The sequence below is a fragment of the Peromyscus californicus genome, unplaced genomic scaffold (genome assembly GCF_007827085.1).
Source record: "Peromyscus californicus insignis strain IS unplaced genomic scaffold, ASM782708v3 Scaffold_15__1_contigs__length_86483966, whole genome shotgun sequence".
NCBI classification, from domain to species: domain Eukaryota; kingdom Metazoa; phylum Chordata; class Mammalia; order Rodentia; family Cricetidae; genus Peromyscus; species Peromyscus californicus.
In genome coordinates this window covers 6965729-7109907 of record NW_026294447.1, presented here as the reverse complement: position 1 = coordinate 7109907, position 144179 = coordinate 6965729, and the positions used below count along the sequence as shown (strand labels likewise).

The window sequence follows — 144179 nt, the reverse complement described above, 5'->3', positions numbered from 1 at the left end:
GGTCACCAACTGGATCAGGCCCTCTGAATAGGTGAGACAGTTGATTGGCTTGATCTGTTTGGGAGGCATCCAGGCAGTGGGACCGGGTCCTGTGCTCATTGCATGAGTTGGCTGTTTGAAACCTGGGGCCTATGCAGGATCGCTTGGCTCGGCCTGGGAGGAGGGGACTGGACCTGCCTGGACTGAGTCTACCAGGTTGATCTCAGTCCTTGGGGGAGGCTTTGCCCTGGAGGAGGTGGGAATGGGGGGTGGGCTGGGGGGAAGGTGAGGGGGACCGGAGCAGGGAGAACAAGGGAATCCATGGCTGATATGTAGAACTGAATTGTATTGCAAAATAAAAATAAAAATTAAAAAAAAAAGTCACTTTGGGTAGAAACTGTAAGATGATATGGAAACTGAGTAATTAATACCAGCAATGTTCAGCATTCTCTATTAAAAATTAAAGATGAAAAGTCCATGCTGAAAAAAAAAAGGAAATTTCGAAGAATTTTTGTGAATTTTTCAGGAGTTTATGGAGAAATATGTCAAGTGTCCACATGATATCCCCTCTGCTTTACACTTGGGGAGTCATGGATCTTCATTCATCGTTCTAAACTATGACTCACCTTGGAAGCCGAGACACAACACCAGCTGACATGGATGTCAGAACATCATCGAGGCGACCTGGTGCCTTCCCCTTGAGAATCCAGCTGGTGACCAGTTCCAGCAGAATCAGGGAGATGAAAAACGGAGTGGCCTAGAAAGGAGATTTCAGGGAAGAGATGCTATTCTGTTCGCTATGAAATCCTCCACATTTTCTGATATCTTGGGAAGGAGGCACACCAGCAGGAGATGGTCTACATTTATATTTCAGTGCTATTTCCAAACCAATGAGCAGGAAAATTTAGTTATTTTAGATATACACTGAAGATATGTTCAAAATATACCATGCAATTTGCAAATGAAATAAAAGCATAAATACAACTATCACTGTTGTGCCAGAGAACAATTAAAATCAGGAAGGAGGAGCAGAAAGTGCGTTTCACATGGGTTCAGCCTGTAAGAGCCTATCTTCTGCCCTGAGCAAGTCTGGGTCACTCCAAGAGAACTCCTTAAAAACACCCCCAATTAGAGTGTTTAAAAATTAGAGTTTCTAGAACTACTTCTGATAATAACATGAAAGTAGTAGAAACAAAACCCAAGACTCTTAGCAAATAAGGTAAATTCCTAGGATTGTATCACCATCAAAGTTTCATTCATTCAGCTTTGATTTTGTGCTTTTATAATAATGAGTATTCAACTATTTATCAATGCATATTAGACTAGTATTGATGGTAGAATCTACAGAATAATAATTTTTGAAGACAAAAGTAGCACTTTTTTTTCACTGGATAAAAATGGCAAATATCAAATCTCAAAAGCAATATGGGCCTCAGTCATTTGGAAATGGATAATGAGTCTGAGGTTTTCTAAACTGAACTCCCAAGAACACACTCTGTGATGTCAGGTTTTCCTTGTTTCTGGTCTGAACTAGTAAGTGTTGTAGGAACAACTTTCACAGGGTGGGGAGCATCAGTGCTCAGTTTCTAATTCTGGATATTTCCACTTCCAATCACAGCCAAGCAACAGAAGTGAAAAATGCCTCAAAGGCTTGAAATGTTACAAAAAAAAAAAGGTTCAAGTTCAAACTTAGGAAGTCAGAATTATACTGTGCCAAGCTGTGTATCTTTCATGCTGCAGAACTACTCTACCAAATTAAAGAGGAAACACCTTCCTGGAGGTGGTGGACAAGTTAAACATTTTAAAACAAAATTGTTACAATGCCTACTGATGTGGTATAGCTATTTAATACTGCTTTCCAACAGCTAAATTTGCAATGTCACCAGGCCCAGGAAACTTTGAATTTTTTTCTCATATTCTAGAGGGATGTATAAGGGGATTTACAAACAAAGACGTAGATATTGTATAGAAATTGAATTCTCTTGAAAACTGTACTTTGGCTTCATGACTGTAAGACACTGGATTTTTATGAGGCTGTAATAATTCGAAGTAGGAAATTGAACGAATCCCCAGGATATGTTGAGTTGATGTTGCAAGAAGAGAGCAAGAGAACCTCTTTGCAGACAGCCTCACCTTTTTAACGTAATCGGGCACCTCTTCAACGGTTGGGAAGGCAGTTTCACTGGGCTTCATCAGATAAAACATCATGCGAACACCCTGGGAAACGGAGACATTGTCTTGGGCTCCCGGGCTCTGCATGTCTGTCCCTGTCTGATTCGCAGCTGGGGAGATTTGTGGTTCTGTGGTAGAAGCCCGAGACTGAACTAAGGAAAGGAGCCGTGCAGCACAGAGCGAGCCTTGTCAGAGAGACTCCGCAGACCACAGAGCTGCACGGGGACCTCCGCCAAACTCCGGCGGTGGAGTTTGTGTGCACAGGCACTGAACACTCGCGACAAGAGCGAGTTCAGAGTTCAGGGGCTGACTCCCCAGGAAGCAGAAAGTCACAAGAGAAGGAGGACCCAGAGAAACAAGCACAAAGTGCAGTTTGCCTCTAGCTGAAGCAACTCATCAGCAACAAACAGGAAAAATAAATAAATAAAGCACATCCAGTCGGGCCTGGGAAAGTGAAAGGGGAAAAAGCAAACAAACCAGTTTTGTAACGCAGGTGAAAGTTCACTCTGATACATATAACTGACTTTTGAACTTCTACCGCGTTATCAGAGTCCAAAAGTCAGATTACAGGAGCAAAATCATATTTTTCCTGAGCTGCACAATGTCTTTGAATTGTTGTTTCTTCACAGAATCCTGTCTTGGAAGCGACAGGGAGTCTGAGTAAGGGTTAGTTGATGCCTTTAAGCTGGAGGGCCTGACTTCTTACTGCCGATGTGTTTCTAAGCTCAGTCCTGCGAACTTTGAACGTTTTGCAAAGCGGTTCAGAGCCACCAGGTTTATCGCACACTCTAACTGTTTAATGGAAGCTTACCTAGTCACAGTTTCTCTAGCCTTCTCGTCTTTAAAGGGTTGTCGTCATGAGACCTCACCTGTAGCTTACAAAATGAGCTAAATTCACTGTACTCTTCTGGAGGACTGGAGGGCACTTTCTTGACTGCACTGGCAGGGAATGTGTGTGTAGTCCTTGCCTGAATAGCGTGGAACTTGTCAAAGCAACCTTCAGTAGTAGCTCTGGTTCCCATGGCATATTTGTTGTGGAGTGTTGTGTGGAACCTGATATCACTGTCCTTGTTACTGTGACAGAAGCAAGGTAAGGAAGGACTGAGGGTTTACGTGCCGTCTCTGCCCTGGAGGGCAGCCCTCCTGGTGGGACAGCCATGGTGGAGGAAGTATGAAAGGGATGGTCAGATTGTGTCTACAGTCAGGGAGCAGGGAAAGTGAAGGTTCCTGCCACTCAGCTGGCTTCCTCTTGCTTTTCTTTTTAATTCAGTCAGAACTCCAGTGTGTGTGTGGGGGGGGGCGCCCCCACCCCTTACAGGGTTCCTATGAGGAGGAGAGAGGCATAAGGAATTAGTAGATAGAAAGGAGTGGAGATGAGATAGACAGAAACACAGGATAGCTTCGGGAGGACCTGGATCAAAATCCACCGGCCCCTTCTGTCTCTTCTAAAGGACTTTTTAAAGGAATGCCAAGGGGCAGGGGCAAAAGATCTCCCCCTTGCTAGATCAAAGCATATGCTGCCAGCATATTTAAACACAATATAATTTGGAAAAGTTTCCTGGTGCAACACAATCCCTAGTGCATAAGGAGGAAATGATTACACTGAAACTAACTCCAAGGACCTGCTAGTTCTTCCAAGAAGATGGGTTCTAGAGACAGACTGCCTGTGCTAGCTTAGGGCTTAAGGAAGGATCTGGCCAGGTGTAGCAGGAATCTTAAAGAGTCTTATTAATAAAATCAAACCCGAGGCCAGTTATTGGGGTGAACACTGGAAGGTCAGAGAGACAGAACAAGCCACAGCTAGCTCACCTCGCCGGATCCTCAGCTGGTCTTGTTTCCTCAGACTGGAAGCCTCTGTGTCCTCATCCCAATGGCTCTCTGCTGAATTGCTGCTCAAAAGCCTGAAGCTTAACCAGCTAAAAGCTTAACCAGCCAAATGCTTCTAGTTTCTGGTCCTCATGCCTTATATACCTTTCTGCTTTCTACCACCACTCACTGGGATTAAAGACTCGCTTTCTGAGATTAAAGGCATGTGTCACCATGCCTGGCCGTTTCCAATGTGGCCTTGAACTCACAGAGATCCACAGGGATTTCTACCTCTGGAATGCTAGGATTAAAGGTGTGAGTGCCACCATTTTCTAGCCTTTGTATCTAGTGGCTGTCTGTTCTCTGACCCCAGATAAATTTATTAGGGTACACAATATTTTGGGGAACGCAATACCACCACAGCCTGGTCTCAATCATACGGATAGCATAGAGGTCATTTGGCTTTTAGCTACCTCTTGTCCTGGTTGTGGAGCTTCAGGGAGTATCTGGATATACAGATAATGTAAGTGTAGATGTAACCAACCTTCTTATTAAATAAGAAACACAGAACCAATGCAAAGAAGAAAGCCAAGAGTTCAGAGCTAAGAGCTAAAACCTTACCCTTCCTCCTGCGGTGGTCCTACCTCTCCGAACCAGAGCTACCCCTGTGTTAAAGTCTTTATATAGAGTTCCTGTTCTGCCTTCTCATTGGTTGTAAACTCAACCACATGATTGCCTCCTCACGGCCTGTCTGTATAGGCCTCCAGGTTTTCCATGATTGGTATTGAGATTAAAGGCATGTGTATCCAATAATGGCTGTATCCCTGAACACACAGAAACTTACCCAGCTCTGCCTACCAAGTGCTGAGATTACAAGAGTACGCCACCACTGCCCTGCTTTCCTATGGCTTGCTAATAGCTCTGACCCCCAGGCAACTTTATTTATTAACATAAAAATAACATTTTAATACAAATAAAATATCACCATATTTCCCCTCTTCTATTTTAATAAAAAGAAAAAAAGCTTATAACTAACATAAGAAAAACTATATACAAAAGTACAATAACTATATACAATATAAGTTCATTTGTATTTGACAAATTCAGAGAAAATAATTCCATTATCTATTCTATTGTATCTAATTCACTTTCTATCCTAATTAATCTTCAACTATAACTAACTAATCTTCAACTCCCTCAGAGACCCAAGAAGGAAATAATATTAGCTAACAAAAAAATAAAAACAGGAAGTATATGCAAGCAACTTCCAAAAAATTGTGAGTTGACAGAAACAGCCAGCTGCCTGGACAATCATCTGAGGTTTCTCCTCAGTGTTGGGGCATCATCTTCAGCCTATAGGCTTAGCATATCTGACAGACTCATTTGTGAAGTAGGATGTACACAAGGTCAACAGTTCAACCTCACATTGGGTGAGAGCAGTCCATGTACCAGAAACACCTGAATTCCACTAGTGTCATGTCATGATTCAGGATTTTAAATTCTGGAAATTGTTGATGGTTTTCTAATTCAGCTGTCCATTCTTCTTGGCTGTGTATATATGGCTTCATCTCAGCATCCCGTTCTTCTCCACATCCCTCTATCAAATGCCAGTCTACTATTGAGAGGCGTGAGCTTAGTTACTCTTCAAGAATAACTGTTTCAGCTGCTGTTCCATTGCACATCAGAGGCCATCAGCCCATTGCCTGTTCAGCTGCCTTCGAAGTAAAGGGCACTGTACCTTTTCCGAATTGCGAAGGCCACTTCAAGGATGGTGCCATATTGTCCTGGCCTCAGAAGATGCCTTTTGATAAAGCCATAACCACACTTGTTTTGGCAAGAATCAGTAGTCCTTTATTTCATTTCCTGTCTGTCCATTTTGTCAGCAGTTGATTCGAGGATACTTTGTTGTCCAGTGGCTAACTTTTGCCACAATGAAAGTTAACACCATATGCAGTTTCTTCAATGCCCATATTTTCTCTGAAGTAGATTGGTACTGCCAGGAGCCAACATGTCTCAAAAAAGAAAAAAATTCTAAGTTATTAAAACATTTTAAATGCCATATTCTGCAGATCTCTAAAGGGTTTGAAGATGACCTGTCTAAAATATATCTGCTCAATTTTTAAAACATATCTAATATGACTACAAGTTCTATTCTAATGTCTAACTACTAAACTTCATTTCTTTATATCCTAATAGTTGGTAATAATAACATTCAAGGATCAGAAAATTGCATTACATTGTTAAATGAATGGTACAATTAGAAATATACATAAAGCATTTTCTAACAATATCAATTTCAATATATATAATTTGTATACAATATAAAACAATCCAATCCAATGTAAAGTATTTAAAACTAGTAATTGTCTTTTTTATTCTTCTTTCTTTCTCTTTTTTTTTTTTTAAACAAGAACCTTAAATCTAATCTCCTTTGCTTAGGCTTTTTCCTAACCCTTGACAACAACTTGTAACCAACCCCCCTAATTAATGAAAATTATCCCAGACCCAAAACCCATTAAAAGACCAAAAAAACCACCCGTCCCACACCACCTCTTTGGGAATGTGGGCGTTGTATTCTTGAAATTGTTTCCTGCTGGGTATGGGCGAAGGTATCTTTATCCTGAAAAGAAAAATTTTAGGTTAATTGTCAAATTCTAGGAAAGGTAACTATATCCTTCGTTATCCAGTCTGTGCATAATGCCAAAGTTCAGGGTTTATCTCAAGTCCTTATTCAAGTAGTCTTTGAGACTGGATCATCTCAGCTAGTCATCTCAAAATTGCTCTGAGCACCTTGTAGTTCAAAGCTGATCTGTAGATGATGTTTGTCAGCTTAGTGATATTATTATTGTCCACGTGGAATTGTTGTTGTTGTGGGGCCCCATCTTCTTCCTGGAGACTTCAGTTTATGTTAGGCCTGACCGTGATTTCCTGCAAAAAACTGATAAGAAACTCGAACACAAAGACTATATATGCGACTTTTTAGAATTGACCATTTATATCTTAACAAGGTTTAAAATGTATATATATCTATATATATTAATCTTGTAAATTTTGATATAAAATTTATACTTTAAGAAAAGTTTAAAGAATCAGAATAGAATCAAATAGTTGAGATTAGTAATAGAGTAGTCCCTTAATTAATTTGGCTTTTCTCCTGTCCCATAGCAGAAGATGACTCTTTTCTTCTGGCATGATACAGGGAGTTTGCATTTTCCTTTTAATAACATGCTTGAGTTTAAAGAAGGAGAGAGCCATTCTCCAACTCCAAAGTCAGCTTTAAATTTTAATTGAACTGGGACTATTAGAAGACCAATAGTGTTAAATCTTTAAAGAAAAACAGAAACAAACATTTAGGAAGACATAAAATTTTTTAGATAACATACCCATACGCCATTTCACTCTGTTTCTTAGGATAGACGATTTGTCCCTTTTCTTCAGTTTGTCATTTGTCCAGTGTTCTTCAGATTCCTTAACCTTCATTCTCCTAAAAAACAAAAACAAAAACCTTTCCCCAAGATTTTTTGGGGATGTTCCTTTTTAACAAGTTATCTGATTAAATGAAAAGGCATGTGTTACTGGTGTAAGTTAGTTTAAATTGGATGTTTATGATAATTGATGAACTATGACCTCCTCTAATTAAGAGGTCTCTCTTGTTCAAATCGAACCTTTATCAATTTTGATGGTACCCACAGCTTATCTTCTTCTGTAGAAATAAAAGCAAAACCTCGTCCCCAATGTAACACATACCCTGGTTTCCATTCTGAGGTCAGCACATCCTTAAAGTATATAGGTTGATTTAATTCTGTAGTTTTTTCTATTATCCAATGTCTCTCTGTAGCTGTTGTTCCTTTCTCATTGGCATTGAGAAAATTCAAAGTTAATAGAGCATTATGTAGTCTACTTCTGGGGGTTTTTGTTACTCCTTTTTGTTTATTTAGCATATCCTTTAGAGTTCTGTTTGATCTTTCTATAACTGCTTGACCTGTAGGATTATGTGGTATACCTGTAACATGGTTTATATTATAATAAGCAAAAAACTGTTTCATTTTAACAGAGACATATGATGGAGCATTATCAGTTTTGATTTGTGCAGGTATACCCATAATAGCCATTACTTCTAGCAAATGAGTGATTACAGAATCAGCTTTTTCAGAACTCAAAGCAGTTGCCCATTGAAATCCTGAATAAGTATCGATAGTGTGGTGTACATATTTCAACTTTCCAAATTCTGCAAAGTGAAACACGTCCATCTGCCGGATTTCATTCCTCTGAGTACCCTTTGGGTTACATCCTGCTGGTAATGGTGTTTGATTGTACATGGAACAAGTAGGACATTTCTTTACTATTTCTTTGGCTTGTTGCCAGGTTATGGAAAAATCCTTTTTTAAACCTTTACTACTTACATGATGTTTTTAATGAAATTCTGAGGCCTCCAGCACATTTCCTATCAATAATTTATCAATCTCATCATTGCCTTGTGCTAGAGGGCCTGGCAGACCAGTATGGGATCGGATGGAGTTATATATAAAGGATGACTCCTTTTTCTGATTGTATCTTGTAATTGAATAAATAATGAAGTTAATTCTGAAGCATCGTGGATAAATTCTGCAGTCTCAATATGTAATACTACTCTTTCAGCATACTGAGAGTCAGTTACTATGTTGAGATGTTCTGAAAAATCCATTAATACCAACAGAATAGCATACAATTCTGATTTTTGAACTGAATTATAAGGACTTTGAACCACTTTACTTAAATTTTCTGATTTGTAACCTGCCTTTCCTTATTTGTTGGCATCTGTATAAAATGTACGAACTCCAGATATGGGTTTTTTCCTCACAATTCGAGGCAAGATCCAATCAGCTCTCTTTATAAGATCAATTCTATTGCTTTTGGGATATTTGCTGTTAATTTCTCCCAAAAAATTACTACAAGCTTTTTGCCAAGCTTCATTTTCTATCCATAATTTTTCAATGTCCTCCTTAGTTAAAGGTATGACAATTTCCGCTGGGTCTATTCCTGCTAATTGACGAAGTCTCAATTTTCCTTTCCAAATCAAGTCAGAGATTTTTTCCACATAAGTTTTTAATTTTTTATTTGGTTTATTTGGTAAAAATATCCATTCCAATATAATATCTTCCCTTTGCATTAATATTCCTGTTGGGGAATGCCTAGAACGTAAAATAACCAAAATGCAATCCAACTTTGGATCAATAGGATCTACATGCCCTTCATGTACTTTCTTTTCTACCAAGGCCAATTCTTTCTCAGCTTCAGGTGATAATTCTCTTGGACTATTCAAGTCCTTATCACCTTCTAAGGTTTTAAACAAATTATTCAGTTCATCATTTTTTACCCCAACAATAGTTCTTAGATGAGAAATGTCTCCAAATAATCTTTGAAAGTCATTAAGAGTCTGTAGTCGATCTCTCCTAATTTGCACCTTTTGAGGTCTAATTTTTTGAAGTTCTATTTTATATCCTATATAATTAATAGAATCTCCTCTTTGTATCTTTTCAGAAGCAATTTGTAATTCCCAACAAGGCAAAATTTTCTTTACTTCTTCAAACATTCTTTCTAAAGTATCTGCATTTGAGTCAGCTAATAAAATATCATCCATATAATGATAAATTATAGATTTAGGAAATTTTTTACGTACCACTTCTAATGGCTGTTTTACAAAATATTGGCACAAAGTTGGGCTATTCAACATTCCCTGTGGGAGAACCCTCCATTGAAATCTTTTAACCGGTTGAGAATTATTATAAGTAGGCACTGTGAAAGCAAATCTTTCTCTGTCTTTTTCTTGTAAGGGTATTGAAAAGAAACAGTCTTTTAAATCAATAACTATGAGAGGCCATCCTTTTGGTAACAGAGTAGGCAAAGGAATTCCAGATTGTAAAGAGCCCATTGGCTGAATTACTTTGTTAATTGCTCTAAGGTCTGTTACCATTCTCCATTTACCAGATTTTTTTTTAATAACAAATACAGGAGAATTCCAAGGGTTGGTTGATTCTTCAATATGATGAGCATTTAACTGTTCTTCCACCAGCTCTTGTAAAGCCTGGAGTTTCTCTGTTGTTAAAGGCCATTACTGGACCCATACAGGCTTGTCTGTTGACCATTTTAAAGGTAGAGCTGTTAGTGTTTTTGGAAAATTATCAGTTGTTGTGCCCTGTTCTTGTATGACATGGATGGCTGGTGAGCACTCATTAGAATAATATCTTTTCATATTTCTCTCAGAAACATGTACTAATTTATGATTTGTTTCTGAGATTGGAGGGATATTAATCTGAGTATTCCATTGTTGTAACAAGTCTCGACCCCACAGGTTCATAGCTATGTTAGCCATATATGGTTTTAATTTTCCTTTCTGTCCTTCTGGACCTATACATTCAAGCCATCTTGTACTTTGTTTCACTCGAGATAATGTCCCAATTCCTAACAGTTGAACGTTTACCTCCTGAAGAGGCCAAGTTTGATGCCAAAATTCTGGTGCAATTATGGTAATGTCAGCACCTGTGTCTACCAGACCAGACAACAAAACACCATTTATCTTTATTGTTAGTTTTGGTCTTTGTTCATTAATAGAAGTTTGCCAAAAAATTTTCTTTATGTTTTTTCCTGAATTTCCTATTTTCTCTGTTTCATCATCTCGACTAACATGATTTATTCCAATAGACATTTGGTTATTTAGTTGCTTTGAGTAGGGGTTTCCTCTACAACTGCAGGAAAGGTTTGAACTGGATTTACTGTGGGGGCCTGCCTGAGGCCCCTCTGGGAGTTTCCCGAAGCTCGAGGCAGAGGATTACCCTGTCTGTCCCTTGTTGATCTACATTCATTGGTCCATTGTTTTCCCTTACCACACCTTCTGCATACTCCAGAAGGAAGGGGCATTATGTTGCCAGTGTTCCTTGAAGAAACATTATTTCTAGGAACGACCTGTTTACAATCCCTTTTCAAATGTCCTTGCTTTCCACATCCAAAACATCTAACATTGCTCAAACCTTTTGAAATTGCTTTTCCTACCCACATATCATCATGGTCATAAGCCTCAACATTAACTGTATCTCTAATCCAATCTTCCAAAGGTGCAGATCTTGCCTTTAACAGCCTGATTATTCTTTTGCATGCTGCATTTGCATTCTCAAAGGCCAAAGATTCAATTATTATCTGACTAGCCTCTGAATTCGGGACCATTTTCTGTACTGCTGAAGTCAATCTTTGTAAGAAATCTGTGAAAGATTCTTTTGGGCCCTGTATAACCTTTGTAAATAACTCAGTTTTTTTTCCTGGTTCTTCAACTCTGTCCCATGCATTCAAAGCTGCCGTTCGACATAGAACTAGGGTTTGGACATCATATAAACATTGTGTTTCTACTGAAGCATATTGGCCTTCTCCAATAAGCTGATCCTGGCAGATTTGTATTCCGCTATCCCTCCATTGTTTTTCTATATTTTTAGCCTCATTATTGAATCACATTTTCCACTGGAGATTTTGTCCGGGTTCAAGAACAGCCTGTGCCAATTCCCGCCAGTCCTTTGGTATAATCCTATTACAAGTTGACCAGGTGTTTAACATTTGCTTTACATATGGAGAGTGCATGCCATAAGATGCTATTGCCTCCTTAAATCTTCTTAAGTCTAACATTTTAACTGGAGCCCAAGTATTTTGTTCTTCTCTTCATCAGGTAGCTGCTATATGGCTACCGGATAAATTAAGGGTGATTGTGTGAAAACTGGCTTTCTTTCTGTAACCTTATGATTCAATTTTGAAACAACTTCACTATTTATTTCTTCTGTCTGAATTTGAATTTCTCTATAATTCATCTTTACTGGTTTAACAGGTTTTTCTAAGACTGTTATCCTGGCACTTAAGTTGACTATCTTTTTAAATAGTAAAATGAGGATAAGAAAAGTAATAAACTGAATAATTTGATCAATATTAATCTTTTCATATAGTTGTTCCATTGTCAGAGTGCCTAAAATTTCAAACAAAGCCCAATTTTCTTCCAATGTACACATAAAGCCCATTTTTTTTCTTTTAATGTAGAAAAAAATTCTCTTTTAAATAGATATGTTAATTGACTTACCAAGTCTGGGTAGAACAGTAGAATTCCAGGGAATTTCAAAACAGCCACCTGGTTTTCGAGGTGTGAATCCAGAGAGAGAGAAAGAGAGAGAGAGAGAGAGAGAGAGAGAGAGAGAGAGAGAGAGAGAAAGCGTAGCCACTTGAGCTGAGTCAAGCCTTGGCTTTACAGGCAGGGGCCCTGTTCGGCAGGGCAGGCCTGAGTTGTTTGTAGCAGTTGCAAGTAGCTCCAGCTGTGGGTCAGTCAGGCCTGGGCCCGAGCTAGGCAGCTGGGCCGCCCAGGCCGGAAACCGGACCTGCCGCCAAGCCAAGCCAAGCCAAGCCAAGCGGTTTTTAATGGATTCTTGTCACGTTGGGCGCCAAATGTAGATGTAACCAACCTTCTTATTAAATAAGAAACACAGAACCTATGCAAAGAAGAAAGCCAAGAGGTCAGAGCTAAGAGCTAAAACCTTACCCTTCCTCCTGTGGTGGTCCTACCTCTCTGAACCAGAGCTACCCCTGTGTTAAAGTCTTTATATAGAGTTCCTGTTCTGCCTTCTCATTGGTTGTAAACTCAACCACATGACTGCCTCCTCACGGCCTGTCTGTATAGGCCTCCAGGTTTTCCATGATTAGTATTGATTAAAGGCATGTGTATCCAATAATGGCTGTATCCCTGAACACACAGAGACTTACCCAGTTCTGCCCACCAAGTGCTGAGATTACAAGAGTACGCCACCACTGCCCTGCTTTCCTATGGCTTGCTAATAGCTCTGACCCCCAGGCAACTTTATTTATTAACATAAAAATAACATTTTAATACAAATAAAATATCACCATGTAAGGGTCATTTCAACTATTATGTATCTCCTGTCCTCGTTGTGGGAGCTTGGGGGAGCCCCTGGCTGTACAGGTAATATAAAGGTCACTTAGATTATTAGCCACTTTCTTTTTTTTTTTTTTGGTTTTTCAAGACAGGGTTTCTCTGTGTAGCTTTGCGCCTTTTCCTGGAACTCACTTGGTAGCCCAGGCTGGCCTTGAACTCACAGAGATCCGCCTGGCTCTGCCTCCCGAGTGCTGGGATTAAAGGCGTGCGCCACCACTGCCCGGCTATTAGCCACTTTCAATCCTGGTTGTAGGAGCTTGATATTGCCTGATCCAACAGATACTATAGATCACCAGGTTATCAATTACCTCCAATTTCCAGCTTTCTGGAAAAACAGGCTATATTCTTTGAAAGGACATTGTTATATTGTCCTTCGAAAGGACAATCCTGGATGCTTACTCCTGGTTTCCTTGGAGATCTGTGGTGCAAGGACCTTTATGCTCCTAATATAAACCTAACTGGAAACACCTTTCTAGACATACTCAGAGGTGTGTTTCTAAGGTTACTGAAAAGTCATTCCACTTGACAGTGGGCTAGCCATCAGAATCTCAGAAAGTTTTAACACCAGGAATGGAAATTAGAAGTGAGCACATAACACACAGGAGAACTGAGGCTCTCAGTGCTTGTATAAGGTGGTTGTATAAAGTGTGTGTGCTTGTGTGTGCATACTCACATTTTATATATTACTAAGTTGGAGAGTTTTTCTATGTTCAGAAAGATATCATATCTAAATGTCACCTGGTGATTTTCACTGAGAAATTCCTAGGGACTATGATGACAGGTTCACTGAATCAATTCCATTTCAAAGTAAATCCACAACATGATTGCTTGAAATACAAACAATTCTCATTACAGATAAAAAACACATATAGGTATGTGCTGTGGGATGTCTTTCTGTATGCTGTGAATATGTGTCACTCTGATTGGTTAATAAATAAAACACTGATTGGCCAGTAGCCAGGCAGGAAGTTTATGTGGGGTAAGCAGATGAGTAGAATTCCGGGAAGTGGAAAGGCAGAGTCAGGAGTCTCCAGCCAGACACAGAAGAAACAAGATGACAAGGCAGAACTAAAAAAAGGTACCAAGCCACATGACTAACATGAATAAGAATTATGGATTAATTTAAGCATAGGAGCTAGTCAGTAATAAGTCTGAGCTAATGGCCAAGTAGTTATAATTAATATAAGCTTCTGAGTGATTATTTTATAAGCAGACCATGGGACTGTGGGGTCCTGGTGGGGCCATAGATAACTTCTGGCTACATTTGGCACCCATTCCAACACTAGTTAACCATGGAGGTCTGGAGATCTGTACAAACAGACAGGAAGTGACAGAGCTGGGCAGGAAGAGGAAGTGATGTAGCTGGGCTGAGAGAGCAAATTAAAGAACAGAACAGAAAGACATATAGGCGTGGGTAGACAGGAAGTAGTTTGCTTTTTGGAAGCTGCAGAGTTGGTGAAGTGAGGTTAGCTGTGGCTTTCCCTATTTTCCTGATCTCCCAGGTTTTCACCCCCATATCTGTCTCTATGGTTTTTATTTAATAAGACTGTTTAGAATTCGTCTACAGGTATACTCTTGTAACAAAAGTGATTATGCAGAGCAGAGTGTTTCTTTTGCCTTTTATTCATTTATGAAATTAAATGTGGTACAAGAACAGATAAAAATCCATGTAACTTAATAATAAGTAAAGTGCAAAATGGCAACAGCCCTCCATCTCTTAATGGAGACCCTCTACGTTGACTTCAGGGGGGCAACCTCCCCTCTCAGTGGGTATTTTATTTTATCAGTTATTATTTTCCTACAAAAGACAGTTGTTTTTGTTGGTACATATCAATTTAGACATACACCTATGGGTTGGCATTTGTAGTAGACTGTATTAACGCCTTCTTGGAGTCCCAACTTAATCAAGAACATTCTTCACGGCAGTCTATAATTACATGCTGAGGCTTTGTTTGGTTGTTGAAACAGACAGCAAAAGGGTGTGGGAAGACATATGTGTGGATACTAAGTAAACAAAATCATCTTAGGTATTTAATGTACAGGAAGATTAATACAAGAATTATTTACAGAGATAATGAGATAAGTAAAAGCTAAAGAAAAAAAAAACCTAGGGACTACTGTCACTGGGAAGGAAGCTACTAGCATTTTTAATCCATAGAGACAACGGGGGCGGGGGGGTTATTCTATGAAAAGCCAAGAGCTGCCATAACTCAGTGGAAGCTGAAATCATAAGGAGAGGAGGTAGGGTCTCTGAGCAGACCCAATCTGTGCCAGAAGCAATATCCAAGGGAGAGAAAGAAAAGAAAAACGTCCTTGAACTTTCTTGTAATTTATCTGAGGCAGAGTCAACAGGCAATTGAGAGAGGAGTGCAGACACGGAGTCTCCAGGGGATAGCCCCATAGGACCACAGCGGTCAAGAAGGAGGAAGAGTGGATCTGAGGTAAGTGAAGCAATGGGGAGCCTGGGCCCTGCACCACACTGATTACAGGCTTCATCCTCCACTGCAGGGAGAACAAACCGTGCTCTGGAGAAGCAGCATAGGGTCTGAGCCCTTCCTATTGGAGTTAACCAGAGGATCCAAGAGTGGATTCCAAGACAGGAAACCTTTGCTACCCTTGGTACCATCGCATCTCCTGTCCCCGCCCCTTCAAGCGAGGAAAAGTGGATTTGTAGGGTGAGGCTCTGTTGCCTCTCCTTTGCCATCCTCTTCAGTCTTTAGAACCAGTTTCTAGGGATTAGACTGGAGACCTCTTCTGATGGTGCCATCTTAACACTGCGCTTCTGCTATTAAGAGAAGAATTCATGTTAGTCATAGGTATTAGAGGAAAAACAAAGACGATAATCTCGTAAAAATGTTCCATAACCACACTGGGTGGGTTACAACGGCACACACACCTAAAGGAGCATCTTCCACTGGAGACCCTTTTCTGGAGTATTTTTCTAGCTGCTGAGAGTCAAGCCTATGAGGCATTTGAAGTTCAACTTGTTAAAATTTAGAAACTGCGTGGTGAAATGAAAAAGCCTCAAATTGGAAGGTGTCTGGACCTCTGAAAAGCCCTCTTGAAGACAACAAGCCATCAAGCAGGCCATCATGTGAGCAAATGCTAAGCTTGTATTGTGTGATGTGCACCTGCTGGAAACTTCTTTACTTAACATCTACCATTGCCCAAAGCAATAAAAACAGAAAGGAGTGGATGCTTAAAACATGAGTCACATGGTCCATCTTAAATGTTAAAACAACCAGTTTGGTTTACTCTGCGGATAAACTAGAACTGGATTTGGGGAGCAAGGAAGAGTCCCCAGGACACCCGGGTGACTCTCTCAGGTGGATGCAGTAGAGTGAAATTAGAAAGATGTGTCTACATCCGTTATAGTCATAGAGCTGACAAGGCTGGAGGAAACAACTGATTTGAAGATTTTTAATCCACTGAAGGAAGAGACATTCTTTACAGAGAGCGGTACACTGAGGGTGAAATGTGAGCTGTCTACGTACATCTAGACTCAGGCAGTTATAAGTAGAAGTCTAGAGTTCAAAGATTGAAATAAAAGAATTAGCTTTGAATAGCACAGGAAAGACTGACAGAATAGTTACAGGCCAAAATGATTTTGTGTATAGCAACTTTGACCATGTCCACAGAAGTAAATAATTCTCATCTTAATCTGAAAACTAGAGTTATTGTTACATTAATTTCATTTTCATGGCAATTGCTTACAGATCATGAAATACAATTTCATAATGATTAAAAAATAATCTCATGGCAGAAGTAATTGAAAAACATACTCACTTTGTATTTCAATAAAGTGTGGTAAACTTGTTTCAATAGTAAGAAATGCACAGATTCCTTTTCACAGACAATATGTTTTGAACGTTGCCCCCAGTGTGAGCGTTTGCTGGGGCTCGTGCTTCTGAAACCCAGGCATGTGCTGGCTTATGTTCAGTGATTGCTTTCTCTCTCCAGCGTGATTGGCTGCATGACTTATGTAGCACGCTGCTGTCATCATGTGAAGAGAGCTGTTTCCCTACTACTGTGTTCCTATGTATTTTGACACAATTTTTAGAGACTCCAGTTAGTAATGTCTCTAACAGTCCCCCGCCTCCTAGAACTAACACTTCTTAGAAGAGAGCAGCACAGGAAGCCTTAATCACTCTCCCTATTTTCTTAGATCAGATTTTTATTACTTTTGGCTCAGTCCTCTCCATGACGTAGAAAAACATCAGGTAGAAGATGAACTTTGAAGAAATTTATGTCATACACTTGAGGTTGGAACATGGAAAAAAAAAAAAAAAACCCTGTATTTCCTAAGTTATTTCTTTACAGCACCATCGAATTGATGCATCTTATTGTTTTAACAGTAGTCAAGTGTCAGAAGAACAGCTTAAAGAGCTGCATGCGTGTCGGCCTCAGAACGTGTGTAACTCTCTCTTTATAGAATTGATTTTGAGTCATTGCTGGAATTAATCCAAATTCACAGTGCAGCATAAAAGAATGTCAAGAGATCTCAAGTGTATTTCTTGAAATAGCACATGAGATGCTCTATAAAGAGAATGGTTTTCTTTGCAAAATAAGTTGGAAAATTCTAAATACTGCATATGCTTGTCTGAGATTAACCTTAATCTTAATCTTAAATTAATCTTAAAATGCTTGTTAAGATTACAGAATCTGAGAAGGTAAGCAGAAAATAAACTTTTGGTAACTTGCTTAACCTGCAACATTTTCTACTGTAGCATACTGAAGAATTACTATTTACCTAGCATGTAGAAAACCCTCTGAAGAACTATACTGCATGACACTAGACTCAGTGTAGACCCTGTTTATCTATCTAGGAATATGAACATGAACATCTACCTTTGCTAAAGTAACTAACTATTGTCTATATTTGGGGAAAATGTCCTTATAAAAGACTTGCTTGTGTTTGAAACTGATCAGGGTGTGGCTAATCAAATATTTTTCTATATGCAACATAGAATGAATTTCTAATAATGTCCACAAAATGGGCACAAAATGGGCACCATCTCTGGTCCTAGTGTTCACAGATCCTCCTGCCCAATCCTGAAATGACCTGGGGAAACACTTTTAGGAAATTCAATGGATGCCTTGTAGACTTATCTTTTTTAACTTACATTCTTGAGTATTTCATATGAGTACTGTGTTTATATCTTCTACTCATCTCTCTTCCCTTCTCACTTTTCCTATGGCCTTCTTTCCAATTCATGACTTCTTTTTAATTGTTGTTACATATATTTAATTATGTTACATCCATAAAAGACTAATCTCCTTCTGCTGTGGGATGTTCTGTATGGCAAATGTGTTGCTAATTAGTCAATAAATAAAACACTGATTGGCCATTGACTAGGCAGGAAGTGTAGGCGGGACAAGGAGGAGAATAAAGCTGGGAAGTGGAAGGCTGAGTCAGAGAGACACTGCCAGCTGCCACGATGAGAAACAGAATGTGAAGATACCGGTAAGCCACGAGCCATGTGGCAAGGTATAGATTAATGGAAATGGATTAATTTAAGCTGTAAGAACAGTTAGCAAGAAGCCTGCCACGGCCATACAGTTTGTAACCAGTATAAGTCTCTGTGTTTACTTGGTTGGGTCTGAGTGGCTGTGGGACTGGCAGGTGAGAGAGATTTGTCCTGACTGTGGGCCAGGCAGGAAAACTCTAGCTACATCCTTCTCTTAGCCACTATTTGCCTATAGCTTTTTAACTAAGAGTAGGGCCTTCCTCATCCACATGGGCATGACAACTGGTGTTCTTGTTGTGTATGTCTTGCTTAGGTGTCCATATGGTTGAGATTTCATGAGTTAAATTTCCCTCTCATACACAGAAGACACATTCTCACAACAGACATTTTGAGCCTCTGGCTCTTTCTGTTTCCTCTTTTATAATGGTCCCCTGAGCCTTAGATGTAGTAGCTGCATTCTAGATATGTCACTTGAAACTGGACACTTGAAGGTCGGTTTTTCTCTGTGTTTTAACCACATGTGGATTGCTGTAATCTTCTCTATCTGCTACAAAAAAGATGCTTCTTTGATTACGAGTGAGAACTATACTTATCTGTTGGAATAAAAGTAAGTATTTGGAATGCAGTAGTAAGTGGTGCTGGTTAAGCAAAGTGCCAGAAATAGGTTTTCTTCAATGGTCCATGATCTCAACAGCAATGTGGAGTTGGCTTATAGTACTAGGCATGATTTTCTTCCTATTGTGAGGGCCTTAAGTCTAATTAGATAACTGTTTGTTGCCACTGAAATACAAGGGCCATAATTGCATCCTTGGGAATATCTCACCCTGCTGATCTTTGTAGATATTACAGCTGGGTTGGGCTATCTATTGTTTTGTCCCTTTGCAGCTTACATAGAGCCTTCAGATATTATGAGAGCTAGCCCTTAAGGAAGAAATTTGCAGGTAAGTTCTAGTTTGAGTCCGCTAAGTCTGCTCTTCTTCTTTTTTTTTTAACTTTTTATCTATTCTTTGTGAATTTCATGTCATGCACCCCAATCCCACTTATCTCCTTATCTCTCTATAGCCTCTCTCTGTCCCTGCACTCTCCTCCCCAAAAGAAAACAGAAACTAAAAATGATAAAAAATAAAATATTGAAATGAAAATAAAAATATACATCTCACTGTGGAAGCTGCAGTGTGTCATGACCACTCTAATGTTTTGCCCAAACAACTTTCCTTGCAAACTCTCATTGTAATGAGTCATTGGTCTGGTTCGAGGCCTCTGGGTTCTGCTACACTATCAATACTGAACCCTCACTGAGCCTCTTCCCAGCGACCCTGTTGCTGCCCTGTGTCATGGAGAGCCTGCAGCAGCTTTGATTCTGCAGGACTGGTCCCTTCACACGCTTCAGCAGTTCTGAGTAGATGGGATAGATGTTGAGGTGGGCCAATTCAAAGCCCTGGATATGGACCTGGGGAGTGTCTGAGTTGGGCAGCCTGTCTGCTCTCCTATGCCTAAGCCATCAGGGCCAGTTCACCTGCTTTGCTCAGGTGAGAGGCGGAGCCAGCTCTCCTGCCTGTGATAGTTGGCAAGGGGCAGGACTTGCTCTCTTGTACTCTTGCCATTGGGGCCAGCTCTCCCACTCTCACACCCTCAAGACTGGCTCTCCCTTGCTCATGGCATGAGAACCCAAGAGGTGCAGGACCAGCCCTCCTGCACCAGCTCACCAGCAGGAAAAGAATGGGTCTATTTGGTTTCAACTTACATATCAAAATCCATCACTGAAGGAAGTCAGGGAACTCAAAGGAACTCATAAACGGCCATAACTTAGAGACATGACTAATGCAGAGGGGTGTTGCTTACTTGCTTGCCCCCCCATGGCTTGCTCAGCCTTCTTTCTTAAAGAATCCAGGATTACCAGCTCTGGGTTGGTACCACCCACAATAGGCTGGGCCCACCACCATCAATGGCTAATTTAAAAAAATGTCCTACAACTAGGGAAATCTACAGAGACAACTGAACCAAGCTTGTGGGGACTCATGAACTGTAGACCGACAGCTGAGGAGCATGAATGGGATTGGACTAGGCCCTCTGCATATGGGATACAGTTGTGTAGCTTTGGTCTGTTTGGGGGCCTCTAGCAGTAGGATCAGAATCTGTCCCTGGTGCATGAGCTGGCTTTTTGGAGCCCATTACCTATGGTGGGACACCTTGCTCAGCATAGAAGCACAGGGAAAGGGCTTAGTCCTGCCTCAGCTGAATGCACCAGGCTTGCCATGGGAGGCCTTACCTCTTTTGAAGGAGGGGCTGGGGACTGTTGCTGGGGGGATGAGCAGGAGGAAGGATGAGAAGGGGATCTGTGATTGGTATGTAAAATAAATAAAAAATCATTTCTTTGTAGTTGGAAGTTTTCCTGTGTCCTGCTTAGTCCTGTAGCTGCTCAGACTCAACTAAACACACAGAGGCTTATATTAATTACCAACTGCATGGCCTATGGCAGGCTTCTTGCAAGCTAGCTCTTATAACTTATCCCATTTCTATTAATTTATAAGTTGCCACATGGTCATGACATACCAGTTTGCTGGCATCTTGCTGCTCCTTTGGTTGTGACTGGAGTCTCTCTCTCTCTCTCTCTCTCTCTCTCTCTCTCTCTCTCTCTCTCTCTCTCTCTCTCCTTTCTTCTTCCTGTCTCTCTCTTCAATTTCCTGCCTAGCTATAACTTGACTTTCCATAGGCCAAATGGCTTTATTTATCAACCAGTCAGAGCAACACATATTCACAGCATAAAGAAAGACATCCCACAGCACTTCCCCTTTTCTGTCTAATCAAAAAGGAAGGTTTTAATTTTAACATGGTAAAATTACATATAATAGAACAGTTATCAAGAAAGAATTACAGTTATAATATCTAGTCTATTTGTATTTGGCAAAATTAAAGAAAATATTCTATCTATCCTATATTTGTGAGTCTAAAGTTTCATATCTACTTTACCTCTTATCATGAATAAGGAAAACTATAATTGTAACTATCTAGTCTTTAACTACATCAAAGATCCCAGAAGAATATAATATTACCTAAGTAAAGAGGAAATGCATTGTAAACAACTTCCAAAATTCTGGAAAAGACAAGAGACAGCTGCCTTCCTGGGCAGTCATCCAAAGTTCCTCTGTAACATTGGGGCATCCATCTTCAGCCTATAAGCCTAGAGTCTTTTAATCACTTCTACCTGTGTCCTGTACAATATCTGGCAGTCTCCTCCACAAAGCAGGAACCTGAAGGGCCATCTTGGCTTGTCTTGGCAAAATTTAGTGGTCATTTTCTAAGGATCCTGCATGTACAGTTTATATAACATACTGTCGAGCAGTCCATGCAAAAGTAGTTCTTTGCTCAGCAGGCCGTTTTGTGCCAAGAAGATAAACTCCATATGGAGTGTCTTCAATGCCCATCCTCCTCTCAGAAGTAAATCGGTTCTGCCAGGAGCAGACATGTCTCATTGTCCAGAAAGTCTAAGTTTTTAAAACATTTTATATGCCATATTCTGTAGGTCTTTTAAGTGTTTGAAGATTACCTACATAATTAAAATATATCTATGTATACCTAGAAAACTAACATGACTATAAGTTTATCATGGATGACTAATTATTAATCTATATTTCTTAATTATATATTACAATTTCAAATGAACTGCACAAACATAGCTTAAACAAGAGTAGAAATATACATACAGTATAACAAAATTAACTTTAAATTTGTAATAAATTAAAAATCTATAGCAATGCAAAACATTTCAAGCAAGTTGTTGTTCTTTAAAAGTAGATTCAATAGTCTACCCTTTTATCTTCTCATATCTATACTAACCCTTTTCTTTTTTAGAAAGAGATTTCATTTATAATCAACCTCCTTTAAATAAAAATAAACATTTATAAACAGTATTTTGGGCATAGCTTCTCCTACTACTTCCTACTGAGTGGGAATGCTGGTCATCTTAAGGATATCCTGAGAAAATTAAGAATTATAGTTAAATCTTGGCTGTAGTCTGAGAGGATGGAGGATGGATCGTCTCAACCAGTTGCTTTGAAGCTGATTTTGGATTTTGGACCATCTGGGCCATGGCTGTCATCAGAGACCTTTTAGGGCGTCTTGGATGATCAAACCATATTAGCCTGGAAACAAGCCATAGGTTCTCATCTTCTGTGGAAATAAAAGCAGCAACTCTCTTCCAAAACAATTTATCCTTAGACACAAATTTTGAAGTCAAGATACCTTTAAAATATACATATTGGTTTAACTTAGCAGCCTTTACAATCAAATATGTTTCTGTAGTTAAAATTCCCAAAGACAATATAATAATATGTAGTATCCAAATTCTTTGTGTAATATCCATCTTTATGTGGCTTAACTTTTATATTGCTTTTACTATCTCTTTAAGGATTTTATTTTTATTTTTATTTTATTTTATTTTTTTTTAATTTATTTTAATTTATTTTGCAATACAATTCAGTTCTACATATCAGTCACGGATTCCCTTGTTCTCCCCCCCTCCCGTCCCCCTCACCTTCCCCCCAACGCCCCCCCCCCCCCATTCCCATCTCCTCCAGGGCAAAGCCTTCCCCACAGACTGAGGTCAACCTGGTAGACTCAGTCCAGGTAGGTCTAGTACCCTCCTCCCAGGCCAAGCCAAACAATCCTGCATAGGCCCCAGGTTTCAAACAGCCAACTCATGCAATGAGCACAAGATCTGGTCCCACTGCCTGGATGCCTCCCAAACAGATCAAGCCAATCAACTGTCTCACCCATTCGGAGGGCCTGATCCAGTGTGGACCCCTCAGCCATTGGTTCATAGTTCATGTGTTTCCATTCATTTTTAAAACTATTTATTTCTTTATATAACTGTCTATATTCATTTTTCTTTTTCTTCTAAGCCTACATATATTTTTACACACACTGTAAACCATGTAAAGTTTTATTCCATCTGAATCTGCCTTATTGTGAATATATAATCCTTTTCTGTCCAGGAGAGATTTTAAACTGCTAACCTGCATGTTTAGGACTGAAGCAGCAGCCCAGGCTGCTGACTCTGCCCACTTCAGCTTTTCAACATGGTGGTGGTACATTAACCACCAGCTCTGGGAAGCAGTGGGTCTATGACTCCATCAAGGAAAGTGTAGCCCAGAAACTTTTATTTTATTTTATTTTATTTTATTATTTTTTTTTATTTTATTGCCTGTACTAGCAAGAGCTAAATCTACCACACAGTGTACTGTGTGTCTTGGAAATGCCACTGTGTACAGCAGGAATCCATCATGCTGTGCTCAAGCCCATACACCACAAACCTGCCATAGTGTAGCTCAAGCATGCACACACAGCATCTCTGTATCAAATGCTGTGGCAGCATATCTGTTCTCTGATGTCTTTGTATGCAGCTCACATGAGATATGAAGCAGGAGGCTGTTTTTTTTTAAGTCCTCTCAGGTTTTAGGTGAAAACTCTAGCCAACATATTGTTCAGCCAAATGTAGCCGGAAGATTTTTCCTATCCCAGAGGCCCCACGTTCCCATGTTTCTCCAGTTCTCTCAGCCCCGTGGTCCTGCAGCTGCTTATAAAATAATCATTCAGAAGCTTTTATTAATTACCAGTTATATGGCCTATGGCAGGCTTCTTGCTAGCTAGCTCTTATAACTTAACCCATTTCTATTAATTTATAAGTTGCCACATGACCATGGTATTACCAGTCTGCTGGCATCTTGCTGCTCCTTTGGCTGTGGCTGGAGTCTCTCTCTCTCCTCTCCTTTCTTCTTCCTGTCTCTCTCTTCAATTCCCTATCTTTCTATAGGCCAAATGGCTTTATTTATCAACCAATCAGAGCAACACATATTCACAGCATTAGAAAGACATCCCACAGATTTTCTTTAATAAAAAAAGATAACTTTAGCTTGTGTCAAGTTGACATAAAACTATTCAGGACACCACCCTTTTTAAAAAATTGCTAACTCTGTCAGTGTCTCTATCCATGAGTATCAGCTTCTCATGGCTGTTGGTGTCTATGTTCTCAAAATCTCGTTTGCCGAGTTGACTGGTGAGCATCCTTGCTGGAACCCAGTGATTTAGTCCACTCCTCCAGCCATACACTTCTTTAAGGGCTGCTGTTTGTAATAGTGTTCTATCATTATTATAGCTGCAAAATTTCTTCAAGTGATTAAGTATTTGTGCTCTTTGCCTCAAGGGCATATTTCCCCTCCTAATATTATCGGCCTCTTTTTGCTCCCACCTTTTCTGTTGGTTTCCAGTGCTATGCTCCACAGTGACCTCGGTTTCACGTGGCAAACGCTGCCTGGACTCTTTCACAATTCCAACAAACTCTCACATGATTTGAACACTTTAAAGTTTAGAAATAAATAAGCAGGGTCTGAGTGAAAGGACTAGATAAACATTGTTCCTCCTGATCAAAAGTCATAAGGATTATACGTTCTTTGCAGTATCAAGAACCTGGACTATGCAGGGAATGTTGTACCTGCATTGCTCTGTAAGACCTCCTTCAACCATTTCAAATCATGGCATATTTTGGCTGGTTTCAGACTTGAAGGATAGTTTACTTACATGGCTTTTAAATTTTCCCTGGACCTGATCCGTTTTTCGTTTTTTTCAAGTTAGAACTGTGACTTTATTCTATTATACTTCATTCACATTTTCCAGAAATCATTTGAATATGGTATCAGTTTCAGAGGATACTGTCACATTTGTAGGAAAAGAATTCCAGTGGTTCCATAAGGCTTAACACACATAAAAGAAGTCCTTACTTTGCCTCCCCAACTCCATACTCTTCCAAAGTTCTAAGGCCAGAGAATTTGGAGTTCTCTTCTCCAAGGGCTCGAGAAGAAAGGCATCCCAGGTCTAGGGCAAATGCCCCTACATGTGGGCAGGTACCAGTCATCTCAGGACTCTAAATTAAACCAGAGGACCAAGGGAAGGCACACTCACTTTCTCCAGTGTCTTAAATCCATCTCTCTTTCCTCTGTCTTTCTTGTCTCATCAGAGTCTTATTTTTTTTAATCTTTCAGCCATGTCAACATTTTTTATGTTTCTCAAGTTAAACCTGCAAATTCCTGTGATTCACCCCAAAACTTTCAAGTGAACTTAAAGGCTAAAACTATTTTCATAATATTACTAAATATCACTAAACCTTGACTGTCTCTTTCACTGTGGGCATAAGAAATGTTTGTGAAAGGCCAGGAAGAAAGTTGTGCTGAAAGTCCTAACTTCCCAACTGGCCAGCAGTGGAAAAGAAGAAGGAGAACTCGGCCATGCTGCAGAACATCCAGAGGAAGCAGCTAGAGTATTAATGTCATTAATCTCAACCCTTCAGTGAGCCAGTGCTCAAGAGCTCACCCTGGCGCTGCTTTCTCATGTGTGATGGGTTCTCCAGAAAACTACCTGGCTGGCTGATTATCTAGGGAAAATACCTAGGTGTGAAAGAGAAAGAATATGGGAAAGGTTCCTTTTGGCTCTTGTAGGGACACCAAACAATCCTCTAAGCACTATGTTATGATCCTGCCTGTTACGTTGAAACCCCCTCCCCCAGTTGCTCTGTAACCCTAGCTATGTACTTGATGTAGTTGATCTTCTTTTTTTTAAATATATGTTTATTTTATTAAACTTTTATTAAGCATCAGTTAGGTATCAGCAACAACATATACCAGGATGATATTGCATTATCATTTTTAACTTTATTTTTGAGATTATAATATAAGCACAGAATTTCTCCTTTCTCTTTCCTCCCTCTAAATACTCCCATATACCTCTCTCCAGTCTCCTTCAAATTCATGACCTCTTTTTTTTCCAGGAATTTATATTGAAAGCACACATGTGCCAGGGTCCAGCCTTGGCTCGGGTTCAGGTCCTGAGACAGGGAAGAGGCATCAGTGCAAGGAAAAATTTTGACCACCTGGTGGATTGCACTCAAGTGGCCCCAATAGTGTGAGCTGTCTTTATTTGTACTTAACATGAACGCTTTATTATTGGCTTCTACTTTTGACTTTTAAGAAATACATCATATTTTAAGAAATACATCATAATCATTATAAAAGCCCCCATTGTTCCTCTTTATCCTTCTCCAAATACACTTCCCACCCCCCACATAACCTTATTCTAGACATAGACTTCAACATTTTTCCAGGCCTCACTAAATATTGAGCCAGACACATCCTGCTCTCACAGCACTTATGTCAGCAGGCAGCTACTTGCGGTTACAAAGTTAAAATGTAATAGATATGCATACAATTCTTCAAGGACAACAATATTCAAACCCAAACAATCCTTTCATGTCTGCAAGATATACTTTTTTTTTTAATTTATTTTAATTTATTTTGCAATACAATACAGTTCTACATATCAGTCACGGATTCCCTTGTTCTCCCCCCTCCCGTCCCCCTCACCTTCCCCCCAACCCCCCCCCCATTCCCATCTCCTCCAGGGCAAAGCCTTCCCCACAGACTGAGGTCAACCTGGTAGACTCAGTCCAGGTAGGTCTAGTCCCCTCCTCCCAGGCCGAGCCAAACAATCCTGCATTGGCCCCAGGTTTCAAACAGCCAACTCATGCAATGAGCACAAGATCTGGTCCCACTGCCTGGATGCCTCCCAAACAGATCAAGCCAATCAACTGTCTCACCCATTCGGAGGGCCTGATCCAGTTGTGACCCCTCAGCCATTGGTTCATAGTTCATGTGTTTCCATTCATTTGGCTATTTGTCCCTGTGCTTTATCCAACCTTGGTCTCAACAATTCTCGCTCATATAAACCCTCCTCATTCTCGCTAATTGGACTCCCAGAGATCCACCTGGGGCCTAGTCATGGATCTCTGCATCCAGATCCCTCAGTAGTTGGATGAGGTTTCTAGCACAACAATTAGGGTGTTTGGCCATCCCATCACCAGAGTAGGTCAGATCAGGCTGTCTCTCGACCATTGCTAGCAGTCTGTTGTGTAGGTATCTTTGTGGATTTCTGTAGGCCTCTCTAGCACTTTGCTTCTTCCTATTCTCATGTGGTCTTCATTTACCATGGTCTCCTATTCCTTGTTCTCCCTCTCTGTTGTTGATCCAGCTGGGATCTCCCGCTCCCCCAAGCTCTCTTTCCCTCAACCCTCGCCTTTCATTACCCCCACTCATGTCCAGGCTGTTCATGTAGATCTCATTCCATTTCTCTGTCATTGGGCGATCCCTGTGTCTTTCTTGGGGTCCTGTTTTCCAGGTAGCCTCCCTGGTGATGTGAGTAGCAGACAAGTCATCCTTGTTTCATGTCTAGTATCCTGCTATGAGTGAGTACATACCATGTTTGTCTTTCTGAGTCTGGGTTACCTCACTCAGGATGATTTTTTTCTAGGTCCATCCATTTGTCTGCAAACCTCATGATGCCATTGTTTTTCTCTGCTGAGTAGTATTCCATTGTGTATATGTACCACATTTTGTTTATCCACTCTTCAGTTGAAGGGCATCTGGGTTGTTTCCATGTTCTGGCTATTACAAACAATGCTGATATGAACATAGCTGAACAAGTGCTCTTATGGTGTGGTTGAGCATTTCTTGGGTATATGCCCAAGAGTGGTATAGCTGGATCTTGGGGGAGATGGAATCCCAATTTTCTAAGAAAGCGCCATATTGATTTCCAAAGTGGTTGTACAAGCTTGCATTCCCACCAGCAGTGGAGGAGAGTTCCCCTAGCTCCACATCCTCTCCAGCATAAGGTGTCTTCAGTGTTTTTGATCTTAGCCATTCTGACAGGCGTAAGGTGGTATCTCAGAGTTGTTTTAATTTGCATTTCCCTGATGATTAGGGATGTTGAGCAATTCCTTAAATGTCTTTCAGCCATTTGAGTCTCCTCTGTTGAGAATTCTCTGTTTAGTTCTATAGCCCATTTCTTAATTGGACTGTTGGGCATTTTGATGTCTAATTTCTTGAATTCCTTATATATTCTGGATATCAGTCCTCTGTCAGATGTGGGGTTGGTGAAAATCTTTTCCCATTCTGTAGGCTGTCGCTTTGCCTTGTTGACCGTATCCTTTGCTCTACAAAAGCTTCTCAGTTTCAAGAGGTCCCATTGATTGATTGTTTCTCTCAGAGTCTGTGCTACTGGTGTTCTATTTAGGAAGTAGTCTCCTATGCCAATGCGTTCAAGACTACTTCCTACTTTCTCTTCTAGCAGGTTCAGAGTAGCTGGATTTATGTTGAGGGCCTTGATCCACTTGGACTTAAGTTTTGTGTACGGTGATAGATATGGATCTATTTGCAGCCTTCTACATGTTGATATCCAGTTTTGCCAGAACCATTTGTTGAAGATGCTTTCTTTTTTCCATTGTGCACTTTTGGCTTCTTTGTCAAAAATTATATATTCATAGGTGTGCGGATTAATGTCAGGGTCTTCAATTCGATTCCATTGGTCCAAATGTCGGTTTTTATGCCAGTACCAAGCTGTTTTTATTACTGTAGCTCTACAATAGAGCTTGAAGTCAGGGATCGTGATGCCTCCAGAAGTTGTGTTATTGTACAGGATTCCTTTGGCTATCCTGGGTTTTTTGTTTTTCCATATGAAGTTGAGTATTATTCTTTCCAGGTCTGTGAAGAATTGTGTTGGTATTTTGATGGGGATTGCATTGAATCTGTAGATTGCTTTTGGTAAGATTGCCATTTTTACTATGTTAGTCCTGCCTATCCATGAGCATGGGAGATCTTTCCATTTTCTGACATCTTCTTCAATTTCTTTTTTCAGGGACTTAAAGTTCTTGTCATATAGGTCCTTCACTTGCTTGGTTAGTGTTACCCCAAGGTATTTTATGTCATTTGTGGCTATAGTAAAGGGTGATGTATCTCTGATTTCCTTCTCCGCTTCTTTGTCCATTGCATATAGGAGGGCTACTGATTTTTTTGAGTTGATCTTGTATCCTGCTATGTTGCTGAAGGTGTTTATAAGCTGTATCAGTTCCTTGGTGGAATCTTTGGGGTCGCTCAAGTATACTATCATGTCATCTGCAAATAGGGAAAGCTTGACTTCTTCCTTTCCAATTTGTATCCCCTTAATCTCCTTATGTTGTCTTATTGCTCTGGCTAGAACTTCAAGTACTATATTGAATAAGTATGGGGAGAGCGGACAGCCTTGCCTCGTTCCTGATTTTAGTGGAATTGCTTTGAGTTTCTCTCCATTTAATTTGATGTTGGCTGTTGGCTTGCTGTAAATTGCCTTTATTATGTTTAGGTATGTTCCCTGTATTCCTGATCGCTCCAATACCTTTATCATGAAGGGGTGTTGGATTTTGTCAAATGCCTTTTCTGCATCCAGTGAGATGATCATATGGTTTTTTTCTTTGAGTTTGTTTATATGGTGTATTACATTGACGGACTTTCGTATGTTGAACCACCCTTGCATCCCTGGAATGAATCCTACTTGATCATGGTGGATAATTGTTTTGATGTGTTCTTGGAGTCTGTTTGCCAGTATTTTATTGAGTATTTTTGCATCAATGTTCATGAGGGAGATCGGTCTGTAGTTCTCTTTCTTTGTTGTATCCTGGTTTGGTTTAGGAATTAGGGTAATTGTAGCCTTGTTGAAGGAGTTTGGTAATGTTCCTTCTGTTTCTATTGTGTGGAACAATTTAGAGAGTATTGGTATTAACTTTTCTTTGAAGATCTGGTAGAATTCTGCACTGAAACCATCTGGTCCTGGGCTTTTTTTGGTTGGGAGACTTTTAATGACTGTTTCTATTTCGTTAGGGGTTATTGGACTATTTAAATAGTTTATCTGGTCTTGATTTAAGTTAGGTATGTGGTACCTATCCAGAAAGTTATCCATTTCTTTTAGGTTTTCCAGTTTTGTCGAATAGAGGTTTTTGAAGTATGACCTGATGATTCTCTGGATTTCCTCAATGTCTGTTGTTATGTCCCCCTTTTCATTTCTGATTTTGTTGATTTGGATGCTCTCTCTCTGTCTTTTGGTTAGTTTGGATAAGGGCTTGTCTATCTTGTTGATTTTCTCAAAGAACCAACTCTTTGTTTCATTAATTTTTTGTATTGTTCTCTTTGTTTCTATTTTATTGATTTCAGCTCTCACTTTGATAATTTCCTGGCGTCTATTTTTCCTGGGAGACTGTGCTTCTTCTTGTTCTAGAGCTTTCAGGTATGCTGTTAAGTCTCTAGTGTGAGATTTCTCCAACTTATTTATGTGGGCATTTAGTGCTATGAATTTCCCTCTTAGTACTGCTTTCATAGTGTCCCATAAATTTGGATATGTGGTGTCTTCATTTTCATTGATCTCTAGGAAGTCTTTAATTTCTTTCTTTATTTCTTCCTTAACCCATTGGTGATTCAGTTGGGTATTATTCAGTTTCCATGAGATTGCAGGTTTTCTGTAGTTTTTGTTGTTGTTGAAATCCAACTTTAGACCATGGTGGTCTGATAGAACACAGGAGGTTATTCCAATTGTTTTGTATCTGTTTAGATTTGTTTTGTGGCCAAGTATGTGGTCAATTTTAGAGAAGGTTCCATGGGGTGCTGAGAAGAAGGTATATTCTTTTTTGTTAGGATGGAATGTTCTGTAGATATCGATTAAGTCCATTTGAGTCATGACATCAGTTAAGTCCTTTATTTCTCTGTTAAGTTTCAATTTGGGAGATCTGTCCAGTGGTGAAAGTGGGGTGTTGAGGTCTCCCACTATTAATGTGTGGGGTTTTATATGTGATTTAAGCTTTAGTAATGTTTCTTTTACATATGTGGGTGCCCTTGTGTTTGGGGCATAAATATTCAGAATTGAGACTTCATCTTGGTGGATCTTTCCTGTGATGAGTATGTAATGCCCTTCTTGATCTCTTTTGATTGATTTTAGTTTGAAGTCTATTTTGCTGGATATCAGGATGGCTACACCCGCTTGTTTCTTAAGACCGTTTGATTGGAAAGTCTTTTCCCAGCCTTTTATTTTTAGGTAGTGTCTATCTTTGAATTTGAGATGTGTTTCTTGTATGCAGCAGAAAGATGGGTCCTGCTTTCGTATCCATTCTGTAAGCCTATGTCTTTTTATAGGTGAATTAAGTCCATTGATATTGAGGGAAATTAATGACCAGTGATTGTTCATTCCTGTTATTTTTTTGGTGGTGATGTGTGGGTACTTCTATACGTTGGGGTTTACTGCTGTGGCTTTATCTGTTGCCTGTGTTTTCGAGGGTGTATCTGACTTCCTTAGGTTGGAATTTTCCTTCTAGTGCTTTCTGTAGGGCTGGGTTTGTGGATAAGTATTGTTTAAATCTGGCTTTGTCATGGAATGTCTTGTTCACTCCATCTATGGTGATTGAAAGTTTTGCTGGGTATATTAGTCTAGGCTGACATCCATGGTCTCTTAGTGTCTGCATTACATCTGTCCAGGTTCTTCTGGCTTTCAAAGTCTCCATTGAGAAATCGGGTGTTATTCTGATGGGTTTGCCTTTATATGTCACTTGGCCTTTTTCCTTTGCTGCTCTTAATATTCTTTCTTTATTCTGTACGTTTAGTTGTTTAACTGTTATGTGGCGAGGGGACTTTTTTGGGGGGTCTAGTCTGTTTGGTGTTCTATAAGCTTCTTGTATCTTCATAGGCATTTCCTTCTTTAAGTTGGGAAAGTTTTCTTCTATGATCTTGTTGAATATATTTTCTGTGCCCTTGAGCTGGTATTCTTCTCCTTCTTCGACCCCTATTATTCTTAGGTTTGGTCTTTTCATGGTGTCCCAAATTTCTTGGACATTTTGGTTCATGACTTTGTTGGCTTTAGTGTTTTCTTTGACTGATGAATGTATTTCTTCTACTGTATCTTCAACGCTAGAGATCCTCTCTTCCATCTCTTGCATTCTGTTGATTATACTTGCATCTGAAGTTCCCAATCGTTTTCTCAGATTTTCTGTTTCCAGCATTCCCTCTGTTTGTGTCTTCTTCATTTTTTCTATTTCCCTTTTCAGGTCTTGGACTGTTTCCTTCATTTGTTTCATTGATTTTTCTTGATTTTCTCTCAGTATTTTATTGTTTTCTTCCAGGACTTTATTGATTTCTTCTAATTTGTTTGCCCTTTCCTCTAGTTGTTTACAGTGTTCTTCACATTTTTTTGTCTTTTCCTCTACACAAGCCTCTAACTTCTTCATGATGTCATTCATAAGGCTGTTTTCTTCTGCTTCTTCCAATTTCTGATGTTCAGGTCTAGGTGTTGGAGGAGGGCTAGGGCCTGGTGATGCTGTATTGCTATTCATTTTGTTGTATATGTGTCTGCCTTGATGTCTGCCCATCTCCTTGTGGTTCGTTCTTGGCCTTATCCGCACACTTGGTTCAGACAGACCAGTGTTCCAAAAGGGAAGTCTGGAGCAAGATGGGAGCTGGGGGCCGGCCTCTAAGTCTCAGGAAGAGGCTTGGGGCTCGGGCGGATGGGCGTGGGGGCAGGGTGTGGAGACTGCAGGGTCTGCCAGGGGTCTTGGAGAAGGGGATCCTTCCCGGTGGGGCTAGCAGGGAACCTGCCCGGTGGCCAGAACCTGGGGCCAAGTTGGGCAGGTCTTCCCTGGAGTGGCTGGTGCCCAGGGATGGGGTCCGGGGCAAGGAAGGGCACTCACCAGTGTTGCAAACGGGAAGTCTGGAGCAAGATGGGAGCTGGGGGCCAGCCTCTAAGTCTCAGGAAGAGGCTTGGGGCTCAGGCGGATGGGCGTGGGGGCAGGGCGTGGAGACTGCAGGGTCTGCCAGGGGTCTTGGAGAAGGGGATCCTTCCCGGTGGGGCTAGCAGGGAACCTGCCCGGTGGCCAGAACCTGGGGCCAAGTTGGGCAGGTCTTCCCTGGAGTGGCTGGTGCCCAGGGAAGGGGTCTGGGGCAAGGAAGGGTACTCACCAGTGTTGCAAAAGGGAAGTCTGGAGCAAGATGCAAAGATATACTTTTATATAGTTCCTTTTTCTACAAGATGGTCTCATGTCTTAATCTCTCTATCAAAGGTTGACTTCGATAAGGCACTCTTTTCCCATCATACCATACCAATATAAGCTTCTTCCACCAATGTAAGTTCCTGTGTATGATAAAGATGTTTTTACTCATTCCATATTTTACAATGCGTTTTTTCCATTGGATTATATTAGATCTTACCATTGATTCTATACGCTTGGTGTCCAGGGAACTAACTCTCAACAGTTGGCATTATGTATACTCCTGAGGCTTTTTCCCTGTTCTGTGTATGCATGCCCAACTGTCCTTTCCAGAACTGTGAGACATGGTTAATGTTCCAAGTGCTGTATTCTCATATGTACCTAACTGTCTCTATTGAGTCAGAAAAAGTTCCCAGGATTAAGCATTGTAGTTAGTGATTCCAGAGAAGAGATATAAGAAGTATTAGCCCCCTGCTGAGTCTTAGGGGAAAATATTTGAGAATAAACAGAAATTTCCAGGGAAAACTACAACATTGTATGAATGACTGATAAAGTAAAACCAATGAATCAACAATAAACAAGAGAGAAAAGAGCTTGAAAGCTGCATGAATTTTTCAAATTCCTATGCTTCCCCATATTCTACTGGTCCTTGTCAAGTGAGAACCCATTTTCATGGGTGTCCTGTGTAGCTGGAGTTTTTTCCAGTCCCACCCAGGCCTGCAGCCACTCAGACCCAAATAAACACACAGAGGCTTATATTAATTAAAACTGTGTGGGCTAATGGCTCAGGCTTCTTGCTAGCTAGATATTACATCTTAAATTAACCCATTTCTATAAATCTATACCTTGCCAAGTGGCTCGTGGCTTACCTGTATCTTTACATCCTGCTTCTCCTGGCAGTGGCAGCTGGCAGCGTCTTTTGACTCAGCCTTTCTCTTCCCAGAATTTTCTTCTCTGCTTGTCCCACCTATACTTCCTGACTGGCTACTGGCCAATCAGCATTTTATTTGTTAACCAGTCAGAGCAACACATTCACAGCATACAGAGCAATATCCATACCAGTCCTGCCCTGAGGAAACTCATTGGACAGGTTGGACATATGGTGATCTGTGGCTAGGCTTCACGGCTTCTGACATATATGTATATGCGTACACTTATATATAATTAAATATTACTGTGGGATACCTTATTGCACTATATGAAGATGTGTCGCTGTTTTACCTTGACTGCCTAAGGCACCTGCTTGGTTTAATAAAGTGCTATATGGACAATAGCCAGGCAGGAGAGAGTAGGCTGGACCTCCAGACAGAGGGGAACTGAGGGTTAGAATCTGGCATGGCAGGAGACACCAGCGAGACACGGAAGGAGTCAGACATACAGAATGGAGAAGAGGTAAAAAACCATGTGGCAGAACAGAAATTAATAGAAACAGGTTAATTTAAGTTATAAGAGCTAGTTGGGAACAAGCCTAAGATAAAGGCCATCTTTCCAGGCCCATGCTGTTACATTTTTATTTGTTCCTTTGTAGACATCTATTGCTAGTTCTAGTAAGGTCTAGTTATATTTAGAGGGGGAGTTTTGTATGAAATTTTACAATGACTGAGGCTTGTGTTTTATTGCTCTAGTATGACTTCTTTATATGTTCTCTGTATAAAGGGAAAATGATGTACTTTGCTGGTATTTGTTATACTTGTCTATAAATACCTTGTAAACCAAGTTGGCAAATCATATTCTACTTTCTATACTCTTAATACTTTCTACTGGGTTAATGTATTTTTGTATGTTCATATCAAAATATCTGAATATAATTATGAATTTCTTTATTTTTCAGTTCTGTAAATCATTATATTTTATGACTTTAGATCTATATTTCTAGGTGATAAATATGTATAATTGTTATTACACATTAGTATGTATGGTATGTATTAGTATGTATGGTAGTTACATTACTTACTTTTCTATTGCTGTGATAAAAGACAGTTACCAAAAGTTACTCACAAAAGGAAGAGCTTATGATGGTTTGAAAGAAAATGGCCCCCAAAGGGATGGCACAATTAGGAGGTATAGCCTTGTTGGAGTAGATGTGTGGTTTTATTGGAGGAAGTGTGTCACTGTGGAGGTGAACTTTGAAGTCTCATATATGCTCAAGCCACCCCTAGTGAGACAGACCACTTCTGTTAGCTTGTGCAAGATGTAAGGACTCTCAGCTCCAGCACCATGTCTGTCTGAATGCTGCCTTGCTTCTCACTGTAACAGTAATGGACTAAACCTCTGAACTGTAAGTAAGTCACCACAGTTAAATCTTTTCCTTTATAAGAGTTGCCATGGTCATGATGTCTCTTCACAGCAATAGATACCCTAACTAAGAAAGAAATTGGTACCAAAAAATGGGGTATTGCTGTGATAGGCTGGATCATGTTTTTGTTTGGAGTAATATTTTGTTGGGAGTTTGGATTAGGAAAGCAGCTGAATGCTTCAAGCACTGCTTCATGAGCCATGCTACTGGGGGCATGGAAGACAATCGTGCTAAGAATGACTTGAACTGTTAGGGAGCTGGTTCAAGCGGTTTCAGGGGAGAAGAATGTTAGTCTTTGGCCTAGAGACTGTTCTCATGATGTTCTGGTGAAGAATGTGACTGCTTTTTGCCCTTGTCTAAGGAGTCTGCCTGAGGTTAAAATGAAGATATTTGAATTAATTCCTTTTGCAGAGGAAATCTCAAACCAGCCTAGTACAGACTCTGTTGTGTGGTTACTAGTGTTCATGCTTATAAAGATTTATAAAGAAAAGGAGCAAGCTGAGGAGAAAAGGAGCACTCGGAAGTGGAATAGAGTTAAGTCCTGTGTTCAAGGAGATACACAGATTAAGAAATGGAATAAAGGGAGTGGTGACCTCAGGGTAGGATCCCACCCAGCTAAGTTTCCAATTTGTGAAAAGGAATTAAAGAAAATCTTAGACCCAGGTGTGGTGGTGCCCAACTTTAATCCCAGCTCTGGGAAGGCAGAGGCTGGTGGATCTGAGTTTGAGGCCATTCTGGTCTACAGAGCAAGTTCCAGAACAGTCAAGCTTAGGCAGTGAAGAAAACCATGTAAAACAGAAAGCTGGTGAAGATGTAATTGAGCAAGGGGATCATGTTTCAGCCCCAGCAAGCAGCAGAACCTGGCAGCTTTGGCCACATGATTATGACTTTAGAGTCAAGGATAGAATAAAGGCATTATGGAAACTTCCTCTTGACTAAGGAAAGCCACTGAGACTAGGCATGTGTTGGGGTGTCCCTGAATGGAGGCCCAGTGAGGCTACTGCATGAAGCTGTAAAGGAGAAGCCTGGATTGCCTGGGAGACCTCAAGGTATTAGAGATGACAGAGCTGTGGGATACCTGCTTAGGAAAGCTACTAACAGGGAGTGGAGCCAGCCCAAGAGAAAGAAGTGTGTTGCAGTCAACAAAGCTGAATGGAGTTGGAGATCTGAAGAGCGTTTTGACATCAGACATGGAGATGCAGAGTTTGGAGTTTGCCCACATGGTTTTTGGTCTTGCTTTGGTCCAGTGTTTCCTCACTATGCTCCCGTTCCTACATTTTAGAATGATAATGTATATCCTGCACATTATATATCGGAAGTATGTGATCTATTTTTTATTTTTATTTTCTAGGGGATTGCAGTTAAAAGATTGCATGAATCTCCAAAGACACTTTGAACTTTAGACTTTTAAATAAGTTTGAGACTGTGATAGACTATAAGGACTTTTCAAGTTGAACTGAATGCATTTTTTATCATGATATGCCTACAAGCCGTTAGGGACCAGGGAGTAAGTAGAATGTGGTGGTTTGAAAGAAAATGACTCCCAAAGGGAGTGGCACTATTAGGAAGTGTGGCCTTGTTGGAACAGGCATGACATTGTTGGAGGAAGTGTGTCACTGTGGGGGTTGTCTTTGAGGTTTCAAGGCATGCGCAGTAAGACAGACCACTTCCTGTTGCCTGTGCCTGAGGTAGGACTCTCAGCTATTTCTCCAGCACCATGTCTGCCTGCATGTTGCCTTGCTTCCCACTGTGATGATAATGGACTAAACTTCTGAACTGTGAATTAAATTAAATTAATTTTAAATTAATTAAATATTTTCTTTATAAGAGTTACCATGATCATGGTGTCTCTTCACAGCAAAACTAAAAACTAAGATAGAGCTCACTTGATCTATGTTTCTGGGGGGATAAGAGGTTTCTTTTTTGTTTTTTTGTTTTTTGTTTTTATCGTGGCAGGGAAGTGTGGCCGCAGGTGGCAGAGACATGGCGGCACACCCGAGAGCTCACATTTTGTTAAATTAAATGTTTTCATTTATTTTACATATTGACCATGGTTTCCCCTCCCCCTTCCTCCCTTTCCCTCCCCCCACCTCTCTTCTCCCCCCTCCTATCCACTCCTCTCCATGTCCATTCAGAAAGGGTGGGCCTTCCATGGGGGTCAACAAAGCACGGCACATCCAGTTGAGGCAGTAGAGCTTACACCTTGAACCACAAGCTTGAAGCAGAGAGGGTGAAGTGGGTGCAGTGTAAGGCTTTAATCTCAAAGCCTGTCCCCAGTAGTAAGACCACATCACAGCTGCTAACTAGGGATCAAGTTCAAATACCTGAGATTGTGGGGACGTTTCTCACTTTAAATTCTACTGTGATGATTATATTTCTCTGAAATGTTTCCCTTTTAGTTCCTTTCCTTTTTTATTTTTCAAGACAGGGCCTCCCTGTGCAGCTTTTGCTGCCCTGGAACTTGCTCTGTAGACCAGGCTGGCCTCAAACTCACAGAGATCCTCCTGCCTAGGCCTCCTGAGTATAAAATCTATTTTTTATATTAATATAAACATTTCATGAGCAAAGAATCAAAAATAGACTTTTTCAAACTTAATTTTGCTTCTACAGATTATTAACATTAAAGTGTGATATGTAATCAACAAGAATGAAAATTATTTTTAATTTTTGTAGTTCTGATTAAATTATTCTCATGTAAGTATTGACACAATAATATAAATGAACTTATTTTGAACTTCTACCAAAACTCTAAGGGGCATGCCTTTTATAGCTCCTGCTACAAATGTGTATTACATTAGAGGCTTCTTGAGTCAACTCTAAAAATCCAAGAAACTTTGGATGAACTGAGACACAAAGGAGTCTGACTTTTACAGAATTCATTGATTTCCAGGCTTCATCTCTAAATTACAAAAACGTTTCAAAGGAAGGCAGAGGCAGCTGAACATTATAAGCTCTGAAAATGGAGATGTTTGGATGACTCCCGTCCACAGGGCTTATGAGTTCTTAAAATAGGAAGGCTTGTTGCCTAGATTTCACTGAGGCAAAATTGGCACAGAATCCTGCCTCCCTGGAAAAACCTACAATGGACTGATGTATAAAGCAGAACCAAGGGCCTGTCTCCTCAGAGTGATGTGGCCACATAAAGGGCATGCATGGCTCTGCTTTAAATAGTTTATTTTCTCAATAAAAGTCTGTGCTTCCTTGAGTTGGTCCCCCACTCACAACTTCACAACTGTTTGCATAACTATGGACTGTAAATGTGTTGTTTGTTTTCTTTTCTGCTTCCTTGTTTGTTTGTTTTAAGGTACAGATCTTGGGGATTTAGGAAGTCCTAGTACAATATAACTAGAACAGCAATAAATAAAATTTTAAAGCAATTTTCTTCAATGTTGATGTCACAAGAGTAATCAGATCTTAAAAAGCATGTGTTAAGTTATGCCACCCTTTGCTCAGAATGGGAAACTCTTCTATGCATGTTTTTCATAATGGATCATTTGTTTTAAAAATTGTAATTGAGTGTAAGAAATATTGAACCTCAACATATGAGCTGCAGCCATTTTCTAATTTAGGGTAGAAAATTCACCTTATCAGCTCTAACAGGAACCTGTAAATGATGTGTAAATAGAGCTAAAAGAATGAGTCACAATAAAATGCAGTGGCAGAATCAACAGAAGGAGCAGGAACAAGTGAAAAGTTTAGGGAAGTATGCTGAGGCATCGAATGACCAGGACTGCACTTGGGAGGATGAGAAAGGCTATGTGAGTTCATTTGGAATGTGCGACTTAAAATCCTGGAGCACATTCTAGGAATATAATAAAGGCTTTTGGTTTGCTAGAGCCAGATTAGTGTAACCCTTCAATGTGAGAGAAATCAGAAGATGCTTACAACAGATGCTAACATTGTGAAGGGCGTATGAATGGCAGTCTGTGGCAAGTGAACTCTTGTGATGTTAGCAAATTCAAAGTGTAGGTTGTAGCTAGAGTTTTCCTGCCTTGCCTACCGTCAGGACAAATCTTTGTCACTTGCCAGTCCCACAGCCGCTCAGACCTGACCAAGTAAATACAGAGACTTATATTGGTTACAAACTGTATGGCCGTGGCAGGCTTCTTGCTAACTGTTCTTACAGCTTAAATTAATCCATTTCTATAAACCTATACCTTGCCATGTGGCTTGTGGCTTACCGGCATCTTCACATGCTGTTTGTCATCGTGGCGGCTGGCAGTGTCTCTGACTCAGCCTTCCACTTCCCAGCTTTATTCTCCTCCTTGTCCTGCCTATACTTCCTGCCTGGCCACTGGCCAATCAGTGATTTATTTACTGACCAATCAGCAACACACTTGACATACAGACCATTCCACAGCAGTAGGTAAGGAGATCAATTGAGCAGTCTGATAGGACTGGTTGGGGAGAGTAGAGAGCATAAGCAGGGTAAGAACGTGTAGGCTGCAGCAATAATTTGAGATGTATTCAGAGACTGGCGATGATGTGGAAATAAGATAAAAGAGCTATTAAAAGGGAAGACTGAATGTGTGAGGAGAGCATATTAAAAACATTTAATTATTGCAAAAATTCAGCCCTTTATTCTCTAAGAATGACGTCACATTTAATGAGAAACTAAAGAGAGATATTTTTTGGAAAGTGATAACGCCACCACCACCCGGCCGTCTTTTAATTCTTACCCACAGTAAATGAAAGTTGTTTCTCAATTTCTCCACCTGTGGGTATTAGTAATCTGAAATTTTGTAGCGCCCTCACTACCACCTGTTCACCATGACCCAGCAAGGGGCTGAGGATTAAAAACAGAGACAAGACAGCAGGTCATTGTTTCAGTAGAATGCCAAATGCCATTTATTGAAGGAGAGAAGAGGCCTTAAATACAGGCTTACAGCACAGTGGGAGAACCCTGGAGGGCAGAAGTTCGCTACAGATGTTTTACATACTTGCATCCTAGCTGTTTACACCAAATATGCAGGATACACAAACAAGGATCCTCCGGTAAAAAGCTGTTCAGGAGGGAGGAAACCGGCAGGGAACTAGCATAGGGAGGCCATCTGATCAAGGACAGCTACTCAAGGAACTGGGGTCAGGGCCTAAGAAGGACTTCATGGAATTTCATTGTTGCTGTCGTGATCAGTCCCCTAGTGGCATCTGAGGGCTAACACGTTTCCACTTGCTTATTTACAGTTCCTACTCTGTGTCTTCTTTGTCCATGTCTCTGAAGGTTCTGTTCATATTCTCTGCTTATTTTTCAAATTCAGTCGTTCACTTTTGTAGTTTATTTGTATACTTGTGATACAGGGTCAGTACTCGTTATTCAACCTGTCTCCAACCCCAACCCCTCTCCCACTCCCAGACTCTACATCTGTGAAATCAACCTTTTAAAATTCCACCTATCAGAACATTCTTACCTGTCTTTTTGCGTTTAGCATATTTCACCTAAAATAGTGTCTCCCAGATCCCTTTTCCTTTAAAGAGGACAATATTTCATTATTTTTCCATGGTGTAAATAAACCGCATTTTTATCTATTCGCTCACCAATAAACACCTCACTTTATTGAATATTTTAATGAATGCAAATATATTATGAATAATTGAGAATATGAGTCTTTCTTTGATATTTTTTCCAGAGCAAAGTAAACAAGCAAGAAAATGAAGAGCTAGCTTACAAAATTACAGAAAATATTTGAAACCAGACTTCACAAGAAATTATAAGAACTAGGACCAAGGATACTCAAAGCAATACTTGATTTCAAGTTCCATCAAAAAGCCATAGCAACAAAAATGCAGTGATGCTGGCAGAAAAATAGACATGTAAATCAGTGAAACAGAAGGGAAAAGTCAGATACTTAAGATAACGTAGGTACAGTCACCTGATTCTCGACAAAGGTGCCAAAAATACACACCAGAGAAAGCATGGTACCCTCAATAAATGATGTGGGGGAGAAACTGGATGTCTACATATATGCAGGGAGGGATGAATAGCACTAAAGACCTTTTCAGTTAATAAGAAAACCTATACAAGCTTCTACACACACACACACACACACACACACACACACACAGAGAGCTTAAGTGGAGTTACCTTATAATGGGGTGACAAAGCCCCTATGAGACACCACCAACTAACAAGTAAAAATGGCACTACCAGCAATTAATTATCTCTTTTAAAGTTGTTAACCAGTGAGCCCCATAGACCCCACATATTAAAGGTTATTCACAATTCTCTTGATTATCTTCCAGAACTTGACAGTAATATCCTTTCACAAAAGACACCACACACTTGATAATGTAACAAGGAGAAATCAAATTAGTTATAACCTAATCTCTCCTGATTAGCTTTTTGTAGTGGTGAAGGGAGTTATGCATGCTAACAGAGAAGAAAAGTAGTGCTAAATTTTGCCCATCTACAAACACAATGAGCTACAATAATGTCTGGTGTGGCAAGAAACCTCCACTGATGGAATAGTGGCACAAGTGTCATTGGGGTCCCCAACCAATTTCTCACTGAATTTAAAGCCACTCCCCAAGAACCCACACCTGGCACCAATATGCAAGCCAAGAACTTGGCTAGACAGATTATAGGCTCTAAGAGAGAACTACTCCTATTATTCTACTCTAAGTCACCCTATTAAACCAACTCCTAGTGACTTCTCCTTACACCCATAGGTTAGTGCATCTCTCAAATCTCATCAGAAAAGCTCCTTTTAATAGAAGATATTGATTAACAAAGAAACCAACTGGTCAAGGTGCTGAGAGGGAGAAACTAAATAATCCCCAGCCCTCACTTGAATATCTATGTAAGATCTCCTTCAATCAAAGCTCAGGAATCATTTCAGAAGAGGAGGCAGAAAGATTACAAGAGCCAGAGGTGGCAAATAACTACACGGAAACAGCAGGGCAATTGTTCATATGAACTCACAAGTGCTTGTGACTGCATTCGTCAGTCCAGCACAAACTCAAGCCAGACGAAATTCAAGCATGGTGAGGAGAGGAGAGTAGGAAGTCCTTCTCTTAGTTGAGGAGCTACTGGCAATTGTTAGCTTCTGGGAGAGAGGATAACCAAAACTAAGGCTGTGTGAAAAAGGCATACAGTAACCTATTGCTTTATAAGCTAACTGATATTATATAAATGATCATATATATATATATATATATATATATATATATATATATATGATTTCATGTTAAGAATCTTAAATAGAACTACCCTAGTTGAGTGGATAATACTGCTCCCAAAATTCATAAGCTTTTCACCAAAATATAAGTGCCAGTTAAAGGATACCTCCCATTAGTTATAGGCCATTGAGACCCCAGGTGCTTCCAGAACAATACAAGGTGCTTCCACTGATCTTCATTGCTCCCCAGTACTAGACAGTAAGACCTTATTCTGGTTTCCTTTCTGTTACTGTGATAGAAATCTCTGACAAGAAACAACTTCAGGGAAGAAGATGTTTCTTTCATTTTGTACATTATAGTCCATTATTGAGAGAAATACTGCTGGGAACTCAAGCAGAAAATTAAAGCAGAAACCTTGGATGAATATTGCTTGGTGGCTTGTTCACAGGCCAGCTTATCCTCAGCTTTTGTATACAATTCAAACTTACCAGCCTAGGGCTAATACTCCCATAGTGGGGTTGGCTCTACTTTATCAATCAACAATCAAGACAAAAGATGTTTCCACAGGTCAATCTGATCTAATAATTGCCTGGCCTGTATACTGCTATTACACAATATTAAGGGAAGTCTTCCTACCTTAAAAAAATCTAATTAAGAACGCCACAGATATAGCCAGAGGTTTAATTCCTAGGCATAGTAAATACTGTCAAGTCATTGAGATTAACCATCCAGTTATTCCTAACCAAGTTGAGGAAGTCCCTTTTACTTGATAATCACTCACATTTAAAATTTTATTGAAAGCCTCATCTATAAATGTCTGTATTTAAAATTGGTTTGCATCATTTCAATGCACTAAATATAATCTTCTATTCAGAAACTGGTTTCTGTACACCTATGTGACATAAACCTGAAGCAATCTATTCACTCATGTATTCATATTTCTGGTATTCTGTACCTTCATTTTAAACACAAGCTAGTTAGTTCAAGATGATTATACAGTGGGCCAAATTAAAGTTGAAATCGATCTTAAACAAGGGTATCTTCTTGCTGAAGATGTTGAAAGTCAAGGGGGTTTATTGAAAGTATCAGGGCAGTAGAAGCTGGAGAGCACATAGCAACATTCTGCATTTTAATTCAGTTTTTCCCTAAACATAACCATGCTCTTTAAAATAAAGTGCTAGAATTCTTATTTTGAAGAAGCTAGAAAAATAAAACAAACTGAAGATAAAAATAAATGTGTTCATGAATTAGACAGAACAGTTACTGTGGTATCAGGTTCGTGAACTTGGAACTCTAAAATCCCGGCCCTTTATGTTGTTTTCATAGGCATGAAACATGCAATCATAAAACTCATTTGGATGTTAAAATGTCATGACTAGTCTTAAGGACATTTCATTAAAAAAGAAATAATAGACCCAATGTGACAACTTTCTACCCACATTGAAAATCTCAAAGACTTTCCTGCAGAAGTTTGGTAGGTCAAATCCCAGAATTGAAAAGAAAAGCCTTGAGAGTCTGATGCCCAAGGACAACAGCAGCAAAAATGGTCAGTCCTAAAAAATACTCACAGGTAGAATTACACAGACTGAGCAAGTTGTTTTTTATGTGTTTAGGAGTGTGTGTGTGAAAAATTAATGAAAAAGACACCTCAAATTTCAAAGAAAAAGGGAAGGAAAACTGGAGGGCTTTAAGGGAGGAAAGAGAGGGAGAGAATGATGTGATTATCTTATAATATCAAAAGATAAAATAATTTTTAAAAAATTACCAGCTCCAAAAGAGCCATGCAGCATTCCTTTCTTTCATCAGATTCCTGCTCTGTTTACTCCATTTGCCTCAGCCCCCTTGGATGATAACCCCCAAGTTTAGGAGACAGGCCTTCTCCTTACCTACAACCAACATGCCAATGGCTGGACATATTCTCACAGACATATCACTAGGGCTGGCTGTACAGGAATCTTTCAATCTAGTTGAGCTGACACAAGTTTATCCTTCCTAGAAATGTCTCCTTTACAATGGTATCATCTGCAGCAAAGACATTGTGAAACAGTCATAGTGTCACCTAGCAGATCAAATATACTGTCCTATACATACAATCGCATATTAATTACCCATAAAGCTGAATGAGACTCTGGTACATAGTACAATACAACTGGATCCTGAAAATATTATATTGATTGAATGAAGCCAGATACAGAAATCATCTATCATGTGATTTCATCATATGAAATAGAAAAACAAGTAAATCATAGATACAGAAGCGAGAATGATTGTCTCTAAGGTACAGCACAGTAAGGAAAGAAGGGAAATATGTTCACAAATGCTTAGTGCATATCAATATTCTTTTCTTTGAGGATGATAAAGTGTTTGGAATTAGCTAAGCATGATTGTTGTACAACATTGTAAATCTAAGAAAGACTACTGAATACTCACCTTAAAACTAATTTTATGCTATGTAAACTTTATTGTAAAAAATCAAATCACCTATTTGTAGATAGAAACGAGTGATTAATGTAGGAAATTCTGGGGGGCCCAAGCTCCTAGGAAGAAAGCTGAACCCTGAGAGTCACCTACATCAAGATACGTGTGATTCCGAGTGTCAGTTAAGAACCTCAAGAACAAAGCTACATGTCTTAGTATTCAGCTTATTAATAAGAGCAAAGGAACCAGACCAAACAAACAAGAGTTCTGTTTAACAAAGTGAGGCCTAAAACATTACAACTTACAGAACAACTGAAAAAGGTCACTCTCAAATAGATAAAACTGAACTTCAAACGGCCTCATTCTCTTCAGAGAATTTGAAGATGTGTTTATTTTTACTTTACTTTCGTGTTTTGTCTGAGCACATATGTACAGGTGTTCAGATTGTGTCTGCAGTACCTTCAGAGGATGAAGAAGGATCCCTAGAACTGTAGTTGAAAAAGGTTGTGAGCTGCCATATGGGTGCTGAGAACTGAACCCTACCTCTGCAAAAGCAGCAATTGCACTTAACCGCTGAGGAGTCTCCCCAAAACCTGCAACTGCCTCATTCTAAATTGAACTAAGACTTTTCTAAAAGGAAGTTAGATTGTGGAGGAAGATAAAATTGCCCAGCTATCCCATAGTAAACACTGTCTTTATCAGGTAGCAAGAACATAAATGAAATAGAAAGGATGGACCTATAGGATATTAACTGAACTATCAATTCCCAGCCATGATGAGGGCAAGTAGGCTAAGCCAGAGGCAGTCTAGCTTTAGGAGGACAGCGTAGTATTCATCTAGCACAATAGTAATGGTCTGGTAAAAGCAGGACATAATACAGAAAGAGCTAATGTGTTTGTATGGAATTTAGTTAAGTTAGAAGGATCTGTGGGTTTTTTTCAGGTAGAGATGTGTCCTGTAACAGGAAGCATGTCTAGGAAACAGGACTTTTATATGTCCAGACCTGGCTTTCTATTTACCATCTCTGGCAGCATCCATGGGCATGATGTGAGTCCTCCACCCCCCATTACAGTTCATTTGAACCAGCACCATGGTGAAAATGTAAAGCATACAGCTGGCCCCAGTGATTGTGAACTTTTCTAAGTTCATGGAGAACAAGTACATTTCTAACAATGAAATGGAAATATTACTTTACAAATGTAAAGTAGCACTTTTAAACCTCATTTTTTAAATTTCAGCATAATTTTACAATTCTACTAGAATACCAAGGCTATTGAAATATCACTGTTTGCTAGAAATATGTGTCTATGACAATGTAATTTTATGAAAGACATTATTATCCCAACTCTAAAACTGATAAAATATTTCAGTAATACCTGAAAACTAAATAACTGGAGACATTTTTCAATTGCTTACAAGGCTTAGTTTAATTTTTAATTATTTCTATACGACATGTTATAGTCTATGCAGTTTTTATCTCGGTATATTTATTTATTTTCATTATATTTCAATCATTTTATGGAAAAAATAGTTATAAATTAGTTCTAGACCATATACAAAGTAACAATGGATAAAAGTGATTAATTAGTCTGCTTGGAAACTATTTTTAGAAAAATATGCAGTTTTTATCTACTTAATATAAATATATATTCCTTTCCTTATTAGTGTAAAGAAACTATACTAGAAATCCAAACACAATGTCTGTTTTAATTCCTTCTCCTTAGCTATGAACTAAAGATCTGGTATAAACAACTTAAAGGCAGAGTGACTTGTTTTGCTGAAGCTTTTAGACCTCTCAGGTCATTATTTTTGGTATCACTGCTTTTGGCCCCTTGGTAAAATAGGTGACCACTGTGTGAAATCTGTCGCAGAGACTCCTCATATGACAGCAATTGGAAGCAGAGAGCTGACCAGGAATGTCTTGGGGACCAGGTAGAAATGTACACCCCCAGTCACACATCCTTTTTCATAGGCCAATCTACTCAATTTTCATCACCTCCCAAAATTAGGGCCTTCTGCTGGGGATCAAGAATTCAACATGAGAGTCTGTGAAGGACATTTCATATTCAGATTGTAAATTTGTGTTGAATACACTTCAAGAAAGGGTATGAAGAGGAAGAGGAGGCTGCACGCCATTTCCCTGTCGTGTTCCACAAGGGTTTTGGTAGAAGAGACATATGGTAATATGCATAATCATTTTCTTTAGTGAATCATACTCAGAAAAGTGGTGAAAGGTGTTAAACACCAATCAGTTCTGTTACTTAGATTGTTTCATCCATTAGAGGCCTAACCCTCCACAGCTCCCTCATCCAACTCTGCAAAGGCTTTGTACAGGCAGCTCCACCCAGAGTAGGTGCAGCTCTGAGAGACTCCGATAGTGTGTGTCTCTGAGAACAATCTCCATAAACATGGTGGGTATTTTTGTTGTTTGTTTCTTTTTTGATTTATACTTTTAGCATGCTGATCAATTTGATCTAAAAGGAATGAGAAGCCTGAGAAACCATTGTTATGAAGAGCCACTGTTTTGGTTCTATCTCCCAAGGGCAGGACAGGCTTTTCAGCAGTGTTGGTTTATCTGCTGGAAGTCCAGGCCCAACAAGAAAACATGTCCTCTGTTCCCTTCCCTGAGGAGACATCTCTCATCATTGCTTGACAACTGCATCACACAGCAATGTCCTCCTGGAGAATATTTACATCCCAGTGTCTGTTGTGTGATCCCAGTAGACTTTGTCCTGATTCCTCATATGGCCAATGAATCCCATCCTGTGAAATTAGTCAATTTTCCCAAGATTTTCCCCTTTGTGCCTCTGTACAATAGGACAGGTCTACATAGGTTTCTGAATTACACTGGGCCAAGGAATAGTCATACTCTTGCAAGAGTCTTTTTCCTATACGATGATTATTTTCTTCTTTTTCTATTAGTATATTTACGCATTTTCTTCTATTTTCCTATTTTCAATTCATTCCAGTGAACTTTCTCACAGCAGAATCAAAATTTCCTTTCACCCATGTACAGCAAGCAGGACACAATAGCGCTGAATGAATTGTTTGGAGAACATTCATGAGATGTAGCAAAAGAAAAAAAAAATTAGGCTTGGAGCAGACTCTAACACCAGATCAAATTTGTAATCCATGTGCCATGTGGACTATTAGAAGACCACTTCAATGTCTGAGGCTTCAGAGAAGGACAGGAGATAATGAGATTGAGACCCTAATACTTTGTGCTAATTTAAATAGAAAGAAGGTGAAATCATTTTCCTATAAAAATTCATTGACATATTAGGCCTTTAGTTACAATGCATCATACCAGTATAATCTAGATCCACAAAAATAATTTACATGAGTAGTAGAAAACTTACTGATGTGAAATATACATCTGGCTGCATTTGAATTATATAAAAATACCTGGAGCTGGGAAGAAAGACAAGTGTGTGAAGTGTTTGCCATGAAAGCACGATTTCCTGAAGCCGGGTGTAGTCGAGCACATCTGGAAACTCAGTGTTCTTATGGTGAGATGAGAGGGAGAGGCAGTCAGGGGCCAGACTCTGCGGGCTAGCTAGTGTCTGTACACAATGGCAGACAACAGAGAGAGCCCGTTTTGAAGACAGTGGGAGTTTAGGCTTCCAAAAGTGGAGGTTGCCCTCTGGCCTCTAATCCACAGGCGGGAACAGTCACACACATATATGCATTAATCATACATATACAACACATTTTTAAAAAAATTCTCAATGTGACCACAATGCTGTACACAAATATTTTGTGAAATGTTTGGACTATAAAAGAGAAATATTCTTAATAGGCAATTTCTACAAAAGGATCATATAAGCTTAGAAATGTCTGATGTTACAAGAACCAGATATGTATGCACTTCAGAAAAATAGCTAATAAGAAGAGTGAACTATGATTCATTTCGTAACCGGGTAGTAGGAATCAAAGCATACAACTAGTTAGAAAGAGGAGTGAAAAGAAAAAAAAATGTTTCTAAGTGTGGGGATAAGTAAAAAATAAAATAAAATAATAAAGCTTCACACCCACCCTGGAGTTTCTTCATACTTTCTAGTGCAAAAATGCAGTCAGTTATTCTTAAGACAGAAAGGAAGAAGAAAGGAAGGAAGGGAAGGAGGGAGGGAGGGAGGGAGGGAAAATGAAAAGTACATGCCGTTAGTTTTTATGGGTCCTGAACATCTAGTAAAACAGAAGTTGGAGTTGCCAGTTGAGCTTTAGGGCCTTCCTTCCTCTGCTCTCTGTGAACATCAGTGCCTTTTCTTTTCATGTTTTCTCTACTTGAGGAAACAGGTGGATACTTTTCTCACAGATCTCACTCACTCTTGGGAGTACCTGACTTCAAAAAGACAAGAAAGAAAAAGAGAAGGAAAAGATGAGGGCAGAGGAAGGGAAAGAAAATGGATAATTTATATTCTCATTTTCTGTTTTGAGGAGGAAAATGATCATTTGCAATAGATTTTCTAAAGGAAAGAGTTCAAAACAGAAAGACTGTAAAAAGATTGGAAGCCAATAACTACACCCTTTTCATTTCGACTGTGTTTAGGGTAGAGGATCTTTTCTCAGTGACTTTGATTGGTGGATCTCATTGCTCTTCCAGCCGGACTGCACTGTCAAGGTCATAGAGGACTTGCACAGATCTTGCCAAGGACAGGCCCATGCCCATACATCTTCAGCAGTCTTGCCTTCCTAGGTCAATATGAAACGGACTCAAGTCTAAGTGTCACAATATCAAACTCAAGGAACTGTTTCTGAATTAAAAGATAAAGTTGACTAGGCTGTAGTGGCACCCACCTTTGATCCCAGCACTTGAGAGGCACAGGCAGGAAGATCTCTGTGAGTTCGATGCTAGCCTGGTCTACAGGCTAAGTTTCAGGATAACCAGGGCTACAAGAAGAAATCTTGTCTGGAGAAACAAAAAACAAAAGGCAAAATAAAACAAAGCAAAAACAAGCAAACAAACAAATAAAAAAACCCCAAACAGACAAAAAAAAGATAAAACTGCATAGATTTAAAACAAACTAAAAGATAAGAAAGAAATACTCCATAACCGTGTGTGTGTGTGTGTGTGTGTGTGTGTGTGTGTGTGTGTGTGTGTGTGTGTGAGAGAGAGAGAGAGAGAGAGAGAGAGAAAGAGAGAGAGAGATGTTGACTTGTTGCCTATTAATTGCAGAAAAATTATTTAAATAAAGTTGTCAAAATGAAGTAAGTAAATAAAAGGAAAATAAAGTCATTTTAAGTCTACATCAAGTAATAAGGTAGATCACTTTTTCTTTTTTTTGGTGGTATCTTTAAAACCTATTTTTTAATTTTTTTCATTTATGGGAAATAGATACTTTTTTCATAGAATATATAGTGACTAGAGTTTCTCCTCTCTCTTTGCTTCCCACTTGGCAAGAGTTTCCACCTAAAACCTGAGAAAAGATTCTAAAACGGAACTAAAAACAGCTCCCTAATTGTCTCTCTCAAATGAGCGACAGCCTGCCGGTTTGAGCTACTGGTGGGTTCCTAGCATGCACGCTCCATCTGCAGTATGGCGGGAATGAGGCCTCTGCAAGTGGCACATTAAGCTGCATGGTGGATTTAGCCTTTGCTAACTGCAGAAAAACATTTAATCGTAAAAGATGTTGAGTTAAACCAATATGTATATTTTAAAGATACCTTGACTTCAAAATTTGGAGGATGTGTTGCTTTGGAAAGGAGGCTCTGCTTTTGTTTCCACAGAAAGCCAGAGGCTATGGATTTGCTCCAGATTAAGATACATCAGGTTTGACCAGCCAAGACCCCCTGAAAGGTCTCCGATGACACCATGGCCCACATGATCCAACATCCAGAATGGTTTAAAAGCAACTGGCTCAGACAATACAGCCCCATGGACTATTCCATAATCCTAAAATTTTCTTTGTGTCCCCATAAGATACAGCGCCCCCCTCCAGCAGGAAGTAGTAAGAGAAGCTATGCCCAAATTCCCAAATTATATGTAATTTTACTTTGTTAAGGTTAAAATCTTCCTTTTTGAAAAAAAAAAAAGAAAAGGGGAAGTGCTGTGGGATGTTCTGTATGGCAAATGTGTTGCTCTGATTGGTTAGTAAATAAAACACTGATTGGCCAGTAGTCAGGCAGGAGGAAGTATAGGCAGGACAAGGAGGAGAAGAATTCTGGGAAGTGGAAGGCTGAGTGAGAGACACTGCCAGTCGCTGCCATGACAAGCAGCATATGAAGATGCCGGTAAGCCATGAGCCACGTGGCAAGGTATAGATTTATAGAAATGGATTAATTTAAGATATAAGAACAGTTAGCAAGAAACCTGGTACAGCCATACAGTTTGTAAACAATATAAGTCTCTGTGTTTACTTGGTTGGGTCTGAGTGGCTATGGGACTGGTGGGTGACAAAGATTTGTCCTGACTGTGGGCCAGGCAGGAAAACTCTAGCTACAAAGCCCATTCCCTAGGGTGGGATACCTTGCTCAGTCTTGATGCAGGGGGGAGGGACAAATCCCTGCCTCAACTTGGTATACCAGACTTTGTTGACTACCTAAGGGAGGTCTTACTCCTTCTGAGGAATGGATGGGGGATGGAATGGGAGAGAGGTGGAGGGATGGGAGAAAGGGAGGGAGGGGCATCTGGGGATGGTATGTACAATGGAAAAACAATTTAAATTAAACAAATAAAATAAAGAAAATGGTGTTTTTGGGTTTTTTTGTGCCTGCTCTTAAGACACTTTTCTTCCCGTTGGGATGCCATGTCCAACTTTGATATGAGAGTTTTGCTTTATCTTAGGTTATTTTTTTCCAATGGTCTTCAACATGGATTCAAAACACTGAGTAAATGAAAGTCTAATAAGAAAGTGAAGCACAGGTTCATCTACAAAGATGCACTGGTTACATATGTGCACTGTCTGCTTCAAACTAGCTGCAAAGTATCCGGGGGCCCCTCTGTATCACATAGATCTGAAACCTGTGACCTCACCTAGGTTAAGCCAATACTTCAACATCCTGTTAGTACGCTTCTAACAATACTCTGTTTGCATTTCTTACAGGTGTTTTTTTTTTTTTCTCTACCAATTAAGGAGATGGAGAGGATCTTTGGTGCTGGTGTTTGTGTAGATGCAAAGCCCTCATATTCACATATGTGAAGAGTCACAAACAGCCACCTGTTTATAGGAAGCTCAAAGGGGCAGAGGGTGAGTATGTCAAGAACCTAACTGAACCCTTCTCTATTGATCAGTTATTTCCAGTCTGTATTGTGATGGAATAGAGATGGTGTTTCTTGAGGAGTTAAACACTGAGACTACAAAAGCAATGTTCACTATGGACTTAATTATGACCATAATTTTATTTTAAACTTTATGCTAAACCAATACCTTTGAGACAGTACTTAGGCATGGTATTACCTCCTTAAGTGCAGAATAGCCATATTAAAAATTAGATTACATTCTGTCTTTTCTAAAGTTACTCTGAGATGTGAAAAAGCCTGTTCCTTACAAGGAGGCCCTTGAATCATACACTCAGGTAAAAGCTTTGACAAAATTGTTACTATTTTGTAGAGATTGAAAGCAAGATCCTGGGGTATCTGATTTCTAACGAGTCATTCTTGTGTTTTTTTTTTTTAATGAACAGATAAATAATATAAATCAACAACACAATTCAGTGATAAGGATGTCAAGCAACATATATAATAAATCAAGTTCCCTAGACAGATGACCATATAACTTGATCTGGGTAGGAGAAAACTCCTGTGACATCATAGAAGTTGTCACCTATATATGGGTATTATGTATAATGCAGCATTGCTTATCTCAGGAAGTTTGATAGAATTTTATGCCTTAAAGCTATGTTAGTTAAAAATGTATTATATGGCTTTGCTACTGAATCACTCACTATAAATATTCATGGGAGACTAAATTGACTCTCAAAAGATCAGAAACTTCTTTTGCCATGGTACTGATGACTGCAGACTCATAACTGAGACTGAGAGACACCAAAGGTGTTTGTGACAACACCCCCCTTCCCCAACCAAAGGAAAACAATCCAGGCAGGAAGCTATTGAACAGAGTCTTAAAAGTGTGATAAAGACTAAAGACGCTGAAGTTGGTGGCTTCACAGTTGGTGGCTTCTGGCAGTGGTTGGGGAAGGACTCAGTTATCTTTAAGGGGCTGGCCACTGGGAGTTTGACCATGCTCCAATGAGTATATAGCCAACACAAATTATTCTTAGTGTATTTTTTTGAGGAGAAGGGTGGACCTGGGAGAAATGGGAAGTGAGTGTGATCAGAGTGCTTTATATGAAATTCCCAGATTATTAATAAGGATACTATGGTGGGGGAACAATGCTAAGATGCACTAAAGGAATTCAAAATCTCATACTTCACTGTGATCTTAACAGCCCATCTATTTAACCTACTTGCTCTGTTCAATTAGCATATTGCAGCTTCTCCCCTGAAATCCATAGTCAAGTCAAAGGATTAAAATGCGATAAATTTCAAGATGCAAAGCAATATTTGTGAGCATAGGAAAACATTATAGATAAATGTTACATATAACCTGGTATGAAATACAAAACGGTTTAAGACTCCACACATAAGCACAAAAGTACTAGAATACAAGTTTTCATAAATTAGATATGTTCCTAGTCTATGTCATTCTACGTTAATCAATATTATAGTCAATGCTACACAGAGTGAGCTAGGCTTGATTGCTTTATTAAAATATTTTAGACTATTTACTTCTTAGTATGTGGACTTAGAAGATATCAGATTATTTGGTTGTAACCTGGAATGATGGATGTCTAATGAGATCTATGTTTTCATGAAATTGTCTTTTGCTCTTATGAAATGAAGCGAGACATAAGCAAGAATCTGACTTTTCCTTTCTTTGTGCTGTTCTTTTTATCCCCCTCCTTTGATGCCGCTCAGGTCTGATGGTAGGGGGATGCATCTTGCAAATAGACATAAAATGTGCTAAGAGTAAGACTTCTTGTACTTAACTATGAATTATTAAGGGATATATTTGGAAGAAAACTTACATTTTTATGGCTACAGAAGAAATAAGCAAACTACCCAAGTTATTCTTTTTATAATTCCATCTACTTCATGACTGCCAAGCAGCAATTCTTCTTTGAGTGAATTATTGGTGCATTCAAAATATAAAGAAACTCTAGTTTAATTACTATTATCTGGATATGTTTTCTATAATAAAGAAAAATTTCTCTGCTGTGTTTTGTGTTTAGTGATATGATTTTTACTGACATTAGCTTGAGTATACATTTCCTATTGATCCCTGGTACAGAAACATAATCACCTCCTTTTCCTTAGTGTTTGTGCTTTCAATGGAATTTTGGCATCTGAATATATTAATCATGCCAGGTATGTTTAAATAATCAGACATGAATCAGAAAGCTTATGTGCACATGTGTATGTGTTTTCAGCTGGTAGGAAGCATTATCAATTCCACATGAAAATTTATTTTTATACATGAATATATTTATGTATCATTGACTACTCTTTAAGTGATGCTAAGCTTTATATTCCCAACTAGTGTTGGTGTCTTATGAATTAGAGATTAATTCAGGCTACTAGCATGTATCTTGTGACAATTTAAAAATCATTGTTATTGTATTAACGGCTGTTTATAAGTTTTTCAAATTTCAGGATGTGACCTAAGATAGGTAAAATATGTAGTAAACATAGTTCCAATATATTAGTATTTTAGAAAATAGACTATACCAATAATCAAAAGAATAAAGAAATAAGTGAAAAATCAAAAAATAATTTCTGCCAAATAGTGTTGTATGATATTTTGAGTTCAGACAAATAAAGCTTGTCTGGAGATCAGAGGGTGGAGCAAGTCACTATTTAACCATAGAGGCCAGGCTGTGGTGGCATACCTTTAATCCCAGCACTTGGGAGGAAAAAGCAGGAAGATCAGGAGTTCAAGGCCACCCTGGGCTACATGAGATTGAACCAGCCTGAAAGAGAAACAGAGCTGGGCAGTGGTGGTGCACATCTTCAATCCCAGCACCAGGGAGGCAAAGACAGGAATATATGGCAGATGGAGACAGGATCTTGGCCCCTCATTTGGTCTGAGGATTCATAGAGGTAAGAAATTTCTTGTGGCTGCTGCTCTGCTTCTCTGATCTTTCAGCTTTTACCCTGGATATCTATCTGACGATGGATTTTTATTTTTAAGATTAAGGATGGCGCTTCAACTGTCGTCCAACTTTTGGGGCATGAATTCATGAAAAAGCTGCTTGTCTGTGGCTTTGTAACGAGCACATGCCAGAGCTGCTTGCGGGGGCTCCAGCTGGAGTTACTCGCTAGGTTTTCCTTTTTTTCCCCCTAGCCCACTGAGCAAGTTTGGGATTTTTCTGTTGTGGCCTCTCTGCAACAAACTCTACAGGTACTTGGATTCCAAATACTGCTGGAGTTAGCCCCTTGACACCAGCCAGCTCTGCCTTCAGGAAGTTCCTGCCACATGTGTTTCTTCTGCATGATCCCCTGTGTGCACTTTTCAGACAAATGGATCCCTCTCCCAGTGGGCTGTGGGCTTTCCCTGGACCCCCTCCTTGGGCCGTGGTGGCCTTGACCACACACTGGTGGCCTCCCAGTGGTCTTAGGTGGCCTTGACACCTACTTGGGCTTCTCTACTGTTCTGCACAGCAGCAGTCAGCCTCATATTTCACTGTCATTATCAGCAAATTTGGAGAGACAACAGAAAATTTGGAAAGGGGGGAATTAGTTAAATTAAAAAAAAAAGAGAGAGAGAGTTTTTTGCCCATGTTAAAAAATGAGAAACACTATTACGATGGAGGGAGTTAGGCTTCTCTATGATTACATGATGATGGAAGCAATTAAATGAAGGGATAATCAACTTAACTGGGATTGATATAATGTTAATTATCATTTTGATAAATCTTATAATTGGATTGATAATTCTTGGTTTATCTCTAAAATAGTTAGTTGATATGAGTGCCAAGATACAGGCAGGCCTTAGAAAAACTTATTAAAACAGATCATAGAGATATTCAGACACAGACAGAGGAATTTAAAGGAGAACCAACCTCACCATTACATTATAAAATTAGAAAGGAACATCGCTGACCCTGTTGCCAGCCAGCAAGGAAGACTCCTGTGGGCAGGCTTCCCCACCAACACACCCATCTGGCCCTGCAATCTGCAAAATGCACTCCTTACCCCAAATGCATCAATCCCCCTGCAACCTCAGTGGCTTCCTGAGACACAGAATCTGCCAGCTCTGGTTGGATCAAGAGCAGCTGAGACAGAATCTGCCAGTTCTGATTGGACCAAGAGCAGCTGAGACACAGAATCTGCCAGCTCTGATTGGACCAAGAGTGGGTCCCTGAGACATAGAATCTGACAGCTCCAATTAAACCAAGAGCTATGATTGGACCAAGAGTGGCTCCCTGAAACACAGAAACAGCAAGCACAGATTAGACCAAGAGTAGCTCCCTCAGACACAGACACCTATTAGAGGAAGAGATAGATGGGTAGACACCAGTGCAAAAGTACATACAAAACGTAAAGAGTAATATGGCACCACCAGAAACTAGTGGTTCTACAACAGCAAACCCTGAATATCACAATGTAGAAGAAGCAGAAGAAAGCAACCTTAAAAATAAATTTATGAAGACAATAAAGGCCTTTAAAGAGGAAATAAAAAATTCCCTTGAAGAAATTGAGGAAAAGACAAACAAAAATTAGAAGACATCAATAAATGTCTTAAAAAAAAAAACCAAGAAAAAGCAATTAAATAGGTGAAGGAAACAGTTCAAGACCTGAAAATTGAAATAGAAACAATGAAGAAGAAAAACTGAGGGAATGTTGGAATGTTGGAAATAGAAAATCTGAATAAACAAACAGGAACTACAGATGCAAGCATAACCAACATAATACAAGACATGGAAGAAAGAATCTCTGGTGTGGAGGATACAATAGAGGAAATAGATTCATCAGTAAAAGAAAACGCTAAAGTTAAAAAAAAAAAAAAAACACAAAATGTTCAGGAACTTTGGGACACCATGAAAAGGCCAAGCCTAAGAATAATAGTGATAGAAGGAAAAGAATACCAACTCAAAGACACAGAAAATATTTTCAACAAAATCATAGAAGAAAATACCTTTGAAGATATAAGAAGTTTATAGAACACCAGGTAGACTAGACCCCCCAAAAAAACTCCCCTTGACACATAATAATCAAACCACTAACCATATAGAATAAAGAAAGAATATTAAGAGAAACAAAGGAAAAAGGCCAACTGACTTATAAAGATACACCCATCAGAATAACAACTGACTACTCAATGGAGACTCTGAAAGCCAGAATGTCTTGGACAGACATCCACACAATAGAAACAGAGGGAATATTACTGAACTCTTTTTATGATATCCAAACCATACAAAGATGCAACAAAGAAAGAGAATTATAGACCAATCTCTTTCATGAACATTGTTGCAAAAATACTCAATAAAATGTTAGCAAACTGAATTCAAGAACACATCAAAAATATTATCCACTATGAATAAGTAAGCTTCATCCTAAAGATGCAAGGATAGATCAACATATGAAAATCTGTCAATGTAATACACTGTATAAACAAACTGAAAGAAAGAAAAAAACTCACAATCATTTCATTAAATGCTGGAAAAGCCTTTGACAAAATCCAACACCCCTTAATGATAAAGGTCTTGGAGAGATCAGGAATACAAGGAATATATCTAAACATAATAAAGGCAATTTACAGCAAGCCAACAGGCAGCATCAAACTAAATGGAGAGAAACTCAAAGTGATTCCACTAAAATCCGGAATAAGACAAGGATGTCCACTCTCCCCATACTTATTAATTATAGTACTCGAAGTTCTAGTTAAAGCAATATGACAACAAAAGCAGATTATTGGGATGCAAAATGAAAAGGAAGAACTCAAACTTTTGCTATTTGCAGATGATATAATAGTGTACATAAGTGACCCCAAAAATTCTACCAGGGAACTCCTACAACTGATAAACACCTTCAGTAATGTGGCAGGATACATAATTAACTCAAAAAATCAGTAGCTCTCCTATACACAATTGATAAATGGACTGAGAATAAAATCAGAGAAACATCACCCTTTACAATAGCCACAAATAATATAAAATACCTTGGGGTGACTCTAACTAAGCAACTTAAAGACCTGTATGACAAGAACTTGAAGTCTCTGAAAAAATAAATCAAAGAAAATATCAGAAAATGGAAAGATCTCCAATGCTTCTGGATAGGTAGGATTAACATAGTAAAAATGGCAATCTTACCAAAAGCAATCTACAGATTCAATGCAATCTCCTTCAAAATCCCAACACAGTTCTTCACAGTCCTAGAAAGAAAAATGCTCAACTTCATTTGGAAAAACAAAAAACCCAGGATAGCTAAAACAATCCTTACAATAAAGCAACTTCTGGAAGCATTACCATCCCTGACTTCAAGCTCTAGTATAGAGCTATGGTAATGAAAACAGCTTGGTATTAGTATAAAAACTGACATGTGGACCAATAGAATCAAAATGAAGACATTGACATTAATCTACCCACCTATAAACATCTGGTTTTTGACAAAGAAGACAAAACTGTACAATAGAAAAAAAGAAAACATCTTCAACAAATGATACTGGCATAACTGGATGTCAACATGTAGAAGATTACAAATAGATTCATATCTATTGCCATGCACAAAACTCAAGTCCAAATGAATCAAAGACCTCAATATAAATCCAATTACATTGAACCTGATAGAAGAGAAAGTAGGAAGTAGCCTTGAATGCATTGGCACAGGAGACCACTTCCTAAATATAGCACCAGTAGCACAGACACTGAGAGCAACAATTAATAAATGGGGCCTCCTGAAAATGAGAAGCTTCTGTAAGGCAAAGGACGTGGTAAATAAGATAAAATGACAGCCTACAGAATGGGAAAATATCTTTACCAACCCCACATCTGACAGAGGGTTGATCTCCAAAATAAATAAAGAAATTAAGAAACTAGACATCAAAATACCCAAGAATCCAATTTAAAAATGGGTTACAGAGCTAAACATAGAATTCTCAACAGAAGAATCTCAAATGGCTGAAATATATTTAAGGAATTGTTCAACATCCTTAACCATCAGGGAAATGCAAATTAAAATGACTCTGAGATATCATCTTACATCTGTCAGAATGACTAAGCTCAAAAACACTGATAACAACTTATGTTGGAGAGGATGTGGAGCAAGGGGAACACTCCTACACTGTTGGTGGGAATGCAAACTTGTACAACCACTTTGGAAATCAGCATGGCGGTTTCTCAGAAAATTGGGAATCAATCAGTCTCAAGACCCAGCTATACCACTCTTGGGCATATACCCAAGGAATGCTCAATCATACCACAAAAACACATGCTCAGCTATGTTTGTAGCAACATTATTCATAATAGCCAGAACCTGGAGACAATCTTGATGCCCCTCAACTGAAGAATGGATAAAGAAAATGTGATACATATGCACAATGGAGTACTACTCAAGAGAAAAAAAAACAATAGCATTATGAAATTTGCAGGCAAGTGGATGGAACTAGAAAATATCATCCCAAGTGAGGTAATCCAGACTCAGAAGGACAAACATACTATATGCTCACCTATAAGTGGATACTAGATGTAAAGCAAAGGATAACCAGACTGCAACTCACAACTCCAGAGAAGCTAGCTAACAAAGAGGACCCTAAGAGGGATGCATGGATCACCCTTGGAAGGGGAAATAGTAAACTGGGGTGAGGGGGAACAATAGAGGGTTAGGGATGGGGGATGAGAACATGAGGGAATGGGGTGATTGAGCTTGAACAGGGACAGAGTGGGAGAGCAATGAAAGAGATACCATGATAGAGGGAGACACCATGGGGATAGAAAGAAACTGGGTACTAGGGAAGTTCCCAGGAATCCACAAGGATGGCCCCAGGTTAGACTATTAGCAATATTGAAGAGGGTGTCTGAACTGACTTATCCCAGTAATCAGATCAGTGAATACCCTAACTGACATCATAGAGCCTTCATCCAGTAACTGATAGAAGCAGATGCAGAGATCTACAGCCAAGTACCAGGCCAAGCTCCATGGGTCCAGTCAAAGAAAGAGAACAGGGATTATCTTTTTTTTCTCAGAGCTGAGGACCAAAGCCGGGGCCTTGCACTTGCTAGATAAGTGCTCTACAACTGAGCTAAATCCCCAACCCTGAGAACAGGGATTCTATGAACAAGGGGCACCAAGATCATGATGGGGAAACCTACAGAGACAAACAAATCAAACTAGTGGGAACTCATGAACTTTAGACCAACAAGCTGTGGAGCCTCCATGGGACTGGACTAGGCCCTCTGTGTAAGTGACACAGTTGTGTAGCTTGATCTGCTAAATGGCCCCCTGACCAGTAGGATCAGGATTCATCCCTGGTACATGAGCTGGCTTTTTGGAGCCCATTACCTATGGTGGGACACCTTGCAGCCTTGATGCAGGGCAGGAGTTTGGACCTGACTCACATGAATGTACCAGGCTCTACTGACTCCTCACGGGAGGCCTTTTCTTGTCAGAGGAATGGGGGTGGGTTTTGAAACAAATTACTCAGTTTTTGAGTTGTTACTCTAATAGTGGGCTGTAGATGGGCAATGTCTCCCAGCAATTTTTAAAAAACAGTAAGAGTCTGCATTGATCTCTCCTGATTTGTACCATTTGGAGTTCAATTTTCTGTAGACTTATTTTATATCTTAAGTAATTGAAATAATCTTTTCTTTGTATTTTTTTTAGGAGCAATTTGTAATCCCTAGCATGACAAAACTTTCTTTACTCCTTCAAACATTTTGTCTAAAGTACCTGCATTTCAATCAGTTAGTAAGATATCATCCATATAATGGTAAATTATGGATTGAGGAAAATGTACACAAATCATTTCCCAAGGCTGTTACACAAAATATTGGCATAGGGTAAGGCTGTTTAATACCCCTAGTGGGAGAATCTTCCATTGATACCTATTAACATGCTGAGAATTTTTATAAGTAGGCACAGTGAAGGCAAATTTTTCTCTATCCTTTTCTTATAAAAGTATAGTAAATAAACAGTCTTTTAAATTGATAACTCTAATAGACTATCTTTGGGGTAATAGGGAAAAAAGGGGAATTCCAGGCTGTAAAGAGTGCATTGGCTGAATCACCTTATTAACAGCCCTTAAATTTATTACCATTCTCCATTTTCCAGATTTTTTTAAATCAACAAATACAGGAGATTTCCAAGAACTGATTAATTTTTCAGTGTGTTGAGCATTTAGCTGCTCCTGTACCAGCTGTTTTAAGGCCTGTAATTTTTCTGATGTCAAAAGTCATTGTTCTACCCAGACAAGTTTTTCACTTAACCATTTTAAAGATAGAGCTGTTGGTACCTTTGAAAGATCAGCAACTGTTGTGTCCTGTTTTTGTACAACCTGAATGATCAGTGACTGTTCTTTATAATACCTTTTAATAGTTTTTGCAGAAACGTACATTAGTTTATGGTTTGTTTCTGAGGTTAGAGGAATGGTAATTTGGGTATTCCATTGCTGGAACAAATAACATCCCCATAAACTCATTGCTACATTAGCCACATATGGCTTTAATTTTCCTCTCTGTCCTTCTGGCCCTATACATTTGACCCATCTCTTGCTTTGTTTTACCTGAGATGAGGTTTCAATCCCTAAAAGCTGAACATTTACCTCCTGAAGAGGCCAATTTGAATGCCAAGATTCTGGTGCAATTATTATTACATCTGCCACTGTGTCCATGATACTTTCAATTACAAAGTCATTTATTTGTATTTTTACTTTTGGTCTTTCATCATTTATAGAAGTTTGTCAAAATATTTGCTTTATGGTTTCTCCTTTAATTGCTTTGGGGAAGAGTTTCTTCCATGGTGAAAGGGAATGACTGAATCAAATTTGACATGGGGGCCTGTGAGAGGCCCCCTCAAGGCATTTCCTGATGGCAAAGGGTTACCTGCAAGACAAGGTAAGACAGTCTCTCAAAATTTCCTGCTTTCAAAAATGGTCTGCCAGATATTCTAGGCTTATAGCCAAAAGTGGAGGTCCCAATATTGTAGAGAAACATTGGATGACTGTCCTGGCAGCCAGCTGTCTTTGTTATTTCTTGAATTTTTGGAAGTTGCTTGCTTGTATTTCCTATATACCCAGGTGATATTATTTTCTTTCTCAGGTCTTTGATGGGTTGAAGACTAGATGGTTATACTTATTTTCCTCTCATATCTTAGCTAAGAACATATCAGGTACTAGATTTAGATTCTTCAGGATAAGATAGCTATTGGAATAATCTCTGTAATTTGCCATTTACCTATGGTCTGGACATTTAGTATGTGTTTCTTGCTTGATGTTGTTCCTGTACATTGAAGTTCCATTTTTGTTTATTTTATACCCTTTCTCCTGGACAATACTTAATAATTGTTCTTATTGTATATAGCTTTGTACTAGGATTAGAAGCCTCTTATTTAGACAAAAAGGGGAAGTGTTGTGGGATTTTGCTCTGTCAATAACCTTGGGGTATATGGCTTGATGGAAGCATGGTTTTTCTCTGGGTATGTGACTGCTTAAAATTGAGGAGAGCGTGTATGCATGCTGTCTCTTGTGATGGTCAGAGATCAGACTGTCAGTTACATTCACTCCCAGGCAGAAAGGAGGACCATGGTGGCTGTTCACTTTGTTCTGTATCCATGAGTACATTTTATCCCCATTTTATATCTTAATAAATCCTTGATACCCTTTTAACAGACTCTCATGGATTCCCATACATCTCTAGTAAAATGAAACAATTTTTTGTATATTACAACATAAAGTGTATTACAGGTATACCACACCATCCTACAGGGCAAGCAGTTATAGAAAGATCTAATCAAACTCTAAAGGATATGCTTAATAAACAGAAAGGGATAATAAATACCCCCAGAGATATATATCATAATTCTTTATTAAATTTAAAATTTTCTAAATGTTAATGAGAAAGGAATGACAGCTGCAGAGAGACCTTAGATAATAGAAAAGGCTACTGAATTAAATCAGCCTGTATACTTTAAAGATGTTCTGACCTCAGAATGGAAACCAGGATATGTATTACACTGGGAAAGAGGTTTTGCTTTTGTTTCCACAGGAGAAGAAAAGCTATGGATACCATCAGAATTGATAAAGATTATGTTTAAACAAGAGAGACCTCTCAATTAGAAGAGGTGATAGTTCATCAATCAGAGTGACCATTCAATCTAGACTAACTTTTAAGACTAATAAATGATTTTCATTTGATCAGATATAACTTGCCAAAAGTGAAACTCCTCCAAATTAGGGTTGGGCAGGGTTTTGTTTTTTTCTTTCCAGAAGAATGAAGGCAACCAGTCAAGGAATCTGAAGACCACTGGACAAATGACACACCTAAAGGAAAAGGAAAAATCATCTGGAGAAAATATTCCCAGAAAAAGAGTAAATTGGCCTATGGGTGTATCACATTTCCAGCAGGATAATATTTCATAAATCTTACCAAATGTTTGTTTCTGCTATTTTCTACAGATACATACTGCAAATGTAGTCCCAGTTTGGTAGTCCCAGTTCAATCAAAAAATAAAGCTGGCTTTGGAGTTGGAGCATGGCTCTTACCTTCTCTAAACTCAAGCAGTTTGTTAAAAGGAGAATCCAAAATCTCTGTCTTATGTCAGAAGAGCCACCTGATATGGAACAGAAGAAAACCAAAATTAAGGGACTATTCTATTGTCACTAATCTCATGGTCCTTTGGTTTTGTTTTGACTCTTTAAAACTTTTCTTAAGGTATGAATATTATATCAAAATTTATAAGATGCATATATTAACTTTTTGTTATGATACTAATGCTCATATAGAGAACTAACTCTAGAAAAATGCTTCTTCTAACTTCCTGTACATGATTTCAGGTTTGAGTCTCTATCAGATAACTAGGAATTAAGTTTTTGTACTCTGGATATATATAACAAATTATGGTCCTTTAACCTCTTTGAGATATGCTGCATATGACATATAAAATGTTAAGTTTTCTGCAGTCAATCATGACCATGCCTAAAAGTGATCTTTGAAGTCTCCAAAAGGAAGATGGGGCTTCACATTGATGATTCCATCTGGACTACCATAATGCCACTAAGCTGACAAACACCATCTAAAAATTAACTTTGGACTCCAAACTGCTCAGGACAATTTCAATATGGCTGGCTGAGATGATCCAGCCTCACAGACTACTCTAGCCAGGACTTAAGACAAGCCTTGCACATTCCCATTACACAGAGACTGGACAACATATGATGGATGGCTAGCTCTCCCAGGACTTGGTAATTATCCCAATCTTTTCAGGGTTCCCTAAAGATGTGGTTGCCCCCAGACAGCAAGAAGTTATTTTAAGAACATGATACCCATATCCCCAAGAGGTAGGCTGGGTGGTTTTTCTTTGTTCAGTGGGTTATGGATATTTGTTATTGTTTAGGGGGGTTGGTTACAAATTGTTATTGGTAATGGTTAGGAAAAAAGTGGAATAAAGGAGAACAGATTCAGGAATCTCATTCTAAGAAGAAATAGGGGGAATATAGAAATAGGATAAAAAGGTAGATTATTGAATATACTTTTAAACTAAAAAAAGGAGCTACTACTTTTAAATATTTTACATTGATATGGGTTTTTGTATATTGATACAAGGTAAAGGTTATTTTGGTCAGAACATACTATACATATATTTCTACTCTTATTCAAGGTATTGTATCTATACAGGTCATCTAACAATGTAATGCAAACTTCTAGTTCTTGAAAGTTATTATTACAAACTAATCAGAATAATAAAGAAATGCAGGTGAGTAGTTAGTCACTTACTACAATCAAACTTGTAGTCATTTTAGGTATGTTTTCAAAGTCAAACAGAAATATATTTTAGAAAGGCAAGTGGTCTTCACAAACTTCAGGAGTTTACAGAATATGGCAATTAAGATATTTTAATAACAAAGTTCTTTTTTTCAAATGATAATGAGACATGTCTGCTCCTGGCAGCACCAATGTACTTCAGAGAGGATTGTGGCTACTCAAGAAACTCCACATGGAATTTACTTTCTTTGTGGCAAAAGTTAGGCACTGGACAAGAAAATGTCCTTGCCTCAATTATTGACAGTATGCTGTCCAAATTGGACAAGTGGTACAGAAAAGAATGTGAAAGTTAGGCACTGGACAAGAAAATGTCCTTGCCTCAATTATTGACAGTATGCTGTCCAAATTGGACAAGTGGTACAGAAAAGAATGTGACTGCAGAACTTTTGAAAAGAAGGTAGGACAGCCCTTCAAAAATCCTGCTTCACAGATAATTCTGCCAGATATTCTAGGACTGTAGGCTGAAGATGGATGCCCCAATGTTGCAGAGGAACCTTGGATGACTGTCCAGGCAACTGTTTCTGTCATTTCTTTTCTTTTCTTTCTTTATTTTTTGTTTTTTTGAGACAGGATTTCTCTGTGTAGTTTTGGTATCTGTCCTGGATCTTGCTCTGTAGACTAGGCTGGCCTCAAACTCATAGAGATCCACCTGGCTCTGCCTCCCGAGTGCTGGGACTAAAGGCATGCTCTACAGCCACCCGGCTGTTTCTATCATTTCTTATTTTTGGAAGTCGTTTGCTCTGCCCTTTCTGTTTACTTGAGTAATATTATATCCTTCTCAGGTATCTTGGATTTGAAGACTAGATGGTTACAGTTATAGTTTTTCTTGTTACCAGACTCAGAAAAGAAACTCACTGAAGTGATATAAAGTATATAAGGTTGAGAGACATAAAAGGACAGTTTTTGGTTGACATTGCAAGTCAGGATAGAAGATGAATTCGTTACAACACTTTGGACTTACCAAGATGGGACAGATAATGGAGTATTTTCTCTGAATTTTTCAAATGCTAATGGACTAGACATTTTTAATGTAATTATTGCCTGTATATATTTGTATATAGTTATTGTACTTGTTGTATATAGTTTTTCTACATTAGTTAAAACCTTCACTTTTTAGTTAGGAAAAAAAGGGGGAAATATTGTATGATATTTTGTTTGTGTTCTGACAGATAAAGCTTGTCTGGAGATCAGAGGGCAGGGTTAGCCACTAGTTAACCATAGAGGCCAGGTAATGGTGGCACACACCTTTAATCCCAGCACTTGGGAGGAGGAAGTAGGAAGAGTAGGAGTTCAAGGCCACACTGGGCTACATGAGATTGAATCACTCTAAAAGACAAACAGAGCTGGGCAGTGGTGGTGCACATCTTCAATCCCAGCACTAGGGAGGTAAAGACAGGAATATATGTTGGTAGAGACAGGATCTTGGCCCCTCATTCCTCCTGAGGTTTCATAGAGGTAAGACTTTTCTAGTGGCTGCTGCTCTGCTTCTCTGATCTTTCAGCTTTCACCTTGACATCTATCTGACTCTGGGTTTTTATTGTTAAGACTAAGTAGGGTCCTGTTTCAAATAGTGTTTCAAATTTGTTGCTGATCACCTCAGGGTAATTAAAAATACTTCTTTTGGAAAGTTATTGTTTATTTTAGTGGAGTCATGGATTGCTGAGCCTGCTCCAGAGAGTGTGACTGAACACATCTGCATAAGCCCGAGATCTAAATAACAACACTCTACATTACTTCTCACTACTTTTCTGTATTTTCTTTAGGTATTTAGTTGACAATTATTTTTCTTAACATGTATTTAAATTAAAATATAATTACATTACTTCTCCTTTTTCCTTTCCTTCCTCCAACTCTTCCCATCCCTCCCTATTTCAAATTGGTGGTCTTTTTCTTTATTATTATCATTTATACATATGTATATAACTATGTATAGCACAAATATGTGCAGATTTCATGTTGTAATTGTTAGTTGTCTGAACTCTGACAATTATTTTCACATCACAGTGTTTAGCAGGACAAAAAACTTCTCAGTTTTTACTTAATATTTTTAATATAATACAGAGTAAAAAAAAAGAATTTTGATATAAAATCAACCTCATAAGAATGACATTTTGTAGAACTGATTTTGTCTGACTTGTTTTCATTACACAATACTCTCCATTTTCACCCACATTGACCCAAAACATAAGATTTCCTTCCTTTTGTAAGTGAATAGCATTCCTTAGGTACACACACCATTCTTTTAAGGACACATAAGCTAATATCTTTCTCAATTCCTGTTGCAATAAATTGGACATGTGAATGTCTCAGCCATAATTTTCTTTGGGTATTTGTACTAGCTTTCCAACCCTATAACAAAATGCCTAAGAGATTTTGGTTTTGACTCACCATTTTACAGATCTAAGAGCCCTGTGACTTTGGACTTGTCTAGGTAGAACATATTGACAAAGGAACACAGAGGAACAAAACTGCTCACCTCAGACAGGAAGGAAAGGAGAATGAGGCCATGGTGATAGTTTCATTTAAGAGTTTGCCTCAGCAGGTCTCCTCAAAGATCCCATTAACTCTCAAAAGCAGCAGTACAGGACCATATTTTTAATACATGAACCTTTAGGGGATGCTGATTATGCAAATTATAGCAGGTATACCCCTACTAGTGGAATTTCTGGATTCCAACGTAGGTTTTAGTGATTTGAAGACAAGTATTGAAAGAGTTTAATAAGGAGGCACAAAGTCACCCCTAGAAGGAGTAAGTGTAAATGTTTTCTTGCCCAACAGGTAGATTGCAGTTAACATAGTAAGTGTCATGCATTTCAAAGTCGGCTGAAGGAGAAGAAAGACATGATAAACATTTGACATAGCACATATGCTAATTCCACTATCTTGATTATTCCAGGTATTCTAATTGCTTGATTTTTTGAACAGTCTCCGCACAAAATCATGTGTATGGAAACATCACACCTTCCCTTCATAGAATTGCTCCATGTTAATTGAAAATAAACCTTAAGAACAAAGAGCATCTCGATTCAAGTTTCTAAGTTTAACAGCATCAACAGATGTGCAATGAAAGAGGCATCTCTGCACTTCCTTCTTTTTTTATTGTTTTTTTGTTTATTGTCTTGGCAACAATGGCTATAGTTTTGACTATAAGCAAGTAGTATATAAATATATAATTGTTTGCTATGTGTGGTGGTTTGAAAGAAAATGGCACCCAAAGGGAGTGGTACTATTAGGAGGTGTGGCCTTATTGGAGTAGGTGTGGTCTTGTTGGAGGAAGTATGTCACTGTGGAGGTGGGCTTTGAGGTCTCATATATGCTCAAGCCACACTCAGTGAGACATTTGACCTCCTGCTGCCTGCAAGTTGTAGCATTCTCCGCTCCAGCACCAACTCTGCCTGCACATTGTCATGTTCCTCTTCATGATTGTAATGGACTGAACTTCTGAAATTAGAAATGAGCTGCCCTCAATTCAATATTTTCTTTATGAGAGTTGCTGTGGTCATGGTGTATCTTCACTAAGACACTATGTTAATGACCTTTTCCTTGAGATTTGATTAGCAAATAAGAAAGACTCTTCTACCTCATATATTTGTTTTAAGAAAAAAAATCTTTTTGGAATAACAGAAAGAAAAGTTTTAGGAGTTAACGAGTACAGACATGTTAAGCCCCAGCTCTGCCAGTTATGGCAAAAAAAGGTATCTCAACTGAGTAAGTTTCAGTGACCTGGTATAAAAGCCCCAGTAAATACTGAAACTCAAGTGATGATGCTGTGCTAAGGGCTAATGGCATAATGTGTTGAGTGCATTGTAAAAGGTTGCTAGGTCATCACTGATGAGCGATGGTAAGGAAAGATTCATAGGTAATAGTGAAGTTTTTATTCTACGAGCAACATCTGTACTCAAATCATGGAGACAGTTCCAATGGTCAAATGAAATCGGACACTGTTGTCTTATATGGAGACACCACTACTGAGTTCTGAAATAATGGGTTCCTATTAATACCCGTGAAAGACTGATTTTGATTGTTTTATAAAGTAATTTTTGTATGTTGGGTTGAGGCATCAGAGTTTTCAATGCACTATTCCTTTACCAACTTTTCAGGGGAAAATGATGTAATTGGAAAGGTATTTTAGCTAGGAAATGTAATAACTTTGATCTGACCTATATCCTTGATTCAAAGTGAAGCTTTCTTTTACTGTTGATGGTGGAAAGAGTTTAAGAATTTTACAGCTTTGCTAAGCAGTCTGACCTTTGCAGCACCCGAAGACAGGAATGCTGAAATGTTATGCTTAAAACCCATTTCACAATATGGCAAGCCATTCTTTCTCAACACACCAGAGCCATTTAGGCAACTGTAAGTTTGACACCTGATTTCACTTTAACAGCACCTGCATGGAACATAATTATCAATCCATTTTCATAAGAGACTTCCATGCTGCACAGATGGCGTCCTTCATACCAGACTACCAACAATGGATGTGGGATAACAGCCAAGCTGTCTGTAAGACATTCTGACAACCACAAAACAGGCATCTGAGCCGTAGGAAGAATTTCCTTTTCCTCTGAACCATATATGAACATCTGTTAAAACCTGTTTCTAAACTTTTCTTTCTGGCTTTTCTCTTCTGACATGATATGAGTAAAAGTTCAAAATCCATACCCCCCATTTTGACTTGCTTTGTGATATCTACACATTACCCACCAGAAAAAAAAAGTTTGAAGATTCCATTTCAAATTAACCTTAGATAAATCTTAGGTATCTTTTGGGGGAACTTCATAGCATTTAAGTTATACAGATATTCAAACATAACTATCAATTAATACAAGCAATCAAGACTGCAGTGAATGTGCATTCTCAAGTAACTAGTACACTGCAAATCTTCAAGGGGTACTGTGGTGGTTTTGTGTTCCCCCAAATATTGTATACCTTAATAAACTTATCTGGGCTTAGAGAACAGAAAAGCCACAAGATACTTAGGCTAGAAAATGTTAGCACACGCCTTTAATCCTAGCATTCCAGAGACAGAAATCCCTCTGGATCTCTGTGAGTTCAAGGCCGCATTGGAAACAGCCAGGCATGGTGACTCACGCCTTTAATCCCAGAAAGCAGCCTTTAATCCCAGGGAGCGATGGTAGAAAGCAGAAAGGTTTATAAGGCGTGAGGACCAGAAACTAGAAGCATTTGCCTGATTAAACATTTGGCTGGTTAAGCATTCAGATTTCTAGCAGCAGTTCAGCTGAGAGCCATTGGGATGAGGACACAGAAGCTTCCAGCCTGAGGAAACAGAACCAACTGAGGAATTGGCAAGGCGAGATAGCTGTGGCTTGTTCTGTCTCTCTGATCATCCAGTGTTCACCCCAATAACTGGCTTCAGGTTTGATTTTATTAATAAGAACTTTTAAGATTCATGCTACAGGGTACATTTTGATTGGGGCTCTACATTTTCAGAGATGGTTTACAGGCCATGGTAAACCAATATTTTAATTATGATGTTTCTAATTCACAAGAATTCTGAATGTAGGCTACCAGGAACTTTTCACAAAGCTAGAGGCATACTTTGTTCCCATGAAGCCAACAGTCAATGGGGAAGAAATCAGTAAATACTTACATAATGGATGGGAAACAAAACAGAAAGGCATCATTTCCTAATGTAAATTCCTTAACTAGTTTGCAAAGTGTATTACAGGATATTGCATTCTGTCTACCTGACCAAGGAACAATCTGGAACTCCCAATGCTCTTTGGAAAAGAGTCACAGCTTTATATAGTTGGTTTTAAAGGTTTTAATTATAGATGAAATTTCATCAATTTTGATTATATTTGTAAAATATTTTGAAAACAGGTTTTTTAAATTTTATATGAATAGCTTATTTGTTAGGTAGAATTATATGAAATCATAGCACTCAAATTCTTTTTCTTAAAGATGTATTTATTTTCATTTATGTGTATGTATGTGCACATATATATTTGCATGTACAAGTGTGTCCTGTTGCTCATAGAGGTCAGAAGAAGGTGTTGGTTCCCATGGAGCTGGAGTTGAAGGAGGTTTTAAGCTGCCCATACTGGGTGTTGGAAAGCAAATTTGGGCCCTTTACAAGAGCAAGAAGTACTATTAACCACTAACCATCCCTCCAGCCCCTGGTTCTCAAATTCTTAAATTATCTATTAGAGAAAAACATTTTGTTTGAGCAAATAAAAATTTATATAGCAGTCTGTGAGTTTTAATATTGAGGTATAGTATCAATAAAAATTTTACCTATAAAGCTTAGTTTGAAAATGAAGAGCACAAATGATGAAAATCCATGGTTTTGCCACAGTAGCTTGAAAATTTGGTGGTATAAAAGTTCTGAGAGTTGAACATTGAGGAAAAAATATATTTTGAATGTCACTGGGCTTTATAACTGCACCTTTGTGTGCAGCTCCAAGAGTGGGTTAAACTACTTCCTCCCAGCACTCAAGGAACTAAAGAAACAGAGCCAGAATAACAACTTGGACAACCACTCTAACTAGTGAATCCTTCTCCAAGTGTGGCCAGGGTAGGAATACAATACATAAATCAAACAGCCTGAAAACTGAGCAGAGCACCAAATAGAAACAGTGTATTGATATGGTAATGTGATTAAATCCCTAGCAATCCACGGAATCAGCTTAATGATCAAAGGAATTTATCTGGGGGTAAACTCACAACCACAGGAGATTTATTGTAGGGTCCAGGAAAGCTGAACTATGTCCCATGCTAAACAGCTTGGTCCAAGATCTCAGTGTCCAAAACCATGAGGTAGCCAAGAGAGGGCATAAGTGCATCCCAGGCCTTAAGGGTCCCTGGTGGTCATGTCCCAGGGACAGGTACCTCAAAGTCATAGGCAGGTGTTAACAGCTGCAGCTGCCACACTAGGGGCGGTGCTTCAGGGCGTGGCCCAGTCAGCTACTCACTACAGTATGAGATGATTAAGAGTGACTGTTAGCTAAATACTTACATAAATACGTAAAGAAGTCATAGCGAATTTCAGGTAAAATCATAAGGAAAATTCCCTTGATTTATTAACTTTGCAATATCAAAATAACACACACACACAAATATAGTCTTTCATAAACGTATCAAATATTTAAATTTGTGTTCAGTCTAAAGATATATATATTTTAAAAACCAAAATGTTCATAAAAACAGATAATTTTCTAAATTTATCTATTTGGCTTTCATTACAGCAATAAATTTTCATGTGCTGGAAAATTTTAAATAAATAATTGATTTTATTTTAAAGATTGATATTTATATGTCTGCTTCTCGATCTTTCTAAGGTATGTTTTTGTTAAAAATATAGTTTGACCTCACACTCTACTTCTCAAATGCTTCCACTGCAATCCAAGAAGTTTACCACAAGGGTGCTTCCAAAGCGTCTTTTTAGTTTTTTCAATCTGCCATGAAGTATTGTCTCAGCTGGAGATGTATTTGCTCAGAGGACATAACACATTCTCTGTCAACTTTTTCTATTTTTTTTTAATCATCAACCCACTCTATTAGATCATATAGACATGTGGCCATAAAATATTGCCATACTCTAATGCTGGAAAATCCAAATAAAATTGGATTCTGCACTAAAGAAAGTGAAAGTCAAAGAAATCATTCAACTAGTATTAATAGCTCAGCTATAATAACAGTTTGTGTCTAATATTTCATCAACCTAAGGCAAGCCATGATGTATTTAAAAACTATATCTGCTAAATTAAAAAAAAACATAATACATGATATTTCAACTATTAGTATGTTAAAAGAGAGGGTGAAAAATATAAGCATCTCTAAGTCCTGTGATTACTCTTTAATTTAAAGAAAATATGTTCATCTCTGTGACTTACATCAAAAGAGAAGAAACAGTAAGACTACCCTGAATGTAAGATTGCTGCAGTTTAACCCACTCTGTACCAAGAAGTAATGTGACAGTGACACTGTGAAGTGGTTGTTGCGAAACGTATGTATGGAGCCATTCTAATTTTGGAACTATTTTTGAAACCCATTCTTAATAAAATAAACCATATTTTATCAAGGAAGTATTAAATATTTTGTAATGTTACAAATTTTTTTTCTGGAATTTTTAACTATGATTTGAAATTAGACTTGAATAAAACAAGGTCAGCTTATTGAGGTAACAGTCAGACATGTAAACACATGTTTATGCTGGTCTGTATTTAAAGTATTTTAAAGCATTTTAACTGTCAAGGTATAATAATTATAAAAATGCCGGGCGGTGGTGGCGCACGCCTTTAATCCCAGCACTCGGGAGGCAGAGCCAGGCGGATCTCTGTGAGTTCGAGGCCAGCCTGGACTACCAAGTGAGTTCCAGGAAAGGCGCAAAGCTACACAGAGAAACCCTGTCTCGAAAAACCAAAAAAAAAAAAAAAAAAAAAAAAATGCATGATAATTTTGGTTGTGAGCCTAGTCTTTAATGGCTGAGCCATCACAACAGAAAAATCTCAGCTGGCTTAGAAACCCTTGAAGAAATGTTCACCATCCTTAGCTTCAGGGAAATGAAAATCAAAATGACTCTGAGAGTCCACCTTACACCTGTCAGAAAGGTTGAGATCAAAAACACTGATGACAGCTCATGCTGGAGAGGATGTGGAGCTAGGGGAACTCTCCTCCATTGATCGTGGGAATGAAAACTTGTGCAGCTGCTTTGGAAATCAATATGGCAGTTTCTCAGAAAATTGGGAATCAATCTACCTCAAGAGCCAGCTATATCACTCTTCATTATACAACCAAAGGATGCTCAATCATACCGCAAATACCCTTGCTCAGTTATGTTCGTAGCAGCTATATTCATAACAGCCAGGACCTGAATACAATCTAGCTGCCCCTCAACTGAAAAATGGATAAAGAAAACGTGGCACATTTACACATGGAGTACTACTCAGCCGTTAAAAACAATGACGTCATGAATTTCAAAGGCAAATGGATGGAACTAGAAAAAAAATCATCCTGAGTGAGGTAACCCAGAAAGACAAACATGGTATGCACTCATTTATAAGTGGATATTTCCTTTAAAGTAAAGGATAACCAGGCTACAATCCTCAGACCAAGAGAAGCTAGATAACAAAGAGGGTCCAAGGGGAAACTCAGATCTCCCTGAGAAGGGGAAAATTAAAGAGATTTTTTTTGGAGGGTGGACTAAGGGCAGGTGGATATAGGAATATGTGGGATCAGGTGGGGGGTATGGTGGCAGTGGGGAGGGTACTGAAGGAGACTACTGGAAAAGGGAAGCATTTCCGGGTGAGATAGAAACTTGGTTCAAGGGAAACTCCCAGGAATCGACAAGGATGATGCCAGGTAAGACTCCCAGCAATTGCGGGTATGCAGCCTGAACTGGTCATCTCCTGTGATCAGGCAAAACTTCCAGTGGAGGGATTAGGACATCAACCCAGCCACATAAACTTTGACCTACAATCTGTCCTGCCTATGGGATGTGCTGGGGTTGGGGTGGCACAGAGATCGTGGGAGTGGCTGTTCAAAGACTGGTTCAGCCTAAAACCCATGCCATGAGAGTGAGCCCACCCCTGACACTGCCTGGAGTGCCAGGACCCTGAGGCTGGATGACCCAGAGACCTAAGATAAAACCAAACACGACTGGAGGGGGGGAAATGTCAATGTGATGATGTCTAACAACATTCTGCTATACTCATAGATCGGTGCCTAGCGCAATCGTCATCAGAGAGCTTCATCCAGCAACTGGTGGAAAATAACGCAGAGACCCACAGCCAGACATTAGGCAGTGCCCAGGGAATCCTGCAGAAGAGGGGGAGGATGTACTGTAGGAGCCAGAGGGGTCAAGGACATCACAAGAAATCCCACAGAATCAACCAAGCTGGGCTCACAGGGGCTCACAGAGACTGAACCGACAACCAGGGAGCCTGCATGGGACTGACCTAGGCCCTCTGCATAGATGTGACAGTTCTGTAGTTTGGCCATCTTGTCACAACTCCTAACAGTGGGAGCACTGACTCCTTTGCTGACTTTTGGGACCCTACTCCTCAGACTGGGTCACCTTGCCCAGCCTTAACACAAGGCAAAGTGCTTAGTCTTGGTATAACTTGACATGACAAGTTGTGTCTGGATCCATGGGAATCCTGCCCCTTTCTGAATAGAAACAGAAGTGGAGTGGATGGGAGGGGGGAATAAGGGAGGTTGGGGGAGGGATTGGGAGGAGAGGAGGGAGCAGAAACTGTGTTTGGGATGCAAAATAAACAAAGAATAACGAAAGAAAGAGAGAGAGGGGGGGAGGGAGGGAGGGAGGGAGGGAGGGAGGATGGAAGGAAGGAAGATAAGGAAGGAAGGAAGGAAGGAAGGAAGGAAGGAAGGAAGGAAGGAAGGAAGGAAGGAAGGAAGGGAGGGAGGGAGGGAGGAAGGAAGGAAAGGAAAGGAAAAAGACATGTTTACAGTAGTAAAATGCATAATAGAAAATCACAAAAACAAAGAAAAAACAAAGTTTAAATATTAACTAACTTTTTATTGGCCCTCACTATTTGATAGGGCAGTAATTTTTCTGATGTCATTTTTATTCTTTTGTTCAGTATATTTAACTATATTCTGTAAGAGCTGAAAAAAATATTGAGTTTGCCATGACAAAAAAAAAAAATTACTCAGGTACACCAGCTGTCTTTGGACAAAAACAAAGTAAATAAAATTGACTTAGTAACCTATGTTCACAATAACATTTGGAATCAACTCCCCCAAAAGCTCTGAGTAACTATGGGAATTAAAAAATAGAATCATGTTGATGATTTGCAAAAAGATATGTAGTATTCATTCCTTTATCCCTCTGACCCATGCTGGGAAATCACCATAACTATGCATAATATTTACATACCATTTCCAGAGATCGGTGTTTTCATGCAGTCCCATGGTATCTCGGAAGGAATATTATATGAAAACACAGGCAGTGTGTAATAAGATTTCATATCATTAAGAAACCCCCTCCACACACACATACAATTCCTTTTCTCTTGATTGTGAGCACTTATGGAATATCCTAGATGACAGTTAATGATACTTTAATTGTCCTAAAATATTTAAATTCTAAAAAAGAATGAAGCCTATATAGTGTATGTATCACTTTGAATGTAAGTAAATACTGAGATACTGCAAAATGTACTAAGTTCTAATTACCATCACTCTGAGGGATGGTGACATAGCTCAGTATTAGGGGACTTGTATACCATATAGACAGCACTGAACTCAATCCTCAGCGCAGAAACAAAACCAAAAGCCTGCTTGTAATTACTGTTACTATATGTGTTCACTTGTTGGGGTGTTGACTGTGAACTTGTGTCTCCAATGTGTCATTTGAATCCATGTCAACAAATTGTGATTTTGGTCAGCCATGTGACCTTTCATACCTGTTTGCTTACGTGGAATCAGTGTTTCATTTTAGGATTGCTCATAAAAAGGTTTAATCCATTTTACACCTGCTTCATTTCATTTTTGAATGTCTTGTGTATTGACAATCATTTCCTTTGATTTTACTGGTCATAATAAGCTATAATTCTGATATATAACTGCTTTTGTCTCATAACAAATTTTAGTCACTTCTAAGCAGCCTTTGTCTGTTACTTCTGGAAACTGTTTCCTTTCCCAAATGAATTATCCCACAACCCTTCTCTATTGACTTCAATCTGATTTGTATCTACTTTATTCTCAATTTGTAACGCTGTTTCAGTTTGAATTGTATTCTAAAATAAAAATGTCAACCCACCTATGTATGTTATCAATACAAATATACTTCATATTCATTCAAGTGATTGATGATATCTGTTCTATGCCAATGGGAATGATCTCTTCATCAATGTTAGTTCAGAAATATTGCTGTTTAATGAGATAAAAATTATTGCACAGGGGAAAACTGTGATACAAATAGCATAGTTGTTCACTTTATTTCCTGAATACTGTTGGTACCACATCAAAATAAGTTAAATTAAATTGGATACATTTTTATTAGTCTAAATATTCTGAAGGGAATAAAATCAATCACACAATGATGGTGTAATGGGGAAGGCAGGTGGAGGGGAGGACTCCACTGGTAATTCCCTAACTGCTGGGGAACAAAGAGTAAACTAAAAGCACTGTGATAGTGATAAGTCGGGCTTTGACACCAAGTGTGCAGTGAGTCCTCTTCTGTTTCTTCCCGCCGCAATATTACAACTGGGGATTCTCTTCAGCTTGTTTAGTTTGTCTTCCACACCAAAAGTTGGATATTATGAATGTAAAACATCTGTTTGCAGGCTGGAAAGGTAGATCAATATTAGGGGACACTTGTAGCATGGCTGAGTCTTTGGGTTTGGCACTAAATACCAAAAAAAAAAAAAAAAGAATAAAATAAAACTATTGGACAAAGATATGTGTTAAAATATATTACTGTTGAAATTCAACCACAGCTGTTGAAATATATTACCATTTCATTTAACAAACTGTGTTTAGAATATGCGTGGTCTTAGAAATTCTTTGGTTACCCATGAATTTTTTATGCCATAATAAAAACTTCAGAAATTATGGAATATAAATGATTCATTGCTCACATCCATTTAGATTTATATAGAAGCAAAAAATTAGGGGATATTTTAAATATATATATATTTTAAAATCTATTAAATTTAGCTTGTCATGGTGGTTGCGGCCTGTAATTCCAGCACCTGGGAGGCTGAGTGAGGCAAAAGATTGTTGTGAGAACAAGGCAAGGCTGAACTACCTAAGGAGTTCCAGACCAGCTTTGGTTTCAGATAAATAGATAAATCTATTCAAATCAATGAAGTCACAGTAGGGAGACAATAATTATTCGAAGGATCATTTATTCAATATTTTTTTACAAAATACAAAGACTTGTTCTGCATGAATATAGAGCATATGAAAAATAAGGTATTTTTGCTGAGTCTAATTTTCAGACATTCAGAATTTCTCATCTATTCTCTTGAAGAATTAGCTTTGGCACTTGGTTTGATATCTTAAACAATGAGGAAAAAACCTTTTCCCTGTTAATTGAATCACATCATAAACACTAACAATTTAAAGATATAAAATTAGACATTTGCCACGCAACACTCTTTCTGCTAGGTAACTGATCTGCATATGATCCTAAGGTTTTTCAAGCTATAAAAGAGGAAGACTCGAGGGGCTAGGTATGTTCTATAATGTATCAGCAGCAGTTGATAGTAAATGCAACAGAAGATTTGTTTTGTCTGTGGTACAAGAGTATGTCCTATCAGACTCTACTTCATTTTCTCTACATGAACACAAGTAAGCACATACTGACTGTCTCTGACTGACAAAACTGTATAAAAATACAGGAAGCTTGGCTGTGGTTGTCAATGGGAGAGCCTATATTCATCAGCTAATATGAATGCGTTTGCTAAAATTAGTGAAGACAGGAAAATGATTTAGGGGCTAATATATACAGAGTTTGAATACATTTTCCATCCACTTGGTGATTTCAGGCACTGTGGCTGTTCAGGATAAACTATTTCATGGGTTAACTTGATAGCAATTTACTTTTCAGTGCAAGCAAAAGCAAATACCTGCCCAGTGTCACACACATGACCTGGTACAATTGGAATGTTCAAAGCGTTTTTATTTTTAACATCTTCGCCTTGGAGACATCTTGAAAAGAAACTTCTTACCGAGTTTGCTCTTGGTGACAATTTAATTTTCAGTGAAACCCAAAGCAAACACTCATCTCCCTCTCTGTCACATATAGGAACAAGTGTATTTGGAATACGCTCCCCTTCTCCAATTTCACTGTGGAAGCATCTTCAATAAGAGGCACTTAGTGTAAACCTTCTATCAACCGTGAGAAACAAGACTTGAGATGCCTGCATTTAGTTATATTAAGCAACGCTGCCACAGTCATCTGCCATGTAAACGATGTTTGGGTAAGGCTTGCCATCACAATGGTGCTTTCCTGAGAATGGAGCTGGTCCCTGTGTATATCACAAGTGTGCGTGCTCTGAGCTGTGGTCGCTGTCGCGACTGTCGTCATTTGCTAGTGAGTCCCCCGTCTGCTGGAGGGTCGCCGCACCGATCCCTGACAGCTCCGATGGGAGAAGCGTTCCCTTTTTCACATTCACCAGTTCCTTTTCTCGGGCTGCAGCCCCTTGCTGTCCCCCTTTGACCCGCTTCCACTTCATTCTCCTGTTCTGGAACCACACTTTCACCTGGAAGGGAAGGGAATAAATAAGTCAAAGAAGGCACTGAAACCTAGTTCCTCCAGGGCCTGCACGCAGACGTCGTGACGCCGCGATTACAGAAACCCTGCAGCATTGCACTGGGTCAGGTCGCGAGTACATGATAATTGAAAATGCTTAGACAGCCCTTACACAGAATTTTCATAAACGCCAACACACGACGCAAAAGTAGAAAGAGGTGGAGGAGTTTGTTCGAAAGCACTGAACTGAAGTTTATGAACCAAAGAAAACGTATTTGTCTCTGCCATGTATTTACATATGTAAACATGTGTCTCTGCCATATATTTATCCGTTCTCTGAAGCTTTTCTTTGACTTGACCATAGAGTATGTGCTGGTTTATCGGTGATAAATCGGCCTCTGGAAGGGAACTATTCATTACAAATGTCCCCTAACTTGTGAAGGCAATGTATCTCTGCAAACCCTTTCACGTCAATGGGAAAATCATAATTCACCTCAGTCAACATCCAGGTGCTTCTTGGTTTTTATGGAATGATACCGCAATAAAACTCGAATGAAGAAAAGTCTGGAGCCCGCTGTTGCTCAGCTGGGGACTGTCTGTGCGCAAAGTTGCTGGACACTTGTTCCCCCAGAGGTCTACAGGAAGCAGATCTTCTTACCGACCTTCTTTGTGCTCTTGCTTTTATTAACATTTACTTTGCAAATATCATCTAACTGTTGCTAAAAAATGCAGCCTCAATAAAAATTCTCAGCACTTACCATGAGACTCCCCTGGGTGAAGACCCAGAAACTTCATCAAAGGCCTAAAGCGATTGTGATGATCGTTCTCAGTACAATGACAGAGAGAGCTTCCCTGGGTTAGTCCCACATTGGTTCAGTCATGAATTCAGATTGATTAACGTATTTACCAAGGGTTGGATTGGTTTGCAATATTTTCTCCTAGTCTATGACTGCTTACTCTGCTCTCATTTTGGTTTGGTTTTGTAAATCTCTGCTAAAGTAAACTGCCGTGGTTATTAATCCCTTTGCTTCTTTCATTTGGTATTTTTTTTTCCTGGTTTGTGTTCAATTTCTTTACAGTTCATTTTTGTATTTTACAGACTTTTTGCAAGCTGCTCTGGGCCAATTTATTAACCAGTCCACCCACTTCCATGACCATCTTTCCCTGTGTTATAACTCATGCTAAGCATATGCCTTCACCAAACTCCTACACCTCTGACAGAAACACATTTTCATATCTGATAGAAAAAGACCATATTCTTCTGCATCAAAAACATTTAGAACACATCACATTCTCAATTTCTACTAATACACAGTGCTGAGGGGAAATCATGAGAAGTGTGTTCGGCTTTCAAAGACATTTGAATTTTACACACTGAAGCTGGTGGCCTGTTTACAAACGTTTGCACAATGAATTATTACATATATCTTATCTCTAGACTCTCATTTAAGTAATAATGGGAATCATACATCAGATATTACCCATGTACATATTAATACATTTAACAGTACAGAATCAAAAATACAGCAAAAAAGTTTGTGATTTAAAGGTCGCCGATAGATGTCCACATACTATTACAACTTACTAACCAAAAGGTCAACACTTGCCTTTTACTAGGTAGCTACAGGGGATAGACAACTTGACTACAGCCCTATTCATGCACTATTTATAATATATTTTTTTCTGTTTTACTAATACTATTTTAATTTTATAGTGAGGAGCTGAAACAAAGCTTAAGTGACTCGAGTAAAAGTCTCACTATATAAAAGAAAAACACAGTGCATAATGTAACCTTGGGACTCATTGGTTGCCAGGAGTGCCTCTTTTTTCTTTACTTTTGGTACCTTATTGTTATACCTGTAGATCAATGCATTTCTCAACTCTCTTCAGAGAAGTGTTTGTGAGCAGTAGATAGTGATTAACACTGAGACCCACAGTAAGTCAAGGGGAAGAGAATAAGAAACTGAAGAATGCTCAACCCTAAACGCGCTCCCTTCTCCCAATGACTTGGGGTTCCTTGCCAAAGAGAGGAGAGGAACTCATTTAAGAGTCAGACATGGTGTGTGACGACAAGGAAACAGTGTCTTCCAGACACAGCAGGACTGTTGCACATTTTAACTCACAATGGTTTTGACAGCACGCACAAGACCTGTGCAAGCCCCAGCCAGACCAAACACCAACGTGAAAAGTGGAGCCGGGCCTGAAATCCTACCCCTACTAGTGGAGTCATGGGCAATTGAGAGCTCCTGGGGAAAGGAGTCAATCTTCTCTAAGAGTGTAGCTCCTGACAAGTTAAAAAGGCTCCAGTGAAAGCCCACATATCTAATAATATTTGGTCTGGATGCTTTTGTTTTTGTTTTTGTGTTTAAAAGGACACAAAGGTGGATGGGTGGTAGTACCTGGAAAATGGATCTGAATCAAGAGAAGAAGTGAGCATGATTAAAACACATTATTTAAAAATCTCAAAGAGCTAGGTTTTATTCTAACTTTTAGGAGATATTTGTAAATAGTAGATTCATACTGGATGTAGTTGAAGCTTTTGTTGTATATGAGAACGTGTCCTTATTAGCTTCATATTTAAAGAAGGTCCTTACCTATCTGCTGTCGGAGTTGTTGCCATTGATAATTTCTGATGAGAGATTCACTGTGGTGGTATTGTGTTCCCCAAAATATTGTGCACCCTAATAAACTTATCTGGGGTCAGAGAATAGAACAGCTACTAGATACAGAGGCTAGAAAATGGTGGCACTCACACCTTTAATCCTAGCATTCCAGAGGCAGAGATCTACCTGGATGTCTGTGTGTTCAAGGATACAGCCAAGCATGGTGACTCACACCTTTAATCCCAGAAAGTGAGTCTTTAATCCCAGGGAGTGATGGCAGAAAGCAGAAAAGTATATAAGGTGTGAAAACCAGAAACTAGAAGCTTTTGGCTGGTTAAGCGTTTAGGCTTTTGAGCAGCACAGTTCAGCTGAGACCCATTTGGATGAGGACACAGAGTCTTCCATTCTGAGGAAACAGGATCAGCTGAGGAACTGGCGAGGTGAGGTAGCTGTGGCTTGTTCTGTTTCTCTGATCTTCCAGCATTCACCCCAATAACTGGCCTCAGGTTTGATTTTATTAATAAGACCATTTAAGATTCCTGCTACAATTCACCCTCTAAGTGGTAGAGGAAATGCATTTAGCTTTATCTCTGCTCACTCTCAGAGTCCACATGGTTGTGTTGCCACAGAGTTAATGAAACAAATTAATAATTATGTCTCCTTACTTTTGCTGTTTGGGGCATCCTTCCCTTTTCAATTTTTGTTCTAGTCACCTAAAATCAATTCTTAGCTTCTAAGAAATTATTTGATCAACTATTTTCCACAAAAATCAAATCTGATAATGACTAATTTAATCAGGACATATGACATTTATGCACATTTATTATTTTATCTGTACTTCAAGTCAGTTTTATCTGCTTCCTGTCATATCTTCTAGAAAATGAGAGCTTTGTGCATTTACTTTTCTTCATGTTAACAGCTAAGCTAACGCTCCAAATAAATGACTTAACAACTCAAATAAAATTAAATCCTTCATTCTAAGAAATGGAACAAGAATAGGACCGTTTTGATAAAGTTAAAGCAACGTTGATCAAATCTTCTATCCTCTTAGTAGCTCTGTAAGCAAAATGTAGGTTCAACAAACTCTTCATGTGAGAAATCACAAGGGCAAAATAAGAGCTCGCCGTGGTAATAGCCAATATGTAAGAACCTAGTTGTGGTCTTTACTTTTTAGGATACTTTATGAAGTTTCTTTATTCTCCCATGGTTAACAAAAATATTTAATGTTTAAATTACCTGGATGATGAAACAAAACTTTCTATTACCATACTTGACTATATCACAAAAGAAAGCAATCAAGAGAACTTTTTATGATTGCTTCAGAAATTGGTTTTATTATTTTGTTTTTGTTGCTTTGTTTATATTGAGACAGGGTCTAACTGTATATTGAGGCTATTCTGAAACTTACTATGTTGCTCAGATCAGCCTAAAACTCTTGATCCTCTTCCTTCACCTCCAAATTACTGGGATTTCAGTCATATACTACCAAGCTCAAAGTTAGAAATCACAATTTTTATCTTCTATGAGCATATTTAAAAAGAAGACCATTGTGTCACTGACTAAATACTGATTTCCAGTTCTTTACTTGACTTTGTTATTCATCTACATGACAGCTCGGTATGCACAGATTTGTCCTTGGGATCCATAATATACCAAAAGAAACAAAAATTAAATATGAATCTGGAGTGTAAAATTTCCAAGGTACCTGGAGGCATGTTGATTGATGAAATTTCAATATGACAATGTCATAATTCATGTTTATATAGTACCTCTTTGGGGGAGACAGATATAACACTAAGTATTTATATCAAAACTGAAAATGTCAGTGACCTATATAGATGTCTTCAAACATCTTGAATTTTTGGAGTTAATATTCTAATGATTTTCATTATAATGTGGGCAAGAGAAGTATTTTCTCCATTGTCTAACAAATATGGATTCATATATTTAAGATGTGAAAACATTCAAAGAATATTTCAGAAATACAGTTTCAGATTTAATCATGCAATTCCTAGTGACTAAATTTGGTCATGGTAGTTAATCTGATACACACAGCATCGACAGGCCCTGGGGAGGCCCCATCCCAGTAGGTCAATGGTATCATCAGCAGGTGAACTGAAGAATTGGAACCACACAAATATTAAAGTGAAGAAGACAAACAAAGAAAAGAACTTCTCGATCTTCATTTTGTTTGAACAGACAAGTTTACATGTGGTTAAAAGAAGGGGTCCTGACATATCTAGAGACATATTGCATCAAGAACTGCACCTTCTGGTGTTGGTTGTCAGCGTGCAAAGGCATGTGTGTGTGTGGGGGGGTCAGGATGCCTGGAGGACGGAAGACTAAAGTCCTATTTACCAGCCTGCGACTCCCCTTTACTTAGGCGCAGAGTTAAGGACCTTCTGGCTCTAGTTTTGGTTCTGAGTCCTCTGTTTTCTCTGTTTATGTCTTATGACTCATCCATATTAATGTGTCAGAAAAATTTGCTCATATTTTCTTTTTTTTTTTTTGTTTTTTTTCAAGACAGGGTTTCTCTGTGTAGCTCTGGCTGTCCTGGAACTCGCTTTGGAGACCAGGCTGGCCTCAAAGAAATTAGCCTGCCTCTGCCTCCCGAGCACTGGGATTAAAGGCGTGCGCCACCACTGCCCCGGCTATTTCTCATATTTTCAAACAAACTGAATTTAGTTCTTCTCAGTCAATGTCAAATAGCATAATGAGTGAGAAATAAGTCACTAGAGAAGCAAGAAATGGAGCTTCCTAAGTAATTTTCATCTTGTGGACACAATTGCATCTTAATGGTTATATATATATATATGGAATATATGTATATATCTAATATGTATACATATACTTCACTGTTTTTTCCAAACGATGGAACCAAAGTAATGTGTGAGAGATACACTTGCTGGAGTGTTGGTTTATTGGAACTGCACCTTTAGCATGCTTCCAGGGAGCAAAAGTTAAAGTACTCTCTGCTCTGTGCTCTGCCTGTTTGAATCCAACTCCGTCGGCCTATTTCATTCACACCAATATTCCATGAAGACTATCTCCTCTTCATCTTATTTTTTGCATAAGATAAATAGGCTCATCATTCAGTTAAGTGAAGTATCTCTAAAATCAACACGACAATAAATTTAGTTTATTGTTTGAAAAGCTCTAAACTAAATTCGGCACTTTTCTTCTGGCATGTTATAAAATTCTGGAATCGCAAGCAATCCCTAAAGACACATCAAGGTACCACTTGGTGCCATTTTGCTCAAGCTCATGAGACCAGTTACAAGAAAGCTTCTCTTCTCTACATCTTGCCTTATCTCTGTAACCATGTCAAATGACAACTGACAGGGTGGGATTATCAATATGTACTAAATATGATAAAGTCACCTCTACTCATCATCTGGATAAAATATAAATCTAAACTACTCCTTTCTGAAATAAAGGAACGCATCACTTTGTAAGTATAAAAATATAGAATATTGACAATTTGCTCTGATCCAATCTGTGAGCCTTCACTATCTTACAGATTTAAGAGAAATATCCCCTAATTTGTAATTAAAATCTCCTTTAAAATACCACACTTACCAAAACTTACACTTCACCCATGCCATGGACATTTTTCTAGTTTAGTGGTCCTCAACCTTCCTAATGCTGTGACACTTTAATGCAGTTCCTCATGTTGTGGTGACCCCCCATTCCCTGCCAACCATAAAATTATTTTTGTTGCTACTCCATAACTGTAATTTTGCTACTGCTCTGAATCACTATGTAAATATCTATGTTTTCTGATGGTCTTAGGTGACCCCTGTGAAAGGACCTTTCGACCCCTGATGGGTAGTGATCCACAGATGGAGAACCACTGCCCTAGTTGAAGTCACATCATGTATGGCCTTTCAAAACAAATGTCATAAAAAGTATCGGTCCTTGTTATTTTAAATGACTTAAACACTGCTGGAATGAAAAGAAGGGGCATTCTAAAATCACTGGCTGTGCAGATAGTCCTAAGTTTCAAATATATCATTTACTGATCATTGAAACAACTTACCAAATAGTTAAACTTATCCATGTAGATTTATAAAAATAAATTTGCAGAGGAACAACATCATGTAAAAAAGGCAATGTGAAGGACTAAATACTGTATATTTTGTGCAAAAGATAATTCTCTCTTATATTAATAAAAATGGATGGGTATTTTGAAAATACTTGGCATTAGATCATTTAGTGATTTATGAGTAACAAAGAAAATCTAATGTCTCTCACTTTCAGTAACGGAGCCTGATTAGGTGAGATTTTTCCATTTATGTTACCAGAGGTGCCCTGAGTACAATGTGTGGATTCTAGCAATTGTAGCTTGTTTACAAGACCTCACGGCTGAACCTCTGTTCAGCTCTGTCAAGTGGAAGTATCTCCTTTTCCTGTGTTTGGGATCCTAAACTCTAGAAATGTCCCATTTTCTAGTCCTTCAGGTCATCCCTAGTGCTGCCTCCTTCCTTCCCCTACTCCAGGATACCAAAAGTCTGGCAGATTTTTCCACCTATACTGGATGGAGACAGAAGGCAAGAATTAGTCTGTATGGCTTAAAACACTTTTGACAGGGGGATTTTCATACTGGATTTGTAAAATGTCCCAAACAGACCTGCTACTGTTAATCGTGAAGAGGACATGAGATGATGTCAGAACTGCTAGCTATAAATTCGATGCGGGAAGATTACTAGACTTATTACTGCCCTACAAACTGGCATTACAAAATGGAAATGCAGCTTTGTCCTAGGGTCCCCATTCTTACACAGTATAAAAAATGTTATTTAAAAACTATTTGCCAAATAGAAGCACTTTGCAAAGCAGGATCCCTTCTCCTTGCAGGAAGAAATTGGAAGGTAATTGCAGAATCTATAATCGATGGAATTATAGAGTGCCTTGATATTTCATTATGGAGGACACAAGCATGTGTGTGTGTGTGTGTGTGTGTGTGTGTGTGTGTGTGTGTGTGTGTGTAAATGTGCAACCAATTTAGGAAATTTTATGATAGCTCCTCAGGTAGGATTTGTGAAGTTAACTTTCTGAGGGATGTTTGAGAATTCAACATGTCTTACCTTTATCTAAGAAATATCTAAGCATTGTTGAAAATCTTTATAAAAACATCAATGTGTCTTGCTAAAACATGTGGCTCATATACTGATCAATGACATAATTATAGCAAAAGTATCTTAACGTACTCTACTGCATAAGTACACATTTTCTAGACAATCACAGGAAAAAAATCAGCGTTAAAGCACAGTAAAGATTCATATAACTACATATAAGTTTTAGAAAATAGGTAATTATTCATCTACATAATTCTTCTCTGAGTCTAAATTATTACATCTTTCACTCTCCCTTTGTATAGTGAATCATTTATTTATATTTGAATATTAAAAGCTTTTATCAAAACCAAGAAAAATATTTAGATTTAAGAAATGATATTAAATTAGGATAAATATAAAACAACATATGGTTAAATATGTTTTTAACATACAAATTTAATCTACATTTCTAAATTTTATTTTATTTTAAAATATGTAAAACTAACTCATGCAGAAAAAATGAAGAGAACGCAGAGGTACAATTAAACAACTTAAATATGGAAACTGTACTCACACATGTCTTGTAAGAATATATAGGGTCAAGATGTGAATTGCATAGTGAATTCATTTTGTGGAGAGTACAGCACTATTGAAGTGCTAGGCCTGAATGGTTGCTCTCCACCAATTCTTACATAGAAATCTTCTGCTCAAGATGATATTAGAAATGGGGTCTTTCAACAATTAACTCATAAAGATAAATTTCTCATTCCTCAGATAAACATCATTACAGAAATAACTTAGAGAGTTAGTTAGCCCTTCAGTCGCATGGAGCAAGAGGCTGAAAGCTGTTTATAGAACACAACCTTTCTCCAGAACAAGGCCTGATGTTGGACTTCTAATCTTCTAAAATGGCAAGGAATAAATTTAGGTTGTTTGTGAAATCTGGTACATTGTGTTTTTCTGTAGATGCCCAATGAACTGAGAGAAGCTTCTTTCCATTTTAAAGAACAGGAATTTTAAAGGTATGTTATGCGTCTATGGCTATAAGACCTCCAAAATTAAAAACCAAAAATATTTCACTGGGAGTGACATCCCAGCATTCTAGAGAAATGTGCCTTTAGATCACCAAGAATAGAAAACATGGTATTGAATCACACAATGTTTCATTCCTGTGAATTCAGTACAACAAATTCATCACATGAAGTGAAAATCAAATTCTAAAATTTGTAATTTAAGACACTAGATGAACATAAATGTATAAGAAGAAAGTTCACATTTGGCACAATGTGAAATATTCTCCTCCCTGTCTATGGTTAAATTCAGCAGCCTTTGCCATGGTTAAAATGTGTTCAGTTGTCCCATCTTATGTGCTGTGGGATGGTCTGTATGTCAAGTGTGTTGCTGATTGGTCAATAAATAAATCACTGATTGGTCAGTGGCCAGGCAGGAAGTGTAGGCGGGACAAGGAGGAGAAAAAACTGGGAAGTGGAAGGCTGAGTGGGGGAGACACTGCCAGCCGCCACGATGACAAACAGCATGTGTAGATGCTGGTAAGCCACGAGCCATGTGGCAAGGTATAGATGAATAGAAATGGATTAATTTAAGCTATAAGAACAGTTAGCAAGAAGTCTGCCACGGCCATACAGTTTGTAACCAATATAAGTCTCTGTGTTTACTTGGTTGGGTCTGAGTGGCTGTGGGACTGGCAGGTGAGAGAGATTTGCCCTGACTGTGGGCCAGGCAGGAAAACTCTAGCTACACTTATGAGCTAGAGCACAGACTCTCCAGCTTATTTTCATGGAATTTTCTTTCTAGCGCCTAGCTCAACAAATGTCTGTGTTACCAATGAATTTACCCAACATGCCTGTGAATAGCAAGCCCCCACCACGTATCTGTCTCGTTCAGTGTCTGGTGAAAATGCTTTTGTTTCCACTATGGTGAATAAATCTGAGAAAGAGAAAACACATTTGCTTCTAATTGTGCCCCAAAACGATTTTTTTCTACTCTAAGAAAACAAACTTCGAAGCGGCCAATCCTAGATATTCCTTCACATACTTGCATTCAAAATTTCGTGTTTTTTGACAGCATCCCTCTAGAGATTTAGCTTTGATTAAACATTTACACTATAATGAGCACATCACCCTTCCAGTTAACTTGAAACTGCCAGAGGAGATGTACAAGACAGGAAAGAAAATGCACAGTCCCGAGTTTTCAATTGTTTGAGAACCCAAGCATCTCTCCAAGTTTTTGTTTTGTTGTGATTTTGTCCATTTGCTGTTTGTTTATTTCCTGTTTTTCTTATAAGACCCTTGCTAGCTCATCTCGTGAAGACTTCTAATGACTCTTGTCTATACACTAAGCTTGGCCAGATGGTTCACTTTGAATAGGGGACACTGGTAAATATGGGATAAACAGAAGCTTAAGGATCCCTTATAGGTCAGAGTTTTTTCTCAGAATTCCTGGGAGCAGTTTTCCTGCTCTGAAGAAGCCCAGGTTAGCTGATTAGAAGCAAAAGTATGAGAAGACCAACTGTCCCGGAAGAGCTTCAGGCAGCACTCAGTCACTGGATCAAAGACTGCATTTCTGGGATGGATGGAGGGGAGGCTGGAGGGAAGGCTCCGAAAAACCATTCCAAAACCCAGACCCACAAAATTCTAAATAAATATAATGTGGCTGTTGTGTGAATCCACTAATATTTGGGATGGTTCATTACACAGAAAAGACAAGCTGACTTAAAATGGAAGTGACAATTAAAGACATTAAGATTTAAAATAAGGCATAAATATATACATATACATATGTAGCTGTTGCATATAATTTAATAAATCAAGTCAGTTAGGAAGAAAGAATAGTTATCTAAAATACCTTCTACATTTTCATCAGTTTATAGAACCTCTTTAGGATTAAATTGTTGTTAGACCAATATGAAACCTGATTTCTCTGATCAAATGATGGAAGACGATGGACAATCACTATGTGACTAAGCTCAGGTTCTTGCTTTTGCTCTTGGCCAGAGCTCAGTGCTCTATCCATCATTGTGTAGATGGGAAGTCAGCTCTAATTTCCACTTTTCTTCATATTTCTAAAATATGGGGTCTTTCCCAGAGTTCCCTGTTTCTGCATACACTGATGTGCAATTGCTCCCCCTCTTTACTTCCTTGTTCCCAGATAAACATATTAAAATAGATCGGCTCTCTGATGATATAGATTTTAGATCCTGCTTTCTGAAGTGCCAAGTGCTACACATCCACAGAGGGAACTTTGTGTGTGATTCAGAGGAAGAAAATGTGGTACTCCGGAGCTCAGAAACTAGTCATAATATTTAATAAAATATAAACTGCCAATAAATAAAACCACATAAAAGTGTCCTTTGTATATTTTCTTTAAGCAGAAATAACCCACAGAAGGTGAAATCTAAAAACTAACAGAAAGAAAGAGTATGATAAGAAACTGGATAAAAACCACTCGCTATCATAAAGTGTGACAATCATTTGTCATGTGTCCACACCCTTTTGGTATTTCCCTGGTCCCAGTGGGACCCCTGGAGGAAAAATGTACAGTGAGAGAGGAAGTCAAGCTCTTGGCCTAACAGCGCCTGTTATAATTGCACTGTCCATAAAGATGTTTGCATTTGCCTTTCAGGAATGTTTTTCTAACTAGCAAGACAGTTAACCATGTGAAGGCTGGCTTCTCCTAGAGTAAATATGAATTAATATAGGGCGTACTCTGAGTGCTAACGGAGCAAGGTATTTTCTGTCTAAATAAAACCCAATAAAGGAGTCTATAAAGCAATTAATTTAAGTATATTATTTAGTTTTCATTAATTGGATACATGTATCATTAACACATTCAAAGCATTCTTTCAGTGGATAGCAGACTCTTGAACTTCTGGAACAAACACAATTTTGAAGTAATTTGATTAATAGAGAGCAGGTAATTACCAGTGATTTGTATGTCCTTGCTGCCAATCATTCCCCAGGCTTCTTGCACCTATGCTACACCCCTTGATCATTTCAGAACACATGAGAGCAAAAGGAGGGAATATGAGTCATTTCCAGGTGAAAACATCTCGAGGTCAGGGATCTGCTAATTCTTCATCACCTCCTGTGGTGACCAACAGCACTGTGTGTTGCGATTCCAAGGACTGTGAGTGACTGTTCAGAGTGCGGGAATCATCGAATTCATGTAGAAAATAAGCCATCGCGATTTTATTTTATTTTATGCTTTAGTTTTAAAGGTTAATGTTCTATTACAACATGACATGACCTATCCTGACCTGCACAGACAACTAACCTTTTATTACACCAGATGAGGAGAGCTTAAATATAAACACAGGAAGTATTTCACCATTTACCCACATTATTTAAAACAAACTGTGTTTTTAAAACAAACAGAGAAATATTACCGTCACAAAGCATCCCTTTTTGAAACTCAGTAAACGTACCTTTCATTCAACTATCATTTGTTTTTCTTTAATTTTGTCATTTTGCTGAACAAAAGTTTAATCATTGAATAGTAGAGACTTCTAATTGGTATTTGCAAATCATAAATCCAGATAATTTAAAAATGGTTAAAAAAAAAAAAAAGACTGGTAAGCCATAGCAATATAAAAGGTCACGCAGCGATGATGCCCACTTTACCTGTCTTTCGGTGAGATCTAGGTTCACTGCTATCTCATATCTTCTCAGTCTGGTCAAATAATTATGATGGGCAAATTCTGCCTCGAGTTCTCTGATTTGCTCTTTGGTAAAAGCTGTTCTTTCCTTCCTAGGTTTGCTGTTCACTTCTGACTTGTAATTTCCTTCCTGGGAATCTGGGTGGGAAAGTGAAAGAAGATTGGTGTTAATATAGTCAGGCAAATATGTGTGATCACACCATTCACAGTTATTGAATAATACTTCTCCACGTGCTTTGCTAGACAGGGGAGTCATAGGGAGCAAAGACAGTAAGACTGATCACACGGACACAGGCTGAGATAGGTTTTTCTTTCTCTCTCTCTCTCTCTCTCTCTCTCTCTCTCTCTCTCTCTCTCTCTCTCTCTTTCTTTCTCTTGGTTTTCTGGTAACTCATAATTTAATTGTTCTTTATACATCTATAAAATATAAACACAATTTTTTAACTTCTGAAATGGTACTGTGATAATAAAATAAACCAAACCCTCATCAAAAAACAATTGTAGAAATAAAGTGTTGCCTTGCTACATGTACATAAGGTCTAAGGATAAGTGGCTATGGAATCCTCAAAGAAGTAATAATTGTGTATATGATTATTTTACCAAAACAAATTACTCAGTGACTGGATCTAAAGTCCAAGGCCATGGGTCCAGAGATAAAAACCCTAAGGGGTTTGGTGATTAACAGTGATTTTTACTCGTAAAGAGGACCTAAGTTCCGTTTCCAGTATTCACATCAAATGGCTCACAACCATCTGTCACTCCAGCTCTAGGGGATCAGATATCCTCTTCAGGCCTCTGTGGACACCTGCCCACATGTACAAACACACAGATATAAATAAAAATAGTTAAATAAATAAACAAATAAACAAGCAGTTAAAGCTCAGACAAAGCATGTGAAAAGGATCTAAGAATTTACTGTCACATTTATTTTCATTTTAGTTCCTTAATTAAGACAGCTATAGTTTTCTCTTATGGCACATACTGATTAGCTCAACATGGAATGTATGAACAAAAGTATGCCCATACGACTTATATGCAAGAAGTTTTAGTTATCTACTGTACATGCAGTACAGCAGCCACATATACCAGACATCAATTCTCCAAATCAAATCTTTAACACCATGTAAAATTATAACAGTAATTTGGAACATAGCAATCCACATTTCTATTCAGGAATTAATACAACACAATGAAGAATATTTTATTTAGTTTTTTAATATTCCTGAGATGTAGGCTTGAAGGTGTTTTCTATAAACTAAAAAACAGAATGAGCATAATATAGGAAAGCTAATCTGCATTCATCACGTAGACATGGATAGCAGCCATATCCAACTCTAGAAGGCCATGTCACCTTTATCCTCAGTGAAATACCAACATCATCAATAGAAGGTCATGCAAATCTCCTGAAAATAATTGCTGATTTGTACTTGATGTTTATCACATATACATCATTAGTACAAGGAGCTCTCCCATGAGCCCAGGTAAAAGTGTCACAGGAATAGTAATGACTAATTGAAAATATAAACACAGTATCTTAACTACTCTTTAATTACATAAATATAATACAGTACGGTTGAGAAATTATCTCTTCATCCACAGTTGCTTTGTATCCAGTGATGCTTGTCGATACCAAGAAATAATAAATGAGTTTTTTAAATTATACTTTCCCTTTCCATAAACCTAAAGGAAATCTATCTGGTATAAAGAGGGCACTGCAAAATGGAAACCGACTAGACAGGAGATTTTCAGGCAAGCAATTCTGGATTGAATCTTACCCACATCTCAGCTGGCCAAATGTGATTTTCTCACAGCAGCAGCAGCAATGGTTTATCACCTATGTCTTGGCACGTTGGCTATCCCTTTCATGTTAATATGTTACACAGGAGGTTTCCTTGGCTGGTCATCATTTATAATCATATTTCCAAGATGTCACTTAATTTCCATATTGACTGGGATCCCCACCCTGGCAGGTGAAGGTCAGTTTTCCCACCCGGGTCAAAGAATGTTTTGTGAAATTCAGCCTGATTACACCTTAGGATGCCACTGGAACTAGATGAGTTTATAATAAGTGGCAGCTCACAGGTAGTCATGTTTACATCATGCCAACATACCTGGCTCAAAGTAGAACCCAGAGTTCATCACACTGTTTTTAAGGTACATGTTTGACAGCACCCATATTGTTGCAGCATTGGGCTGTTCTGGGTGTGAATAAACTTTCCAAGTGATCACTTTTTTTGTCCTATAGGCTATTCTGCAGAAATGAAATTCAAGTCCCAGCCTGGAACATTCCGCTTCAAGTCCTTCCCAGGACCATCCGTGAATCACGAGTTTTGCCAGCTTGCAGTCACTCTCACTGAGATCTTGGCTTGTGGCTATTTGTAGGAAACAATGGTCTTTTTCCTTCAGCTAAACAGCTTTGGAAGCTGATGGCAAAGCAGCAAGTGTTTCTCCTGAGTTCAGTTTGAGTGAGATGTGGTTCATGTAGTTCAGTTTGAGTGACTCACGGTTCACCCATTCCCATAAGTAAGCATGAATGAACAAATTCACATAGAGAGAAACCTATTAACTGATATTTATTTTTCTTTCTTTGACATCGATCTCCTCTAGCTTTTGAAACAGTCCAGAGTATTTCATAAATACATCACATACACACAAAACTTGTGATGGGCTTATACAATCATTATGACAAGAAATATTCTGCAGCAGGTTTATATAGCTAGTGACTGGATTTAAGCAAAAATCTGGCTATAATTCAGTACTTCAATCCAAAAACAATTTATGGAATGACTGAATACCAAAGCAAATTTGCAAGGAAGAGAAGTCCGTTGAACAAAATGAAGTGAGCTAGCATACTTATATTTTCAAAATCACAAACGTTATCATTGAGTTGAAGCTAACATGAAGGGCAGTTGTGTGCTTCTTGGAGAGGAATAGCAATCAAGTTAGGAAACACCATTGTTCCTTTATCCACTGTACACTTTTGTGGTGGGACATATGATTCTGCTGTTCAATTAACCCACAATGTTTCTAATCTTCATTTAAAATATGATCTTTAGAATTTTACCTTTTGTGCTTGCATTTCCTGTAATCTTGAATTTAAATTATTTCTTTATGCGTTCATGTTATCACTTGCTAACCCTAATTCCCCCACTATTATCACCTCACTGCCTATTCTTTGCTGGAAAATGGGTAGGAAGTTTGGATGAGGCATTTGGCAAATTTCACATCAGCCTCCATATGTTTCACAGCTGTTTCAACCAAGGCAAACCTCTGTCTTCTGCAGCCTCCCACATCCTCTGCCAAGTGGTGGTGTTGAGGGGGAAATCTGGAAACTGCCTTCTTTTCTTCTCTACCACCATAAACACAACCTCAGCATTTCCAGAGTAGATCCCAGTGTAGAATGTTACAACTGTTGTTTTTCATTTCAGATACTTTTATGTACCAGAGGGTGAACCTTAGCATTCTTGTTGCATTGAGGGTATATTGTCTTATGTCTTCAGGTACTTTGGAAGGACTAGATCCCTAACCTTTGGTTCCTGGGACTTTGCTAATTGAAGAAGTCTGCACTATGTCTGTGAGGGACTGAAACTACCCTCCAAGGATCATTTCTGTCTAGTGTTTAAACTGTTCCACGTGTGATATTTCATTTCCCTTAGTACAAAAGGAAACCAAAAGACAATGATTTTTTTTAAAGACAAGTGATATAAAGGATCAATATGCTCATGCCTGGTACAGAATGATTTTTAATATAAGGTAAATAATAAAATATGGTGAGTATAGAACCTATAATTTAGCTATGTCTATAAAATACTGAAATGGAATGATTTCATTTTAGAACAACAAATAATTCCAATTTCCAGAAATATTTCAACATCAATTCATCTATTCTCATACCCAAAAGAAAATAGTGAATTAATCCAAGTTCAAATATGTTTCTCTAGGGATCTGGAAGACAGAAACAGAGGGAAGTTGCAAAAAGTAGCATTGCAGACTTGTTCCTAAACAACACAAATTTAATAAATGATACAAATTTGATAAATAAATTAGGTATGAAACTTTTGAAAACAAGCAATCCAAAACTTGCATTAGAAAAATCCACGCTCCTAAGTCCTGATGCTTCACATATGGCTGGTTTCCTGGGGCAGGCAATGGCCCGCTGTGGTCCCTGACTGCATGCCTGGAATACACTGGGAAGCATTATAATCTATTTCTTTATTTATTCTTGCTTCCTCCTGTCCCCTTTGTAGTTTTAAGATGGCAGTTAAAGGAATTTTGGCTAGTTTGAGTAAAATAACTGTTCCATCATTCAATTACTTGCCTGCTTTTGTGCGACTATCAATGTATGGACTCAGTTTTCTTTACTGACTGTTCTTAGTAAAACTCTTTGAATTTACATAATGAGGGATTAGCAAGAACTTCAATTTTAATCATTGCCCATCACTATGTAGTACTTCCTGATTGGAGGAAAACAACTCAATGTTCTTTTTTCATGGCAAAAGCACAAAGTGAAATCCACAAAGAAGTAGATACATTGACAAAATTTAACTTTATGCAAAATATTGTTCATTCTAAATACACTGAATACAAAGTATTTTAGTAAAGCAACAACAAAAAAGGTCAAAAGCCTAAAGACACAAAATGTTTATGTAATTCCTTTACTGAAATTTGACATAGATTTGATTTTGACTCTTCTCATTACAGATTGTCAGGTACTTAATTCAATATTCACACTAGCATACATTTTCTGGGTAAGATGTTATGCAGTTATAGACATAGGAATTCCCTAATTATCAGGACTCACATCTGTAATTCCAGAACACTGAAGAAGCTGAGGCAGCAGAATTGCCACAAGCTGGAGGCTAGTCTGATCTCAAGAATGAAATTCTGTCTAAATAAAACCAAACAACAAACAAACAAATCAACTCTGGTTACAAGCAGACATGATGGTATACACCTGTAATCCCAGGACTCAGGCATTAAGACAGAGGAAGAAATAATACAAAGAAAAAGCTGATAGAAAAGAAGAAAGGAGGGAAGGAGAGAAAGCAAAGAAAGGAGGAAGGAAAGACTGATAGCAGATACTTAGAATTGTATTTATGCCTCTTACTGCATTTTGTATAGGAAACACCAACTACAAAATATCTATACATATATACAACACTTGTGGTTGGGTTATACCAAAGGCAAAGAACTCTATTTTGTGGACCACACAATCCCCAATGAAGAAATTCTGGACATAAAACTTCCCATTGCATTCTCCTTCACCATATTAGTTTAAAGAAGCACCTCTTTTATGGATTCTGATCAAGCTCTTCTTGCTCTTTTTCAAATTTTACGGTATCCTGCCGCTCTAGGGATGCTTTCTTTCATCCACTAGAATGTGAATTTGATGGCAACCATTGCCTACTGTATTAAGACGTTGGAGGTAAATCCAGTTAGCGCTCTTCTTTGTTTGTTTAATTCAAAGGAAAAAGAAACATTGACGGATTCTGCAAGAGCACTTAGTGCTCTGCCCAGGCACTCCATTCACACCCTATCCAGCTTTACATCAGCCAGTTGATGGAGTTGCACGATATTATCGCATCTTCCAGGAGACGGGGACAGAAGGAAGCTATTTTCACAAGTTAAGAACTGTAAGTGACTTAGCACTGGCTAGAATATTGTGACCTTTTTGATTCGCAGCTCTCAAATAGAGTGAAAGAAATGCAGCTTTTTTACGACATAAGACAACATATGAACATGCAGTGCAGTTCTAGAAAGTTTGTCCCAGTTCTTTTAGTAACTTGGTAAATCCCTGTATGTGTGGGAGACAGGCCAGAGGTACTTTCATAACTCCCAGTCAGTGGATGTCATCTCCACGTAGCTGGTGTTTACTTCATGTCTCTAAGTCCCTCTTTGTCCTGTCTTCACAGTGACTTTATTATATTCTGACAGTGCTAACAAAACCGAGCCTTCCATTTTTCTTTATGTCTGCTTTGCTTCTTCTCTAGACTGTAGGAAATGAATCATATGGAATTTCCTTATGAGTCTGTTTCCGGCGCTATAGACTGGATTCTGAAACTGCTGGATTTTCTTCCTCATGCTTTATTTATGGAGAATGACTTGCTCTGATTAGTTTACCTGAACTTCAGTTTCAAATCAAAGAAAGCATTAATCATTACTTCTGTATATTGGTTCTCAAATGGTCTTCTGCACAACTCCCATAATCAATTGAAACAGTGATAAATAATTATGTATGATGTGTATCTGTAATGACATCTTTAAGCATGCTCAGATATAAAGGTGCCTAAAAATGTGTCAATAGTGTAAAGTTTAAACCTAAAAGAATGAGGAGTATGATCAAAATACATCATATGCTTATGAGAATGGAAGAATGAAACCCACTGTGTATAATAAAAATGTCAAAAATAAAAGACAACTAATTTATAGCTACAGAGTTGGATATTATACCACAGGAAGGAATAAATGACACAAAACTAGTATTTTTTAAACCTCGGTACCATTGTCATTTTGAGATAGAAAATTATTGTCAGATTAAAGTCCACTGAAACAAACATATTCAAAATAAAGAGCTCCTTCACAGGCTGTCTTGGGCACTGCAGTGTTTCTAAGGAGGCCTAATCACTACTCACTGTACACTCAGGGAAACCTCTCCCCTTGGGGCAGCCAGATAAATTATAAGGTTTTCAGTTACAAAATGAATTTTACGTAAACAACAAATACAATTCTAGTATATCACAAACAGTGAGTAGAACATACTTATATAAAAATATTGTTTATTGATTGGAAAATATTTTAATTGGCTACATCTGGAAACCTAATTGAGACATCTAAAAAGGTTTCTAGGTATTGCTAATAGGCACTAAGAAGAAAATCACTCTCAGTCAAGAGCCACTGTGCTCAAGTAATATCTGAGGCAGAATATCAATGATTTGACATTGTACAATGGTCTTTTGATATGACCAATGCAATTTATAAATGTGAGTAACTCATGTGTAAACAGCATCATTTTTGTCATGTGATTGTATCAGGTGTCCTGCCAATTAGTGACAGTTGTTAGCAGACAAAAGAAGGGGCGATTGTCAAAGCTAACTTATATAACCAGATGAGTGCATCTACTTACTTGGGAGAGCAGAAATTCTGTGCCACTTTCCTGGGCTATTCCTTTAGTGGTGTCAGTAGATTTCACTAGGCATCATTATGTTCCTACCCTACGTAAAGGCACACGATGACTAACCATAAATCAACTATTTGATGAGATATTTTAATTAACTAATACTGTTTGAACTAATAAGCATTAATTTGATATAGAATTTATAAATTATCTCTTCTATGTTCTGTGTTTAAAGTGAGAAAATGTCCTTTGCATATATTTTATGGCTTCCAGTTTTGTGATTTTATGGCATTTCTGTGTGTAAAAACCTGTGTGTCTCTATACTTGTGTGTGTTTCCTGTGCTTTTCTTTGGGTCCTTTTCTTCTGTATGTTTTCTCTTATCCTGGTTTGTTTGTTTTATTTTATCTTAATTCATTCTATTATTATTATAGTTTTTAGATGCCTGTTTGTATTCTTATGAGAAAAGAGAAAGAAGATGTGAATTTAGGTTAGTGGGGAAAAGGATCTGGAAAGATTTGGGGGAGGGGAAACTATAATCATAATATAAATCTATTTTCAATAAAAAAGAAAGGAAAGGGGCCTCAAGATATGACTGAAGGGCTCATGAGACACCCTTGAAATCACACAGTGTTTCTACATCTCTGGTGTCATTCAGTTTTAAAATCAACACAAATTCCTCCCTAAATATGCTTTACCCATTGATCATATTAACACAGATTGGGTAATGACACCATTAAACTATGTTACTAACTATAACAAACTGTTCAAACAAATTCATGATCATCCAAGATGCCAAATTCTTAGATATTAAAATTTAAGCATAGTCTCCGATACACACCTGCTATTCACCCACTGTTACCTTCGTCTTCAGCTAACACAGAATTGAAGAAATTTGTGAATCATTTGGAACAGGGACTGCATTTTGGAATCATTTAATAGTCATGAGTAGTCAATAGCTATGATTAGTGAAGGACTAATGAATTAAAGCTGTAGTAATTGAAAGCTATACATTTAATAGACTCAGAAGCTAAAACACATTTTTAAGGTAGGAAAATTCATTTTTAAGCTAAAACTCAACACAAACATGTAGGAAGTCTAGGGATCATACAATGACTAATAATGTTTAGTTTGTAGAACAGATGAGCCACAACAGGATCTGTGTGCTTTTCCCAGCTAGTCTGGAAGTGAATCTGAAGAGTGAGCTAGGATTTTCTAATGAAACCACTGAGGTGACGACGCTTTACAAGGCCCAGTGGGATTAGCGCATGAATTTTTGTTTCCTCTGAATATTTTGCAGGAAATTTGATGACTCTAATACAAATTTGTTATATACAAGAAACTGGAGATTGTGTGTGTGTGTGTGTGTGTGTGTGTGTGTGTGTGTGTGTGTGTGTGATTATTCATTTTGAAATTCTAGTGAAAATGATTTAGATTTAGGAAGACATTAAGTTATACAAAATGTTTAACTAACACTCTTCCATAAATTTCTAATAAATCAAATGAAGAAATATTTATTACACAACATTTACAAGCCTACTGTACAAATATGCACTTTTTAAAAAAGTACCATTTGTATATAATTTTGTTCTTAAGTATGAGTTGGGAAGTAAATCACTTAGACATTTTAGACACTAAAATGATCATATTGAAAAATTAATAACCAAGGAGTTATATATTGATTTTGCTTTGAAATCGTAGTACCAAAGTCAAATTATATAAAACATAAATGGTACATGAAAGTAACAAGGTAAACATTACTTTTAATTGCAAGCAACCTGAGGGTCTGATCCTGGCAGCCAGCATTATCTTCGTTTGCCTGTTGCTGGTAGCATGGAATTCTCTGTGATCAATTTCTCAAGCACAGCTGCACTAATCAAAGGGAACCAGTCTTTGGGAGACTTAGCTGCATCATAATCAACCTCTGATACCGTGTGTCAAAGGATTCTCTAAATTACGAAGTCTAAACTTACATTAACGGAATGCTTTTAAATTCCACAAATAAAAGTCTATTAAAGTTGACTGAGTATAGTTGTTTTAAAAAAGAAAATTAGTTTGACAGTGAGCCTACCCTTTAGCAGCTGAATCATCTTCACAAGACTTGCACAAGTTCAAGCCAGACAGGGTTGCAGCAGCAGTGAGAGGAAGAAGTGGACAAGAGATCCCCCCCAGCCAGAAGCCATCAGCAACTGGTACCCTCAGGCAAAGGAAATTCAGTTTTCTCCAATGGAGTGTGACTGTTTATATAGACATCATTCCAGGGCAGGCCCTATGCCCAGCATGCCCAGCATGCCCGGCATGCCCAGGAAGAGGTGCCAACACAAAATGAATTCAGTGGTATTTTGGGGAAATTTTTGTTTCATTTTGCTTTGTTTTGGCATGTTCTTTGTTGTGGAGGTTTCTCATTGTTTGTTCGTTCTTATGTTTGTCTTATTGGTCTTTTGCTTGTTTGAAAGGAAAATATGATCAAAATTTATTGCATAAAAAAGTTTAACAAAATATAATCAGGCCGGGCGGTGGTGGCACACGCCTTTAATCCCAGCACTCAGGAGGCAGAGCCAGGCGGATCTCTGTGAGTTCAAGACCAGCCTGGGCTACCAAGTGAGTTCCAGGAAAGGTGCAAAGCTACACAGAGAAACCCTGTCTCGAAAAAAAAAAACAAAAAAAAAAATATAATCGGGAGCTAGTGGTGCAGGTCATAGGCAGAATATTTGTACATTTATAAGCCCAGAGGTTTGATCTGCAGTGCCTCATATAAACTTGGATTTGATTCAAATGTGGCCAATTAGGCTTAAAGGAGTACAGAATTTGAAAATAATTTTTTAAAAATTGCAAAACACAAAAACCAACAAGTTCAATTTGATGTGCATTTTATAATTTCTTATAAACTATATAAAATATATAGATGAATTAAAATGATTTGTTCTGTCTTGGAATATACAAACTTAATAATTATTGCTATAGTTTGAGTTCTTTTGACACAAAGTCTCACTATGGATTGCATGTTGATCTTGACCTTGTTTTATAGCCTAAAATTGTCTTGAAGTCTGTATCCTCCTGCCTCAATGGCCTTACAAAGGATGGGTAGAGAACAGTGAAGTTTTCTTCAGTTTAGCATGTGCATACATACATTAATATATGTGTGTATGTGTGTGTTATTCTAGAATAATAATGATATTGAAATGTTACAGACTAATTTTATTATCTCATTTCTCCTTTCTTTCTTTGTTTTTTTGAGGCAGGGTTTCTCTGTGTGACATTCCTGGCTGTCCTGGAACTCACTTTGTATATCAGGTTGGCCACGAACTCACTGAGATCCGCCTGCCTCTGCCTCCCAAGTGCCTGGATTAAAGGCATGCACCACCACCACCCAGCCTTTATTATCTCATTTCATAGGCAAAAGAATGTAATGATAATAATGAAGCTTTGCAATTTCATGAAGTGACATTTAGATAGAATATTGATGCTACAGTCCTTTCTAGAACTAGATATGCATACTCTTTGATAAAACTATTGCCTGGTGTACATATATGAAGAGCTTATTATCAAATATAGTTTGAAATATACATATAGTAGCAATCAGTATTACATCATACTGTGGCTCACAAATATAAACACCTTCATTGAACTAAATACCTGAGCTATCACATACAAAGGATATGCAATTTTCTGCTAGAATATAATTTTCTTACACACTCACATGTCCTTTTGTGAAGCACATCTTTTTTTATTGTTGTTTTGTTTTTTCAAGACAGAGTTTCTCTGTGTAGTTTTGGTCCCTGTCCTGGATCTTGCTCTGTAGACCAGCCTGGCCTCGAACTCACAGAGATCTACCTGGCTCTGCCTCCTGAGTGCTGGGATTAAAAGTGTGCACCATGGTGCTGGAGGGATGGCTCAGAGGTTAAAAGCACTGGCTGCTCTTCCAGAGGTCCTGAGTTCAATTCCCAGCAGCCACATGGTGGCTCACGACCGGCTATAATGAGATCTGGTGCCCTCCTCTTCTGGCAGCAGGTCTACATGCAAACAGAACACTGTATACATAATAATAAAATAATCTTTAAAAAAAAAAAAAGGGTGCACCACCACTGCCTTGCCTGTGAAGCACATCTTAATGTGGCTTATTTTACGTGTGAATGTGTCCTCAACTTGTCCTCAAATAATTCCCAATTAGTAGAAAGATATTTTAATAAATATTTGTTCAATATCACAGTGTTTCAGCAAAGTTATGATTAACATAAAATGATATGAGTTGCATATATTTGCTTCCAAAATTTACATATTTAGGATGGGAGCATGGTGCAGAGAAAAAAGTAGACCCTTTGACTCTTATAGATTTCAGACGGAAGTTCCCAGGTGATGCTTGCTAACTGTGTGGTCGTCTAGGCCTGTTAAGTCACTTGAAACTAAGTTTCTCCTTCAACAGAACAGACAAGTGACTGTTGTGAAGAGAAAAGTTGAGATACATGGTATCCATTCAATGTTGTACACCAATTATCAATAAAATCAAGTTTGAATGTCTGTCTGTACCATTTAATTAACCAGAATTCTACTGTCACTTTTACTGGATTTGTAAATTTTGTTCAAATCACCTGTTATTTCATATCTACTGTTTAGCACCATTTGTCATTAAATATGGAGTTGGTTTTGGAAAAGTGATGATTTTATTTTCTAGCTATTTTTACTACTGTGCATTTTTAAAAAGTAGCTGCCTTAATAAATTCTTTGCCAGTCAAAAAGGAGTAATTAAATTTGCTTTGAAACAGTAGTGGCTTTGCAATTCATATGCTCTTAGATATTGCATACTTTTTTACACGTTACTATTAAAGAGTAGAGCAAAAATCAAAACACATATTATGTTATTCTGAATCTGTGTGGCATATTTTTATTTTCAAAGTAAATGAAATTAAAATTTAAAAATCTGTTTTTGTGAGGTGTATATGAATATGTATGCTTTTCAAAAATGAGTCTCACATTGGTTTAGTCAAGTTCATTCTATGTCAGTGTCCAGATACATAAAACACATCCGATTTTCTGGTTATCAATTACTTATACAATATGGAATCACTTAAACATAGCTTGAGATTGATCATATTTGGTTATATGCAGGAGACGTGGCCTTGCTCTGCCTTGTGTAATTTGGCATTTGTTCACCATAAGGAATACCAAACCAACCAGCTATAGTCAGGACAACTGACTCTTAGTCACAAGTCCTAAGAGTCAAATCACTTGTTCCTAGATCTCCCCTAACTATCCCCAGGAACCCAACATTACAACTATTTCACAAGACAAATCCTAGCACACAGAATTGGTCTTAAAATGATGAGTAAGCAGCTAGGAATAGAAGAAAGTAAATAAGATAAATAATGTGTAAGGAGCTTCCTTAGGACAGAGTGTAGTGACCAAACAGTTATTCATAGTGATATCTAGTCTGACGACATTCTTCTCACTTACGACTCATCATTCTTGCTCTGTTGACCAGACAATCAATTTTCAGAAAGGAGGTGAAATCACAGAGGTGCTTATGCCAGTGTGAAGAACCGTGCTAAGAATTGCTACAGGTGGGAAAGGCATTGTTTAATCCCTATGCAGGATATAGAATGCAATCGCCCTAGGTTGTTGCAGGGTCTAGCAATTGCCCACATATGAACATTTTGTTCTTTTTTTGTCATATAAAATCATAAAATAGTTATTGCCAAGAAAAAAATAATCCTTTGATCTTCAAATATAGTAATCTCACACAAGGAGAAAAAAATAATAATTTCAAGCGCCTATAGCTCCTACTCTTTCTTTTAAAGATAGATATTAAATTTATTTTTGATTCAAATACTTGTATGTTGAACTTATTTAAAGAAGTTACAGTTTACCTTGAGGTAACAATCCCTGAATTTATTGAGGGCTCTCAGCAGAGAAAGGGTTTTCAAGCCATCTTTTGATACATGTGTACTGCACTCCCTGTGTATCCAACATTCACGTGCCCACCTCTAGCAAGTGTCTTTCAAATTTAAAACACTAGAGACAGTCACCATTAGACAGCACCCAATCCTAACTTCTGGGCTCTGTTTTATAGTACTCCTTCAACGTGTGCTCCTGTGTACATGCTTCCGTTTTCCGACTCTCAAAGGGACTCTTTGGTAAGGGGGGTACTTACCATAAAATATTCAGACCTAAAATGTTTTATGGCCAATGCTCATATCAATACAATAAACAACAATAATAAGCCCTAATGCCCCATTTTTGTAGTAAAAACAATGAAAATCAAAATGGTAGCAGATTTGGCATTTAAAGTTCCTTCTGCCAGAGGTTTATTAGCCTAGGATTACTGGCTCGTTGCTTACCTTACAGTATTTTTAGATGGAAAATGATATGATGTATTTGACTTTAATTTATGAGTTTCCTTGAAAATGCATATAAAACTTTATATTTGAAACATTTCTCTTTTATTATTATTTTTTAAATTTTATAATTTAATTTAATTTTACATATCAGCCACAGATTTCCCCTGTCCTCCCTCCTCCTACCACCTCCCCCTGCCCTCCCCCCAGTCCACCCCCCATTCCCATCTCCTCCAGGGCAAGGACTCCCCTTGAGATTCAGCTCAGCCTGGTAGATTCAGTCCAGGCAGGTCCAGTTCCCTCCTCCCTTCACCCAGGCCTAGCAAAGTGTCCCTGCATAGGCCCTAGGCTCCAAAAAGCCAGTTCATGCACCAAGGACAGGTCCTGGTCCCACTGCCTGGGGGCCTCCCAAACAGATCAAGCTAATCAACTGTCTCACTTATCCAGAGGGCCTGATCCAGTTCCGTGGGGGCTCCTCAGCCATTGGTTCATAGTTCATGGGTTTCCACTGGTTTGGCCATTTGTCCCTGTGCTTTTTCCAATCAGGGTCTCAACATTATTTTGAAAATTTTTTACAGAATATAATTGTTTTTCACTGCAAACAATTGATGCAAGCTCTCCATTATTTCCCTTGCGCGCACACACACATTTGTTTTCTTCCTCTCTAAAATATACAGTTTATCCACAGACTAAGATTATCGTTTGTAACATATAAAATACTTTCAACCTAAGTTTGACAAAGTATGCTGAAATTTAGTAAAATCTATGATGTTAAAATTTTAGTCTTCTGACAGTATCATAACTTACTTTATGCTTATTATCACTTTATATGTTCTCTAGCATGCATTAACTATAAAGCAATGTTTTATTAAAATAGTATATATGAATATATGAGACAAGTTTTCACAATGGAAAGGAAAAGTTCTAAAATTCATGATGAGCATCATATTACAAATTTGAGGAGATTTCCTGGATTATAAATTTAAAAATCAAAACAATGAAAAAGTAATATCAGAAAATAAAAAATTTGTAGATGAATTAGTAGAACATATATCCTTCCTACCCCTTTACATACTCTAGCCTTAATCAAATCTTGTTATCATGAGCTATTTTCATTGTTCTGAAATATGTCAACATATGTAACAATATGTAATTTATATACATGTTATCCAAACATTAAACATGCTCCTGTCAGAGGCTTATACATTTTGAAAATTAATACTATGAATATAGACATTATTCTAAACCACAAAAAGCTTAAACTGTGCATGATGTTGAATAATAACACTTGATTATTAGAATAATCTTTAATTTAGATGTTTCAATAATTCAGTAAGGAATAAATGTGTTTTATTTTTAAGTTAATAGAATTGATAAGTATTATGCTGTAACAATTTGCGTTTTCTGTTGTAAGGCAGTCACAATACAGATCTCACAAATTTGTGTTACTCAAACATTGAACATGGATGTTGGAAGAATACTCTGTTTGCCTCATGAACTCACCATCATAGTACCCAAGGAAAGTTTTCATGCCTGGCATCATAAGTAAAAGATGCTCACAAGCATATAGCTCAAGAATTATTCATATGGACTTGCTCAACTATCATGAATATTTTGCTTATATCATACAAGAGCCTATTTTGATGGTCCATTTTCTTTGTTGTGCCATTCACATGACTTCCTTTCCTAGGCAAGCATATGTATCAGCATAAACATTTTGAAGGGGTGTGATCTAGGCCCTAAAATGTAGACAGGCAAAACTCAATTCTATGGAACATGAAAGTCAAGCTTCTAGAACGGTTACTGCATGTGACAATGTCATGTGACTGAAACATTGCCATTATTTGTAAAAACCAACAATAAATTATGAAAAATTTAATTACTCCCAGCTTTCCAAATGTACTACAATGTAATGTCTCACTTTAAATGGTACTTAATGAAATAATAGGTCCTTTAAAATGTGGTACACTGAAACAGATGGCTTTTTAAAAGAATATCACACACAACTTAGACCATTTTCCTATAAAGAAGTGAAGTCAGAAGTCTTTCATATTTTTACTTTCTCAGTTTACAGACCATGCTTTCTAGCACGCATAAAATAAAAATTAAAGAAAGGAAATTTAATTGTGCCAAAAGAACTTTGTTTACCAGCTCATTGAATAGGGAAATCTGGACTTTAAAATGCTGACTATTAAGTTGTTAATCTTTTGAGCCTAGAAACAATTCCATGTCAATCAAACTCATCCTTGATGGCATACCTTTCTCTTTTATTAAATACATACTTGCCAGGTGGTGGTGGTGGTGATGGCAGCGGCAGCAGTGACACACGCCTTTAATCCCAGCACTTGGGAGGCAGAGCCAGGCGGATCTCTGTGAGGCCAGCTTGGTCTACAAAGTGAGATCCAGGACAGGCACCAAAACTACACAGAGAAACCCTATCTTGAAAAAACTAACTATCTAACTAACTAACTAACGAAATAAATACTTGTTGAAAAGTCAGAAAAGAAGAGAATCTTCAAGAGATAAACAATATTTACTCCTCTGAGGTAGCAAAACATGATGTATTTACAGCTAAAACACAACTCTCTAAAAGCAACATTTTATTAAATGACGTTAAAGATGAGTTTAAAACATGGCATACAGACATAAGAAAAAAGGAGTGCCTTCCCTTTCTGGAAATACAGCCAGTTGCTCATAGAGAATAGTTGTTTTTTTTTTTTTTTTTTTTTTTTTGCTGCTGCTGAAGGGGAAACAAACAAACCAGAATAGAAAGTGAGACCGATCTGTTCCAGCAGATCGATGAGGGTCTGTGTCTGGAAGCCTCAGGATGGTTCTTTCTGAAGCTGCAGAGTCACTGCAGGACAGAAAGGAGAGGAGAGAAGGCCAGAGAATAGGATCTGGGTCCTTTATTGTTGTCATTAAAGTCTTACATAAAACTGTCTCCACATTCCATAAAAATGCCATGGTGCTTCAGGAGAAATGCAGACCTGAGACAATCGTTTATTTTGGCTGCAATTAAAGTTCCAGAACTGAAGAGTTACTGCCAGAAATAGGAACCAGCTTTGAGAAAACTTTCAGTGACCTAGGATGTAACAGAAGTGCTCCAACAGTCACACTCTGGAGCTTGGGGTCTGAATCAAGGCTTCTTTGTTATGACCTGGAGGCATAATTAATCACCCAGAGGAAGTGAAGAGCTTGGGCTTGGAGTCTAGTTACCCAGGGAATTCCCTCTTCCTCTGGCACCCACTTGCCAGCACAGCTATAAAACAGGAGCAGAAATGTTGCACTCTATAAAGGATTAATCAGCGCTGATTTACATGAAATTAGATTATTCAGAAGCTAAGATATCCTGGACCCCAGTTCCAAAGGCACTCCTGCAGTTCTCTGAGCAACACTCCTCAACTTCCTCCTGCATTTCCCTGACTTTCCCCTTCAAAATGTGGAGTTCTCCATAGGCTGTACTTACTCTGAATTTTCCCACAATCTCCAAATCTTACACAGGTCATAATTTTCAAGATTAATAGCCACTCAACAAATATTCATTAAATACTTCTAAAGCAAGGTATTATGTTAATGCTCAGGAAACAACAATGTAGCAATGGAGTTTCTGAAAGTAGTGTTCTAGGCAAAGGCAAGAGATAAAAGTAAATACAATTATAGCTTTAAAAATCAAACAATATGCCGGGCGGTGGTGGCACACGCCTTTAATCCCAGCACTCGGGAGGCAGAGCCAGGCGGATCTCTGTGAGTTCGAGGCCAGCCTGGGCTACCAAGTGAGTTCCAGGAAAAGGCGCAAAGCTCCACACAGAGAAACCCTGTCTCGAAAAACCAAAAAAAAAAGAAAAAAATCAAACAATATACTTAGTAGCTGAAAAGATGAACATAGATAATCAAAGCAGGAAAAGAAATTGCACAACTCAAGGATTCATAAAAGCTTTTTTGATGGCTGAGGATGTAGCTCAATTGGTAGAGTACTTTCTTAGTATGAACTAGACTCTGGGTTTGAATCCCAGCACCAAATAAATAAAGTATGGAGGTGCGTATCTGTAATCTCAGCATCTGGGAGCTAGAGGCAGGAGGATCAGAAGTTCAAAGTTAGCCTCAGCTAAGTAGTGAGTTCAAAGCAAGTGAGGTTTGCATGAGACCTTGTCTCAAAACAAAAACTAAAAGCCACATAGCACTCTCCAGATTCTAGCTGGATAAGTGTAGTATTTTCCTGTCATCAAGGAATCCTCTCTTTGCAATAGAGATCATTACAGAAAACCCAAGGGATAACAAAGCCAAGTTGTGGAACTGAGTCACACCTGATACACACAGAGCTCCTGCAGCTGAGCTCAGGAAACATTTTAGAAGAGGAAGCAGGAAGATTGTAAGCAATCAGGAAGTTAGCTGTAAGAATGTGTCTCTTAGAAATATCAGAGAAGCTGTACCCATTTGTCTCATCAACATGGCTGCCTAAACAAGACCTGGATAAGGATAAGCAACAAAAGATATGCTAAGAGGGAAGTGGGGGAAACTCTTCTTCTTAGACAAGAAACTATAGGCAACTAAGGAATGAGGAGAGCAAGAGAAACAATCTTCCACAGGGAAGAGAAGGCCAATAGTTATCAATACCAAACGGCCAGCCTTGAAAACATACATCCAAGTAACATTATACAAACTGAGCACACTGTAACCAGCAGTGTTTGTATAATTTGGAATACACACACACACACACACACACACACACACACACACACACACACACACACACACATCAACAATTAAAGAAAAAGAAGTTATGAATTTGAGAGCAAGGGACTGATACATAGGAGTAGTTAGAGGGAGGAAAAGGGGGAATGATGTAATTATAATATGATCTCAGGAAATTATAATAAAGAGATCAAAAATTGAAAGAAACAGAAAGATTAAATGAAGAAATTACATATATTTGTGATGGTTCTTAAAAAGAGGGACTCGAGAGAACTCCTTAGAGGTTAGAAGAGTTTTTCAGGTGACAGTAAAATAAAAGGAAAACTTGAATTCTGTACTGACTTTGAGTACAGCGCCACAGGCCTGAGGATGAAGGACGGGTAGGAGCGATAAAGGCCATGCCATGAAGAAAGGATAAGGTCATGTGACACCTTCAGTGAACTGCAGACTGAGGGGAGTGTTTAGATATTTTCAGATGCCATTTCATCACCGCACGGAGGTCAGTGCAGGTAAAAGTTTAGAGACTGGCCTAGGGAACAAGGGCCACTGAGAGTAGGTTAGACCTCTGAACTGCCAGCAAGCTCTCAGGAGCACTCAGCAGTCCTCCAGCAGAGGTTGGTAGTCCTGTCCCAGTAAGGCCGAGCTCTTCTCTCCTCATCACACGCAGAGATAAATAGAGAGCTGGATCTCCATCTGTTAACCATCCGGAAATTCCTTCTAATTTCTCAAAGTGGTTGCTAGATAGGTCCAAACCTTGAGTTCAAAGGTTGTTGAAATACAGCAGCTATGTAAGAAAGGATGTCCCTACCCCTACCCTTATCACCCCCCACTGGAAATGCCCACTTGGAGACTCTTTCATCCCTTACAATTTAGTAAGTGATGCATTGAATTCTTTCTTCATGAAAATCACATGAACCTTCTCTCCCAACCTCCAAATACCATCCCAAGTTTCCCATTTTTAATCTGATTAGGTCTAACTTCCTTTTCCCTTTGATCAGAACCTGTTAGTGTTAATTTTCCATGTAACTCTTCTTTGAAAATGATAAGGAATTTGGACCCACTTTCTTTTTCTTTTCTTTCTTTCTTTCTTTTTTTTTTTGCTAATATTATTGCAATACTTTCTTAATTCACTTGTTACCTTCTTTTCCTGACACTGACCCCTTGGTTTTTACCCTATCTTTTAAAAATATTCTTCTTGTGGTTTGTCAAACATTGTGTATGCAAATGAAAGTGGCTTTATCAACTGAATCCCAAGACTTTTCTTGGATCTAGTTCTATCGCCTGTAAAGGAGTTATTAACATAATCTTTACTGAGTGCTTCCTCTGTGCCATAACTTCTCAAAGAGGATCATCTAGCATACAGGTTCATCTAGTACTTATGGTTCTATGTGAATTAGGTGCCTGGGCTGTACTCTCATAGGCAATATTGAGACCCTGTGCCCTCTTCCTCTTTCTTACTTCAGAACTTCCATGAGGTAAACATGACTCCTCCATCATGTACTCCCACCTTGATATTCTGGCCTCCACATACACAAAGTTAGTCAGGCCAAGCTATCCTGAAATGACAGCTCAGAATTCCCGAGCTGAAACAAGCCTTTCTGCTTTCTAAGTTATAACTTTTATGTACTTTGTCACACTAATGGAAATCTGACTGCAGACGATTTGAATTTATAATATTGCTATTTATAAATTAAATATGATAGCCTTTTCCTCACTACTGCTATAAAAAATTCCTGAGAATTTCTCCTGTCTAAAACATTTACAAAGAAGGTCATCTACATTGGTAACCCCAGTAGTTCATGAAAGGAGTGAACAACAAAAAATTTAAAAATCATGTGGCTAGCCAAAAGATTTTTTTTTTTTTTGGTGGCAAATAGAGTACTTTTATTCATCTCAAATAAAAATGATAACATCATTGTAGTCTTCACTGTAGACATAAACAAACTTTGGTCACAATATCGATCAAAACACAGCAGGAAGTCACCAAGGACACAATAGGGACATTCCTTTTTGTGACTGGGTAGCATTAAAGACAAAGATACTAATAGTTCTGACATGGAAGCAAATAATTGGGTCAGTGTTAAGACAACACAGGAAATTAGCCCATACACAAGAAATCAAGAATATTTTTTCATCTGCTTTTGTATTAAATGTATTGAGTGACACATTTATAAATGAAAGATTGCATGTCAGATGTATGGGATATACCTTAACCCCGGAATTTAGATATGGAGGCAGGAGGATCTAAAATGTGTGGCCTAAATATTGAGACATTGTAAAGAAATAAAGAAAGAGAGAGAGGGGAGGAGGAGGGAAGGAGGGAGGGAGGAAAGAAGGAAGAAAGAAAGAGAGAGGGAGGGAGGGAGGGAGGGAGGAAGGAAGGAAGGAAGAAGAAAGGAAGGAGAGAAAATTCTAAGCAATGTAAAAGGCAACACCTATAGCTAAGCCTACAGACGTGTCCTGGTCCATTTATTATATATTTTTATTAATTCTTTGAGAATTTAATACGTTAAATCTTGATTATATTAAACCCCCTTCCCCAGGTCTTCTAAGATCCACCTCCAATTCCATACACTCCAGTTTTGTGCCTTCAATTTTTGTGTACTTTATTTGAAAATCCATCCAGTCAGTGCAATTAGTGTTGGCTTTGTATCCTTGGGTCTGGCTATCCAGTGGAGTGGTCCACCCACTAAGGATGACACCCTTGTAAAAGCTAACTCTCCTCCACCCCACAACTGTCAATTATCGCAGCTCTTCAGCTAGGGGTAGGGCTTCCTGATAGCCTTCACATCCATGCTGGGATTTCAGGATTTTGTCTTTCTTGAGCTAACACTGCTCTTATGTGTGTTGTCACAGTGGCAACCTGTTGTGAGATCCTACATGCAGCTACCATGTTATGTCTAGAAAAACACTGTTTTGTTGCTGCAGTTCTTTATCTCCCTGGTCCCTACAATGTTCCTGTCCCCTCTTCCAAAACGATGCCTGAGTGTTGGGAGGAGGGAGTGTGCTATTTAGATCCCATTAGGGCTGAGCATTATGCAGTCCCTTGTTCTCTGTGCCTTGATCAGGTGTGCGTCTCCCTGCTAATCACAATCTGCAGCAAAAAGAAGCTTCTCTGATGATTTGAGAGATTCATTAATCTATGGGTATAAAGATAAGTCGTTAGATGTCTAATGCTATGTCCACTTAGAGGAGTAACAGCAATGGAGTCTCTCCTGGGTCCCAGGACACATCAGCCACGGGTTCATGGCCATCCTAACAGTTGTAGGCATGGGCTCTCCCTATGTGGATCAGGCCTTACATCCAATCAGAAAGCTGTTGGTTGCTACCACGTCATTCACCCCACTCTGACACTAGCGAATTGATTTTGCCTTGCTGGTGATCACTGTAGCTTGCAGAATTCACAGCTGTGTAAAGATAGATGTTTTCTTTTCTCCTCTGATACTGTTCATTGCCTCGTAGAGGAGTGTGAAATCTAGCCAGTAAAGATGAAGCTTATTTAAATTTTCTGCACTATTTGATAACATATTTGAAAGCATTTAGGGATGTTGTTGCTTTTAAAAATCTGCATTCTTCTCATTTCTGCAGACTCATCCGTTACGTTTGTGTGTTCCATCATTAGCTACAGAAAGTTCCAGTCTCCAATACATAGTATAACTCTTGAGAAAAAAAAATATCATTTAAAGGAAACTTCCAGATGAACTTACTATGACTATGTTAAGCTATATTATAGGATCTTTTTAGGATGCTTCTCTAGAATTGTACCACAAAGCATAAAACTATTCTTTAATTGTTTATATATCCGGAATGCTCTTGGTACATAATTTGCAACAGTTTTAAAGTGTAGAGTATAGAAGCATGACCTATAAATTGCAATGTTTCTTATAAACTCAATTTAAACAACCTTATTTTGTTCTCAGCCAGGTAAGTACTTCCCATTTTTAAAGAAGTTCTCATAAGGAAAAGGTACTTCTGTACTACATGTAGGGGGAGCATTCAGTCACCCATCACTAACACCTGCTCTAGGCCTTTTGGAAACAATCCTCACAAGTTGAGTGAGTTCCCTTTCATTCTCAGTTTTCTGGGACATGCTGCATGAATGTGCCTAGAAACTCATCAAATAACTGTTCTACCTTTATTGGTACAATCGTGACAGTTATTTTAATGCAGCAGTTTCTGTTGACTGCTATATACTGAATCTTTTAGCAATCCTTAACTACATAGCATCATGCTCCTATATTACTCAATTCTAGTTGTTAATGTTTTACTAACCTTTCTTTTCTGTAGAACTGATGCTTGGTGTTTTTCTATCAGGGCAACACTATCTTTATGAAGTGGTGTGGGAATAACTCTCTCTGCTATTTTTCCTGATACATCACGTAGGACCACCCAAACCCTCTCAAGTTTGATGGAATCCCCAAGTGAAACTCTGTGAGTTTTCTTGATTTCTCATTTGGAATTTCCTAAATCACAAATTAAGTTTCCTTAATAGATTGACAGTTGTGGCACATGTGTTTTTAATAAAATTGATTGATTGTACTCGTTTCTGTCGTGTACCTTTGTGATGTAGTCCACAGTATTTCTAGTCCCTTTGCTGTCCCTAAGATATGTAGTCCTGCCGCTTCCTGTGGAATCGGAGACTTCATTGTCTCCCACTGTTGGTTTTTGTGAATTACCCATTTTATTAGTGAACACTAACATTTTATTTCAATTATTTTATTTTCTGTTTTCCTATTGTCAGCTTCATTGATTTTTTTCAGGGTTAATGTCCATAGCCTATTGGTTTATAGTACCCCTTTTTCATATCCTTTCTAATTTTTAATTGAGGTGTTCTGTCAATTATTGAGAAAAAGTGTTTTAAACTCCTGTTGTAGTTATCCATCTGTCCATTCTCTTAAATTTTACCAATTTGTTTTGGCATTCTTGGAAGCTTTAGTTTGAGTTAGTTACATTTTCTTGATGATTCAATCTTTCATCATTATAGAATTTTTTTTTTGTTTCTGATGATACTTTCTGCTCTGAAATCTCTATCACAGCTGCGTTTTTTCCTGTTCAGTTGACATGTAAGAAAACAAGCTTATTGAATAGAAAAGAAAGCTGCAAAGAACACTGGACTGCATCTGCTTTAAACAACTCAGCCGTAGGACCTCTAACAGCCTGCAGCCTTCACGCCATTCATCCATATACATTTTCCATCTTTTTACTGTCAACTGGCATACCGCTGTATTTAAAGCAGTTTTCTTGCATACAACGAGTGGCTGACCCACGTTCTAATCAAGTCTGCATATCTCTAACTCTCAGTGAGAAAATGTTTAGTCCATTAACACGGTGTTAGTACTGGCATGCATGAGTATAAGTGTGGCTTCTTTTTCCTCTTTGTTTCCTGTTTTCATTTCCACTTTTATCTTTATTATTTGATGACATGGACATTACTGAAAATTCAGTTTGCTTTTTTGTTACATCTACTGTATCTCTCTGGGTAGTTACATCAAAATGGTTGTGGATGTTACTTTTAACAAATCACAGATGTTTTCAGTCTCTCAGCATGTGTAAAGAGAGGAAAGCTTATCAGTTTTCTATCATTATGCCTCCAGTTTATGGTATCATTGCCTTCACAGGTTCCTTTAAATACACATAAAAAGTGTAGAAACATAATATTGGGGCTGTCTTAGCAAAAAATTTTACATATTTATTGTAAGTATAGGGGTTGGTAGTAGGGCAAAATGAAACGAACTTCTCAATTGTGCAAGTATACATTAGTTTATATCTGTGAAATGCAAAGGGTGTCTAATTTCTGTACTAACAATGGAAACACTAGAAAGTAAGAAATTTTAAGGTACTTTCAAAAGTTCTAGTCACTATAAATACTTCATCTCTTTTCAAAATTATTCAGTTACTTACTTCCTTTTTTTTACAAATATTTGCATAAAAACTGTTTCCTAATCATTGCCTTAAGTATAAGGAACTAAAAGGTCCATCACAGTGACCAAGCTCAGAAGATACTGGTTGATAAATCACTTTCATGTAAAATGACATTCCAAATGTCCAACACATTCCATGATGGTTGAGAGGACAGATGAGCACCTCTCACGTAAGATTCTAATGACTCAGCCTATGAAATGGCTCTGGGGCTGGATCCTAAAGAGTGTGTAGAACTTACGAACATGGAGGAGTATTCCTGACAAGGAAATAAATTTGACAAGAACAAAACCTAGAAATATGTAGGGCTCAGAATAAATCTTTGGAAAATCATATTCTCCTACAGTTAAAACTCAAAACATAAAGAATGTTGAGAATGAGATTTGGAAACAAACAAGCAAACAAATCTAAAGAGCAGAGCAATGTGTGCTTGGGCAACAGAGAATGAGATGCTGTAGCTCAGTGTCTTAAGTCAGGTCAGGACTACAGGTCAGTGCCCAAAGAACAAGGTGCAGATCTTATCCCAGCCATCCTTTGTCTATGTCTCTCAGTTTTTTCCTGCTTCGGTTGAAGCAGATCAGTCTTTGTTGTTGGGGATCGCCCCAGAACAATGTCCTAGTCTTTCTAACTACGGCTACTCATCCCACCTCCAGATACTGACAATCATTTGTCTCTAGTGTTATTCAATGAGCATAAGGACAGGTGAGCAAAATAATACCCTAGCCCAATAACTCTAACCTCTCACCATAACAGTGCGCACCCTGGCTTGAACAGTGCTAAGTACTCAATGAATGATAAGTAGTGCCGTGGTCACAGTTACACTTTTTATAAGTAGGAAGGAAGCTTTGGAATAAACAGAAGAGGTGCGCTGATACAGGTGAACAAGTGTATTTCTAAACTGAAGTAAGACAAGTATTAACCAACTGTGAATACCATAGAAAATGGGCAGACTTTGATGAGTAAATAAATGAATACTTTTACTGTATTTGTATCTTTTTTTACTTAATAAATTCTCCATAGCCCTCACTTGAATTACTGCAGATAGTACTATCAAGATGCTAATTTTTCTTAGAGTCAGGCTAATAAAAGTTTGGGAGAAATATATTAAAATTCTTTACATTCCTCTTGATTGATTAATATATTTAACCTTTAAGAATTAATTTGGTGAAAAGGACATATAACATGAATCTTCAGCTTCCAGAAACTACCTCCCTCTCTCATTCATTTTTCTTGGGCATTTTCATATATATTATATTGTATGTATCACTATAAAATTATATTTATGTCATACTCATCCCTATTACTATCTGTTATGCCAATCCTACTATTGGCGAGAGCCTTCATGGTCACAGCATGTACTCTTCCTGTGTTTATTACCCACTGTTTAATTGCAGTTGCTTGAATAAGTGTGGGCACAGTCATATTTATTGGAGTGTGGGCATTCTACCCATAGGTACATCACTAAAGAAAATGATAATCCCTGTTCCAGCAATTATCAACTGTCAACAGCTAATAGGGAGGGGCAGGGCCTAGTAAGTCCTCCTTCCTGCCGCTGTTCACATGTGTTTTAAAATTAGGCAATGGTAGTCACTCAATAAGTAGTTTGTAAATCCTGAATATTTGAAGCAATGGATGATGAATCAATCATTCTGAAATATGATGTCACCTAAAATTGGCCATCTTGAATTTATTTTCTATTTATGGCCAGGTAAACACACATAACTCCATTTGGTTACAAGAATACCTCCACTGTACAGTACTATCAGGTCTATTATACAGTACTGTGTGGTATTATCAGGTCTGTTCTGTAGCCACAAAAGGAGCTAATATCAAAAGATCCAGGCCTATACTGAGCTTGACATTACTGCTGCCATTCTACACAATGAGATAACTGGCAAGTTCTCCAGGCAGTGCACAGTGATGGGCTGGAGTAAGGAAAAATCAGTGTTATCATCAGCATATTTTTTATAATCTTCTAGAAAGAATAAACGCTTTCACAGCAGAAGGAGGGTCAAGTTAAATGAAAAAATCAAGTAATTATAATAGTAAATAAAGTATGTTTCTCAGTAGCTGAAAGCATGTGAAGTTAACTCCTTTATTTCAGCCTGACAGCCATCAGTCCTGCGTGTAGAAAGGGAGGTGTGTGCTCTCCTTCCTCTTAGCCCACCTACCAGAGAAGGCTGGTGATGGTCATTTCTGATGAATTAGAAAATCAAAACTACTGGGTCTATTTGCCTTCTGGTTAACATTTTAAAAAAAATCAGTAGATGGTGTCTGTGTAGGGAATTCTACATTTAGCCTTTTTTAAAGTCTTTGAAAAGCAGGCTCTAATGACATAATATGCAACACTCTTTAAAGACATGTATGAGTTTTAGTGATTTTCATTAACACTATTTTTCTAAACTAAAAGGAATTAAATATATAAAGAAAGAAATACTAAAACCTTTTTCTTTTCTTTTCTTTTCTTTTTTTCTTTTCTTGTGGAAGCTCAGCAGCTAAGAGCAAGTACTGCTCTTCCAGATGACCCATGTTTGATTCTCAGCTTCCCCCAAAATTGTTTTTTATAGTGGTTCATAACTGACTGCAACTCCAGCTGTAGATGCATCCGTACCTGTAACTGCACCTACATTCACACACACACACACACACACACACACACACACACACACACGGCACAAAGTCACACATACATATACACACAAACACATAAACATATACACACAACTGAAAATAATAAAAGAAAATTTTTGAAATTCTCATTATCAATAGTTCATGGATCAAATTGTGTCATAACCCGAATGTGAATGTCAGCTGCTTGATTCTCCAGTGTGAGATTATAGATACCAGCAGATCAGAACCTTTGAGTGATACCAAATTTAAAATACAGGAATGAAGACAGAAAGACTGGGAGAATTAAATATGTATTCTAATTTCCAAGCAATGTAATTTTTCAAGGTTGAGAAATGCACTAATCCCCTATAGGAATCAGCAGACTTTCAGTTTCCATAGGGTTATAACTCAGATTTTGATATTTTTGGCTTAGAACAATGGAGCAGGCCTTCATTCCTCCAAAGTTTTTCCACATCCTCTTTAATACCCACACTGTGCAGTGACTGAGAGCACTCTGGGTGATTTATTTGTATTTCTTCTAGAGATTTATATAGAATGAAATCACTGCAAAAGATTTACAACCGAATGCTTTGCATGTAAAAATTTAAAAGCTCAAATCCTTTAAACCAGTGAAAACTTCTGTAATAGAAAGCAATAACTCAGCAAATAATGCATATTCCATGCTCTGCCTGTTAACTGTACGGCATTATCAATACCATAAGAGCAGAAGCCCCAGAATTCAAGGTCCCTAGTCTGTCTTACCAGATAATTGAGGAATATAAACATTTCAAGTCTCATGTGCACGCATGTAGTGTCTTTCTCACACACATGTATTTCATCTACTAATCAAGCTGATAGGGAGAATGTTAACCTTCCTAGACTACAAGTTGTTAAAAACGCCAACACTGAAAACCAATAAAATCATACATTTATTGATGAATAAGAAGATTTAATACTTGAAAATACACACTCATCTTATGGTCAAATCTGCTCATGTCAATCAAGACAAGTAATTTTTGAAGAAATAAATAAATTTACTTATTTTCATGGTACTGAGGATGGAACTAAGGGTCTTTTTCTTGCTAAGAAAGTACTCTAACACTTTATCTATCTATCTATCTATCTATCTATCTATCTATCTATCTATCTATAGTGTATGTGGATGTGTGTATGTATGTGTGTATATGTATGTGTTTGTGTGTATGTGAACAAATAATCTCCGGTATCATCCTCAGGTGTTATCCACCATTTATCTATTCATTTATTTGTTTGTTGGTTTGTTTAGTTAATTTGAGCTAGGATTTCCCACTGGTCTAGAGCTAACCAAGAAGGCTAGGATGGCTTGCCAATGAGCCCTAAGTCTTGCCTATCTCTGCCTACATAGTGCTGGGATTACAAATTCAGGCCAACATGGTCGGATTTTTTTTTTTTTTTATGTGAGTTTAGAGGATAAAACTTATGTTCTTGTGGCAACCACCTTACTTAACAAGTTATTTTCCAGCCTAAGTCTTTGAAAGAAAACAATTAGTATGCAAATTATTCAAAGTCTGAAATATTTGCATAACACTAGCCATTCCAATGGAAGGGCTAGCATTATGTAGAAAGGAAGCATCAGAGAAACATGAGGATTAGGAACAAGCTTCACTTCAGCCCCTAAGCTGCTGGCAGCAAGAAAATTCATAATTCCTTGGTTATTTCAATATATCCACTTTGGAGAAGCTTATCAATTATTAAGATGAATAACATTTTAGTTTAAATAAAAATTTTATTTATCAAGAAAATTTATTTATCTATTTTTTGCTATTACGATAGAACAAATATAACCCCACAGTTGATTGCATTCAAAGAGAAAATTATTATGAAAGACAGAGTAAAAGAGTTTTGCTCTGTTATTGAAAGGAATATGTGCCTTTTATTTTTTTTGAGAGTTTAATGCATGCATATAGTGTGCCCCCATTCCCTCCCTCCATCTCCTCCCCTATCTTACATAACACCATTCTTTCCCAATGTCACTAATTTTAGGAGTTGTTTTTGATTTATTTTTTTAACCCACTGATTTCACTTAGTGTTACCAGTATGTGTGTGGGTAGAGGCCATCTATTGGAACATGGGTTGCCTCTCAGAAGCCCTATCCATGAAGATGATACTTCCAAATTTAATTTAGAGAGCCAGTGAGATGGCTTCCTGGACAAGGACACTTGGCATAAAAAAAGCTGAGAGACTGGAATTCAATCCCTGAAACCCACATAGAGGGCAAAGTGGAGAATCTACTCCTCAAAGTTATCCTCTGCCCTGTACACATGTGCTGTGGCGTGTGTGCATTCACACTACAATACCAGCACACACAATAACAATAAATAGTGAAGGATCAAACACACTATGGAATACACTTTCTATTTTCTTCTTAATGTCTATTTCTTTTGCATTTATGCATTTTTCAATCTTCCTTGCTGAGAAGATATGTGGTTTATTTTGTCTTGATGTATATCTGACCTTGTGAATTGCTAGACAGAATCCATAAGGATTTACTTTGAAGGGGTTCTTTTTTTTTGATTAAGATAAGTAAGAATAAAATATAAATCTTGGATGTTCTGAGAGCAAAAATACAAGCAAATAAGAGGAAATCCTCATTAATCAGTGCATGCCACTGACTATTCATTCAGTAACGAGTAGTTCTAGTTGAAGTTCTCATATGAAGATCAATTAGCATTTGGATCAAAGAAAAATGTGAAAGATGAAGCCAGCCTGGGCTACAGAAGTCATCTCAAGCCAGCTCCGAAAACAGTAAAATTATAATATGAAGCACTTTAAAGATGAAATTATTCTGTGGCCAATTCAATTAGGGCCTGCAAACCCCATTCTGTCCTCTTCAGAGTCCCTGTTTCCCAGAAATCCAGCTTTCTTCTTCGAGCTTTGCCCCAAGAGCTTCCATCTTGGCTTACTCATACACTTCTGGTGAGTCAGGGTTTGAGGTTTTTTTGAATATCTGCCCTTATGATGTCTGCTCAACTATGTATCAGGTGTGGAGACCCAACTACACCTCCTCTTGTGTCTCATATCCACTTATAAAAATTTTTATTTTCAAGGTCGAAGCAAAAGTGACTTTTGTTTTCCTGGAAGTCTCCTGTTTCAAAGGGCTCAAAAGTGATTTGTTTATTTCAGAGGAAACGGAGACCACTTGGTGATGACAGATTTATTGGTTAAATGGACATCATACAAAAGCACTCTCCTTACAGCTCAAGCTTCCTTCTAACCACACTCTAAATGTTTAAGATAATGTGTGTTTTGGCAAATCAAACCCATTCAATTCAATATGGTCACTTTCTGAATGTGCATTTTTCCCCATATACCTGGAGAAAAGAAAATGGGTTACCCTAAATTAGGAACAAAAACAGCAATAAAAAACTGGATGAACTGGTAACAATAAATATATTTTGGAAATAATATAAAGGCAATATGAACAAAACATGATGAGTCATACAGATTTACAGAGGATATCTGATATTACTAAGAGCCCAGAGGAAACACCCTTCCACATTCTTGGTTATGTATGAACTACTTTCACAAACATAGGTATTATATATTTCTCATTTGTCATATGATATATTTGTAACACTTTAAAGACTAGGCATAAATCCCAGAAAGGTCCAAATTACTGTTCCTGAATATCCGATCACTTTTTACTAAAAAAAAATTTCACACAGAAAGGACAGTAAGATTTCATCAGTGAAACCCATTACTTCCAGGATTAGTTTAAAATAAAAGAAATACTGTCAAACTGATGCTTGTTGTGTTTTCACGTCAGTAGACTAGCAATTAAATAACAGCAAAAAGGGTCTAGGAGAGCAGATCTGTATGATAACACAACCCTTGCCTTTGAAAGGAGCCAGGTTAATTATCTCTGAAAGTAGAGGTTTAGCCATTTGGTATCTTCATAAATAAAAGCATATACCTTCAGAGAGTGAATTATACAAGAGAAAGTCGTGCAATGGGCCCTAAAAACAGTGGCACCTTCATACACTGTCCTTATGGCTGGCACTCTGATCCTCAATTTTCTTGTCCTTAAAACAACATGAATGGCTTTGATGGGTTTCAAAGTCCCTTCCAATTCTTTTATTTTAATATGCTGAAGACAAAACCACAGACCTTGAACACAGAAGGCAAGATCTCTACCACTGAGCACTATTCCGTTCATTTTGAATTAAAGTGTATTTAGTTTTTTCTCAATGATTCCTACAAAAAAAAAAAAAAAACATCCTTGTCCATTGCACAAAGGAAGAATTAAGAACATTAACTAGAATACCCTAGAAACAGATTTTGTGCATTGTTCTAGGATCCTAAATCATACCTAGATTTGATATTATTGTTTAACAGGGCCATAAGCCAGGGCTTGTGAATTTTCATACATATGAATACATATTACTAAAACGCAAGAAAGGGAGAGAACAATTGACACAAGGATCTTCTTTGTTTCTGAGACCTCTTCACCTTCTCTGAAGATTTGAAAGCCTTTAGCGGGTTCTTTATCACATCAGGACAGTCCTTGTTTCTGTCTTAGTCTCCAGGAGCGTGAAGGTGCTTAATCATCTCAGTGTACCCTCAGCGTTGTGACACAGCATATACTCATATTGGAATAAGTGCCCTTAGGGAACCCACAGAAAAAGCTATGCACAGGTGTGGACTGGGGTGGCTGGGCTGAGACGAGTTATGATATGATCCTGATGACCATTCCTTAAAAGAAACTTCTCAGACTGAATTGCAAAGTAATCCAGCTTCAATCAAAAGTACTAATGCCACTCCCTAAGGTTAAAAGGCAATTCAAAATAAAGTGCTTTAATTATAAAATAATAAAGTTTAAAATATCTGGAGAAACAGAAAAACGTGAGGAAGCATTTATGTCTGCCCATTGAATAACACAACTACTTTATGAGGAAATCCCTTAATAACGTTCCACTTGTGGCTGCCGTGTGGCAGGCACACTCTCTAGCTCAGCGCCTCTTTAGGATACAGTTACATTACGGGTCCACCTCATCCCAGCCTCTTTGAGTAACATGTTTATATTTCCTATTGGTTTGGTTTGATTTTTCATGTCCAGAATTTTCAAGGCAAGTGATTCAATGTGGAAATTATCTATTTATATTCTGTATAAGCAGGCACTTACATTATTTCATTCAATACTGCACTTTCCTATCATTAATAGAGATGTTTCATGACTGTGCTCCTAAGGGTATCTTTTTTAAAATTGTATTATCTTACCTCTACTTAATTGAGTCTATGGAGAAAGCAATAAGACATTTAAAATTGGGAATAAAATCAATGCATTAATCCAAAATAGATTATCACATCCACACATTTACTTGTTGAAAGATACCAATAATATGAGTAAAGTCTAAAAAAAAGTGAACTCATAAATTTCAATCATTGTAAACCAGTAAAATGTTTTCCTATCCTCTTCACTGCCAATAAAACTTTATTACAAATTATATTTGGTCTGGACTTACTCTCTTCCAAAAGAACCTTTATAAAGATGACATCTGTCATGACCCCCTCTCTCTCCTCCTCCTCCTCCTCCTCCTTCTTCTTCTTCTCTCTCTCTCTCTCTTGTGTATGTATGTGTGTGTGTGTGTTCACACGTGGATCATGCTTTCTGTGTTCCTTACAATATCCTGCTGACTGCAGTCACCAACATTTTCTTCTTTTTGTACTTTGATGAATATTTTTAAGCCATAAACGTGCCCAGGGATATCTTTGCAAATGTATAATATTAACATCATATTTTATACCACAAATTGCTAGAAGTTCAATCCTCAGTTAATTCCCAATTATTCTCTATTAATAAATGCATCCACTGATGAGCAGCCTGCTTCCCATTGGCACAGAGCTCTGTGGTTGTGGCAGTTTATTGAGTAATGCATGGCCACAGCCCAGATGCCTCACGGTATAGATGTGGAATTCCCATACTTCACTCTTCTCTGCATTTGCTGCTTCCTCATGCCAAGATGAACAAGTTACCCTCAATTTCTGTCTTAAAAGAAAAAAAATGAAAATTCTTCCTTCATTAATTCTACTTTCTTTAGCTACCTGACTTGCAATTTTGGAATTCAGACCAATGTTTACAAAAGAAAAAATCTTTTGAAAGATTTGAAAGAAATCTTTATAAGTTAATAATGCTATGTCATTAATTGCCACTGTCCAATTTTATTAAGTTTTCATACTTTCTCCCTGGAAAATCTTGCTTAGTTCCTGGCATGCTTCCCCACCCTTTCCCAGAAAAATGTTCTCCTCCCCATCCCTCTAGAGGCCTGAAAGAATCTCCCTAGCTGACCTTACATTTTTAATATACTTTTTTAAAATTTGATTCTCTACTTCCAAAATTCTAATTTTTATAGTCATACCCATTGTTGTAATGATTTTTTTCATTTGGGTTGAATATTTACAATTTAAAGATTTTATATCTCCAACTAGGTGTTTATTCTGATAACTGCCCTAGTCCAAGATATATAATATAAACAAAAATTTTATATATATATATATATATATATATATATATATATATCATTCAACTAATAAAAGTTTTAAGATGCCAGAGATATATTTTATTTCAGTCAATGTTTGATTAACAAAATAAACATTTTTACAGAAGCCTTTCAGTAAAGTAGTAGGTATTTTTTTACATATCTTACTGTCAGATGCGTTTTATCTTCTTGTAGTATTTGAATTCTCATCATTTCTTTCATTGTTGAGAGGTTCACATCCTCAGTGCATCTTCACTAGCTGAATGTTAAGTTAGACTTCACCTTTCTGGTTGGTGGAGACATTCTGTACGGGCATTGTCCAGTTCATTAGTAAGCAGCCACAGGTGCCAACTGAATACCTGAATCTGAATCTATGAACTGAATTTTTCATTTTATCTAACTTAAATTTAAATACTCACAGGTAGTCAGTAGCTACTCTACTAGTATGCTGTTGGGGATAATTGCATATATACAATTATTTCTTGAAAATTTGTTATATTATACTGGAAAACCATGTTTACCATGACCTTCCATGGGCTGAAAGGATGGTGTGCAGAACTTTTCATTCAAGACACAAGACTCTTTGGATAGGTAGTTCTCAACACTGGCCAAACATTGGAAACACCTGGGAACTTTAAGAAAATAATATAATATTTTATCATTTCTTTGATAATTTTGTATACAATGTATTTTGGTCATATTCACATCCACCCCTCCCCCAAGTTTTCCCAGATCCAGTGTCTCCTCCCTACCTCTCCATTTTGAGTCCCCCCACCTTTCTTTTAGAAGAGACTATCATGCATCAGATGCCCTGATCTTCTGGCTTTTAAAATCTGTCTGTTCCTTCTTCTACAATGTTTTCTGTGCCCCAGGTATAGGGGTGCTTGAAAATGTCTTACTTGGACAGGCAAGCCCACACTCAGTTATTCTCTGTGTTTTGACTAGGTATGGCTATGTATACTGATCTCAGGCTGTTAGAAAAAGAACCTTCTTTGATGAGGGGGAGAGCAGCACTTCCTCACCAGTGTAAGTGGACCATTGAGAGTGCAGTTAGAGATTCAATTGTTTAGGAGAGTGGCTGTGGGCTCCTTGCAGCCATGAGGTGCTGTCTAAGTCTACATAAACTCTTCCCTACTGAGTGGACCTAAAACCCAAGCACAAACAAAAACTCCTTTCTAGTGAGCAGACCTAAAACCCCATCAGACAGCTGTGTGTTACTGGAACACCTTATTTAAAAAATAACAATTTCCTGATGAAACAATAAGCTGAGAATTGTCTGAAGACAATCGATACAGGGAGATGCAAAGGACGACGGCATAAAAGAAATTTCATATGCGTGTGGAAGTTCATCAGTCCATTCTCTGTTCATTTACTGCGGTGAATTCCAATAATCAATGTAATGAATGCCCCCTCTACTTTATCTTGATCATGCTCAGAGGAAACCAGTATGCCAAGGAAGTCCCTTATCATTGCACTGTAATGCCAGTATTAATAACTACTGGTGTGGATCAAGTAGTGTTACCTGGGCAGAGGGGTGGCTCAGTGGGCAAAGTCACTTGCTGCCTAGCTTGACATCCTGAGTTTGATCCCTGAGATTACATGGTGGAAGAGGGAGCTGACTCCTGCAAATTGTTCTCTGATCTCCAGTTATGACACACATGGATGTGCACATGCATACACACACACATACACACACACTCACCAAATAAATAAATACATAAATAGTTAGATAAATAAATTAATTAATTAATAAATGTTAAAAGTCTGTGGTATACTAATAAAGAAGTGTGAAGATCTGATTGTTACCTTCCCTTATTAATTAAAGGAAATAGTAAGATAACATTAGTATTAGTGTCATGGATAACAGAATTTAAAGAAAAACTTTCCAGGAAAGTACTGTATTATGCACTGAGTTTTAACTTTCTACAGAATAAATTCTAACTTGCTTGACACAAGTAGACTTATTGCTAATTTTCCTTTCACCAAATTGTAACTGAGTCAGGAACCATGTTTGAGGTGATACAGTTTGTGCACCCCACACCATCACTACTTTTTTCTTTTCTTTTATTTATTTTTTGACACATGAGTACTGTATTTAAATGTATCATTTCTACTCCATCTTTCCCTGTGGCTCTCCTCATGTGCCCTGCCACTACCTCTCCAATGTATGGCCTCTTTTTAACTATCATTGCTGTATATTCTAAACACAACCACTAATATAAATAGTAGTATTGAGAATTATGTTTCAAAGACTAAAGATATAATTTTATATAAAATGTATTTTTATGTGAAAATCCTCCCCTAAATAAATGCATGCATGAGATTTTAAATATAATTTGATTGCACACAAAATTTAGTACATACAAAGCCTAGTAATATTTCTTTGAAAGACATTATCCATTCTATGTGTGAAGGCTTATAATTGAATACCTGTAGTGTAAGTATAGAATAATTTTAAGTTCATACAGAATTCCAAGTGGAGGAACAATAGAGTTAAGATATCCCTGCAAGCTATAGGTGTTGAGTAGATGCTCCTAGGATGTTTACTCTAGGAAACTTCGAGCAAATAACTAAATTAAACCTAGAAATAATAAAAGTGGGAAGAGAACAGATACAAAGACTGATGGTCTTTTGGTCAGTCTGTGTGTTTTGAAATACTGCCAGCATGCTAATCGCATGGTTGGTGTGAAAGATGAGAGCATCAGCTGAGATCACCACATGAAAGTCACTTTTAATAAATAAGACTTAATTTTTGGAGGTGTAGCTAGATGGTAGAGCAATTGATTACACGTAGGAGGCTTGCTTCTGATTCCTAGCACCACACACACATGCACACACACGTGTGGTGTGTACAAATGGAAGTGATCATTTTGTGATTTTTGAAATCGAGCTGTATTTAGACAAGAAATTGAAAGAATATCCTTGGAAAAATTACCCCCGTGTTTATATTAAATCTGTGTTTTAAGAGAATAGTGAGAATTACAGACTAAAATAAGTGAGAAAGGTCAGTGTTGGTGTAGTGCAGAAGCTGGAAGGTTAGCTCTGCTCAAAAGAATCAGTGAATCCAGTGTTGTCTGGGTGATGGGTGTAAACGAGACAGGAGGGGATCGAGGAAAACATTTCCGGTTAGAATAAATACATGGATAGTCCGTTGTGGTCTTAGAGAGTGTGGTTAATTCTCCAATCAATAGAGGCAGAAAGAGAAAGGAGGCAAAAGACTATAGAAAGTACACAAGAAGGCATTTCTGGCAGTATAGTAGAACACAAGTTTAAAAGTTTACTTAAATTTCAAAACAGGAAAGTTTTTCACATCCTAAATGGTTACACAAAATATGTATACAAGGATCACACTGTTATGATTTTGTTTGTGTAAGTATCTATTATTTACAATGACCCACCTGTATGCTATAGGATATGAAATATAGCATGCTGAGCTATATTGTGTGAAGTGCCAAAACCCCTTACCATTCTGTCCTTACTCTGAGGAAATACAAAACTACAAAATCAAGCTAAGAAAGTTTACCAGTGTCTATATTCATAAAAGGAGGATGAAAAGTAACCAAGGTAATTATAAAACTAAGAGAAAATCTGTTTTCACCTAAGGCAAGTGTTTCACCAAATTGCATTCTGTTAACTGATGGTGAAAAGTCTTCTTACTGGGAGCCTAAGATCTTAAGGTTTGAATCTGAGATTTTCCTGTAAGGTCTCGAGGCTGACGTTGGGCTCAGGAAAGCAGCTACTCATTACTAAGCCAAAGGGCAAATATTACCTAAGTTTCCTGGGCACATCTCATCACCTAAGGAAAGCTCTTGTAGAGCTGGGCCATCTGTTTAGCAGAGTTTATAATGTACCAAGTAAGCTGAGAATTCAGTCCATCTCCAGAATCAGGAATGATGGTTCGATGCAATTAGGTCTTTTTTTGTTATTGCTAAATCATTGAGCGTTTAGTAATTTTTCTTTCTCCTTACATGCTCTGTGGCAGGCAAAGGAGCAATCACTCGTTTCAAGACATCACTGAGATTTTTAATATTATATTTTAACATATGTAGACTCAATGCATATATTATTCAAAACTAGTGCTGAAGATCATCGTCTATATGAACATAAAAATGTTCCTATAGAGCATTTCAGAATTTTCCATGCTGAAAGGTGGGTTTCAGACATGAAAATGAACTAAATAAAGTGAATGTTTCTCATGTTCAGAACCTAAAATTTCAGGGAGTTTTGCCATCATCCTGTGTCGTCTTCACTTGAGCAGTATTTCTCAGGAATGTAACTACACACAAGGAGACAAATGAACGAAACTCTCACTAAATAAAACTTATTAAAACTAAGTGTGGATATACTTTCAGTGGTGCTTTTTTCCATGTTTACCATTCCTTAGCACTTAAATGGAGCAGCTAAGAAAGCAAAGAGCCACAGCCCTGCAGTAAGAAAGCACCCAAATGTACTATCTATCCTCCCTGCTAACTGAAAGTAGAAATTTTATTGCTCTCTCTCTCTCTCTCTCTCTCTCTCTCTCTCTCTCTCTCTCTCTCTCTCTCTCTCTCTCTCTCTCTCTTTCTGTGTGTGTGTGTGTGTGTGTGTGTGTGTGTGTGTGTGTGCATCTGGGTAAAACTTTATTCTTTGTTTTTTCCAGTATTGTAATGTTATTGGAAACAAGTTTATGATGGAGCAGTAGCAGGAGATATCCAAGAATAGGAGGTAAGCAGTTGAGGCTGCAGAATGAGCACTTCTTCTATAGCCTGGCTGAATCTGCCTTACATCTCAGGAAGTTGCCATTAAAGTGATTCTAGAGACAGTGCAGGTTGTTTTCGGTCCGGAGCAGTCCCTTGGGCTAGCAATGCTTCTTATTCCGATGTCAATAGTAAGTGAAAATAGATCCTGAAACAGGTTTTCACAGAATGCATACCCACAATGTGACTGTCCTTTTCCAAGATGATAAAATAATAAGTACTATTTACAGAGCTAGACATTGCTGCCTTGTGCATGTTCATTCCGCTCATTTCCAGGGCACAGCGCAGTTCCATCTCTGCCAGCGGTGACATCTCGTAAGTCACAAGAGGAGTTGATTTTAGCTGTGTGCTCCGTGAGTCTTCTCCCCACGCTCTTGTTTGTAGCCTGAACTCCTTTCATCTGCAAGTCTCCTGGGCTTGAAAATGTCATTATGTCTAGCCACAAACAGCAAGACTACGAGATCAGAGGAGGTGAAAACTGGTGATGGGCTTTTACCTGGCCACCCATGAGATCCCAGCCTTAAGAGGAGGCCTCCACCCTGAGGCTGTGGTTGGCCTGCAGTGAAGGCTCCCAGTTTGTCACCTGAGGTTAGAGTAGGCTGTTAGGTCCCCATCGTGACCAGCCCCTGGTAATTCTTCATTTCCTGTTGCTCCCCTGGCTTTCCCTATCACAAATGATCAACATATTTGTCTTTGAAGTGTGCCGTCTCTTTCCTCGTCTGATATGCTGAGTAAGGGCTAAGACAGTCCCTTACGCTTTATTCTCTGCTGGCTAAGTCTGCAAACACAGGAAACAACATTATCTCTTCTTTATTTCCCCCAAACATTCATGTCTCCAAGAATAAGTCTGATAAAGCTCTACTTCCTAAAACCTAACCGTCCTAGAAGAAAAAGTATCTATAACTTTCTAAACTTTGGATGTAGATGTTCACAAAGTGGTAATTCTGGAAATGTGGGCAGCAGCAGGCTCCAGGCTTGGACGCCTGAACTCTGGCTTTCCTGGCATTTCAGTCTGTCTCAATAGTTTACATCTACATTCTGTCGCGTTTAATACATCCAGACTCGTTTACATTTTCAATGAGAAAAAAAGCCTCTCATGTAAACACAGCTTATGGTTGGGGAGATTTTAATTGTTGAAGGCAGTAAACATACTGAGAGCTTGTTTTACTTTTGAAAAATATTAAATAGGGAAAGATACCACTTGATTTCAATATACTCTGTCAGAAAGCAGTTTCCAAGAGTTCTTACAATACGAGAGCCATTTGCCAACTTACTGATGTTTTACAAAAGTCATAGCAAAGTTTACTCATGTGGTGCCTAGAGTTTTGGATGGAACAAATCAATTTTTCTGAGGTTTATTTCTTAGCTACTAAAATGAATGTTTTGGGAAATATTCGTTGCCTTCATTTGATAAGGGACCCCACCCCTTGTATGTGTTCTACTCGTTAAGAAGACACCTCTGTTTAATTTGCTGTCCTACAGGCGGCTAAGATTTACCACACCAATGTTTCCTGTGCAGTCCAGACCTCGAAAGAAGCCGTTCTGCAGACACTGTGTGCGCTTTAGCCCTGCAGGTAACTGCAGCAGTAAGTGCCTTTGGGTGCCGTTTCTGGCAGCGCTTTAAGGCTATGTTTTCAAAGGGCAAAATCTAGGCTTGTAAAACTCAACTGGCACCTGCCAACTTAGGTTGGACAGTCCTGTTTGCAAGTCTCCTCCGTACCAGGGATGTGACTTCATCTTACTGCTTTTCCAGCCCCCAGTCATGGAAGGTAGCTCTGATTTCTCCCTCCTTGCAGTGCTATGGAAAGCTCTTGAAGTGTGTAGGACTAGTGAGCTAGACAGAGAAAAACGAAAGACAACAAGCACTGCAGGAAACTTGGCCTGGCTGATTCCTGTGACTGTCATTGATGACCAGCTCCAGCCTACTGGAGTCTCCACCCAGTTGGGCATGCAGCAAGCTTCACGTTTCCTTTCACAGTTGAAGCATTTAGCGTATTACAGCCTTTAATGCAGAAACTATAATCCAGATTTACTATTATCAAGAAATTTCATTTTGAATTTCGTCTTGCTATTAATATGCCTACTTATCTACAAGACCCAGTATAAACTCTGATATTTGCTTTAAAATGGGGCTGCAACATTTTACCTAATTCAGGACCCTCCTCCTTAACACCTGGGCTTTCAACAAAATTTTTCTACTAAAATAAAATCTATGAAAATTAAACAGATCAACCTAAATACCACACAAAATTAAACATCTACTCATAATTTTAATCAGTGCAACCTACACACATTTTAATTAGCAAATTTATGGCATCTTAGAAACCTATAAAAACAAATGTTATGATATTTAAAGATACTTAACCAAATTGATTTCATGAAAAAGTGTGAAAGCAACAAACTTTTCATTTAAAGCTTTAATAAATGAATAGCTTTTTAGAACTATGAGTCTAGTAAGCATGTTATATTTTTCAACGAAAGAAAAATTGCAAAGATTTGAATATTAAGTTACCATCATTTACAAATATCTTAGAATAATTAACTTTTTAAGTAATTGATAAATTTTAAAAGTGATCTAACAATAATATATTTGCTAAAAATAATTTATTAATCTTGTAATATGTCTAGAATAGAGAAGCAAAGGAATTATTTTTTAGAACTCTTTTCTTCACACAGATCTCTTGTCAAAATGTATAGTAACACCAAGAATCTTGCCTGGTCATTCTTGTTCACATGCAGGCATAAGAAAATAACAAAGCTATAAAACATTTTTAGAAACCCTACAAAACAAAAGCCGATGTAGAGTGTACAATTTATAGAAAGTGAAGTATAAATTTACACATGTATTTAAATGGAAATTGTAAGTATATAGTTCATGGAAATTCACAAATAATGGGATAATTATAAGTAATTCATAAACAATTTTTATGCCCAGATCCCGGGGACTTTTAATTATAGATTTAAATTGTTGAATGTAGAAGAAAACTAATAATCTTTTTGATCAAACACAAAATGTATATGCTTACTGTATAATTTTCTATTAATTTAAGAATACATTTGTCCAAAGGTTTTACATTAAAATATTCTCAAGTATAAAAACAATGTCTGAGTTTTGAATGTATGGATCAGTAGGTATGTTATGTGTTGGTTCTTAAGATTTACATGCTTCAGCCACCAAGATAATTCGGTGAGTAAAGATGCTTGAAGTGTGAGCCTGATGACCTGAGCTTAATGTCGCATAAATGCAGAAGGAAAGCACAGAAGACAAAGTTGTCCTCTGATCCCTACCTGCACATTGTGACACGTGGGCTCCCTCTACACATCATGGTACATACAGCACACTAATAATTAAGCAGGAATCGTTTCTTAAAGATTTACATACTACACAGTACAATTTTTTAAAGGGAAAACAAATGCTTTATGCTTTTAAAATAAAAGCAAAATAGGAGGATTTTTTTTGACACCAGATTTAGAGTTATTCTCTTTTCAAACAGGTAATGCCCAGGATGCACACTAAATCCTAGGACCTTTGGGGACATTCTGCCACATAGAGTGAACTATTCCACAACGATGGCCTCTGAGCCTCACTCATGCCTGGGATTTAGTAATGAAGGGTTTTGCTTACAACTGCATGCTGTGATGCCCTTGCTTGAGGGCTTCAGCTCAATACAGTTACTCAAAGCAACATCCATGAGAATCGCATGACAATAATGGTAGAAACCCCAGTACTCAGTTGTCTCTATGTACTTTAAATATGAGTAGTGTTAACTCAAAACAATGTCAATGACTGAAATATACAAACAAGATGTGACATAGGTTAAATGAAAACTGCTCTTATTCTGATTTCAAACTTGAGGACTAACGTGTGGTCTTCTCTTTTTAGTCATTGGGATCAGACCATAATACCATGATTAATCAATGAAGAATGGAGTTAGTGCTGATAATCTCATTTTCCATGATAATTTTCCTCACAAAATGTTTTATTATTATAAAAAGTATCATGAAAAACTGGGGAATGCGAAGGAAGTTGAAAATTTGAACTATAAACAGTTTGAAAGAGAGACATCAATTATAAATATTACTCCAGAAAATGTCAAGACATTCTTACACATAATTTATTTTCTAATACATTGATACTTCCACCCTTTCATTAATCAGACATAGATATTTGAAACTGTACAACAATGCTCAAAATTATACTTTCTAAAATTGGATATTTAAATTAAGAGAGGGAATATAGTCTAAATCTAATTAGATTTATATTCCAGTAAATATAATTACCTTTTATCTGAAATAAAAATCTAAAACATATGCCTATTAAGTTATTCATTCATAGACTGACATCTTTCAAATGAACAAAGTTAGCTTCCATTATATATGGAATTTTCTTCCAAATTTCCCCAGGTATGACAAAAAATTAGCCCCTTTCCATTTAATTTTCACTTGAAATTAATTTATTAGCTTGATTAGGCTTTATCATGAATATAAATTATACTCTCCAGCACCAAGATGAAGTTTTTCCAAATACTGAAGGAAAATGTGCATGATGATATTGTTATTTCTTTTTACTGGTAGAAATTTGCTTACAGGATATCAATATAACATTTTTACTGATAATTACTATAAAAGAAATATGAATGTTTACATATGTAATGTCAGGGTTTAATGTAGGTGAAATCTGCCACCATTTCTCTCATTGACTGCTCTGTTTTAAAATGAACAAAAAATAAATAAACAGATCTGCAGGGAACTGAAATCATTTCCTATTTTTAGTTGCATGCTTCCACTCTCTGCTCACGCTCAAGCTTAAAGCAGTTGATTTCGAAGGAACCCCTGATCTGACATTGAGAGTTATTAACTAAGGCCACTCACGTAGGTCAATGGTTCCTACATTTGTTTCTTAATGTCAGGTCACCACTAAAGAATGGTCTCATCTAAAATTGACACTCTAGAAAGTTCCACAATGCCATTTTATATACCATAGTTTGGAGATTTTAAACTGTTCAAAATTCTCCTGGATATCCAAGATCCTAAAGATTGTATTTTATTCTAAAGAAAATATAAAAAGTTATAATTCAGTAAGACAGGAATAAATAACAGAGTTGTTTGTCTTCTTTTCAGAAAGTGTAATTATTGGAATATACAGGAAATATCAAACTATAATAGCAGAATTAGATGGAAGTAACATTATTCTGAGGTGAGCTTGTTGTACATATTGGATACATCACTTTTTATTCTGTATAGCCACACACAGGGACTCACATAATTCGGAACAAAATATGTTGTGCTATACTAGCAATTTGTAATTAAAATATCTAATATGATTCAAAACCTAATAAAATCTGCATCCCCAAATTATTCATTATATTTTTGAAAGGAATATAGTTATAAAATTATGCTTTAAAATAAAAAGCGTGCTTATTTTCACTAAACTAAACTGAATAGAGAATATGTACAGATTAATGGTATATATTAACTGCATAAAAGCTGGTTAGATTAAGAGAGCACAGCTATTTTAACAAACTTGAACAATTCATGCCTGCTACTATATCGCTTGGTATAATTGAAGCCAAAAAGTTCACAGTATTTATAGACATTTTCCCAATCACCTGGTTTGTACTGATTGTTTTAAGCACAGTTGTAAAGTTTCGAACTTTAAGAGTCCCTTTGAAGGAGTGGCAGATGTTGGCTTTACTAACATTACTGGAAAGGGTAGCTGGTTCAAAGTTACAAAAATGTTTAGCACATAAAATGACAATGTCATAATTTCCTATTAAAATTGGTCATTTTTAATTGTTAGTTAACTATAATGGAAGAATAACGTCTATAAATATTGACTATTATATTGGGAAACTTTAGGGGTTTATATAAGTGTATTTTCAAACTTGTTTTCAGGACAGAAATACTGGACAGTGTTATATATTGAAATCGTTGGATTCTTTACTATGGATAAAAATTTAAGGTTTATACACAATTTGGTTGTTTAACACTATTTCCTGGTGTTTAAATTTCTATTTGAAATTAGTTTAATTATCACGCATGCACAGATATTAGCAACAGGTATATGAAGACTTGGTTCCAACAATGCCATTGAGTGAAACACTGCATATACTCTCAACTGTAAATACACAGTGACTGTAAAATGTCTAAATATATAAACTGGTGCTATGTATGATGTAATATTTATCTAATGTAGTCATAAATCTCAGCTTCTCCAATATAATTTATTGAACATTTATTAATTGTGGAGGTATGTTGAAATAATCAAGCTGTGCCAAATAAGGCTTATGTGTTGATAACAGAATAGTATTATAACTATTTTCTATGTTATTTTACTCTCTGGTTAGTCAAAAATGTTTATAGAATAGTATGAAATAACTTAACCTTGAATTGAATGTTCACTGTATAAATTGAAATAGGGCTTAGATGGCTTTGAGTTAAGTTTATCTTGATCTAATCGATATCAACTCAGAGCCTGAACACATTAATTTTATTCAATAAGTGTACCAAGACAACTGATGCTTGACCGTGATGGTCTGTCAATGGAAACGTTGGTTCTAAGTGGACCCCAGTGACATTATCCTTGCTAATGATTGTACTTCCCATTCTTGTAACCTATTGATACATCATGGGGTTGACACATTTTTTATTCTGTTTGCTTGTTTCTGTGTTCTGAAATGAGATTCACAACACGAAAACAAGCTTCACTTTGCTGTGTGGTTATTTCCCCTGATAAAGGTGATGGAAACAACTATTAGTCAATTTAAAGACAGTTTTTATTAAAATAACTTAAGGAAGTAAATTTTCTTAGTTTTACTCTCCCTGTTTCCCCAACTAAAATTAAGTTGTGCCTGAACAAAAATTCCTTCATGTGCCGTTATCTTTAGGGCATTGGTTCAGCTAAGAAGCAGGCCATGGTTTCCCTTGCGGAAGGAAAACTGAATTGGGGCTTCTGGCTCTTGCTGAGGTAGCTGTCAACCTGTTGGGCCCTCCAAGCATTCTTGATCATCAATGCCCTGCCTGAGGAACCCCAGTGCATCCTAACGCCTTCTTAGGAATCTTTTCAATAGCTTAGGATTTCAGATGGCATTAGCGATAACCACTGAAAATGAATGACAGTGCTAACTTTCTTAGAGGTAACTAATCACTGTGGAGCGTTAAAAGTCCACGTTCACCCTGGACCTCGGAAAATAAAGGTTCATCCCCGAGGCTGGAAAGGAAGGATCACTCCATAGCGAGGCTGAGAAAAGTTTCTGTCATCTTTTAACATGATATAAAATACACAGCAGTTACTGTCGTACACTGCAAAACACCTGGCCTAAACAGTTTAAAATGCTACTGTTTTTTTTTCCCATTTTTTTCCAATGCCTAGAATTACATTTTCTAACTCTCACTAACACAAAAGATTAAATACATGCAAACATTTTATTAGTTAAGTGACATCTTCCAAAGTATGTAACCAGGTTGCCAAGTAACTGCCAAGAAATTAAGACTCGATTAAAAAGAAGAAGGAGGAGGAGAAGAGGAAGAAGAGAAACATCTTCATAATGAGAACTATAACTACAGGTTTTGATGCGCTGCCTGGAAACTTTCCGTTTCCCTGGACTACCACACTGCACTGGCCACTGACCTTTCAGGTCCTGGAATCCATGGGGAGACTCTCCTTTGGGTGGGCTGCTCAAGTAACCCACACCTTGTCTGCTCACCCTAGCGCGTCTGTTTCCAGCACTGTCAGAGGTGCTCTGAGCTCTCCAGTGCGTCTCAAAATCTGCTTTTATTTTCCACTTTCGAAGTTCAGGGTTTTTTTGTTTTGTTTGTTTGTTTTTTCCTAGGTTAGCACCCCATGATTCTAATCTACTATGAGAAATGATCTTTCTTCAGATCCTCTTTTGCTAATTCACAATGTTCGGATGTAGTCCTTAAATACTTCTAGATTCCTAGATAATGCCTTCTTCGCCAAATAAATAGAACGATTTTTAAAATTATTATTATTTTAAGTAGGGTGCTATTTAAGGAACTCTGAAAGCAAAACGTTAAAAAAAAAGTGTCCCCCCCCCCCGAGTATTTTGTCAAATCCCAGTTAAAGTTCAAGATATTGCGCAATAATCTGGAAATGCAGTTAAGAATGGGAAAAATCGAGCTGTTTGGAGTTGGGAATTTGTAAGGCAAAAAAGTCAAGCAGAAGCTCACGCACGTACACACGCACGCATTCGGAGCGGATGCAGCATCCCAAGGTTCACACCCCTCCCAGCGCGTGGATAGACCGCCACGCTCCTTAACCGATTTCTCATACTATCACTGGCTCTTTTTTCACCACCTCTGGAAAACCAGTTTGCGATCTTGGAGGGCTTTGAACGTCTGGATGTAGATATATTAACCTCAGCGAAACACGTGTTCCCCAACTACACTGCGGGCCGAAGCTGCAAGGACGGATCCGGCCAGCGGGCCTGGAAGGGCTAGGTGTTCCTGGCCTGCCAGAGCCTTCCGGCACCTCCCGGCCCCTTCCCAGCCCGGGGAACACTCTCCCTGGGGGTGCTCTGCGGGCACTCACCTGAGCTGTCGCTTTTCCTCTTGCCGCCGCTCCTCTTTTCCACCTCCGCGGGTGACAGCGCTTGGCGGCCATAGTCCCCGGGTGCGCACGCGGCCCCGGTCGGGGTGCTGGAGCCCAGGCTGGAGGAGTTGGAACACAGGACCGGAGGGCTGCTCCCCAGCTCCGGAGGCCCTCCCGAGTCGGGCTGCAGGCACAGGCTGTGCCGGGCCGCGCTCGGCGGGGAGGACATCTGCGGGAGGTGCCAGTTGCTCGGCAGAGCCTGGTGCTGCTGCTGTTGGTGGTGGTGATGGTGGTGGTGGTGGTGGTGGTGGTGCCCCCTGTGATGCTGGCTGGCAAACATGCTCTCCTCGTTGGGGTATCCCGCGATTATGCAAGACGAGGAAGATGTGGAGAGTTCGGGGTAGGACATGTGGTCAGATCTTCCATGGAGGGCCAGAGAAGACTGCGAGAAAGGGTGCAAGCCTTGCGCGGTGGCGTGGGGGCTGCGCAGGCAGCCAAAGAGGGGATGTTCCATGGCATGCAAGTCTGGACTTCCAGGCAGAAGACTTCACGATGGTCCCAAAGGCCACCAAGCTCTGTCACTTTTCACTGGAAGTCCTAGAACTCTTTCTCCCCAACACACACACACACACATACACACTCCCGTATGAGTCGCGCCTTTGAGCAGAGCTGGCTAATCCCAGTCCTAAACCTTAGCGGCCAGTCTCCTGCACATATAAACACTGGGACCTGGAGGAGCTTCCCTCGCAGCTGCTCAGATGTCAAGTGTGGGAGAGGTGGAAGCCAAAAGAAGGTGGTCCCAGAGAACTGCTTTCAGGGGGGAAATGGCTCGGAGAGGTTATAAATAGAGTGTAATGTGAGCTGGGGGCTGGCTTAGGAGCCCAGAGCTGACCACATGCAAACTCCCTCCAAAACTCCCGCTCAGTCATGCTCTCTCATTTCCAGTTTCCAATTGCTGGCAGGGCAGGAGCGGCTGCTTCACGCCTGCCCGTTCCTGGGAGCTTCCACACAGCCAGGGGAGCGCCCAGAGACTCCGTCAGCCGGGCCACGGCGATCTGTCCCATAGGCTCCCAGTGGCCCTGCGTGCAGCCACTCTGGGTCTCGCTAAGCCAGTGTCCCCGAGCCCCTGACCGCGGCTCGGCTCACCATTCTTGGAACTGAGATTTGTCAAAGCTTGGTGGGGGTAGGGGTGGTGGTCACCTGCAGGCGCTCCAGGACTGCTCCCCGACCTTGCAGACCACAGAGATCTTAAGGAGAGTTCAAGAGAAGGGGAAGAGCCGAAGCAGTCTCGCTTTTCAAACTCCGAGACTCGCAGTTCCCGCGCCCTAGGGCGCATCATGTATTTCCCTTTTAGGTGTCCGAGGACAGACTGTTAAAAAAAAAAAAAAACTGACGCCAGGTTGGAGGTTTATAGCACAGAGCTGCTCTGTGTGAGGAAAAGAGAGGTACCCGCTAGGTGAGTGGATGGAAAGCGTGAAGCAGAAATGGATACAGGTTCTGACTCCCTGGCATCACACACGTGCCGCTCCTAGTGGTGTCCTTTTTCTCTCTTTTCCGACCCTCCTCCCACCTCTCTTTACTGGTCCTGCTCGCTCAATCTCGTAACCATTCGCTCACCAGAAAGTTTTCCTAGGTCAGGAATAATCTGATCCAGTGTCAAATGAAATGTGCAGCGCCCAGCCTCACGTAGTGTAACCCTTCAGGAGCCAATTCACAGCCCCCTCTTGTCCGTCCTCAAAGGCGCCCTCTCTTTCTCTCACCGAGGTGCCGCTTGCATCCTTTCAGTTCCTTTTCTGTTTGAAGCACAGACCACACTGAACATTCCCCAGTTCGCTCTGCTAGGACGGCTCGGTTCCCCCAGCCTACAGTCTGCTCCTGGAAATGAACTGCACAAGTTGCCACCGGTGAATTTGTGAGAGCCAGGACTGGGATTTGACACGGCCATTAGCTTGGCCACACAGGGTCTACTGGGGGTCCTGTCGTTTACCCACAACAAGCTTTGAGGAATGAGCTACAGGAAAGTCGGGTCCTGTCTGGGAAGTGTCTATCAGGAGGACATCTGTAGTGTGCTCCTTGTTCAGTGCTCTGAACTGAACTGCCAATACAGTTAACTGCCACATGTTCATTGTCTGAGTGACCAGAAGATGATGGCTAAGTCTTTGAAATTGCTAATGAGATTAATGAGTACAGCAACCTGAACTAGACATCTGGTTTAAATTAGGAAAAGGTATTGATTAATTTTGGAGGGGTGTCCCCAAAGCAGAACCCTTCCCTCGGCCTGTCCATCTGACATTAGTCTGCTGCCCTTTATTTTAAGAGGTTCTCCAGAAGGGCGACTTCCAAACAAACCTTCACATCCGTGTGAAAAGTCGAATTGTTTTTCACTTCTTAGAGATGCGGTGGAGTGGGGGTTGATCAGGAATTCGAAGATTTGTAAGCGCTGCTTTCTTTAACGGAAATTGAGCCCTATTTTGAGGGAAATTAGTTTTGCAGACTTCGTTAGGGGGGAAAAAGAAGCTAAAACTTTTGTTCACCAGCTGCTCAGCTTTTCAGTCTCAGGCTGAGCTGGAGCCTACAGCAAGTCTTTGACGGTAAGGTTCTTCGCCTGTAATTTGGGAATCTAGTCCTGAGGAGGGGCACTGAGTATTCTTGGGGTGCGTGGACGCTAAGAGCTTTAGGAACTGGCAGGACTTGGATTTTAAGAGTATTTCTTCTGCCACTGCCCACACCCTTGGCTCTTTAAGAATTAAAAAAGAGGGCAGGAAGTGCATCCCTCCTATATGATTGGAATATATTTTGATTTTTTTCCTCTTCCTTTTATGGTTTCAATATGCGCTCTGATACTAAATGTGGAAGTACAAGGTGCAACGATGTATTTCCTTCCTATACTCCCTTAGCATCTCAGTTGATCCTGGGTTCTGAAAGCATTAGATTTTATTCAGAATGGAATTTGAGCCATTAGTCCAATAAAGATAATGAAAATATTTGCAGAGTGTAAGCTCCTTCAACTAGAAGCAGTGTAGAAAATGTCAGACAGGACTGACAAAAACATAATTCATCCATGAACAGTGGCTAACAAAATCCACCCCTGTCTTTTCAACTTTACTCGTCCATGAACAGTTGCATTTAACTAGGGTGTTAGCTAGCAGGTAAGAGTCACTAGCAAGAGCGATGTTTCTGTCTCCATAGAGGCTGGCATTCTGTGAGCCTGCCCACTGGCTGTGCTGGCTTTTTTTCTCATTCCCTCCATCAGATGTTAACAGCATATCTGGAAATTCCTCTACACCCTGCCTCAGCAGTTATCCTCTGGAAAGGTGAGGACAGCAATCTGGGAAAGAGGAGTGCAAATACAAAAGCTGGTGAGGGGACTGGCTTCCAAAGGACACTAACAAGAAAGATCTTTGAAACTGAAAGCGCAGAACATTAACTCCTAAGACTGAGGAAGTTCAGATTTCTGGTATAAAGCATAGAACAGGCAAAATGTCTTGGGAAAGGGCAGGGTTCTTAAACTCAAAAGGAGCAAAGTCTTGCTGCTTTCAAAGTTGAATGTGGCTATTGAAGTTTCATGATGCGTAAATACTACTAACCATTCCACGCTTTGAAAAACTTCCCCTTTTTAGAATATTTATGATGATACAGAATTTTTATTTTTATATTCTAGGCCGTGCTTGTTTTTTAATGAAGAAAAGAGGCAGCAGGGGACAAAAGCAACAGCTCTTTTTCTAGGAGCTGTTTTAATATTTGCGCTTAAAAAAATCCAGAGATTAATATGACTTTCAATAACAAGGTGAATTGTGAAAATTCTAGTAATTAAGATATCAATGTCATTTGAGCTCTAATATTTATCCTTCATAAACATGCACTTCAGTATTCCAAGAAAAGAAAAAAATCCTGTTATGTTAGCATAAATGTCAAATATAGGGGTTTAATATCAAATAGCGCATTACAGAGTGTAGGAAAATGTTTAGCTCTCATGGGGATTTATAACCATAACTATGTAAACATTCATTGCATGCCTTAAAGCTGTCTGACTAATAAAGTGAAATTCAACAATAAAGGTAGTTTTTAAAAGAAGTCTTTTTTTATCTAAATTAAGATTGAACTTATTTAATGTTTAAATTTTATTTTAAGATACATGGTGACTCAAAAGTTGTCATACATTTGAGGGATGATGAAAATTAACATTAAATCCAAGAAATTTCCTCTTTGCATTGTGCCTGACACATGTGATATCTTAGGGTTAGATGATTACACTGAGCTTGGGATTATCTCCGAAACTTACTGCTTACAGGAATGTTATTGGTACTGCATCTCCCCAAGAAACGCAGTTAGGTCCTGCAGTTGGTCGCTTTAAAAACACAGATTTAACAAATATATTCAAATATACTAAGCACTTAATGGCAGCTTAAATGATTTATTACATGCTCCATTTCAGTTAACTACGGAATTACCTTTCTCCAGGTATTATGTATTATAAAATTTAAGGAACAGATGTGCTGTATCTATGCTTTTCCCAGATCATTAAAATGTAAACGTTTTACCTTATTCTATTGACACTTTTATAATAATAAAAATTTGTTATATTTTCACAAATAACAGAAAAAAATGAATACTTAAACCTTACCTCTGAAGTGTTAGGCATTATTGAACGCATTCTACTTTTTTAGTTTCTGTTTTTATATTTAGATTTATGATTTCTTTCAGAAAATGATAGTTTTCCTCAGTTCACATACCATATTGTAAATCAAATTGTGGCAAACAAAAAGTATATCTCTGCCTAAAACCATGAGCCATACATATATAGAAATATACATATATATGTATATTTCTGTGATGTATTTAAAATATACATATGCATTTGAAATATATTTGTAGATGAGACATATTTGAAAATGTATGTATTTGAAAGTAAAACATTTGAAAGGGTAATGTTCTGAAAGACAGCATGAAATATAGATCATTATTACTAGAGTTAAATTTAAAAAAGATTTTATTATTTATTAATAGTTCAAAACATATTTGATCAGTCTCAGCCATGATTCCAATCACTTTCCACACTTACATATTTTATGAAATTTATGGGGCTTTCTGCCTTCATTTCTGGACAGCATTGAAGTTGGGAAGATCTTAACTGGCTCCTAGATTTGAAAAAGCTTCAAACTAGAATATCTTTTGTATATTTGTTTTAAAACTAGAGTTACTTGACAGTTAACTTATAATAATAAAATTGAGAAATAATTATCTGTCTATATTTCATCTCCATTCATCATCTATGCTATTTTTTCAACAAATGGAGACACTTAAAAATCTTATAGCTAAAAAATGCCTTCTTTTTCATACCTAAATACAGATGCATAGGGCCATTAGTGCAAGATAGTTCTAGAATAAAATGCTATACATTGCACTGTATGACATTTATCATTAACTAATAATGCACAATTTGAGAGAACTGAACTTTTTATTCCTCTTGCATAATAAAGGTAATGCTGTGCACCTTTAAATGTACTGAATTAAGAATAAGTTCATAAATCTCCAAACACAAAAATTCTATTGAAACCTAAGGCTGGAATTCCAGGTAAAACCTTAGTCCTTTTCTGAGCTTTCCATCTTTAAGAGTTTGGCATAACTGATGCCATTTTGGCACTGATGTGGGCTATTCTCCTATGTTTTTGATTCTATACTTCATCAATTTGTAGAACATTTTATTCTTAAAGCTATTTTTCCATTTTGAGCATGGTTCACAATCTGAGTCACTGAAACCTCTGCTTTAGCTGTATTAACATAGTTTTCCTAAGATATTTAATACACACTTTAAGTTTATATGAAAAGACTCAATACCTCAAATCAACTGGTTTCCATAGATGCCATGATTTTTATTTATAGGCATAAAACAGAAGGTTGATCCAAACAAAGTGGAAACTAAAAGCCAAGTAACAAGATTTCTCATGTAACAGTTTCTAAACCTTTAAGGTCAGTTCTTTGCTTGGTATTAGAGCTTTGAAATTACTTTCATAAATGATAGGAAGTATTTTGTTTGAGTCCATTTCCAAATTAAAATTATCTCAAGCAAGAATGAAAATGATAAAATGACCATCCATCCCTACTGTATAAGTTGGCCTGTGGAAGGTCAGT

The 144179-nt window shown here is 38.2% G+C and overlaps 2 protein-coding genes across 2 annotated transcripts in view; both read right to left on the bottom strand.

Moving 5' to 3' along the window:
* Agmo (alkylglycerol monooxygenase) overlaps positions 1 to 2390 on the bottom strand; it is a 304197-nt gene extending 301807 nt beyond the window's left edge. Inside the window, exons 1-2 of the mRNA XM_052738359.1 lie at positions 2113 to 2390; positions 606 to 736 (exon numbers count right to left, since the gene is read on the bottom strand). Coding sequence (XP_052594319.1) covers positions 606 to 736; positions 2113 to 2238 — 257 coding nt within the window. The 5' untranslated portion in view covers positions 2239 to 2390. The remainder of the gene's footprint in view (positions 1 to 605; positions 737 to 2112) is intronic.
* Positions 2391 to 77879: 75489 nt separating this feature from the next.
* Meox2 (mesenchyme homeobox 2) lies at positions 77880 to 139340 on the bottom strand. The gene is made up of 3 exons (XM_052738358.1): positions 138048 to 139340; positions 91546 to 91718; positions 77880 to 79255 (listed from the first exon to the last, which is right to left on the bottom strand). Exons 1-3 carry the CDS (start codon positions 138559 to 138561, stop codon positions 79031 to 79033), a joined length of 912 nt encoding a protein of 303 aa, XP_052594318.1. The 5' UTR covers positions 138562 to 139340; the 3' UTR covers positions 77880 to 79030.
* Between the last annotated feature and the right edge of the window lie 4839 nt (positions 139341 to 144179).

Excerpts from the sequence above, each read along its gene's own strand:
- Meox2 (XM_052738358.1), bottom strand. The coding sequence starts at position 138,561 with ATGGAACATCCCCTCTTTGGCTGCCTGCGCAGCCCCCACGCCACCGCG. Across the intron at positions 91,719-138,047 it reads GAGGAAAAGCGACAGCTCAG|ATTCCCAGGAAGGAAATTAC; the intron begins GTGAGTGCCCGC and ends TTTCCCACCCAG. Across the intron at positions 79,256-91,545 it reads TAGATCTCACCGAAAGACAG|GTGAAAGTGTGGTTCCAGAA; the intron begins GTAAAGTGGGCA and ends CTTCCCTTCCAG.